Consider the following 124,396-nt stretch of genomic DNA (forward strand, 5'->3'; position numbering starts at 1 on the left):
GTCATTAAGTCACTAAAGAGACAATTCTTTGATCATATCATTTTAGAGAGGTCTAATAGAGGTCTCATAGTGAAGATGATGTAAGAGCGTACTATTTCCATGCTGACAGGGCCGTTGAGTCCAGGCTGAGGGTAAGGATGGCCTGCTGGGTAGAGGCCTTCATTCACCTGGAGATGAAACACTTGGGTCAAAGGTCAAACAAACGTGTCCTCATAAATTAATTTCAGTACTTAATCTTCTCATGTTATGTATTGTTTCATACTATGTTGAACCACACCTAAGAAAGAAGGTGACCAACAGAATGCAGTAGAATATTACAATATGCATTTGTTCTTACTTGTGTGGGTGGTCCTGATTGCCTTGGATCCCCATAGTGGGGCATGTAATTGAAGTAATGTTGACGCTGTGAATATTGAACAAATACTAAACAATCACAATTTTAACAAAGCCATAGTCAATTTAAAGAAATGACAGACTGTTGACAGACACTCAGTGGAAAATGAGATGTGAATAATGTGCTCTGGACTCTTAACACCCAACTAAGTTCTTTTAATTCTAGATTCTGGAAATAGATCATGATACGCTTGGAAAGTGAAGACGTCATAGAATATCAAAAGGTAATTAACTAATAGGCTAAGTGAACTGTGTTTACATTTTTTCCATTGTGACGCGCACCCTTGCGTATCCACTTTCTATGCGTATTCAAATTCCTATTCTTAAGAAATACAGTAGTAAAGTTTTCCTTGCCCATTTTTTCAAACTTACTGGAGCAGCAGATATTGAGCTGACCAAACAAAGGCACATAATGGTGATCTTCATTTTCAAAGTAGAACCTTGCACATGAAAGAGAGGTATAATGTTAAGTTAACACCCTCCAGTGTCAAAAAGTAGTCATCTCTATTACATTAGACACATTTTAACACTGAACACCAGTGTTGAATGACTGCAACAATAACCAGTGTTGGTCTGTGTTCATTTTTAACATATTGCTTACAGAAATTCTGTGAAAGTCTTAAAAGCCTAAAACTTATAAAAGTCTAACAATAACTCTGTGTAGTGTGGGACACTATAGAGACAATTTGATTGTTAAACTTAACTCTATTAAAGATATTAACACTTGCAATGTTGTTGTGAGAATCCTTAGGCACTCAAAGCATTCTGTAAATTCATAAGAATAAAGAATCCCATACCATTACGTTGTACAACATCCAGATAAAATGCATTTTAAATAGACAAGTTCTAGCCACATTACCTTTGGTGATACCAGTATAGATGAGGAATATGGAGGGTCATACAGTGCAGAGATCTATCTCTGCTTTTAAACCGTGTCAGTTGAGATTTCAGCCAACCAACATTGACCTGCTGTGACATCACTTAGTGAATGAGAATGTGGCTGTCTAGTCGTGAGCTTTGGTAAATGACAGTGGTCAAAAAAGTATAGCAATCATAATAGCAGAGCATGGCTGATTACACTGTCTGCAATAGTGCAGACTTCAGCACATTTATTGGAAAGCACATATCTTATCACAAACCTGTGTGAATTTATAGTAAACAAACCATATTCAACAACAATTAATTGAATATTTTCTTAAACAACAACACAATGCAACGTCAAGCGTACTGTAAATTGGTCAAGTATATTAGCAATCCAATTGATAACACCGTCGTGTTCGTGAGAGTCTCATCTTTGCATAGAGTGGTCATAATAGTTTTTAGGCCAAACCTTGTCTCATGGACTGACAAGCACCGCTCTAGCGCTGTCACCTTTCACCACAGATGCAGAAGTGTGACTATAGAATATATATATATATCTCTAGCTTAAACTGACAGAATTTTATATAACCATGTTTTGTATGGCAAGTTTGTTCTCTGATTTGCTCCCCACAAGAGTTATAGGGCTTGTCTGTAGACGATCCGCCAACTTTTATGACCACTATTATGACCCCTCTATAGAAAGATGAGACTCTTAGAACACAATGGGTTCTCCATTTTGCCCCCCACAAGCGTTTTGGGACTCGTCTGAAGTCGGTACCGCCGATCTACCAACTTCTGTCTGCAGCATCGGAACATTTTGGGCTACACACCCCTGTGGAAAGGTGAGACTCTCACAAATACGTACATGTCGGTTGTTTTGCTCTAAAACGCCCACAGGCCTCACAAGACTCACCCGGTACAAGTTGAAAACATTTGTGCAAGTATACTGTATTTTGAGACAGTTTAGTATCAAATATATGGGGATAAATACATGTTAAAAAAATCGATGAAAAATGTTCCGACACTTCAGAACAATCTTCCTTTCAATTTTTTGGGGGCGAGGACTAGCCATGAAGTCTGTAGCCATGAAGTGCTTTGAAATGCTGGTAGTGGCTCACTTCAACACCATTATCCCAGAAACCCTAGACACACTCCATTTGCATACCGCCCAAACAGTTCCGCAGATTATGCAATTTCTATTTCCCACCTGGACAAAAGGAACACCTATGTGAGAATGCTATTCTTGGCTACAGCTCAGTGTTCAACACCATAGTACCTTCAAAGCTCATCAATAAGCTAAGGATCCTGGGACTAAACACATCCCTCTGCAACTGGATCCTGGACTTCCTGACGGGCCAACCCCAGGTGGTGAGGGTAGGTAGCAACACATCTGCCACGCTGATCTTCAACACTGGAGACCCTCAGGGGTGCGTGCTCAGTCCCCTCCTGTACTCCCTGTTCACCCACGACTGCGTGGCCAGGCACGACTCCAGCACCATCATTATGTTTGCAGATGACACAACAGTGGAAGGCCTGATCACCGACAACGACGAGACAGCCTATAGGGAGGAGGTCAGAGACCTGGCTGGGTGATGCCAGAATAACAACCTCTCCCTCAACGTAACCAAGACTAAGGAGATGATTGTGGACTACAGGAAAATGAGGACAGAGCACGCCCCCATTCTCATCAACGGGGCTGTAGTGGAGCAGAATGGCAGAATGAGAGCTTTACGCTCCTTGGTGTCCACATCTCCAACAAACTAGAATGGTCCAAACACACCAAGACAGTCGTGAAGAGGGCACGACAAAGCCTATTCCCATTCAGGAAACTAAAAAGATTTGGCATGTGTCCTCAGACCCTCAAAAGGTTCTACAGTTCCAACATCGAGAGCATCCTGACTGGTTGCATCACTGCCTGGTATGGCAACTGCTCGGCCTCCGACCGCATGGCACTACAGAGGGTAGTACGTACGGCCCAGTACATCACTGGGGCTAAGCTGCCGGCCATCCAGGACCTCAATACCAGGCGGTGTCAAAGGAAGGCCTTAAAGATTGTCAAAGACCCCAGCCACCCCAGTCATAGACTGTTCTCTCTACTCTACCGCATGGCAAGCAGTACCGGAGTGCCAAGTCTAGGACAAAAAGGCTTCTCAACAGTTTTTACCCCCAAGCCATAAGACTATTGAACAGGTAATCAAATGGCTACCCAGACTATTTGCATTGTTTGCCCCACCAACCCCTCTTTTATGCTGCTGCTATTCTCTGTTGATTAAATATTCCGTCTTACGGATGGGACGTTAAACGGGTGTCCTGACTCTCTGAGGTCATTAAAGATCACATGGCACTTATTGTAAGAGTAGGGGTGTTAATCCCGGTGTCCTGGCTAAATTCCCAAGCTGGTCCTCAAACCATCACGGTCACCTAATAATCCCCAGTTTACAATTGGATCATTCACCCCGCTTTTCTCCCCTGTAACTATTCCCCAGGTCGTTGCTGCAAATGAGAACGTGTTCTCAGTCAATTTACCTGGTAAAATAACGGATAAATAAAAAATAAATGCATAGTCACTTTAACAATATATTCATGTACATACTACCTCAATTAGCCCGACCAACTGGTGCCCCCGCACATTGGCTATCTGCATTGTGTCCCGCAACCCACCACCCACCACCACCTGCCAACCCCTCTTTTACTCTACTGCTGCTCTCTGTTCATCATATATGCATAGTCACTTTAACCATATCTACATGTACATACTACCTCAATCAGCCCAACTAACCGGTGCCTGTATATAGCCTCGATACTGTTATAGCCTCGCCACTGTTATAGCCTCGCCACTGTATATAGCCTCGCTACTGTTATTTTCACTATCTTTTTACTGTTGTTTTTATTTCTTCACTTGCCTAGCTCACCAAAAACCTTTTTTTATTTTTTATTTTTAGAAATTGCACTGTTGGTTAGAGCCTGTAAGTAAGCATTTCACTGTAAAGTCAACACTTGTTGTATTCGGCGCACGAGACAAATAAACTCTGATTTGATTGGTTGCGCAAGTGGCTCCGATACTGTTTACTTTGTATATAGATGAGTCTACCTTTAAATTGAAGGATGTATGTTATTTCTTCGCAAAACTAACAACAGAGTCATAGTGTTCCAGCTGATAGTCTTAACCTCACTATATGATAACATTTGAAAACTGACTTTAGTTGGATTTTATTTGTTTGTTGGTATTGTTTAAAAAAAAGCAATGACTTGAAAGTGAACTCTCTCCACAGCTGCAGAATCACTCATTGAATATCTATTGCTAAATGTGTTTTGTAGGACAAGGACTAACTTTTTGTGGATTCATTTCATCGTTGGTAGTAAGATCGGCCTGCTTATTTTTACATTGTACTGGCAATCTTATTCAGTTGGCAATGCTATTTTCTTGCTTAGCATGCTTGCAACGCTATCCATCTATATAGCTACGTTGAATTGTTTGCTGTCTATGACTTTATGATGATAGATTATATAGGCAACATATTCTCATCATTTATGTGGCCCTTAATTATTGTCAATGGTTGTTTTGTATTGCAGTTTTAAAATCTGAATGTGTAGCTACTTAGCTAGGCTGGCTAGCTAGCCTGCACACTGGCAATCCCAAAGTAATTTGCTAGTAGTACATTGGACAAGGCCTGACAATATATAGATCATATTTTTGTATTGACTTGTTTGGTACCTGGGGAAGGCTAGAAGCACTCCACTAGATACCCTAAAGGGCTTGCTTTGCAAGGTAATATGTTAGAAACATTTATTAAATTATGGCTAAACTAGGAAAGTGAGAGAGAACTTGGTACTGGGATTTTGTTTACAATTATCAGTGTTATATAATTTTGAGGGTATTTAAATGTATATACTACCTCAATCAATCAATCAATCAATCAATCAATCAATATATATATATATATATATATATATATATATATTACATTACAAACTTAAAATACATATATATATATATATATATATATATATATATATATAGTGTATTTGAAGTTTGTATTGTAATTTTTGAGATCGTCTTGAGGGTTGTTTCTGTGTTACGTAAACTTCTATGCTTTAGTTTGTGTGTTGCTTTTGTTTTTGATTCCATTTCTTGGTGAATACTCATGAATTTCAGTTTTAACAACTGCCTGTGGGTGTAACGGAGTTAAGAACATAGCTCAAGCTCACTCCATAGCTAACTTGAAATGTCACGGATGGAGCCATCCAATTCATACCTTTTGGTTGGCTCAAACCGTTGGAATGTTGCCAAGGAGGGCGATCACGCGTGTGTATTAGAAAAGTTTGAGCCAAGTATGAGACCCGAATCGGGGGGATGTGGTACTCGCTTAGCAAGCAGAGTGATGTCCGTAACATGGGTGTACATGTAAACTTTTTGTATTTGTATTTTTTTTGTATTCTGGAGTTGCATTAAGTGATGGGACAAGGATAACCCGGTCAAACCTTCCATACCCCGGACAACGCTGGGCCAATTGTACACCGCCTCATAGGTTTCCCGGTTGTGGCCGGCTGCGACACAGCCTGGGATTGAACCAGGATCTATAGTAATGCAGCTAGCACTGCGATGCATTGTCTTTGACAAAATGCGCAAGGTTCTTGTATATCTCTCTTAATGAGTGATTTTGAAGGTAGTAACACCAATGACAAAAAACTTAGGGACACATTATATTTGGAAAAAAGTATATTTTAATAGCCTTCTTTGTTTTGATTGTTCTTTGATTGATCTATACATTATTGATCTATACATTATTACAATGTGTTAATTGTATTTTTGCTGTTTACACATTGTGGAAAATATATATCAGATAAGGCCAAAAATTGACAAATGTTTACAATGTGACTGCCTGTCAAACTCAAGTTTTAAGACACCTGTTTGCAAAACTATGAATACAAATTCACTGAAAAGTGTTTTGTTCCCAGACTATTAACTATACCATATTAGCAATATAACATCTGGTGGGAGTGAGCCAGATACTGTAGTTGCTGATGTTACAAGATTGTGTTAGCCTGCTAAGATAAAGGTGCAAATCCAATTCTTCAGGTATTAGCTAAGATTGCTTACTACATTACAATGGCAAACAATTACTCAATTGCCAGTGTTGAAATATTATTTGAAAACTTTCAAACATTTTGAGCATTTGTCTGAGCCTGCCTGGCGTTGCACTTTTGGGACAATGCCGTTGCGCCAGGCAAGTGCAATCAAGCACAGCTTGCTTTTGTATTTTCAATATACTACACTCAAGGCTGGTGCCATCACCAATATGCCAACATGGCAATGATCAGAACATTAATGCTGTATGGCTGACCCTGAGCTTAACCCCACCTGTTGTGTGAATAGTGCCAGGACTTTGGGTGCTGTGACAGTAAAGATATGAATTTCCATTTTATTTGAGGGAACCTTCATTTTGAAAACTCTTGTGAATGATTTTGAATACATGTGTTCTGAAGGTTGTTAGAAATGGTACTGCAACACTTACAAAGGTGTTATGTTTGGTTTCATAACGGTGTTAGGTATACCCCCTTCATATAAAATGTTTCTGAGATACACTACATGACCAAAACTATGTTGACACCTGCTCGTCGAGCATCTCATTCCAAAATCATGGGCGTTAAGATGGGGTTGGTCCCCCCTTTGCTGCTATAATAGCCTCCACTCTTCTGGGAAGGCTTTTGACTTGATGTTGGAACATTTCTGTGTGAACTTGCTTCATTTCAGCCACAAGACCGTTAGTGAGGTCAGGCACTGATGTTAGGCCACTAGGCCTGGCTTGCAGTCCATGTTCCAATTAATCCCAAAGGTGTTAGATGGTGAAGTCAGGGGGTTGAGGTCAGGGATCTGTGCAGGCCATTCAAGATCTTCCACACTGATCTTGACAAACAATGTCTGTATGGACCACGCTTTGAGTACGGGGTCATTGTCATTCTAAAACAGGAAAGGGCCTTCTCCAAACTGTTGCCACAAGGTCGAAAGCACAGAATCTAATGTCCTGTTCTGTAAGCTTGTGTGGCTGAGCCGTTGTTGCTCAGATGTTTCCACTTCACAATAACAGCACTCACAGTTGACCAGAGCAGCTCTAGCAGGACAGATATTTGAGAAACTGATTTGTTTGAAAGGTGGCATCCTTTCAACGATGCCATGTTGAAAGTCACTGAGCTCTTCAGTAAGGCCATTTTACTGCCAATGTTTGTTTATGGAGATTGCATGGCTGTGTGCTCGATTTTACACCTGTCAGCAGTGGTTGCGCATGAAAAAGCCAAATCCTCTCATTTGAAGGGGTGTCCACAGACTTTTGTATATATAGTGTATATATGGTTGTGTTCATGTTTTGCAGGCTGTTTTTTTTAAATGGATGTATTTGCAGTTTTGAGGGTGTCCTATAGTTTTTATAGTATCATATAGTTTTTTTTATAGTGTGCTGTTTTGAGAAGGTAACAACATTTGGAAAATTTACTACACAGAGTTGTGTGTCTTGTGTACTGTCTAGAAAAATGACATTGTTACAAAAATGCGTACGCGATTGAGAAGAACTTAAATCATTTGAATTCAGAATGTCATCAATGCCACAGACTAACAAGCAGAGACAAGAAAGAAAATTGAGGCATGGTATGGAGAAGGTTGGCAAAACATTCTGTTTTTTTTAATTAACATTCTTCTGCCAAGTACAAACAATTACACACAGCTTTCATGCATCAAGCCATCGGTTAAGCACCATGTTACGCTATGTTTATTGCTGGGTTAAGCATTGCATTTACTGAATCCATCTAGGACACTAAAAGCAGCTGTGGAGTTGAAGGACATCGTTGTTCACCAAAGGGTATTGTAGATCTCCAAGTATTGGTAATCTGAAAAGAGTCCAAAAATACGGGATTGAAAAACAGATATACAGGTAAGTGCAAAGTCAACAGTCTTCTTACAAAGCAGACTTCTCTGAGTCTCTAAGATTTAACCAAAGGAGGTATGATAATGTAGGTATTATCAATTTAGAATGTACTGTATATTTTACAGAATAATATTTAAAAAACTGACCACAATCAAACATAGGTACTGTAGCACCAAACAACATTATCAAGCCTGTTGCATTGCTCTGTGACAGAACGGTTAAGGAATTCAGGAATTCATGAGCTTAAATATGGCAATACATGTTTGTGTCATGTGGTAGAGCAAAGGTCTTACTCACATCTCTAATCGTCTTCCTCATCGGATGTATGAGTCTACAATGACAGTGGTTGCAAATTAACCAATCAGCACCCCTATTCGAACAGTTGTTTCATTTCACGTCACAATGGCTAAATGAATGGTTGAAGACACCGTTCCCAGATTTTTTGACAGTATCTTTAAAGTAACCCACTATAACATATTGGAAATCAGTACATTTTCATTTGAAAATGACATGGACTTACTAGCGAAAGTCCAGGATCAACAACCACCTCTGTATTACACTATATATAGAATTTAAAAAGTAGCTCCTATATGAACGTAGGAACGGTGTCCATGTTAGTACAGCCTAAGTCTCATCAGCACTCCCTTCAAATATGTTCAAAATGCCACCTGACGTATGTTGCGGACATAAAGGCATTAGGTCTTACATGGGCAGGTGCAGCAGGAGCAGGCGGAGGTGGGGCAACCTGGATGCTGAAGGGGTGGTACTAGAGGAGAGGAGAGAGTCATATATATATATATATATATTTGAAACTTTATTTAACTAGGCAAGTCAGTTAAGAACAAATTCTGATTTACAATGAGTATTGGGGAACAGTGGGTTAATTGCCTTGCTCAGTGGCAGAACAACACATTTTGACCTTGTCAGCTCGGGGATTCAAACCATTCAGTTATATGCCCACCACTCTAACCACTAGGCTACCTGCCACCCCAGATGCAATCAAGCAGACACACAATACATGTGGCATGCTGTGTACATGTACTGTATATTAATAGGGGTCATGATCACTCACGATCTCAACGCTCTCCTGGCCGAGTGGCTGGGGGATCTCCTGTTTGATGAAACCACCTGACTATGTTTTGACACACACACACACACACACGCACACACACACACACACACACACACACACACACACACACACACACACACACACACACACACACACACACACACACACACACACACACACACTTTCATCATGACTTTCTGAATTCTGATAAGTTAACACCTGTGATATTGACTGGATTGAACATTCACTCTATTAGTGTGAGATGCACTGGTGTAGCATCACTAACACGACAGCACAGTGTATTTCACTATGTTGCTATGGTTACTTACAGGTACTCCACCACCAACAGGAAGGATCTGTAACATTGGAACACTCTGGTTACTATAGTAAAAGTAGAAGGTTGACTTCAATCTAGAATGGGAAATGTATTGTGATTAATTTGAACTATTTATTTTGTCAAACACCTACAATCTCTAGATCAGGTCTGGCTTGTCCAGCTTGGAGAGCCTACAAATAATTGGAAAACAAACATTTGTATTATGGAAAATTCAGTTCTTCAGTGTTCTATTCCCTTTTCAGGCACTTTGTTCCTCATTTTATGATTTTGAAACTATTCATATTGTAACTATTATTCTTATTTTTTCATCAAATTACATCAGTTATGGCGCCCATATTGGGACAGCATCACATGTCCGTGGAAGAACACCCTCGAGTTATGTATGTCCTAATATGGACACCATAACTATGTATCAAATCAAATGCATCGTAAACAACAGGTGTAGACTAGCAGTGTTTCTTACCTGAGCGTTGGCAGCCTGGAAGTCAAATTCCATGACCAGCCTTTGCTGTGAAGTACAGATGAATGTTAGATGAATGTTAGGTTCAGCACTTATAAAGACACTGTAATCACAGTAAATAATGACTAAATATATGAATACTGTTTGTAAATGTTTCCAATCCATTTATTTGTAAATTAAAGAAAAAAATATATATAATTTTAGAATGTACTTTATTTAACTAGGCAAGTCAGTTAAAAACAAATTCTTATTGTCAATGACAGCAGGTTAACTGCCTTGTTCAGGTGCAGAACAACAGAGTTTTACATTGTCAGCTTGGGGATTTGATCTTAAAACCTTTCTTTTAGTAGTCCAATGCTCTAACCACTAGGGTACCTACCACCACGGGTATTTTGTACAGAATAACAGAGAGACATAAAATCGGAAAGACAACACAGTACGCTTATAAATAATTCAACGGAGAATTGAACTCACAGGGCGGCCGAGAGCAGTCCCCAGGATGCAGGCGATCAGAATGAAGGTTTTCATCTTGAAGGATTCTGTTGACGAAAAAGATTTGACATTTTGAAAAATCCTTCATCACTTTCTGAAGTAGTTTCCTCAAGTTTATTTTCCCTTTTGCGTTGACAAATACTGAAGCTAAAGGTTGAATCAGAGTTGATCTCTAATAAATTACCTTTAGTAGTGCAGCACCACAAGAGAATCAAAGGATTGCTGAAGAAGGATGTGATGTCTGAGGGAGAGATCTGCTCCTTTTTATTCTCCCCAAAAGCAAAAGGAGGTCCAACTTCTGATGATGACATGGTGATTAGCCAAGCCATTCTTTGATCATTCAAAAATATGCTTTGGCAGCTATTGTTTATCTATATGAACAATCTCCAAATATTCTTTTTTTGCTTTGATTGTAATTACAGATGCCCACCCCCATCCTGTATTTGATTGGCAGCCTTTAAGGATAAACATTAAGATATCATCCTATGATGTATATGAATATGACATAAGACGTTTTGCACACCTGGCTTCACCTCAGTGTTTATAGATTTCAATCTAGGCCTCCCAAGTGGCGCATTGGTCTAAGGCACTGCATTGTAGTTGTTAACTGTTCTGCTAGAGATCCTTGTTCAAGTCCAAGCTCTGTTGCAGCCAGTTGTGACTGGGAGACCAATGGGGTGCTACATAATTGGCACAGCATTGTCTGATTTAGTGGAGGGTTTGACTGGCAGTGATATCCTTGTCCCATTGTGCACTAGCAACTCCTGTGGCAGGCTGGGTGCATGCATGCTGACATGGTTGCCAGGTATACGATTGTTTCCTCTGACACATTGGTGTGGTTGGGTTCGGTGTGAAGCAAGCATTGTGTCAAGATGCAGTGCAGCTTGGTTGGGTAGTGTTTTGGAGGACGCATATGGCTCTTGACATTTGCCTCTTCCGAGTCTGTATGGGAGTTGCAGCAATGAGAGAAGACCAGTTGGATCCCATAAAACAAAAAAAGAGATTTAAATCTATTGGTAACTAGCTACCAATGCATTGCTTTGTTATTTAATCAAAACATTTTGGTCTGTGACCTGTTTTAAGTAATTCACATTTTCTTGTGACCACCCATATAGTAAAAACAGTATTCCCAGCAGCAGGCCAGTCTTAACCCTAAAAGCACCAAAAGGGGTCAATTCTATCCTTCTGAAATTGTAGGACTTTGTCAAGAAACTATTTACCAACATAAAAACATAATTTATGACTATCTGTGTTAATATGGTTAAATGAAAAATTGTCTCTCTTTTGTATTCAAGTGATGCGATGCTAAGCTGAAAATGTGGACTCAAATCGAATCATATTGTATTTAGCAGATGTTATTGCGGGTGTAGTGAAATGCTTGTGTTCCAAGCTCCAACAGTGCAGTAGTATCTAATAATTCACATCAATACACACAGATCTAAAAGTAGTAAACATTTTGATAAAGCACCAAATCTGGCATAGAGGAAGATTTGTTTTTGTCTACTTACATTATTACCAAACTTTTCAAATGAAGCCCTCAATAAAATATGGATTTAGTTAAATGTGTGATATTATTAAAATGAAGGTCTACTAAAGCTAGGCCTACTTAAACTAAGACTTTGACATGCACAGCATGATGAACCCATTTTTTTCAGATAAGCCCAATGTAAGATGATGCACGTACAGAGTATCAATCTGTGCATGTCCATTGCTACACATCACTCTGCAGCAACATAGCTGCGAGACAACCACTGTGGAGAAGTTTAGCCTCGTGCTTCACTGTTGTCAGCTTGCTACTGCTGTTTGCTTTGAGAATTGCAGAGAATACCTATGATATCAATCCTAACACCATTCAAACTACCCTCAAACAACATCGGCACTCACTTTTTGAAATGCAATAATTTTATTTTTTTCTGTGTTTTTAGCACCCTGTTCAGTGTGCTTTTTTGAATACATATTTACTTACATCCCCTATGCTTTAGTATCTGCATTGCTTTTACCTTTGATTCTGTTCCCTGGTGAATAGACATGTATTTTACCTCTTTACCTTTTTTGTCATGTTTACACTCATGACAAAAAACAACTGATGAATAGTTCGAGCCTCACTACCTGTCTATCATTTCAGTAACACTTCAATTGGATAGCCCATCTGTAGATGGTCTACAGACTATCAGTAACCTTTCAAAAAAAGATCTACTAACCCTAGCCATAGCCCTAACCCTAACCCTTATTCAAACCTAACCTTAACCGTAACCTGAGCAAGAATTTTCTTATCAAAAGGTACTGTAGTTTGCTAGTATGACCGTCTGTAGAGCATTTACAGATGGACAATCTGGACTATCCAAATAATGTGTGACCATAATTTCTAATCCAAGTCCTATCTAGAGGCTTCACATGAGCCCTCCTGTGTTTAGATACATCTTGGCTGCCTTAAAAAATGTCACCCTAATGGGCCCTGGTCAAAAGTAGTCCACTACAGCGTGCCATTTGTGTTGCAACCTAGGTTCAAGTGGAAAATGTGGGGGTTTCTCTATGTTTTCTGTCTGTCTTCGTCTCTGAGTGGGTAATTAAGGCACATAGGTGAGGTGAAGGGAGTTAGTGCTGATTATCTGAATGATATGTATTTATATATTTGGGAGATAATTAATATGTCAACGGCCTGCAACATGAAGGTTTGTGATGTAAAGCTCTCAGCTACCTTGGCAGCAGTTGTGTTTGGGTTTAATTAGATGTAGCCAATTAGATGTAGCCAATGCCACAGACAAACTGGTGGAGACAAGAAAGGAAATTGGGGCAACATATATAGACAAGTGTTGCATCAAGATTGAAGATGACACCAGAGGTTGTCAAAATGCTGGTGTGGGGTTTTATTAGCATTTCATGAATTACTTTTTATACACAGAAACTCACAACACAGTCAAGAATTAACTTGCCACCCTGTTCATTCTAAATGCATCGTAAAACACTGAAATATTATAGAACAAATACAACACATATAAATATAACTCCTACTCGCCAGTTCTACCTACGTTTTGCAACAACCCAGGATAGATGGCCTGTCTGCTGCGGAAACCCCCAGGAGAGAACCCCATGGTGGGTAGGAGGCCAGGTGAGGGCAGACTGAAGGAGGGAAGCTCTGGATTTTGGACCACAGTGCCGATGACCACAATGCCGATGCATACTTCCCCCTAGACCGGGCAAGTACTTCCCCAATGCGACCGATTCTACCTGCCATTTGTCAGACAAAGAGAGAGAGAGAGAGAGAGAGAGAGAGAGAGAGAGAGAGAGAGAGAGAGAGAGAGAGAGAGAGAAAGAAAGAAAGAGGAATGTGCAAAATTAATGCATTCTTTATACTGTATCAGATACATAATTTTCACTGAGTTCAATGAGTTTCAAAATAAATGTAGATTGATAAGGATCTTTCTTACATTACCTCAAGCTCTTCAGAGCTCAGACCTCCAAATGGAGCATTCTAGAACAGAATTGGCACACTGTATAATGAGACAATTACCGAAAGTACAATAAAATGATTTATTTAAAAATAATGACAATTGTCTTACTGAAGGTTTACTATTGGTTGTTGAAAAATGTAGAAGAATTGGGGACTCTGTGGGCAGTACACATAAAAAAAAACTGGTATTTCTGAACAAAACACAAAATGAAGCCATACTACACCTTTTCAGAAAAAAAGACACAAGCATGTTGCTATTTTACATAAAATAGGTTTATTTAGACATGATTGTCATTTATTTTTTATCTACCTGCTGTTGCTGCTGCTGCTGTTGGTCAGACTGTGGTACCTGTGCTGGTTGCACTGGTTGTGATGGTGGGGTGACTGCTGCCGCTGGGTTTACTGGGGAAGCCTTTGCCGGGAATTGTGGAAAATGTGGAACATGTGGGACTGCTGCTTGGAAAAACCATGGGTATTCATATTGGGAGAACTGTAAAGAGATGATATATTTACACAATACTTAAAACCTGTTTTGGAGACTGGTTTTTGTTCGGAATTTCAGATGACTAACGTGCCCAAAGTAAACTGTCTGTTACTCAGGCCCAGAAGCTAGGATACACATATACTTGGTAGCATTGGATAGGAAATACTCTGATGTTCCTGAAACTGTTACAATAATGTCTGTGAGTATAACAGAACTGATATGGCAGGCAAAAACCCAAGGAAAATCCATCCAGAAATTATTTTTTTGAGGTCACAGGTCATTTCAGTGCTAGCATATGGGAAATACAAATAGGTAGGACCCAGATTGCAGTTCCTATGGCTTCCACTAGATGTAAACAGTCTTTAGAAAGGGTTTCAGGCTTGTTTTCGAAAAATTAGCAAGTAGTTGGAAGAACGAACTACAAGATATCTCTCATTAGAAAAGTAGTCTTGTTGGCGCGTGAATGAGGTGCGCGCTCTTCGTTATTTAAATATGATAGTTTATTTAGATATTAGAGTACCCGAGGATTAATTGGAAACATCGTTTGATTTGTTTTGACAAACTTTGCTGGTAACTTTTTGGATTTGTTTGTATGCATGTTGAATGAGTGGATTATTGAGATCATTGGCGCCAACTAAAAATACTTTTTTGGATATAAAGAAGGACTTCATCGAACAAAACGACCATTCAATGTGCATCTGGGACCCTTGGGATTGCAAACAGAGGAAGATCTTCAAAGGTAAGTGATTTATTTAATCACTATTTGTGATTTTGTGACGCCTGTGCTGGTTAAAAAAGTATTTTAGTGTGGGGCTCTGTCCTCAGATAATCGCATGGTATGCTTACGCCTTAAAGCCATTTTGAATCTGACAATGCGGTTGGATTAAGAAGAAGTTAAGCTTTTAAATTATGTATGACACTTGTATTTTCATGAATGTTTATTATTACGATTTTTGTATTTTGAATTTCGCATTCTGCAATTTCACAAGATGTTGTCGTAGGTGTCCCGCTAGCGGTTCATGCGCCAAAAGAGGTAAACATTTTAGTGTTCATTTACCAGGTAAGTGCTTCGGTTTCCTTTAGCCTCTAGAGACAGATTAAACGAGATCTAAACTACACTCCATGTCCTTACATGAACTGTATGTTGTACAAAGGCAGGCACCAAAATCCCATATTCTGTTGATAGTGTGTCAAACATCTACAATAAATCATTATTATTACCACCACTCTGCAGTGTAGTCATGAAGAGTCACCACTCTTCTGGAGTCATGAATCAAATAATGGTTAGATTGCGTGAGAGGGCAGTTGTCTGGGCCTGGGCAGCAGACCCCTGCAGGGTCCAGGTCTGGGGCTGAGATCCAGCCTGGGGCCCCACTGCTCAGGGACACTGGGTTGGGGTTGCTTCACACTGGACTGGGTCTGAAGCTGAGGCCTCCGCTGATGGGCCTCTGCACTAGGTCTCCTCTTAGCTCTGCTTGTGGTAGAGCTGTGTCAGGATTTATATGGTGAAATATAGTCAAATGCTTTATAAGCTCTCACATCCATTACAGGTGTAGTATTTTAATTGTATCACCCTGTTGTCGCTGAGAATGTTCCTGCACTTGTGGTGGTTAATATCTGTATTACTAAATGAGGAGAGTATAACTTCACAAACCAGTCAGAGTTATACTTAAACTACATCTTTAATAATAAGAGCTTTGCATTAGCAGTGACTTTCAACGATTCACCATTTCTAATGAACCGTTGAGAGTGTCAACATAATGGAAAATTAATCCATGCTTTTGTCACTTCTAGGTTAGACTACTGCAGTGCTCTACTTTCCGGCTACCCGGATAAAGCACTAAATAAACTTCAGTTAGTGCTAAACACGGCTGCTAGAATCTTGACTAAAACCAAAACATTTGACCATATTACTCCAGTGCTAGCCTCTCTACACCGGCTTCCTGTTAAGGCAAGGGCTGATTTCAAGGTTTTACTTCTAACCTATAAAGCATTACATGGGCTGGCTCCTACCTATCTTTCCGATTTGGTCCTGCCGTACATACCTAGACGTACGCTACGATCACAAGATGCAGGCCTCCTAACTGTCCCTAGAATTTCTAAGCAAACAGCTGGAGGCAGGGCTTTCTCCTATAGAGCTACATTTTTATCGAATGGTCTGCCTACCCATGTGAGAGACGCAGACTCGGTCTCAACCTTTAAGTCTTTATTGAAGACTTCAGGCCTGTCAGCACTTGTTATTGTAGCATTTTGTTAGTTTGTTAAGTTTTCTTTGTTTAAATTAAAAGAAGAATGTATTCTTATCACGCTGCGCCTTGGTCTCCTCATTATGACAGACATGACAATACTGCCCCTGCAGCCATAAGAAGTTAATTAAAAATGTGTACCACATAAAGCTACTCACAACAAACAACTTTGATTACAGGGTACATGTATGATATCATCTAAATGTTATTATTCAGCTTGAAGACAGATTTGCCACAATAAATCCTGACCACAATCTGGGGAAGTGTGTTTGTGTGCGTCTGTGACCCAGAAGTTGAGACAAACAGGGTAGGGCCATGCTAGGATCTAGTCATGAAGAACAGATAAATGTCTTTGTGTCTGACTGGGTTTGAACCCATGTGATCTGCATGCTACGCTAGAGAGATTAACCTTAAGAAATGGTTTATGGGAAAAATGCATTAAAACTGCATAAGCTTAGAGAAAGTATAATTGTTTTCAATTAATGTTACATGGTAATCTATTTTATTCATTTTTTATGAATTCCTCCTTAATGATGAGATTTATATATAGATTTTGTTTTCATGTTATAATCTTGTGTATATTTAGTTTTCATGTATTTTCATGAAGACCACAATGGAAATATCTATATATTTTTAAAAAACTTTTTTTTGTGTCATCCTCAATGATTCTAATGGCATTATACTGTGTCCATATATGTGGTTGTATTGTGTTTTAAAATTGAAATATATATATATATATATATATATATATATATATATAAAAAATTACACAGCCAAATCTATCTGTCTGTAGCTCAGGATCTGAAGCAAGGATATGCATATTCCTGGTTCCATTTGAATTGAAACACGTTGAAATTTGTGGAAATGTGAAATTAATATAGGGGAATATAACACATTAGATCTGGTAAAAGATCATACAAAAGAAACAGGCCTTTTCTTTGTTTTTGTTCCATCGTCTTTGAATTGCAAGAGAAAGGCCATACAATAAGGTAGGTGTCATTTAGATTTTGTCCACAAGATGTGTCAATTTATACATTTTCAATTACATAAATATAGAAAACATACAATAATGCTATGGTAATAAAACATTTACCATTTACCTTTTTACCACGTTACCTTTCCCTCCCAATCCTTTTCCCCAATGCTACAGTACACATTTTTCCAGAGGAAACACTGGTCCAGTTTGTAACATTCTCTATGAAATGGGCTTTGAAATGATATCTCATTCAAATTATTTATGTAAAAAAAATTAAGTGGCAAAAATGATAAAAACGTTGATGACGGGAGTACATTAAACTAAAGAAGATATACATCTTCATCAAGTTTTTGACACTTTTATATTTACTTTTCGGACCCCAAAAAACCCATCTAGGTAAATGCAAAAATGTAATTTCAGCCTGTGGTGCCTGGCCTTAATAAGACATAAAGTCACTATATTGTCAGTTTCTGAACATGGTATTGATTACACTTGATCATACTTTGATTTAACATACGGACATCACTGAAAGTCATAAGCAAGAAAGAGGGTAGTCTGCACTCCTTACATAGTTTCAGGTGCATGGAGGAAAAACGTACACTATATACAGTAGTTGAAAAGCAACTCTAGGACACTGGTATTTCTAGAATTCTCTAAAAACAATTCATTAGATCTTATCACGTTTCTGTCAAGATGTTCATCAGGGTTAAGCAGAGTTATGAGTCTATTTAAGATCCTTTAGCCTAAATTGATTGTGGAGTATTTTAAACATCCAATGCAGGCATTGTTATCTCAATATCAAATAATTTATGGATAACAATTAAGGACTTTACTGTGATTTCTTTCAATAAAAATTGCTTCCTCGCAAAGAGCAATTTCTCCAGAAAGAATTTAGCTAGGACTGTCTTGGAGTGGTCTGATAGGGGAGGAGAACCTGAAAACTAGCTGTTATTGGCAGAGACGTATGGAACTCTCTTTCTTATTTTCTATTAAGTAATTTACCACCTGCTGATGTCACCAGGCAGGACAAACCTCTATCCCACCAAAACAGGCAGACATTTCAGGTGGTCTTTTCAAACAGCTCTTTCACTAAAAGGGCATCGTCATAATTTTCACAATTTCACAGTATTATTCCAAAATCATAGTGTGGAAATATAAAACCCAGTAAAATTGAGTTTTTGACTGCACTGCGCCTTTAAGATTGTTGTTGTTGATATTCTAGAATACCAGTGTGCTTGAGTTTACTGTAAGAAGAATGCTTAGCATTTAATGCTGACTAAGGTGTAGGCTATCTTGCTTCTGCCATCAGCCATTGCAGAACGAGACATCTGAGTCATGACAAGAAGGTATTACAGCATCAACAGTGAGTTTAGACCTAATCTCTGTTAATCCTATGATATTGGTGTGTGTCCATGCTGTAGGTCTAATCCAGGGGTGTTGCCAACACACAGGTGTGTAATCCTATGTGAGATCAGACAAAACACCAGACCCACCCAGTAGCCTTTAAGCTTATGATTACCTTGTCTCATATAGTCCACACCTTTATGGCTGTCACAAAATAAAATGTTGATGTCAAATTTAAATGATCGTAGGAAAATATTAAAATGATACAGTGTATAAAAAGATACCATTATATACATTGAGATGTACACATATTAAGAAAAGCAGATCTTCAACATGAATCCACACAAAGACAATAAGATGCACCAGAAAATCATATTCCAGTGAACAGTTAACAAAATATATAGAAATGCACAAATAATAAAGTATGATTAATACAGCTGAATGAAATTCAATAAACAAAAATGAACATTAAACAAAACATGAAACAAAAAGATACACCATTTCACCCAGAATCTTTTATGAATAAAGTATAATATGTTGTTATTGAATGTACCATTGTGATTTTAGAATAAAAACATAAAACATATAGTCCAAAAGAAGATCCGTTACGTTGGTATTGGTCCGGTTCTGAGATGGGTCCTGTTTATCCGTTATCTCCCCTTTTACTAGTTGTGGCAGGGGCAGTGGTGGTCTGGCCCGGACTTGGTCCAGGCCTTGGTGCTGGGATAGGAGCAGGGGCCGGCTGGGGCAGTAACCCAGGGAAGAAGGGCCAGAGAGGGAACTGAAGTCGGGGTGGCACTGGCCTCGGTTGATACCAGTGAAATGTTGGGATCTGGGCAAGATAGAACCTCTAACAAAAACACAAGACAGAGTTACTGTATCACCATTTAACAAAAAAAATACACATTTGATCACACAAAAAGACACAACAGACAGGATATACTAAAATAGCTATGTTTAAGAAATGTAAATAAACCCTTACCTCATCACTGTCAGAGTAGCTTCCATGATAGTGACGGCCAGAGTGCTGTAAAAAGGATTCAAACTCATCAAACATATCAATGTATCAATTTATTATTCAGGTTGAAACTCACATTTGTAATTCCTTAAATTGATCATACCACTGAAAGGGTTCTGAACAAAATGTTGGTGTACTTTGAAATTACAAAAATATACTGGGATATTATGATGAGTTAATTTTGCACTTACAGTTTCAGGCACAGTAACCAAAAGCATTATGGCAAGTACAGCAAATGTCATCATGAAAGCAGACTTCCAGACCTACAAATGAATAAATGAATAAATTATTTCTTAGTGTATCGTTAACATATAACCATACACTTTTGTATAATTTTATACAATGTATTCTTTATATTTTCCCATGATAATTTCAATTTGACATTAAAAAAAGAACCAACACTCGCAGTTAACTCCCCCCCCCCCCCCCTTGCTAACTCTGACTTTGCTCATAGCTACTTTACTGAGGAAAAATGTACACACTATGACTGTGATATGTGGTTGTCCTACACAGCTATCATAAGGTGAATGCACTAACTGTACGTAGCTCTGTATAAGCTCATCTGCTAAATTATTCAAATGTCAATCTAAATAAGCTTTCTATGAACAGTTATGGAATTTAATTCACCTTTACAATTGAATTGACTTTACCTTGACTCCTCGAAACAGGTACTTTAGGGAAATTCCATTAGCGATAGAACAGGCATGTCTTCATTATTAATGGTTGTGTTCCTGTAACTTCACTCTTGCCTCATTTCGGATGTAGTTTGTCTCATGGCAACCTCTACATAAATACGCAGATTAGCAATGAAAACAATCATGATCTACTTATTAGACTCATTAATCAACATTAGCCTTTTGTTGATCTTGACGAGACTGAGAGGGTTAATACTGTGTCTGGATGTCATACAAATGATTTCCCAATATCACTGTCTCAATATTATTACTCTGGCATTATATGCTTAATCCATTGTAATGGGCTCTGAATTAAGAAAGAACGAATAGATGACACACAGGGTCATACTCTGTCAAAAAGTTTACACACACGTATGTACACACACACACACACACACACACACACACACACACACACACACACACACACACACACACACACACACACACACACACACACACCAGGTGAGGTATTACCTTCAACCACATGGTGTCACTCATGGCTTGAAATCGAAATTCATTCAATACCTATTCATCACACAGTAGTGGCTTGATTTAGTGCTCAAGTAGAGTATCAGCTGCATAGTTAGACTACCACTTACCTGTGGTGGAACAGACATTGGACCCTTTGATTTTCTTATATTGTTCTTTAAATCTATCTTTTATTTGTCTCTACGTTTTCCTCGTCGACGTGCTGGTAACTTTGAGAGTAAAATCTCCTGAAGAAGAACAATCTTACTTTCAGTATAACCAAGCACCTCCTGCAAGAACAAGTGCAGAACGAGTGTTAACTTGATGAAGACACTGACTGTGAGTCTGTGTCTTCATTGAGAGATTACGGCAACACTCACGTGGGCCACTTGCAACACTTCAGTATCCATGTACAGACTGAAACAGAAATATGTTTTTAATCTTGCCTTGATGCAATCCTTGCCTTGTCCTTGTATGAATATGTCCTGTACTGTATCCAGGTACAGTAACTGTAACCCAGTGACTTATTTACTTGCTCATAATAAGCTACCCAGTAAAATAAGCAGTGGAGTAACATTATACTATATTATGTCAAAGCTTTTATTGATTTCAACCATTGAATGATTTTGATGTTTGACCATTGAATTTGGCCTTTGGATCTTTATCCTACTTTACTCATCACAATGTGACTGTGATTTCAAACATGTTTAAATGTTTAAAACAACTAAAATATTGTTCACAAGTATTGTTCACAGTCACCAAATATATTGAGAAACATCAACAGACAAAACAAGATGCTCATCCTCAGATTTAAATCATTTGTTACTCATTTTCTCTCAAGCCCCACCCCTTTCCCTCTCATGCACACTACCCCTCTTTTTATCTCCTCCATTTAGGTAGATGTCCAGTGATGCATATATATTCAGGGGTGAAAGTAAGGATGTACGGCCCAGTAATACGTACCGGCAAAATAAGTCATGAGGGTACTCCATACTGGTAAAACTTAAGCCTAGAAAAAGGAGCCCTTTGAAGTGATTGTTTGACAGCACAGGTGGCAGCTTAATTGGGGAGAACGGGCTCATGGTAATGACTGGGGTGGAATTTGTGTAACGGTAAATACATCAAACACATGGTTTCCTGGTGTTTGATGCCATTCCGTTTGCTCCGTTCCAGACATTATTTGAAGCCGTTCTCCCCTCAGCAGCCTCCTGTGTTTGACAGTCAGATGAAAACATAATGTTTGTTTGCGTTTATGCCACAATTAAAGTTAATACATTTAAAAAGAAAAATGGCTAATCTTTATGACTAGGTCCACAGAGATGGTATTGAATTAATATGAATTCTGAATATAATTCTATGATTAGGTCCCACAGCCGGCCCGCAAATTAAGCAGGATTAGCCAGCTGCCTAGAGCGGTAGTTTGATGAGAGCAGCATTTTCTGAGGTAAACTGACCAAGATGCACCTCCAACAATACATAACACCACATTATTTTGCTCCAAAACAATGATAACTTCTCTCACTCGGGGGCATGAGGGATATTTAGGTGAGCGACGATGCCGCCCCATGATAAGCAGTGTCAACTTTGCCAAAGGCTTGTCCATGCCCAGCACGCCTCTCCAGGGTGCTGTTGGAGAGACACAGTGCAGCTGCGCTCTACCAACACTCCATCAAATTAATTTCACATAAATGATGTAGCCTAAGGTAGAAAGAGTAGTAGCGCATGTGGTTTTCCCATAGACTGGAGACCAAATGTATTACAATGTCAGGAGACAGACATTTTTTTTATCATTAACTTATTAATGAGAGAGAGTGAAGGAGAAAGTCAACTAAAAAGGCAAGTGGGCAGACATCAGCTTTGGAGCTGCTGCAGCATAATCAAAGCAGAGGTTTTATTATTGTAACCTTTATGAAGGTTAGTCAATTAAGAACAGATTCTTGTTTGTAAAAGTAAAAAACACACTACATATGTTCAAACAACCAGCTCTGACTGAACAAATTCTGCATTATGTTTGTATTCAAAATCAAATTTCTCAGGCAAAAGAAAGTGTGCAGGGGGGGACATATGCCATTTCAAATCCTCTTTATTACATTACAGATAGACATACAGCTAGTACATTAAAGGGAAACTCAAGCAAAATGCTGAAGACAGCTATTACAGTACTTATTGTCAGTTAATGTTCTGGTCATTTCATCAACCATAGCTTGCTCTTGTTGAGTTGAAGTTTCTGATTCATGTCCTTTCTCAGCGACCAGCTGGAGCTGGAGCTGGGGCTGGAGCTGGGACTGGTGCTGCAGATACCGGTGCTACAGGGGCCAGTGCTGCAGGTACCGGTGCTACAGGGGCCGGTGCTGGAGGGACTGGTGCTGCAGGTACCGGTGCTGCAGGGACCGGAGCTGCAGGGACCGGTGCTACAGGGGCCATTGCTGCAGGGGCTGGGTCCCGACCAAGTCTTTGCAGAAGCAGAAGGTGCAGGTACAGAAGCATAACTGTACATTGTTTATAACTGTACATATATAACTGTATATAACAAGGGCCATGCAGATAGTGATACTATAGGTAATTGGTTTGAATGTCAAGTTATTTGAAGGAAAAATCGTTAAACCATTTAAAGTGAAGTTTCTGTCCGTGTTGATACTGTCTTTGGCAACTTTTTATGTGTAAACGTGGGCTGAGGTGCTCTAGTGGTTAAGGCTGCTAACTTTAGCGCACACATATACCGTGTCAGAGTGGGTTTGAATGTAGCCCATGCTCTTCTTGCACAAACTGCCTTTCCTGTCATTTTCTCAATGTCTCTATCCCCCAATAAAGAAACAAATATTCAAAGATGTGTGTCATGCATACTCCTCATCTCCTCACTTGAAGAGCGCTTCTCAATGACATGCTGATGGCCATGCTCATGCTCAGCCTTCAAAAGTAAACAATAAGAAAATAAAGTACATATGGATGAAATACACTAACTTTAAGTATATTCTACATCTAAAATAATAACATTTGCACCAGCATTTCATGTACATACTATATGCATGGCTTACCAAAGCAATAGAGAGAAGCATCACAAATCCAAGTAGAACAACAATCTTCATGCTGAAAGTCTTCATCTAAATAGAGTATAAACATAAACGTCATCACTTTATTAATCCATCTATTCCCTACAAATTACAGATTATATTACATGTATAATCTACTACATAGTTAATGAGCATTTAAGAATGATTTTAATCTGAACGTGTTAGAGTTATTAGAATGTCCATACCTTAACGTATCTCAGGGTTAAAATAATTCTCAGTGCCTCTGTATGCACTAGCACACTCATCAATACACAGACAATATGTAGTGTTTCTCAGCCAATCACAAAGCCCTAATGAAGCCTACATGTGTTACAATGAAGGATGTTATATGTTGTCTGGGTGTTCCTTGCAATGTTGGGCAAACAAATTAGCGTCTTGCCACTGCTATTTATCAAATGCGTACATTCTGGGTCGTCTGCTGTTAATCCTAGAACAATATCTATTATTCCACATGTATATTTATTGCAATAACAATCTCTGTGTGTAACCTTATTACCTTATTACCTCTGACCGGGTAGTGTCAGTGAGTCACAGACCAGCAAATAGGGGTCTCCCTCACAAAGGGGCCTTTGAGCCAAACTATACAGTGCATCAGGAAAGTATTCAGACCCCTTCATCATCAATCTACACACAGTACCCCATTATAACAAAGTAAAACCGTTTTTTAGACATTTTTGCAAACTTATTACGAATAAAAAACAGAAATAGCTTATTTACATAAGTATTCAGACCCTTTGCTATGAGACTCGAAATTGAGCTCAGGTGCATACTGTTTCCATTGATCATCCTTGAGATGTTTCTTCAACTTGATTGCAGTCCACCTGTGGTAAATCAAATTGATTGGATATGATTTGGAAAGACACACACCTGTCTATATAAGGTCCTACAGTTGACAGTGTATGCCAGAGTAAAAACCAAGCCTTGAGGTTGAAGGAATTGTCCGTGGAGTTCAGAGACAGGATTGTGTTGAGGCACAGATCGGGGGAAGGGTACCAACACATTGCTGCAGTACTGAAGGTCCTCAAGAATACAGTGGACTCTATCATTATTAAATGGAAGAAGTTTGGAGCCACCAAGACTCTTCCAAGAGCTGGCCGCCTGGCAAAACTGGGCAATCGTGGAGAAGGGCCTTGGTCAAAGAGGTGACCAGGAACCCGATGGTCACTCTGACACAGCTCCTGAATTCCTCTGTGGAGATGGGAGAACCTTCCAGAAGGACAACCATCTCTTCAGCACTCCACCAATCAGGCCGTTATGGTAGTGGCCAGACGGAAGCCACTCCTCAGTAAAAGGCACATGACAGCCCACTTGGAGTTTGCCAAAAAAGCACCTAAATGACTCTCAGACCATGAGAAACAACGTCCTCTGGTCCGATGAAACCAAGATTGAACTCTTTGCACCATCTCCAAGGTGAAGCATGGTAGTGGCATGCTTTTCAGCGGAAGGGACTGGGAGACTAGTCAGGATCAAGGGAAACATGAACGGAGTACAGTACAGAGAGATCCTTGATGAAAACCTGCTCCAGAGCGGTCAGGACATCAGACTGGGGGCGAAGGTTCATCTTCCAGCAGGATAACGATCCTAAGCACACAGCCAAGACAACTCAGGAGTGGCTCGGGACAAGGAATGTCTCTGAATATCTGTGAGTGGCCCAGCCAGAGCCCGAACTTGAACCCGATCAAACAAATCTGAAGAGACCTGAAAATAGCTGTGCAGTGACGCTCCCCATCCAACCTGACATAACTTGAGCGGATCTGCAGAGAAGAATGGGAGAAACCCCCCAAATACAAGTGTGCCAAGCTTGTAGCGTCATACCCAAGAAGACTCAAGGCTGTAATCACTGCCAAAGGTGCTTCAACAAGGTACTGAACAAATTGATATTTCACTTCTTCTTTTTTTTTATAAATTTGCAAAAAATTCTATAAACTGGTTTTTGCTTTGTCATATGGGGTGTTGTGTGTAGATTCTATTTTATTTTTTAAATCCATTTTAGATTAAGGCTGTAATTTAACAAAATGTGGAAAAATTCAGGGCTTCTGAATACTTTCCGAATGCTCTGTATATACATTCCAATGGCATAAAAAGTGTTTATTGCAACTGTCAGAAAGCATGCAACCAAGTTAGAGTTTAGTCTAGCATTGCAAGACATTTGAGTGGGTTTTTATATCAAATCACAATATTTTAGGAATTTACTGTAGAACGTCGGATATTGATTGAATTCAAATCAGAAACGATGCAAAAATCAACATGTTAAAGGCTTGTTAAAAGCGGGGAAATTGTATACTAGGCTAATATTAAATGTTGTTACTTTCTCAGTGCTAGAGAAAGATATCTACAGTACCTGACTTCATACTGAAGTTAAAGAGTTGAGGTTCACAAACGTTTTTTGTTGTAACCCATTTTCAAAGTGTCTTTCAAAATGGTCAAGTTTTTAGCCACCAAATAGACAACAACATATTTTGTTATCTGCAATGCAAGAGAATTTGGTGGTGGGTTTTGACCCCTTTTTGGAAACACCAAATACCCTGCATATTGATAATGACTTCAGGCGTTTTGGGGATTTCATACTTGTATTTGGACTTGTAGAGCCTTCCACCTTATGTCAGAGTAGTTTCACTCCTGTTTTGAAAGCATCACAAATAGAATTACCCCTTTCTGTAAATTAAACAGAACACAACAGACAAACATATACATAATGACGGATCTTAAAACTTAATTAATTTATTGATAATGTAATAATCAGCTTTGAACAGCAGCTAATATCAACATAATTTAAGTAAACAAGGTGGAGACATGGGAGTCAGAGTTTTCTCTCTGGTTCCTCTGGCGACGCCCATCTCATTTTCCTCCCGCTGCTGGGGCCGGTGTGGCGGAGGCAGCTGGAGCGGGAGCTGGAGCGGGAGCTGCAGCAGGAGTTGCCACAGGAGTGGCAGCGAGTCTGGCAAATAGGAAGGGCAGGAGGGCCATCAGGGCGGAGTTACTTTGGGGAGGCTGGGCATAAGGGAAGTATGATGGGTACTGTGGTGGCTGATAGTGGTAAAACCCTCCCAAACCACGCCCATTACCCCTGAACATCTGTGGAGAGAGAGAGAGAGAGAGAGAGAGATGGATGGATAGTCAGTGTTACAGGGAAGTTCTGGATTCAAATATACTAGTAATCATATTCAAATAGTAGCCCATACTATAGTACTCTAATAGATAGAATACCTAATAGATACCAATAGATGGTGCTAAATATTACTATACCTCATCACTAGCTGAGCGCTCCTCTCGATCATGTTCCTCAGACACCTGCACACACAAACAAAATCACAGGATGAAGGATATTACAGTATAAAGTGATCAACACTCAAAGTGTGAACTTAAGCTCATCATATTGGGGAAAAAAATCAGATTTTTACTCATTCCATTGCCATACAATCTGTGGAAGGAGCAATCTCTTGATGTATTGATGTGTAAATTGCAGGATTGATGTTGTATTTCAAGAATTCTTACAAGAATGGAAGAACAAAGTCCAATCAGGCACATCACTAGGACTAGTAGTTTCATGGTCACCATGGAATTCTTGAAATGAAAAAGATGTATAGTGAATTCAAAGCTAGGCACGCATGACTAAACTCCACAACAGTATTCTTTGAAGCTCTTACCTGTTCAAGTGATGTAAAAGGGTTAGAAAGTTGGTATTAAAGATGAGACACTGATGCTGTATTGCAACTGAACAGCTAGAATGTGCTTTTTATAGACCGTTTTAGTTCACAGTCAACCACTGAGCATTCAGTCAACCAATGAGCTTTAAAGGATAGTGCTGTCATCCAATGCGTGTCCTAAAGATGTCAAATGTGATGAAAATAGGCATTTGGTGGGTAATCCTAAAAATACATATATCCACAGTCCCCACAAACAACAATGTCTCAACAGTATTAAGAAACTTTGGCTGTTCAAAAGTTTTGAAACTGTAAATGATTAATTCACCTGGTTTTTGGGGATTGCGGAGGCTAAATTAACACATCATGCAACGTACGTTGTGTATTCACTAGGTTTAACAAATGTTACATTTATTGATAACATATTGTTTCAAATTGTAATGTACAACTTGATTTTATGCAATATAGCTAACGTACCACACTTCATTTACATTTCTCAGTTATGCAATGCAATGTACAACACTTAATTTTAATTTCCACAAACATTATTAGCATTCTTTAGAGGAATGGAGGGACATACAATTGAGCTTGAAATAATCATTTGTTGATTGAACAGAAATGCATAAAGGAATTACAAATCATGGTGTAAAGTGTAGATTTCCACAGAGTGCTGAATGGTGGCGTGGGTGAACATTCTGTGTGATGCAGGATATCAAGCGACATACTTTTTCTGATAGACAGAAAAGTACATTAATTAATATAAAGATCCATTTTATCTTATGTAGTGGGAGTTTAATATGCAATACATTCGAAAAGTAGTCAGACCCTTAACTTTTTCCACATTTTTTTTTACGTTACAGCCTTATTCTAAACATGTTTTTTTGTTTATCCCTCATCAGTCTACACATATTACCCCATAATGACAAAGCAAAAACCTTTTTTTCAACATTTTTCATTGGACATGATTTTGAAAGGCACACACCTGTCTATAAGGTCCCATAGGCCGGATTTGAACCCAATCAAACATCTCTGGAGAGACCTGAAAATAGCTACAGTGGGGCAAAAAAGTATTTAGTCAGCCACCAATTGTGCAGGTTGTCCCACTTAAAAAGATGAGAGAGGCCTGTCATTTTCATCATAGGTACACTTCAACTATGATCCAGAAAATCACATAGTAGGATTTTTAATGAATTGATTTGCAAATTATGGTGGAAAATAAGTATTTGGTCAATAACAAAAGTTTTATCTAAATACTTTGGTATATACCCTTTGTTGGCAATGGCAGAGGTCAAACGTTTTCTGCAAGTCTTCACAAGGTTTTCACACACTGTTGCTGTTATTTTGGTCCATTCCTCCATGCAGATCTCCTCTAGAGCAGTGATGTTTTGGGGCTCTTGCTGGGCAACATGGACTTTCAACTCCCTCCAAAGATTTTCTATGGGTTTGAGATCTGGAGACTGGCTAGGCCACTCCAGGACCTTGAAATGCTTCTTACGAAGCCACTCCTTCGTTGCCCGGGCGGTGTGTTTGGGATCATTGTCATGCTGAAAGACCCAGCCACGTTTCATATTCAATGCCCTTGCTGATGGAAGGAGGTTTTCACTCAAAATCTCACGATACATGGCCCCATTCATTCTTTCCTTTACACGGATCAGTCGTCCTGGTCCCTTTGCAGAAAAACAGCCCCAAAGCATGATGTTTCCACCCCCATGCTTCACAGTAGGTATGGTGTTCTTTGGATGCAACTCAGCATTCTTTGTCCTCCAAACACAACGAGTTGAGTTTTTACCAAAAAGTTATATTTTGGTTTCATCTGACCATATGACATTCTCCCAATCTTCTTCTGGATCATCCAAATGCTCTCTAGCAAACTTCAGACGGGCCTGGACATGTACTGGCTTAAGCAGGGGGACACGTCTGGCACTGCAGGATTTGAATCCCTGGCGGCTTAGTGTGTTACTGATGGTAGGCTTTGTTACTTTGGTCCCAGCTCTCTGCAGGTCATTCACTAGGTCCCCCCCCCCCCTGTGTGGTTCTGGGATTTTTGCTCACTGCTCTTGTGATCATTTTGACCCCACGGTGTGAGATCTTGCGTGGAGCCCCAGATCGAGGGAGATTATCAGTGGTCTTGTATGTCTTGTTTGTAGGTGACCAAATACTTATTTTCCACCATAATTTGCAAATAAATTCATTAAAAATCCTACAATGTGATTTTCTGGATTTTTCCCCCTCATTTTGTCTGTCATAGTTGAAGTGTACCTATGATGAAAATTACAGGCCTCTCTCATCTTTTTAAGTGGGAGAACTTGCACAATTCGTGGCTGACTAAATACTTTTTTTTGCCCCACTGTAAGTGCAGCAGAGAAAAGCAGAAAGACAGAGAGGAGTGACTGCATCAATAACCCTTGCTCTGACCCAACTGCATCCCTTCCTTATGCATATTATATTAGGAAGTTATCATTTAAGAGCATTTAAGATCAATCACAATCAGTAAAAAAGAATCATGCTAGCTAACTAGCAGATTTACATCAATCATCAACATCAATGTTCAACTGATAGCCCACCCTCTTTTCCCAATGTCAATCATGTCTTAAGGAGGCAATTACCCCTGATCATTACTCAGTCCCATTACATTATGCATAAGAGTCATTGGACAAAGGTGTCTTCTGTATGGGGGAGTTTTGTTGAGAGCCCCAACGCTCAATCTGAACGTTAACACGAGTCGCTTGCTGTATGATTTTGGAAGCATATGAGTGATATGCTTTTTTTTAAACACAAGGTTAGATTTATACACACCTAGATAGGGTTAGAGTTAGTGTCCTCATGTTACAGCGCTTGTTTACAGAAAACAGACGGAAGACAAAAGTCGATCGAGCACCTGTGCTAATATCAAGCATGCGCCAAACGACTTTGTGTAACTGTAACTCGGAAGTGTTTCAGAAGTGTGGTTTCATCAGATGGAGGCCCCGTAGCTTTATGGATCTGGGCAAAACTGCTACAGTAAGTGCATATTTTTTACTCTAAAGATTATTTCTCGCTGATAAGAGATTAGGGCCATATGATTTGAAAGCCGTATAAAAAAAAATGGTTATTGACGATTCTAAACGTCAAAACACTGCATCGGGATTGTTGTTCACGTGAACCAGTCATGGGTGAAGCTAATGGATGAAAACTGTAGGGAGAAGGCAGAATGTCTCCTAGAGTTTTTGGGAGCTAGGTGGCAATGTAACTAGCTTGCTTACAATTTGTAATGAGTGAGTGTGTAGCTGCAGAATAAATAGGCCTATGCACTAGCGCTATGTGAACGGGGGCATTATCATACTATCGGGGCATAGCCATGGTAGACAAAATAATGGCAGAAGTAATGGCTTGCCCAGAATTTTTATACATGACCCTAAGCATGATGGGATGTTATTTGCTTAAACTCTGGAACCACTCCTGTTTCGAAGCATTTGCTTTCAGTACACTTTGTATCCCTCATTTACTCAAGTGTTCTGTTACCTACATGTTTCATACACATTGATCTCTGTTCACTACAATGTTGAATAATTTCTCCTTACAGTCTGGGACGTACCTCGTTTGAGGTAGAGTTGGAGTCAGAGCTAGAGCGTGAAACTCACAAGTGACATCAGCCTAAATTTTTTTTTTACACATGTGAACATGCATACATAAATGACAGTACATTATATTATATATACAGTAAATGGTCAAAGAAAACGTATATTTTGGGGCATATCAGTTGTATGTTATTTTTTGTTAAACAGGAACAGCCAAGGACAAGCCCAGGAGGCAGCACAGAAAGATTGTAGTAGCATGCATTGACGCAAGCTTCAATGGAAAGTATGCGCAGAAATCAATGGCGGACATTATTTGAGTTGAAGCGAGAGAAAATAAACCCTGACTTTGGAATTATATTTTTATTTAAATAGGCAAGACAGTAAAGAACAAATTCTTATTTTCAATGACGGTCTACCAGGGAACAGTGGGTTAACTGCCTTGTTCAGAACGACAGATTTTTACCTTGTCAGCTCTGGGATTCAATCTACCAACTTTACTGGCCCAACGGCTCTAACCACTGAGCTAGCTGCCCATTCACATGTCATATGTTGCCTGACTACATTTTTTTTCATTATACTTTTAATTCTGTGTTAATTTTGGCATGTTTACCTGCCTACAATACCCACTGTAGTGTGCGTAGATCACAAGCCCATAGTAAGTCAATAGGGCTAACTGGCTAGCTACCACTGTTAAAAACATGTTTTTAGAAATGTTTGCAAATTTATTGAAAATGAAATACAGAAATATCTCCTTTACATAAGTATTCACACCCCTGAGTGAAAACATTGTGGAAGCACCTTTGGCAGCGATTACAGCGAGGAGTCTTTCTGGGTAAGTCTCTAAGAACTTTCCACACCTGGATTGTGCAACATTTGCCCATTATTTGCCCAATATTCAAGCTCTGGAAAATTGGTTGTTGATCATTGCTAAACAAACATTTTCATCTCTTGCCAAGGTCTTTCAAGTAGATTTAGGTCAAAACTTTAACTCAGCCACTCAACAACATTCAGTCTTATCTTGGTAAGCAACTCCAGTGTAGATTTGGCCTTGCGTTTTAGGTTATTGTCCTGCTGAAAGGTGAATTCATCTCCCAGTTTCTGGTGCAAAGCAGGCCGAACCAGGTTTTCGCAAGGATTTGCCTGTGCTTAGCTCCATTCTGTTTCTTTTTTTACCCTGAAAAACTCCCCAGTCCTTAAAGATTACAAAGCATACCAATCAGTGTACAAATGGTGTGTATTCATGGAAGCCAAGGAATGCCAGGCTTCCCCAAAATATTACCATGAAATGAAGAAAACAAACTAAATAATTGATCATACATTTCCGTCAATTCGGAGGAGGGGGAATGTAATCTCACCGGAAAAAGCATCTGAGTGAATGCAACAGCACCGCTCTGTCTATCTATCTGATGCTGTCTGGTCAGAAAGGGTATGATATTGTTGCCGCCCGTAGCGTTGAATGCAAGGGAAGCCAGTGAGCATTTGGCCTCCCTTGATAAAAAAAAAAATTAAAAAAAATTGCCAATCAGTGTTGACTGAAACTGAGTGAGTTTAGCTGTGAATAGTCCTGGCGCACCAAAAAAAAAGCTGTCAAAGGATTTGGCTTCAGATAAAAAAAACTGTTGCATCTCATTTTGTTGTTGTCTTCCTGTGGCTAGTTAGTTAGCTAAAGTTGTCGTTTTCCTAAATTAGCCATCGATGGAGATAGGGATTTGGACTTGTGGTTTTACTTAATTCTCCGGACTGGCCAATGATTATAACGAAGATTCTGATCCAACCATAAATTCATACATTGTGCCCCTGGCCTAAGAGGATAGAAGTTCAACATGTACAGTACAAGACAAAAGTTTGGACAAACCTACTCAAGGGTTTTTCTTAATTTTTGCTATTATCTACATAGAATAGATTGTAGAATAATAGTGAAGACATCAATACTATGAAATAACACATATGGAATCAAGTAGTAACCAAAAAAGTGTTAAACTAATCAAAATATATTTTATATTTGAGATTCTTCAAAGTAGCCACCCTTTGCCTTGACGACAGCTTTGCACACTCTTGGCATTCCCTCAACCAGCTTCATGAGGTAGTCACCTGGAATGCATTTCAATTAACAGGTGTGCCTTGCTAAAAATGTATTTGGGGAATTTATTTCCTGCATTTGAGCCAATCAGTTGTGTTGTGACATGGTAGTTTTGAACAAACACCCACTTCGCTCCCCACCTTTGAATGTTGCCAAATCATCATGGGACGTACGTGATTATAGAATTAAGTAGGCTTATGACTACAAGTTAAACTGAGTCACCAGCTTAAAAAGTGTAATATGTAACATAATCCCCACCTTGCCACAACAAATGTATTTTTTCTCTTTCTTGAATGTATATTTTGCCCCAAGCAAAACGTTTCATTACAGATCCATTTTAGAAGTTCCCACTTTTTAAAGGTATCTGTTTTAGTAGAGACGTAATATACATGATAAAATATAAAATTCCTCATCTTTAGTACACTCATCCAAGCTACTGTCAAACTGCCACAGAATAGCATTGCAATCACAGTGCTCTTTCTTTTGGCAAACTGGCATTGTGGGATTCAAGGTCAATTAATGCATTACATACAGTCAAAGCCCTGCTGAAGCCAGGGGAGTGGAGGGGTACCTACTAAGATATTCAAGTGTTGCATATTTCCTCACAATATTGTTTTTGAAATTAATTTTGGACTGATGCCCAACTGAGCATTCTAGTCAATGCATCGAAAATGAGTGCTGTGGTGGAATATTCTATTCAAGTGAGAGAGACAGTCATTTCTTCAAACAATCATATTTTTTCAATATCGATTAATTACTGCAATAATGAAACCGTCGACTCTGAGCCGAGAGCCTACACTTTACAGACCATGCGGTTCCTTATATACCTGATACCAAGATTGCGCAGTCTTAAAGTAGCTGGTTCAATCCCCCCCCCCCCCCCATCTGCCTCTGGTGTTGTCTCCCAGATGCCAGGATAATTAGGAAAACTGAGGCATTTGTTCTGTTCCTCCAGACTCTCTCTCTCTCTCGGTGACACCCATCACATCTGAACTATGGAATGCCAGCTGTAGGTTGTTTTATCACCAAGCCATCACTTAATCAGTTGCCAGCCCAAGTTCCATAAAGACTACTCTCAGTTAACTCAGAAGGGAGCGAGAGAGTCCTAAGAACCATACTATATTAAATAAAACAACCATTCGGTGAATAAATATAACAATCTTGTAATCCTGCTACCACAGCGTTGATGAAGATTTCAACAAAAATGCATTACAGTGGCTTGGAAATACAATGACATTCAATAGTAGGCAAATAACTAGCAGGAAATCCTTTTCTCTTCATTTTTATGTCACCAGTTTGACTTTAGATGCAGTTTAATGTTAGCAAGCTAGCTAAGATTTATGGGAGGCAACCATATTTTAGCTAGCTAATGTTTGTATTTGTATTTATTATGGATCCCCATCTTCCTGGGGTCCAGCAAAATTAAGACAGTTTAAACAATCTTAAAAACATTACAATACATTCACAGATTTCACAACACACTGTGTGCCCTCAGGCCCCTACTCCACCACTACCACATATCTACAGTACTAAATCCATGTGAATGTATAGTTGATTGCTAGCTACTTTTGTTGAACTTTGCGAGCTAATGACAACATTGCCATCTGTCTAAAGTAAATATGACAAGATGATAATACTGGCAAAGTTGTTTCCTACTAAATATTTGACTACTTTAGCAATGTCATCATATTTCCAGGCACTATAGTGTAATTTAGACTGAACAGTATTTAGCCTCCATCCAGAATGACTGTGCTTACCACCACTTTGGGGCACTTTTGTGGCCATGCCGATAGAGGGCAGCTTGAGAACTTGTATAACAATATCATGACGTGACGGAGTGATGGTGCAATCTATGAATATGGATTAAAAAATATATAACAAAACATTGTTTGATCAAAAAATGTAATTGGCCTCACTGCTATTAGCCCATACAAACGTATTGAATAACAGATTCCCTACATGGAAAAACAGATAGTCCCCCCCAAAAACGTTTGTTCTAAAGTGCCTGTCCTATATCTGAGTGATATAAGAAAGATCAGGAAACATTTGTATTTAATTGTATTTATGTATTTAAATCATTCTATTTGGCAATAAACGGTCTCCATGCAGTACATTTAATTCTTCCATACATTTTTGCAACTGGTACCGAGTGGCATCCATACAAGTCTTGTGAGGCCTGTGGGTGTCCTAGAGCAAACCAACATGAACATGTGCTCGTGAGCATCTCAACTTTCCACAGTGAGCATCTCAACTTTCCACAGAGGTGCCATATTAGCGTGTAGCCCAAACTGTTCGGATGCTACAATTTATAAGTCGTCAGTACCGACTTCAGAAGAGTCCCAAGACGCTTGTGGGGGTCATGGAGCAAAACGGAGAACACCGTCATGTCCATTGGGAGTCTTTCCATAGCGGGGTCATGCAGGCCAATCTGTTCGAACGCTACAGATGATTTTGTGAAAATACAGTTTTTTTTGGGGGGGGGGTGTATTATGGTTGGACAAACATCGCTCTAGGTCTGTCACCTTTAACCGAAGATGTGGAAGATGTGGAAGTGGAACCCGGAGGAAGCGGTGGATTGAGACGCTTCCAATGCAAAAAAAACAGATATCTCTAGCTTAAATTGACATATTTTATAGGGAATTTTGTATTGTGCTAATTAGATTTCCTCGAGATCTCGGACTTCGGCTCTAGGGGTTACACCCATTAGCAAAGCCTGAGGGATAATTGCACTCTTGCACACAGAGGCTGTGTTTTCTCAAACTGTATAGAGATTGCACAACACTTAATGTCTAATATAAGTGTCTTTAGGAAGAGGCTTAGAGCACAAAGATTCTGGCCAGGTAAGAGACTGGCGAGACTAATTTCGAATGTGATTTGTCTTATAGCAACCTCTAAATAAATATGTTGATTAGCAATGAACACATTTATTATCTACTTGTTAGACTCATTTACAGCTTTTTGTTAATCTAGCAGAGACTGAGAGGGTTAATACTGTGTCTAGATAGTCATACAAATTGTTCCCCAATATCACTGAATATTATTATTCCGGCATGATATGCTGATTCCATTATAATAGGCTCTGAATGAATAAATAATGAATCAATGAAACAATTCTCTGTCAAAAAGTCTTCACACTCACACACACACACACACACACACACTGGGAAAAACACACACACACACACACATCAGGTGAGGTATCACTTTTAACCACATGATGTCACTCATGGCATGATATTGAAATAGCTTCCATAATGATTCATCACTACAGTAGTGCCTTGATTATTTTCTTGTTTTCTTTGTTGATGTGATGGTAACTTCCAGAGTAAGTCTCCCGAAAGTACAACAATCTTACTCTCAGTATAGTCAAGCACCTCCTGCGACAATAAGTCCAAAACTAGTTTTGCCACTCATTCTGCACTTTCATTGTCCTTTTAAGAATATGTACTGTACTGTATCCAGGTACAGTAACTGTAACCCAGTGATTGATTTACTTGCTCATCATAAGCATCCTGGTGAAATCAGCAGTGGAGTGGGAATAGGTTGAATGATTAAATGTATGTAACACAGTGGCGGTCAGTGCCGTTTATGATGAGGGAGGACAAAAAAATGTTTTCAATAGCATGGCCTTATTTCTATTACAGCATGTTGGATGGCTGTCATTCATATTTCATTCACCCAGCTCAATGTAACATCGATAGGTTTAGGCCACTACATGATACTAAAATGTTCACTATACCCATCAATAGGTTGCTACAACCTAGCCTATGAATTCAAGAGAAAAATTTGAGATGACAGACAGTGACACATGGACAGACAGCGACACGTTCAATACAGCGACACATTGCATACTCTTGCCTGCATCTAGCTTATCTAGGGTGTAATCATTAGTCCAACAGTTGCAAACGAGAGTTTCTATTGGACGAATTCTGGTATTTGTATCCCTGTTTCGTTTGCTTCCATTTAAAAAATGTTTTTCAACAGAATCGGCGGAATGAATACACTGCTGATCACGCATAAACACAGTTCACTTTCATAGGAGCCACGTTGTATTCCTTCTTGCCTTTATGCACTCTCCTCCTCTCACGTTTTCCTTCGTTTATGGACTTCAATGAACAACACATCAGACTCTCCTCTTCTTCTGACGAGGAGTAAGAGATGTCAGACCAATGTGCAGCGTTGTAAGTGTCCATTTTAATATATAAAACTGAACACTACAAAAATACAAAATAACAACGTGAATGAACAAACGAAAATCGAAACAGTCCCGTATGGTACAGACACAGGAAACAATCACCCACAACTCAAAAGTGAAACCAGACTCCCTAAGTATAGTTCTCAATCAGGGACAACGATTGACAGCTGCCTCTGATTGAGAACCACACCAGGCCAAACACAGAAATCCCAAAACATAGAAAAAAGAACATAGACAACCCACCCAACTCACGCCCTGACCATACTAAAACAAAGACACAACAACAGAACTAAGGTCAGAACGTGACAATAATGTGAATACGTTTTAAAACATGTTTAAATGTTTAAAACATAACTCCAATATTGTTCACAAAACCAATATAGCCTCACTGAATATATTAAGACATATCAACGGACAAAACAAGATGCTAATCCTCAGATTTAAGTCATGTGTTAACCATTTTCTCTCAAGCCCCACCCCTTTCCCTCTCACGCACACTACCCCTCTTTTTTTCTCCTCCATGTAGCTAGATGTCCAGTGATGCATATATTTGTATGAATAGGTCATTTTATTAATGTAAGCTTCATTTAGAAAGGTAAATCAATTTAGACCAATCTTATTTGCAAAAGGTTACAACAATATTTCACACATCCAGCTCTGACTAACAAATGCACAAACAGTTTGACATGTTTGAATTCAAAATCATATTTCTCAGGCAAAGGAAAGTGTGCAGCAGGGGACATATGCCATTTCAAATCATCTTTATTGCATTGCAGACAGACATACAGCAAAGACATTAAAGGGAAACTCAAGCAAAATATGGAAAACAGCTATTACAGTACTTAGTGTCAGTTAATGTTCTGGTCATTTCTTCAACCATAGCTTGCTCTTGTTGAGTTGAAGTTTCTGATTCATATCCTTTCTCAGCGACCAGCTGGGGTTGGAGATGGGGCTGGGGCTGTTGCTGGAGATGGGGCTGGAGCTGAGGCTGTTGCTGGAGATGGGGCTGGAGCTGGGGCTGGTGCTGGAGCTGGGGCTGGGACCGGAGCTGGGGCCGGAGCTGGGGCTGGGGCCGGAGCTGGAGATGGGGCTGGAGCTGGGGCTGGTGCTGCAGGGGCTGGGACAAGACCAAGTCTTTGCAGAAGCAGAAGGTAGTTGTACTGCTGGAAAAAGTTTGGAAAGCCACGGCCACGGCCACGGACACGCTAGATGAAGGAGTGATGTAGTCACTGGAGTCTCAGTTGTGTTCACTGTACACAATAACTGTAGTTTATTTTAGCAGAAAATCATACTTTTTTACAGCTGTATATAGCAAGGTCCATACAGATTCTGATACTACTGTGAACGTAATTGGTTTCTATGTCAAGTTGTTTGAAGGAAAAATCATTAAACCATGTGTCCTGGGGTGGTCTAGTAGTTAAGGCAGCTGCATTTAGCGTACACATACAGTGACTTATTCACACCCCTTTACTTTTTCCACATGTTGTTTTGTTACAGCCTGAATTTAAAATGGATTACATTGAGACTTTGTGTTACTGGACTACACATAATACCCCATAATGTCAAAGTGAATTTATGTTTATAGAAACATTTGTTTTCATCACCTTTGTTATGGCAAGCCTAAATAAGTCTTTAGCAAATATGGGCTTAACAAGTCACGTCATGAGTTGCATGGACTCACTCACAATTTTTTTATGACTACCCCACACATACAATTATCTGTAAATGCCGTCAGTCAAGCTGTGAATTTCAAACTGGAGAGAAAGGAAACCGCGCAAGGATTTTAACATGAGGCCAATGGTGACTTTTAAACAGTTACAGAATTTTAATGGCTGTGATAGGAGAGAACTGAGGATGGATGAGTAACATTGTAGTTACTCCACAATAATAATTTAAATGACAAAGTGACAAGAAGGAAGCCTGTACAGAATAGAACATCTCTGAATAGAATGCGTTATGTTCAGGGGGCAAATCCAACACAACACATCACTATGTATCTATCTTCCTATTTTCAAGCATGGTGGTGGCTGCATCATGTTATGTGTATGTGTCAGGTATGCGTAAATGGCTGCAAGGGAGTCAGGCGCAGGAGAGCAGATATTGGGTAGCAAATGGAGCCTTTTATTTAGGTGAACCAAAAGCACAAAGGCAAAACGAACACAAAATACAATACGGGTTGACATAACCCAGCGCAACCAGTCTAACGTGCACATACATGAAACAGATCAACAATACCACACAAAGACATGGGGGAAACATGGGGGAAACAGAGGGTTAAAGGCCTCAGGACTTTAAATGGCAGCACAAACCGTGGACCTAGCTTCCGGCAGGGCAGGCGGAGGGTGAGGTTTCTGGTTGAGAGCCAGACCAGGTCCCCCAGTGCGAACACCGGGGCCTCACTGTGGTGATGGTCTGCGCCCACTTTCTGGCACAGCACGGCAAACTGAAGGTGGACATGGGCGGCATCCCAGTCGTCCACCACAGGAGCCTCGGACTCTGATGCCAAGGAGCCAGAACCGGGTGATACCCCAATACACACTAGAAGGGGGTGAGGTTAGTGGAGGAGTGAGTTCTGGGCCATCTCTGCCCAGGGCACGAACGCTGCCCACTCCCCCGGCCGGTCCTGGCAATAGGACCTCAGAAACCTACCCACATCCTGGTTTACTCTCTCCACCTGCCCGTTACTCTCGGGGTGAAAACCTGAGGTAAGGCTGACCGAGACCCCCAGACGTTCCATGAACGCCTTCCAGACCCTTGAAGTGAACTGGGGACCAGCCTCCAGTATTTATGCTGCAGTAGTTTATGTGACGGGGGGCTAGGGTCAGTTTGTTAAATCTGGAGTACTTCTCCTGACTTATCCGGTATGCTCTCTCTTAATTCTCTCTTTCTCTCTTTCTTTCTCTCTCTCGGAGGACCTGAGCCCTTGGACCATGCCTAAGGACTACCTGGCATGATGACTCCTTGCTGTCCCCAGTCCACCTGGCCGTGCTGCTGCTCCAGTTTCAACTGTTCTGCCTGCGGCTATGGAATCCTGACCTGTTCACCGGACGTGCTACCTGTCCCAGATCTATTATTTGACCATGCTGGTCATTTATGAACATTTGAACATCTTGGCCAAGTTCTGTTATAATCTCCACCCGGCACAGCCAGAAGAGGACTGGCCTTTCTAGGGAGTTTTTCCTAGCCAACATGCTTCAACACCTGCATTGCTTGCTGTTTGGGGTTTTAGGCTGGGTTTCTGTTCAGCACTTTGAGATATCAGCTGATGTACGAAGGGCTATATAAATAAATTTGATTTGATTTGACCTCGATCAGACACTATATCCTCTGGCACCCCGCAGTGCCGGAAGACGTGCGTAAACAAGGCCTCCGTAGTCTGTAGGGCCGTAGGGAGACCGGGCAGAGGGAGGAGACGGCCGGACTTAGAGAACCGATCCACAACGACCAGGATCATGGTATTTCCCTGTGATGGGGGAAGATTGGTCAGGAAATCTATCGACAGGTGTGACCATGGCCGCTGTGGAACGGGTAAGGGGTGTACCTTACCTCTGGGCAGGTGCCAAGGAGCCTTACACTGGGCACACACCGAGCAGGAGGAAACATAAACCCTCACATAATTAGCCAAGGTAGGCCACCAGTACTTCCCGCTCAAACAGCGCACTGTCCGACCACTGCCTGGATGACCAGAGGAGGGTGATGTGTGGACTGACCCTCTTCGAGAAGAAGGCACAGGGCCGGAGCTTCGGTGGCGTACCCGAGCGCTGAGAGAGCACAGCTCCTATATGTTAAGGGATTTTTTTATCAATAATGACTAATTATGTATACATTTCAATCAGGACTGACTAATCAGAATACTATTATGTTACTGTATAGATGTATGAATTTCCTTTTAACCCTAGTACTGAATATAATGTGTGTAAATATAATCAAGAAGTAGAACAATGACTGTCTGTTCCTTGGTAGAAATGAATGAACTTATAGCCAGACTGGCTAGAATGCTTATCTACACAGGCAGACCTTGGCTTGCGTCGTAAATTATCTTAGTAGGGAGAGACGATGTGGGAAGGCTTGCGAACTATACAGCCATTGTACTGCTGGTTGATGAGACGGGGTGTTACGAAAACTAATGACGTCATTTTCAGTTTATAACCTGTGGTAAAATGTATCATGAGCAGTACTCTCGAGAATAAACGCTGCTGGTTGATTTTTAAGACTGGTCTTTGTCCATTTTATACAAATAAGAGTCTTACAAATTCTTATGAATTGACAGAGTGTTTAATTTTAATTGGGTTTAAAACATAGAGGAATATAATTCCTGTAACACTATCCCAGCCTCAGATGCGTCCACCTCCACTATGAACGCCAAAGAGGGATCCGGATGGGCCAGCACGGGAGCTGAGGTAAACAGAGCCCTCAGGTGACTAAAGGCCCTGTCTGCCACAGCTGACCGCTGCAAGCGTACCGGCCCCCCTTCATGTGAGGTAATGGGAGCCGCTACCTGACCAAAACCCTGGATAAACCTCCGGTAGTAGTTGGCAAACCCTAAGAACAGGCTGATTACGCACCGCTGAAATGCGATCACTCTCCATCTCCACCCATGAGGTGAAAATACGATACCCTAGGAAGGAGACGGACTGTTGGAAGAACAAGCACTTCTCAGCCTTGACTTACAGGTTATGCTCAAACAGGCGACCAAGCGCCCTGCGCACCAGGGACACATGCTCGGCACGTGTAGCAGAGTATATCAAAATGTCATCAATATACACCACAACACTCTGCCCGTGCAGGTCCCTGAAAATCTCATCTACAAAGGCTTATAAGACTGATGGCACGTTCATCAACCCATACGGCATGACAAGGTACTCATAGTGCCCTGAGGTGGTACTGAAAGCCGTCTTCCACTCGTCTCCCGCTGCGTATGCGCTCCTGAGATCTAGTTTGGTGAAGAAGCGTGATCCCTGCATTTACTCAATCGCTGTGGCTATAAGCGGTAGCGGGTAGCTATACCTCATAGTGATCTGATTCAGACCCCAATAATCAATACGCAGGCGCAGACCTCCCTCCTTATTCTTCACAAAACAGAAACTCGAGGAGGCGGATGAAGTGGAGGATGACTGTTCCCCTGACACACGCATTCGGAGACATAGAGTTTCCATAGCCTCCATCTCCGCCTGTGAGAAGGGATACACGTGACTCCGGGGAAGTGCAGCGTCTACCAGGAGATTTATCGCACAAGCGCCCCGTCGATGAGGTGGTAATTGAGTCGCCTTCTTTTTAGAGAGGGCGAGAGCCAAATCGGCATATTCAGGGGGAATGCACACGGTGAAGACCTGGTCTGGACTCTCCACCCTAGTAGCACCAACGGAAACCCCTAAACACCTACCTGAGCACTCTCGCGGCCACCCCATGAGAGCTCTCTGTGGCCAAGAAACAGTGGGGTTGTGACAAGCTAACCAGGGTAGGCGCAGCAGCACGGGAAATGCAGGAGTCAATAAGGAAGAGACTAATTCTCTCCTTGTGTCCCCTGCATCACCATGCCCAAAGGAGCAGTGACCTCCCTAATCAACCCTGACCCTAATGGTCGACTATCTAAGGCGTGAATGCGGGAAGGCACAGCCACGGGAACTATGGGGAGCCCTAAACTATAGGCTATCGCTCTATCAATAAAATACCCAGCCGCGCCTGAATCGACGAGCGCCTTATGCTGGGAATGCAGGGAAAACTCAGGGAAAGTGACATACACAAACATATGTGCAACAGAGGGCTCTGGGTGAGAATGGTGCCGGCTCATCTGGGGTGACGCCAGAGCGCCCTGCCTGCTGCCTCAATCCCCAGAGGAACCAACCCGGCACTGACCAGCAGTGTGACCTCTGCAGCCACAGATGGTGCATGGAACCCCCCTGGAACCCCCTCCGGTCTCCCTGCGCACCGCATCTCCCTGATCCATGGGGTTCAGGGAGCGGGTGATGGAGGATGGAACCACCAGACCCCGATCAGAACGTCCGCGGGTAGCCAGCAGGTTGTCCAGCCGGATGGACAAGTCCACCAGCTGGTCGAACGTGAGGGTGGAGTTTCAGCAGGCCAACTCCCGACGGATGTCCTCGCGCAGGCTGCAGCGGTAATGGTCGATCAGGGCCCTGCCGCTACATCCGGCAGCCAGGGTCCGAAACTCCAGGGCCAACTCCTGGGCGCTCCTCGTCTCCTGCCTCAAATGGAAGAGGCGCTCACCAGTCCTCTACCCTCGGGCGGGTGGTCAAAGACTGCCCGGAAACAGTGAACTCCTCAAACTGGTCCAACACCGCATCTCCCTCTCCCCACGCGGCGTTGGCCCACTCCAGAGCTTTCCCGGTGAGGCATGAGACAAGGGCGGAACCCTCTCACGGCCCGATGGAGCCGGGTGGACGGTGGTCAGTTATAGGTCCAGTTGAAGAAGGAACCCCTGGCAGTTCGCAGCCTTTCCGTCGTCTTCCTGGGGCAGGGAGAGACGAATCCCACTGGGACCAGGAGGATAAGGGGTGCTCAGAGGAGACCCTGGTTGTGCTGGTGGAGGCGCTGGAAGAACTTTCAAAATATGCTTTAACCAAAGCTACACAAGCATTTGTGTAAGAGTATTGATAGCCTAGCATAGCATTAAGCCTGGCATTCAGCAGGCAACATTTTCACAAAAACAAGAAAGGCATTCAAATAAAATCATTTACCTTTGAAGAACTTCGGATGTTTTCAATGACGAGACTCTTAGTTAGATAGCAAATGTTAATTTTTTCCAAAAATATTATTTGTGTAAGACGAAATAGCTCCGTTTTGTTCATCACGTTTGGCTAAGAAAAAGACCGGAAAATGAAGTCACTTACAACGCCGAACTTTTTTCCAAATTATCTCCATAATATCGACAGAAACATGGCAAACGTTGTTTAGAATCAATCCTCAAGGTGTTTTTCACATATCTATTCGATAATCTATCAGTGGTGGCAGTTGGCGTCTCATCAGAAGCAAACAGAAAAATACTGCAGCTGGAGATTACGCTATAATTGCGACGGAGGACACCAAGCGACCACCTGGTAGATGTAGTCTCTTATGGTCAATCTTCCAATGATATGCCTACAAATACGTCACAATGCTGTCGACACCTTGGGGAAGCGACAGAAAGCCTAAGCTCATTTGTGGCCCATTCACAGCCATATAAGGAGTCATTGGCATGAGGCGGTTTAAAAAAATGCAGCACTTCCTGATTGGATTTTTATCTGTTTTTTTCTGTAACATCAGTTCTGTGGCACTCACAGACAATATCTTGCAGTTTTGGAAACGTCAGAGTGTTTTCTTTCCAAAGCTGTCAATTATATGCATAGTCGAGCATCTTTTCGTGACAAAATATCTTGTTTAAAACGGGAATGTTTTTCATCCAAAAATTAAAATAGCGCCCCCTATATCCAAGAAGTTAACATCATGGTTGCATGGACTGCAAAAATAGTGTTTAATATGATTTTTTTATGATTACCTCATCTCTGTACCCAACACATACAATTTTCTGTAAGGTCCCTCAGTTGAGCAGTCAATTTCAAACCGGAGAGGAAGGAGACCACTCAGCGATTTTTCCACGAGTCCAATGATGTAACGCCTGTCGTCGGAATGAGTGGACCAAAGCGTGAAAAGTGTTCATGATTTTATTGATTAAAAAAACACCCGAACAAAGTAACAAAACAAAAGCAAACAGTTCTGTCAGGTAACAGAGACTAAACAGAAAATAACTACCCACAAACACAGGTGGAAAAAAGGCTACCTAAGTATGATTCCCAATCAGAGACAATGATAGACTCTGATTGGAAACCACACTCGGCCAAAAACAAAGAAATAGAAAACATAGAATGCCCACCCCAAATCACACCCTGACCTAACCAAATAGAGAAATAAAACTGCTCTCTAAGGTCAGGGCGTGACAAATTGTGACTTAAAAACAGTTATGTATCAGCAACATTGTAGTTACTCCACAATACTAACCTAAATGACAGAGTGAAAAGAAGTAAACCTGTACAGAACAGAAATTCCCTGAATAGAAAGCGTTATGTTCGGGGCAAGACCAACACAACACATCATTGCATACCACTCTTCATATTTTCAAGCATGGTGGTGACTGCAACATGTTATGGGTATGCTTGTCATCGGCAATGAATAATACATTTTTTAGGATTAAAAGAAATGGAGCTGGAAATGGAAAAACACAGGCGAAGTCCTAGAGGAAAATCTGGTTCAGTCTGGGAGATAAATTCCCCTTTCAGCAGGACAATAATCTAAAACACAAAGCCACATATACATTGGAGTCACTTACAAAGACTACATTGAATGTTCCAGTGGCCTAGTTACAGTTTTGACATAAATCTGCTTGAAAATCCATGACAAGACAAGAAAATGGATGTCTAGCAATGATCAACTACCAACTTGACAGAGCTTGAATATTTTTAAAGAATAATGTGCTAATATTGTGCAAACCAGGTGTGCAAAGTGCTTACTGACTTACCGAGAAAGAGTCACAGCTGTCTATTTGAAAACTTATGTAATCAAGATATATTCGTTTTCTTTTTCATATTTTCTTTACAAATGTTAGAATTTTTCTTCCACTTTGACAATAAAGACTATTTTGTTTCGATCGTGACAAATCAATTTTATTCCCACCTTGTAACACAACAACATGTGGAAAAAGTCAAGGGGTGTGAATACTTTCGGCACTGTAATAAAGTGTCAGTTTTGGTTTGATTGCAGCCCACACCCGTCTTTAAAAATTCATACTTACTCACCTCTTCACTTGAAGAGCGCTTCTCAATGACATGCTGATGGCCATGCTCATGCTCAGCCTTCAAAAGCAAACAATATGACAATGAATTAATATGCATATGGATGTAATATACTAACTTTAAGATTTTTCTAAGTCTAACATGACATTTTCACCAGCATTTCATGTACATACTATATGCATAACTTACCAAAGCAATAGAGAGAAGCATCACAAATCATCTATATAGAGTACAGTATAAACATAAACTTCATCACTTTATCAATCCATCTGTTCCCAACAAATGACATATTATTTGATATGTATAAATCTACTACATGGTTAAACAGAACACAACAGAGAAAGACATACACAATGATGGATCTTAACTTATTTCATTTATTAATGATGGAATAATCAGCTCTGAACAGGAGCTAATGTCAACATATTTGATGTAAAAAAAAAAAAACCTCCTTTCTCTATCGACGCTCATCTCATTTTCCACCCGCTGCCGCTGCTGGGGCTGGGCCTGGAGCTGCAGCAGGAGTTGCGGCAGGAGCAGAGGCGAGGCTGGCCAATAGGAAGGGCAGGAGGGCCATCAAGGCAGAGTTACCTTGAGAAGGCTGCGCATAAGGGAAGTAGGATGGGTACCGAGGCTGCTGATAGGGGTAAAACCCTCCCAAACCACGCCCATAACCTCTGAACATCTGTGGAGAGAGAGAAAGAGAGATGGATAAATTGTTCTGAACTCAAACAAACTAGTAATCCTATTCAAATAGTTTCCCATACTATAGTATTCTAATATACAGAATACCGAATAGATACCAATAGATAGTACTAAATATTACTGTACCTCATTGCTAGCTGAGCACTCCTCTCGATCATGTTTCTCAGACACCTGCACACACAAACAAAATCACAGGATGAATTATATTATGGTATAAAGTAATCAACACTCAAAGTGTGAACTTTAGTCCATCATATTGTAATGATTCAGATATTATCATATTCCAATGCAATGCAATCTGTAGAAACAGCAATCTCTTGGTGTATTGATAAATTGCAGTGTTGATGTTGAATTTTACAGGAATGGAAGAATAAAGTCAAATCAGGCAGGCACATCACTAGGACTAGTAGTTTCATGGTCACCATGGAATTCTTGAAATGAAAAAGATGTACAGTGAATTCAAAGCTTGACACACATGACTAAACTCCACTACAGTATTCTTTGAAACTCTTACCTGTTCAAGTGAAGATGTAAAATGCTTGAAATGTTGCTACTAAACTGTTAACACTGTTGCCGTATTGTAACTTAACTGCAAAAATATGCTTTTTATTTCATTTCATTCCACATTCAATTAGCTTCCAGTGCACCAATGTGCCTTCAGTGCACCTATCAGCTTTAGTCCCATGAACAAATGTGTGTCCTGTGTCCTGGAGATGTGAAATGTGATGAAATTAGGCATTTGGTGGGTAATCCTACAAAATCTATATATCCCACAGAGCCCACAAAGAACAATGTCGCATCAGTATTAGGTTGAGAGGTTTTGAAACTGTCAATGATTCATCCATCTGTTTTTTGGGGTATTGCAGAGGCTAAATGAACACATTTAATTGTAATGTTTAACTTTAATTTCTTAATTTACACAATATAACTCAATTACCAGACTTTATTTAGATTTCTCCTATCATGCAATATAATGTACAACACTTTTATTTATTTATTAAATAACGCAATGTAATGTAACACACTTTGTATAGATTTCTCACAATTTTCATAATCTTAATGAGCATTCATCAGAGGACTGCATAGACATACAATTGAGCTTAAAATATGAATGTGTTTATTTAAACAGAAATACATAAAGGAATCACACTTCATAGTCAATGTCTGGGAGTTCCATGAAATACCTGATCGACAGAAAAGTGAATTAATGAATTTATACAACTTGAGTAAAAGTCTAAAAGTATTTGGTTTTAAATATACTTAAGTATCAAAAATATATGTAATTACTCAAATATACTTAAGTATCAAATATGTAAAAGTAAAAGTATAAATCATTTCAAAAACCTTATATTAAACAAACCAGACGGCACCATTTTCTTGTTTACTTTATTTACAGATAGCCAGGGGTACACTCCAACACTCAGACATCTTTATAAATTAAGCATTTGTGTTTTGTGAGTCCACCAGATCAGAGGCAGTAGGGATGACCAGGGATGTTATCTTGATAAGCGTATGAATTTGTTCCTGTCCTGCAAAGCATTCAAAAATTATTTTTGGAGGTCAAGGAATATGTATGGGGTAAAATGTGCATTTTTTTCTTTAGGAATTTTGTGAAGTGAAAGTTGTCCGAAATATATATAGTAAAGTAAAGTACAGAAAACTATTTAAACTTTAAAGTATGTTTTACTTTACACACCACTGGGGGAAACTAATATACATGTTGAGATATGAAATGAATAATGGCTGGGTTACTGTAACATGACTTCACCTGTTTAACGTCCACCTGGGGCAGGGGCTGGGGATGGTGTAGGAGCAGGGGATGGGGCTGGAGCAGGGGCTGGGGCAGGAGCAGGGGATGGGGCTGGAGCAGGAGCAGGGCCTGGGGAAGGGGTGGGGGCAGGGGCAGGAGCAGGAGCAGGGGCTGGGGCAGGGGCGGGTGAAGGGGCTGGGGAAGGTGCAGGAGCTGGGGCAGGGGCTGGGGCAGGGGCTGGTGCTGGGGCAGAGGCAGCAAACCATTTAAGTAGAAGTTGAAGTAGCTGATTTGAATTCAACTGTGGCAGGGAGGGCAGAAAGTAATCAGCCTAAATAGGAAAAGAAAACAGCAGTTTTTTTCTCATTCAATGTCATTTTGATATACACACCACACATGGAACCATATCTCAGAATATTCACATATGTTTCATATACATTGATCTTCACTACTGTATGTTAAATCATTTCTGATCATAATCTGTGGAGCTATGGAACTTACCTCCCTGGAGTTTGAGTTAGAGTTGGAGTCAGAGCTGGAACGTGCAACTCTCAAGTGATCCACATCAGCCTGAAAAAGAATCAATTTAAAATATTTAAATATGCATATATATTTATATATATACTCAAATATAAATCAAATGTGGTGTAAAGAAGAATATTAAATTATTTGGGGCATATATGTTGTATGTTATACATTTTTGTTAAACTCACAGGAAGAGCCAATGACAGGCCCAGGAGGCATCCCAAAAAGATTACAGTCTTCATCATCATCTTGGTGGTCTGTTCTAAAAACATAAAAAAGAAACTAAAACAGTTTAGATTACCTTTTTATGTTCTGAATGTTGAAGTAGAATGTGAACACTACAGCGTAAGTACATTAGCACTATTCAAAAGCCCTGCTTTACGACCAATTCCCTTACCTTTGAGTCACAGATAATTTCAGCAGTTGATCAGGTGTAATGATGTGAAGACAATGAGCTATTCCCAGTCGGTGGGTTCTCTTTAAATAGAGTTAAGAGCACTGATGTCACAACCCCTAATACTAAGTGGTAATATTGTGAAAATAATCATGATGTTTAATATTCTGAAATCTTTAATCTCTCTGTTGAAGGATAGGTGTGGGTAATACTAAGGGATTAGCATTATAACTGTACAGATGAGTCACACATGAAATGTATGATATACAGTACCAGTCAAAGGTTAAGACACACCTACTCATTCAAGTTTTTTTTCAAATGTATTTTCTACACTGTATAATAACAGCGAAGACATCAGAGCTATGAAATAACACACATAGAATCATCTAGTAACCAAAAAAGTGTTAATCAAATCAAAATATATTTTACATTTGAGATTCGTCAAAGAGAATGCCAAGTGTGTGTGAAGCTGTCATCAAGGCTAAAGGTGGTTACATTGAAGAATCTGAACACTTAAAATACTATATGATTCCATACGTGTTACTTCATAGTTTTGATGTCTTCACTATTATTCTACAATGTAGAAAATAGTAAAAATGTAAAAATAACCTTGAATGAGTAGGTGGGTCCAAACTTTTGACTGGTACTGTATACATAAAAAAACTGGTAACTCTTCACAATAATTTGTATTAATTAACTTTTTATAAAGAGTGTTTATTATTAGTTATTTACAACAGTATTATAAGCATACAATTTATAATTCTTTAAAATCTTTATTATAATATATAAAAGCTTTTTAAGCATTTCTGAATATTTATTAGAATTTGTAATAGCTTCGTCATAAATGTTACTATAAAGACAAAATATCAACTACATCCAGCTAATAGAATTCTTTGGGGATTGTGTGATATAAATGGATCTACAATTTTTTTTTAACACATGCAGTCCCACTGTTTTGCAAACAAACACCCATTTCGCTCCCCACCTTTGAACGTTGCCAAATCGTCATGGGAAGGACTTGATTGTAGAATTAAGTAGGCTTGTGATTACAAGATAAACTGAGTCACCAGCTTAAACAGTATAATATGCAACTCAATCCCCACCTTGCCACGACAAATGTCCAGATTCACTACAGACAGTCCTCCCCCAGAAATCTAAAAGAAGTGTGTTCTAAAGTGTCTGTCCTAAAGGAACCCCTTTTTATTTTTTTAATTTTACATGTGTTTAAACCATTATTTTTTAGCAATAAACAGTACTTCCATAATTTGTTTAACTGGTATCGGGTGACATTCAGACAAGTCATGTGAGGCCTGTGGGCACCCTAGAGCAAATCAACCAACATGTACAATACCAGTCAAAAGTTTGGACAAACATACTCAATCAAGGGTTATTCTTTATTTGTATTATTTTCTACTTTGTAGAAAAATAGTGAAGACATCAAAACTATGAAATAACACATATGGAATCATGAAGTAACCAAAAAAGTGTTAAACAAAACAAGCTTCTTCAAAGTTTTGACAGGAGAACGCATCCGAACGAGCGAAACATTTCCCCTCTTTACTGTTATTCTGTTCTCTCTGTAGGCCATCTATCTGATGCTGTCTGGTCTTAGTGCCAGCATCAGTTTGTGGTAGTGCGCTACTTACCAGACGGCTTGTTTGCTTGTTTGTTTGATTCGTTTTGGGATATCGACCGACAGCCTGTAAGGTCTGGAATGATATATCCATATTTTGTTTTGTTGTTTTGACACTCGGCTGGGAAGCTTTGATTGCTGGAGAACACTGAGTCCAGCAAATACAGTGGCAAGAAAAAGTTTGTGAACCCTTTAGAATTACCTGGATTTCTGCATAAAGTGGCCATAAAATTCAATCAGATCTTCATCTAAGTCACAACAATAGACACAGTCTGCTTAAACTAATATCACACCAACAATTAAACTTTTTCATGTCTTTATTGAACACACTGTGTAAACATTCCCAGTGCAGGGTGGGAAAAGAATGTGATCCCTTGGATTTAATAACTGGTTGACCCTCCATTGGTAGCAATAAACTCAAACAAACTTTTTCTGTAGTTGTGAACCAGAACTGCACAACAGTCAGGATCAATTTTGGACCATTCATCTTTACAAAACTGTTACAAGCAATATTCTTAGGATTTCTGTCCATCTGTCCACAGAATATTTTGCCAGATGCGCTGTGGAACATCCAGCTTCTCTTTTGCAAACTTCAGATGTCCCTCAATGTTTGTTTTGGACAACAGTGGCTTCTTCCATGGTGTCCTCCCATGAACACCATTCTTGTTTAGTGTTTTACATATCGTAGACTTTGGCATGTTCCAGAGATTTCTGTAAGTCTTTAGCTGACACTCTAGGATTCTTCTTAACCACATTGAGGATTCTGCTCTGTGCTCTTGCAGTCATCTTTGCAGGACGGCCACTCCTAGGGAGAGTAGCAACAGTTCTGAACTTTCTCCATTTATAGACAATTTGTCTTACCATGGACTGATGAACATCAAGGCATTTAGAGATATTTTGTAACCCTTTCCAGCTTTTTGCAAGTCAACAATTCTTAATCTTAGGTCTTCTGAGCCTCTTTTATTCGAGGCATGGTTCACATCAGGCAATGCTTCTTGTGAATAGCAAACTTTCTGAGTGTTTTTATAGGGCAGGGCAGTTCTAACCAACATCTCCAATCTCGTCTCATTGATTGGACTCCAGGTTAGCTGACTCCTGACTCCAATTTGTTTTTGGAAAAGTCATTAGCCTAGGGGTTCACATACTTTTTTCAACTTGCATTGTGAATGTTTAAATGATGTATTCAATATAGACAAGAAAAATACAACAATTTGTGTGTTATTAGTATAAGTACACTGTGTTTGTCTATTGTTGTGACTAAGATGAAGATCAGATCCAATTGTATGACCAATTTATGCAGGAATTGAGGTAATTCAAAAAGGTTCACATACTTTTTCTTGCCATTGTATCTATTTGAGGATCAACCATCCATCAATTCTCAAGTAAGAAGTATCCTCACTGTAGAATGCTGAATAGTATTGTTGCTTTATTTCAATGTTAATCAAATTACTTTAATCATTAACACTACAATTAAAATGGCTGCTGTATTTGTGGCTATTTCCAGCGATGCAAAAACTGATGTCAAGGAAAATGAGACCTGGAGCAAGGTTGTGGGTTGAAATTGAGACTGTTTTACCTTTTTATCATGGAAAAAGAAATCCTGACAGAGGAGGAGGCCATAACCAATCCGATTAAGGAGTAGGAGCTCTACCACAGTCTTATACCGGAAATTCATCCAAATCACTTGAGGTAAGTACAGAAAGTACTTGCGCTCTGGCATATATATATTCTCAGTGAGGAACAAAGCGCAAAGCTTCCGATCAGAGGAAAACATGTTGTAATCAAAGAGAATAATCTGTTCAGTTTGAAGACTAGCTGACCAGAACCAGAACTCCATTCAAGTTACAATTAAAGAAATACCTGAATAAGCAGATGATAGTGTTGTGGCTGAGTTTCTGGCTAAACCTGGATGTATGGTGGTGAGATGAGTGATGAGGCGCATGAGAAGATACAAGGGTCAACTTACAAACTGCAGCACCCTTCATTCCTATAACACGGTCTGTAAAGATGGGCCCTCACTGGATCAAAGTATTGTATGATGGACATGGTCCTGAGCGTAGTCAGGACTAGCTGACACAATCCCACACTAGAGGGGGTCAGGAGATGGTAGAGTACAGTCCTACTTCACTGGACAACATAAGGTGGATAGAGGAAACTTTTTCACACTATGTGCAGGACAACGATCCTGTCCCCCTGAGTAAGGAGGACGTATCACATATCTCAGATGAAATGACTGAACGTGAGACTGAGGTTGAAGAGGATAATTCCTTGCCTCCCAAGGACAAAGACGGAGTGAATGAAACATTGGAGTTGGTACCTGGTGAGTCGGAGTCTGCAAGAGTGACCTCTCATTCCAAGAAAAAGAAGAAGAATAAGAGGAAAAATACTCAAATGAAGCTGGGCAAGTGGTTACTGAGACTAGTAACAATCATAACCCAATAGAAAACCGTGAGGTTCATAAGAGAACCCGAAGGCGGTGCAACTCTGGGGAATACAAAAGAAGGCAGACAGACATCAATGCTGGCCTTCATTCAAACAATCCGGAATCAACATACATCCAAGCGTCCCAGGGTACCAAGCTCCCCATCAGAGTCTGGTGTTAGGTCACCTGCAGAAAAAAGGCTGATATGTAGGATGTAATTCTGGGAGAAGTGGAGAGTGGAGTCCCCCTTATTAGCCATCCAGACTGAAATCATTAATGAAGGATTGAAATAATGTATATTTGAGTAACCTATACTATCTGGTTCAGAGAAGGACATTCTCTGTATGTGAGCATAACTTCTGTAGCTAACATGACTTTTCAAGAGAATGAGCAATCTGCTAATAATTACATTTCAATGCCAACTCTTGATACGTGTCCCAAACAAAACCCGCTTTCGAGACAGAAACTCAGTTTCCTTAACCCAGGTATTAGAAAACATTATACCATGAAACTTTTTCAAACCGTCAATCAGGCTAAAATACTCTGGGACCCTCATGCAAGCCTAGAAGAATATTGGGAGGTCATCTGAATATTCATAGTATTATTTATAAGAGTGAACAGGTAGAACTTTTTTTCTGTTTCTCTGAGACATGCCTGAAGAAATCTTCTCCTGTTTTTCCCTTTATTGTCCCTGGATATTCCATATTCAGGAGGGACAGGGGAGAGGGCAGAGGGGGTGGATTGCGTATGTTCATGAAAAACTTTAAATGTAATTGTATCATATGGAAACACGCCAATGACATTGAATGTATGGGGCTGAATGTCTTACTCTCCCCTCATATGTCTTTCATTGTTATTGGATTATATCGACCACCAACATCGGATATCTCGCTTTATTAAATGCCATGCTTATTAAAGAATGTGATCAGAAGAAGGAGATTATCTGGGTGATTTCAATATAAACTGGGAAAACAAAACTTGCGGGAAAAATCTCAGAGATCACAGATTATTTCAACCTGACTCAAATAATACAAGATCCAACCAGAGTAACAGTCATCTCAGACTCAAATTGATCTGGTGTTTACTAACAGACTTGATCAAATAATCAAGTCCAGTAACTTACCTACTGGCATATGTGACCACAATGTTACATCGGTGGTTAGAAAGCTCACTAGAAAGAGATTTAAGAACCATATTAATGTTCAACAGTACGATAACAAGATGCAGAAAAGTGAGCAGAGTAACTATGATGCAGCTATAAGTCAATTTGACTGGTCTGATCTGTTAAGCAATGAAGACCCAGAGTCTGGATACAGCACATTTCTGTCAGCTATTAAAGTGGATACCTCTTTTACTAGGACATTTCAACGTAAGCCAAGACGGTAAACCTCTCTACCAATCCTCAACGAGGATGTCTGGAGGCAGACGAGAGAACGGGATTTTTCCTTGAAAAAAGCACTGAGGTCTAGTAAGAATGATGAGAGATGTATATTTGCATCATTGAGAAGTAAGTAAGGTGGTTAGGAATATAAAAAAGCAAAAGCAGAGATCTTTCTTAGAGTGATCAATGATGCAAATTTAAATGGCAATGTGATTTGGGAAAAGCTCAACAAACTAACAGGGAGAGGAGCTGAAAAGTACAAAAAAACATCCTGAATTCAAGGTTAATGGGATTCTAATTCAAGACTTCAATTTCATATTGTTTAACAATTTATTTGTTGACTCTGTCAGTGAACTGGCTCAGAGATGTTCAACCAAGGCCACAGTTCTCACTCCCATAGATAATAATAAACCAATATTCAGAATTCCTGAAATCTCAGTGTCAGCAGTGGAGAGTATTATTAGCTTCTTCAGGAGCTCTAGAACAAAATATGTATTTGGTCTAGACATTGTATTCCTGAAGCGACACAAGTTAATCTAGTTAATCTGTCCATCAAATATGGGTTCTTTCCCAATGCTGGGAAGTCTGCTGCAGTGATACCTGTCTTAAAATCTGGTGGCCCAACACTGGTGAAAAATTACCGACCTTTTAGCATTCTTGCAGTGCTATCAAAATTAGCTGAATGATGGGTGTCTGATCATCTGACTGATCACCTCATTCTCCACACATCAAATGCAATTTGGATTCAGAACTAACCGTTCTACTGAAACAGCCAATTGTTATTTTCTGGAGTGAATTAAATCTAAACTGAACATATAGTTGAAGTCCAAAGTTTACATACACCCAGGTTGGAGTAGTTAAAACTAATTTTCAACCACTCCACAAATTTCTTGTTTACAAACTATAGTTTTGGCAAGTCGGTTAGGACAGCTACTTTGTGCATGACATAAGTCATCTTTCCAACAATTGTTTACGAACAGATTATTTCACTTATAATTCACTGTATCACAATTCCAGTGTGTCAGATTACAGTTTACATACACTACGTTGACTGTGCCTTTAAACAGCTTGGTGTTACGGTTTTCTTCTAACTCCTCCTCTGACGAAGAGGTGTAGCAAGGATTGGACCAAAATGCGGCGTGGTAATTTTCATACATGTTTAATGAACGAATAAACACGAACAATACAAAAACAACAAATGTAACGTGAAAACCTATACAGCCTATTTTTTTATATTTTTTATAAAAAATAATTTATTACCTTCAATACCATTCATTCTTTTACAACTCATAATTTTCATACATACTCCAATAATGGTATTTTAATTTAACTAAACAAAAACCCCAAACAAAACCTCAGGGGGCATCTTCCCTCCCCATCACCCTACAAACTACCTTTCCCTATCTCCCGGTCCCTAATCTATCCCCTTACAAATCTAAATGACACCCAGCCCTAAACCCCCCTTCCACCTCTCCCGAGCAGCATGCTGCCCCCACTCCCTCTCCTCCCTCTTCATCCTCCCCCTCAAATCTCCTTCCACCCTCCTCACTATCCCTTCCACCCCCCAATCTCTCCATGTCTTCACCATGTTCTGCCTGGCTTCCCACAGCCCCCGTATAAAGAGACTCATGAGAAGCCAGAGCAGAAACCTGTCCCTATCCGTCCCTCTCGCTCTCCCTACACCTCTCTCTAACCTGGCCCACGTCAATACAAAATCCCCCCTTACCAAACCTAACAACACCCGTGCCCTAGCCCATACTACTCCGGCAAAGGCACAGTCCCAAAAGACATGGTGCACAGTCTCCTCCCTGCCACAAGAGGATCTTGGACAGGTGGGGGATTGCACCAAACTATAACTGTTGTCCAGACCCCGTGCCTGCACCCCCTCCCAGACCACTTCCGAGATGCCCACTACAGGTGCCGGACTCCCTGCCTTTCTGACCTCCTCGTACAGGTGCCTGTGATCTAAACCTACTCGGGCAACTTCAACCTCAGGGTGCGCACGCAGCCACTTGGCCGCATGACCAATGTGCCACGGCAGGACCGCCCGAGGACCCGTGTTAGACCACACCATTACGCTTCTCGCCTGATACGAGAAGAACACCCGCAGGAGGTAACCGGACAGGTGTATCACTGAATGAGCAAGCTCCGTTAACAAGAAAGAAACAAAAATTGCATCCAGCTTGAGGGGGAAATGTGGTACCCCCCTACCTCCCTCCCCGATGGGACAGAGCATGCGTGCCCTGGCGACCCACTCGCACCTGCCACTCCACATGAACTGAAACACAAGCCTCACTAGAGGCCTCCTCAGACAAGCCGGCAATGGGTAGATGTACGCCAAATACAAAAGAGACGGCAACACATCCACCTTTAGTACCAGGACTTTGCCCATAAAGGACAAATACCTAGCCTTCCACATTGCTAGCTTCCTCTGTACCACTGCGATACGCATGTTCCAGTTTAGCGTCGCTGAGCCGGAAGTCTCAAAATGGACCCGGAGAATCCTCAGGGCCCCCTCACAGAGAGATAACCCCCCGGGCACATCCGTTCTACCGCGCCATCTTCCGAATAACTTGACGGAAGACTTTGCATGGTTCTGAACCGCTCCCGACGCTCGGGTGATATCCTCAAAGATGGCAAGGGACCTTGTCAGGCACGAGTCCTTGCACAGCAGCAAGGAAGTGTCGTCGGCGTACTGCGTCATCTTAACACGCAGCCCACCACTTCCAGGGATCAACAAGCCTTCCACCCCTGTGTCTGCCCTAATGGCAGCCCCCAGAGGCTCCATGTACAGAACGAAGAGGAGAGCCGAGAGTGGGCACCCCTGCCTGACCCCAGACGAGAGGTCAAAAACGTTACCCAAGTGACTATTTACACTAACTCGGCACCCCGCTCTGACATATAATGTACGAATCCATCCTATGAACTTCTCCCCAAATCCTAATCGACCTAACACGCTGAATAACAATGATCTATTCACGCAATCGAAGGCTTTCGCCTGATCTAGCGCTGCTACCATTAAAGGCAATCCTCTATCTTCAACCCAAGCGATGGAGTCCCTGATTAACTGTAGGTTCCATCTAATAGAGCGGCCCTCTACCCCGCACGTCTGATCCTCATGGAGGGATGATATCACGTAGGGAAGGGCTGTGCGCAACCGGTCTGCTAAAACCTTTGCAAGTAGCTTGTAATCTACACACAGCATGGTCAACGGCCGCCAGTTGCCAAGGTCTGTTACTTCCCCCTTCTTATATAAAAGTGACATCACACCAACAGCCATTGATCCCCCCGGGACCCCCGTCTCAAGGATGGCCTTCAAGACATCGAGGACCACTGGTCCAAGTATACCCCAAAACTTGAGATAAAACTCAGCCGGCAGCCCATCCATCCCAGGCACCTTCCCTTTTCCCATCCTCCTAAGAGCGCTCTCAACCTCTTCTAGTGAGATCTGGGCCTCCATCACTTCTCTAATGTCCTCCGGCAACCGCCTGGACAAGTGTTCTAAAAACTCTACATCTATTTCCCTTTCCTTAAATAAACCTTGGAAATGATCCGTTGTCACCCTGACCATATCCTCTGGTTCTCTAACTATACTACCATTTTCTTCCCTAACGCCATGCATTACCTTCCTACTCTGTCTGGCCCTAACCGACTTAAAGAACATAGCAGAACAAGTCTCATTGTGTTCTAGAAAGCCACTATGCGCACGCTCCAGGAAAGCTCGAGCCTTCCGCTCCTGCAACTCCCTGAGCTGCGCCTTTAGGGTTGCGGATCTCTCCCAGTCAAACGACCCGCCGAGGTTGCCTGCCTCGTACTCGAGTTCAATTAACCTTTGGATATGATCCACCTCCCTCCTCTCCTCCCTTTTTTTCCTCTTGCAATACCCTATTATAAAAGCCCTAATCCTCACTTTAACTAATTCCCACCACTCTTAACACCCCCTCACACATGGACCGGAGGCCTTCAAGCCTCCAAAAGAAACCAAAAAACCCGTCAACAAAAGCCTGCTCCTCCAGCACATCCCGATCTAACTTCCAGTACCCCCTACCAAAGAGGCAGACTGGCGACCCCACCTGCAGGAGCACCCCGTCGTGATCCGAAAAGAATACAGGCAACAGCCGCCCAGACAACTTAACCAAAGACCTGGGTACAAAAATATAGTCGAGCCTCTGCACAACCCCCCTGGAGTTGCGCCATGTAGGACCGGCCATTTTCGGAGTAGTGTGCAGGCCACCATCAACCAGACCATGGCAAGCCATTAGCCCGGTGATGGCGCCTGCACTGCTATCCCCCCCTATTCCTAAATCTGTATTAAAATCCCCCCTATCACTAATTTCCTATTTGTGACACACATGGGCGCCAGACCGTCCACCATCTCCCTCCTGTCTGCCACGACCTGTGGCCCATACACCACCACTAATCTAAATTTACAATCCCTTATCGGACATCCACCCCTATAACCCTCCCCTGCATCACCACAAAAGAACCCTCCACTTTTACCTCCCTGTGCCCACACAAAATCCCTACCCCCGATGAGTGCACCCCCCAATACCCCAAACCGACTCCCCCTTGTCCCACTCCCTCTTAAATCTACTAACATCCCCTCCATCCCTCAGGTGAACCTCCTGTAAAAAACAAAAATCAAACCCCACACCCTCCAAATAACTAAAAACCGCCCTCCTCTTAACAAAATCCCCTAAACCCCTTACATTTAAACTAACAAAAGTCAAATTAGACCCCATGAAAGAATAAAATAAAAACATGTAATACACTCAAATACTAAACCCAGACAGAAAAAAAAACAGGAGACTCACCCGATGCTCCCCTGCTCCATATCTACCTGTGAAAACACCATCCCCCCCTCTTCCTCCATCTCACCAACCCAGGATGCAGGAATAGTGTTTGGCTCCGGGGTGCCCTGCACCCTGGGTCTACCCCCACACTCCTCCCCCTCCCCAGTGCTGCAGCTGGTTTGGAAAAACATAGGGGAGGCTGAGTCCCCAAACAAAAAACTCCCCACCTCCTCCTGTACCCAGTCCTGAGTCTTGTTAGGTGTGACCCCACCCAACAGAAGTTGAGGGCCTGGGGAAACCAGCAGCAACCCAGAGGTTTCTCCCACCCCCATCACTCTCTTGACCATCCCGTCCCTCTCATTGTCGGCCAATCGCACCCTCCTCTTAATTCTCTTCTTTGGTGATGGCGGCAGTGGAGAGATACCACCCTCACCCCCTCATCTCTTCCACCAGGGCACTTTCCCCCACTCCACTTGCTCTTCCACCGTCTCCTTCTCCACCACCCTCCCTCGCTTTCTTCTCTCTCATGCTCCTCCACTCGCTTGCCTTCTTCCGCCGCTTTTCCTGGTTCTCCTACTCCCGTGCCTTCCGTTTCCTTCTCTCTTCCATCCGCCGCTTCTTGCTCCTCCTCCTTCCTTGCGACCCTCCCCTCTGGACCTGTACTCTGGTCATGAGGCATTCTTCCTTCCCCTCCTCTTCTTCCCCCATCCCCCGCTCCTGCTCCCCCCCCAGCCACAGACGAGTATGTCCTCTGACGAGCTGGGCACCCCCGCCACAAGTGTGCTAACGAGCCACACCCGTGGCACGCCTTGTCACAGTCCTTCGCCTCATGCTCCCCAGATCCACAAAATCTGCATTTTCTTGCGCTGCACGAGGCGAAGATATGGCCATAGGCCATACAGCGCCTGCTAAATGGAGGCTGACGTGCATAAAACAACGTCCCCCTGTCTGCCCCCAGGGAGAACATAGCAGGAGGATGGAGGTAGCCACCATGTCCCCTTGGGTCCTCTCTGAGGAGGGCCTGGAAGCCTCTCCTCCCATTCCAAAACCCAAGGGAGTCTTTGAGGTGCCTTGCTGAGGAGATGTTATCCATGTATCTCCCCAGAAAGGCCCTCACCTCTTCGTCCTTAACGTATGGGTTGTAAATGTTGACAGTTACAACCCTAAAGTTGCTCATCGGCTTCTCACCTCCCACTGCTCTTGCCCTTCTCAGGATATCATCGTGTTTCTCCTCTGTATGTAGTGCCACGTCGAATGCTCCCTCCAACGAGTTGCCTTGGAAACAAAACACGTCCTTCACCGTCAGCTTTAGAATCCCCATCAAGATTGTCCTTCCAAAAGTTTCCCGTCCTAAAGGCTCCAACTCCTTTTCCTTCCAAGCAAACCGAATCGTGTTGGCCAGCCCAAACCCAGGGACCGACCGTGTTGATGTATTCTGCACCATCTCCGCAAGGAGAATGGCGCACCCGGCTCACGTTCTCTTCTCTTCCAAAACAAGGAAAAAAGAAAAACCAAAGTGACTGAGCCTATCTGGTGACAACAAACACAGAGACAGGAACAATCACCCACGAAACACTCAAAGAATATGGCTGCCTAAATATGGTTCCCAATCAGAGACAACGATAATCACCTGCCTCTGATTGAGAACCAATTCAGACAGCCATAGACTATGCTAGACAACCCTACTAAGCCACCATCCCAATACCTACTAAAACCCCAATACAAAAACACACCACAAAATAAACCCATGTCACACCCTGGCCTAACCAAAATAATAAAGAAAACACAGAATACTAAGACCAGGGCGTGACAGAACCCCCCCAAGGTGCGGACTCCCGGCCGCACACCTAAACCCATAGGGGAGGGTCCGGGTGGGCGTCTGTCCACGGTGGCGGCTCCGGCGCGGGACGTGGACCCCACTCCAACAAAGTCTTAGTCCCCTTGCATCGCGTCCTTAGATTGGCGACCCTCGCCGCCGACCTAGGCCTAATAACCCCCACCAAGGACCCCACTGAACTGAGGGGCAGCTCGGGACTGAGGTAGCTCGGGACTGAGGGGAAGCTCGGGACTGAGGGGAAGCTCGGGACTGAGGGGCAGCTCGGGACTGAGGGGCAGCTCGGGACTGAGGGGTAGCACAGTACTGAGAGGAAGCTCAGCACTGAGAGGAAGCTCAGCACTGAGAGGAAGCTCAGTACTGAGAGGAAGCTCAGTACTGAGAGGAAGCTCAGGCAGGTAGTTGGATCTGGCAGATCCTGGCTAGCTGGTGGTTCTGGCAGATCCTGGCTGACTGGTGGTTCCGGCAGATCCTGGCTGACTGGCGGATCCTGGCTGACTGGCGGATCCTGGCTGAATGGCGGATCTGGAAGATTCTGGCTGACTGGCGGATCCTGGCTGACTGGCGGATCTGGAAGATTCTGGCTGACTGGCGGATCCTGGCTGACTGTCAGATCTGGAAGATTCTGGCTGACTGGCGGATCCTGGCTGAATGGCGGATCTGGAAGATTCTGGCTGACTGGCGGCTCTGGCTGCTCCATGCAGACTGGCAGCTCTGGCTGCTCCATGCAGACTGGCAGCTCTGGCTGCTCCATGCAGACTGGCAGCTCTGGCTGCTCCATGTAGACAGGCAGCTCTGGCTGCTCCATGCAGACTGACAGCTCTGGCTGCTCCATGCAGACTGGCAGCTCTGGCTGCTCCATGCAGACTGGCAGCTCCATGCAGACTGGCAGCTCTGGCTGCTCCATGCAGACTGACAGCTCTGGCTGCTGCATGCAGACTGGCAGCTCTGGCTGCTCCATGCAGACTGGCAGCTCTGGCTGATCCATGCATACTGGCAGCTCTGAACAGGCAGGAGACTCCAGCAGCGCTGTAGAGGAGAAAGGCTCTGGCAGCGCTAAACAGGTGGGAGACTCCGGCAGCGCTGGAGAAGAGAAAGGCTCTGGTAGCGCTAAACAGGCGGTAGACTCCGGCAGCGCTGGAGAGGAGGAAGGCTCTGACAGCGCTAGACAGGCGGGAGACGCAGCGCTGGAGAAGAGAAAGGCTCTGGTGAACAGTGGTGCTGAAGGCCTGGTGCGTGGTGCTGGCACTGGTGGTACTGGGCCGAGAACACGCACAGGAAGCCTGGTGCGGGGAGCTGCCACCGGAGGACTGGTGTGTGGAGGTGGCACAGGATGGACCGGACCGTGAAGGCGTACTGGAGAGCTTGAGAGCAGGGCCTCCCGCTTGAGAGCTTGAGAGCAGGGCCACCCGCTTATTGTGGGAAGCTTGTGGAAGGCTACCAAAAATGTTTGACCCAAGTGAAACAATTTAAAGGCAACGCTAACAAATACTAATTGAGTGTATGTAAACTTCTGACCCACTGGGAATGTGAGGAAAGAAATTAAAGCTGAAATAAATCATTCTCTACTATTATTCTGACATTTCACATTCCTAAAATAAAGTGGTGATGAACTGACCTAAGACAGGGAAGTTTTACTAGGATTAAATGTCAGGAATTGAGAAAACCAGAGTTTAAATGTATTTGGCTAAGGTGTATGTAAACTTCCGACTTCAACTCTAGGTGGTGAAGTCGGCATAGTCTTTTTGGATCATGAAGTCATTAGTTGGATGTATAACTTTCTGATAAACAGAAGTGAAAGGGTTTGTTTGGGGGGACACTCAGCCGGACGCTCTTTACTATACCATTGGTGTCCCACAAGGGTCAATATTAGGCCTCCTTTACTATCTGTATCAATTATCTCTCGCTTGCCCACAAGTTAAAATGCAGATGATACAGTTCTGTATGTGCACTCATAAAATAGGCAATTGGTTGTAAACAAGTTAACTTCAGCTATGTTTCTAAATGGATTACTAATTCTTCCCTGCATTTAAATATCGACAAGACTCTTTGTATGTACTTCTCTAAGAAATCCATTGATTCTTCCCAATGAGCTGTTGTTGTTAATGGGGAGAATCAGAAAGTAGTGCTTAACTTCAGGTATCTTGGTGTCATTTTGGACTCCAACTTGACATTTAAGACACATGTGAAGAAGGTGGTTTGCACGGTTAAGTTTGGATTATCCAACTTTAGGCTTATAAGACCTTTCCTTCCTCTGGAGGCCACCAAACTATATATGCATGCATTGATCTTCTCACATCTGAGATATTATCTCACATGCTGGTCACACTCAATTGAAACCAATTGAATCACTCTACAAACAAACAATTAAGATTTTTGATAATAAACCAAACAGATACCACCATTGTCACATAATTTACAAACACAGTTAATTTAGTCTGGATAGCTTTAAGCAGTATGTAGATGCAAGCCTTGTCTTTAAGATCCTGCATGGTCTTGCACCTCCACCTCTATGCCGGCATATCATGCTCAAGGAAAGCACATATCAATACACAAACAATATATAGTGTTTTTCAGCCAATCACAAAGCCCTGATGAAGCCTAAATGTGTTGCAATGAAGGATGTTGTATGATGTCTGGGTGTTCCATGTAACGTTGGGCATTGCAAAACAGGCAAACAAATTAGCCTCTTGCCACTGCTATTAATCAAATGTGCTAACTGAAAATGTCAGTATAGGCCTACTGTATCATTGTTTCCCATCTGCTGTTAATTCCAGAACAATATTTATTCCACGTCTACATTTATGGAGAAAACATTCTCTGTGTGATTCTCTGTGTGAGTTTCCATTTTATCTCTGACTGGGTAGAGACAAACTGACCAGCAAATAAGTGTCTCCCTCACAATGTGGTGGGACCAATCCATATTAATGCCCATGATATTGGAATGAGATGTTCAATGAGCAGAGTTTTTTGGGCCATGGAGTGTATTTGGTTATTTGCAACCCAAGAATAACTGCTAGTGGGTCTTGACCCCTTTTTGGAAACAACAAATTCTCTGGAACTGATTATGAATTCAGAAGTTTTATTGATTTCATACTTGTTTACAATTGTTTTAGGACTTGTAAAGCCTTCCACCTGATATCAGAGAGGTTTCACACTTGTTTTGAAAGGATCTCAAATAGTTTGTCAAACAAACAGAACACAACAGACAAAGACATACACAATGACGGATCTTAACTCATTTAATTTATTAATGATGGAATATCAGCTCAGAACAGGAGCTAATGTCAACATATTTGATTTAAACAAGTTTTTTCTCCTTCCCCTATCAACGCCCGTCTCATTTTCCACCCGCTGCTGGGGCTGGAGCTGCAGCAGGAGTTGCGGCAGGAGCAGAGGCGAGGCTGGCCAATAGGAAGGGCAGGAGGGCCATCAAGTTATCTTGAGAAGGCTGCGCATTGGGGAAGTAGGATGGGTACCGAGGCTGCTGATAGGGGTAAAACCCTCCCGAACCACGGCCATAACCCCTGTACCTCTGTAGAGAGAGAGAGAGAGAGAGAGAGAGAGAGAGAGAGAGAGAGAGAGTATAGTATAGTACTCTAATAGACAGAATACCTAATAGATAGTACTAAATATTACTGCACCTCATTGCTAGCTGAGCGCTCCTCTCGATCATGTTCCTCAGACACCTGCACACACAAAGAAAATCCCAGGATGAATGATATTATGGTATAAAGTAATCAACACTCAAAGTGTGAACTTAAGTCCATCATATTGTAATAATTCAGATATTGTCATATTCCAATGCAATGCAATCTATGGAAACGGCAATCTCTTGTTGTATTGATGTGTAAATTTAAGGCTTGATGTTGTATTTCAAGAATTCTTACAGGAATGGAGGAACAAATTCCAATCAGGCACATCACTAGGAATAGTAGTTTCATGGTCACCACGGAGTTCTTGAAATGAAAAAGACATACAGTGAATTCAAAGCTAGACACGCCTGACTAAACTCCACTACAGTATTCTATGAAACTCTTACCTGTTCAAGTGAAGATGTAAAATGCTTTAAAAGTATTCAACTTGAGACTAATGCTGTATTGTAACTTAACAGCAAAAATATGCTTTTTATAGACCATTTCATTCCACTGTCAACCAATGAGCTTTCAGTCCCATGATCAATGGTGTGTCCTGGAGATGTGAAATGTGATGAAATTAGACATTTGGTGTGTCATTCTACAAATCTGTATATATCCATAGTGCCCTCAAAGAACAATGGCCCATCAGTATTAGGAAACTTTTGCTAAGTTGACAGGTTTTGAAACTGTTGATGATTTATACCCTTGTTTTTTGGGCATTGCGGAGGATAAATTAACACATTTAATTGTAATGTACATTTTTAATTTCTCAACTTATACAGCATATCTCAAGTACCAGACTTTATTTTGATTTCTCCTATCATGCAATATAATGTACAACACTTTTTAATTTCTCAAATCACACAATGTAATGTACCACACTGTATAGATTTCTCACAATTTCCATAAACTTAATGAGCATTCAACAGAGGACTGGATAGACATACAATTCAGCTTGAAATATAAATGTCTTTATTAAACAGAAATGCATAAAGGAATCACACTTCATAGTCAATGTCTGGGAGTTCCATGAAATACCTGATTGACAGAAAAGCAAATTAATGAATTTATAGGATATACATTGTACTTATGATGTTTGGGGAATCCAGTGTTGGGAAAAGTGCCCAATTGTCGTACTTGAGTAAAAGTAAAGATACTTTAATAGAAAATGGCTCAATTTTAAGTGAAAGTCACTAAAAAATACTGCTTGAGTAAAAGTCAAAAAGTATTTGGCTTTAAAAATACGTAAGTATTAAAATAATTGTAATTGCAAAAATATACTCAACTATCAAAAGGAAAAGTATAAATCATTTCAAATTCCTTATATTAAGCAGACCAGACGGCACCATTTTCTTGTTTTTTATTTTTACGGATAGCCTTGGGCACACTCCAACACTCAGACATCTTTATAAACTAAGCATTTGTGTTTTGTGAGTCCACCTTATTCTGAAAACATATGCAGTACCAATGTTTTACAGTGAAGACAAAATGTCAACTGCATCCAGCTAGTCGCTGAAATAATTTTTGAAATTGTGATAGAAATGGATTTTCCTTGTTCTGAAAACACATGCAGTACCATTGTTTTGCAAACAAACACCAACTTCACTCCCCACCTATGAACGTTGCCAAATCATCATGGGAAGTACTTGATTGTAGAATTAAGTAGGCTTATGATTACAAGTTAAACTGAGTCACCAGCTTAAACAGTATAATATGCAACTCAATCCCCACCTTGCCACGACAAATGTCCAACTTTTGTAACTTATTGAATGTATATGTTGCCCCAAGCAAAAATGTTTATTTCAGATCCTTTTTATAAGTTCAGACATTTTTTAAGACATCGGTTACTTTAGAGAAGTAAAACTAATATTCATTATACAATATATATTTCCCATCTTTAGTACACTCATCCGAGCTCCTGTCAAACTGCCATTGTAGGGCTCTTTCTGTTGACAAACTGGCATTGCGGAACTCAAGGTCAATTAACCCACTACAGTCTAAGCCCTGTCTAAGCTGGGAGAGGGGTGTGGGGAGGGAGGGCTCTTCTAAGCTATTCATGTGTGGCATGTTTCGTCACAATATTGTTCTGAACATTTGTTTTGGACTGATGCCCGATTGAGCATTCTACTAAATGTATCGACTATGAGCGCTGATGAATATTTCATCAAAAGTGCATTACATTGGTATGGAAATACAATGACATTCAAAAGGAGGCAAATATTTAGTAGGACATTTTTAATGTCACCAGTTTGACTTTAAATGCGGTATAATGTTAGCTAGCTAGCTAAGATTGAGGGGAGGCCACCGAATTTTAGCTAGCTACTTTAGCAATGTCATCAAATATTCAGGCACCTAATTGAAATGTAGACTTAACATAAGTTAGCCTCTGTCCAGAATGACTGGGTTTATCAGAACTTTAGGGCACAGCTATGGCGCTGCCGATAGAGGGCGGCTTGAGAACGTTCATAACAGTGGCATGACGTGACCGAGTGACGGAGGTGCTACCTATGAATTTGGGAATGTTTTAAGATCATTTTGCTATTTGATATTGATTTTTAAGGCCCCTTGAAGTATCAAGAAAAATAATAATAATAATTTAATTAAAAACATGATATGGTCTTATTGCTATAAGCCAATAAAAACTCAATGAATAACAGTTATACTACATGGAACAACAGAAAAGGAAGTTTGTTCTGAAGAGTCTATCCAATAACTGAGAGACATAAGGAGGATCAGAAAACATTTATTTTTAAGTGTGATCTGATCTTCACCTAGGTCGCAACAATAGACAAACACAGTCTGTTAAACTAATAACACACAAACAGTGATATGTTTTCATGTCTTCATTGAACACATCGTGTAAACATTCACAGTGCAGGGTGGAAAATGTATGTGAACCCTTGGATTTAATAACGGGTTGGCCCCCTTTTTCAGTAATAACCTCAACCAAACGTTTTCTGAAGTTGCGGATCAGACCTCCACAACGGTCAGGAGGAATTTTGGACTATTCCTCTGTACAAAACTGTTTCAGTTCAGCAATATTCATGGGATGTCTGGTGTGAACTGCTCTCTTGAGGTCATGCCACAGCATCTCAATCGGGTTGAGGTCAGGACTCTGACTGGGCCAGTCCAGAATGCGTATTTTCTTCTGTTGAAGTCATTCTGTTGTCCATTTACTTCTGTGTTTTGGGTCGTTGTCCTGTTGCATCACCCAACTTCTGTTGAGCTTCATTTGGCAGACAGATAGCCTGACATTCTCCTGCAAAATGTCTTGATAAAGTTGGGAATTCATTTTTCCGCCGGTAATAGCAAGATGTCCAGGCCCTGAGGCAGCAAAGCAGCCCCAAACCATGATGCTCCCTCCACCATACTTTACAGTTGGGATGAGGTTTTGATGTTGGTGTGCTGTGCAGTTTTGTCTCCACACATAGGGTTGTGTGTTCCTTCCAAACAACTCATCTGTCCACAGAATATTTTGCCAGTAGCACTGTGGTACATCCAGGTGAATTTTTGCAAACTCCAGACGTGCAGCAATGTTTTTTTGGACAACAGTGTCTTCTTTCGTGGTGTCCTCCCATGAACACCATTCTTGTTAATTGTTTTACGTACCGTAGACTCGTCAACAGAGATGTTAGCATGTTCCAGAGATTTCTGTAAGTCTTCAGCTGCTTCTTCTTAAAGTCATTGAGCATTCTGCTCTGTGCTCTTGCAGTCATCTTTGCAGGATGGCCACTCCTAGGGAGAGTAGCAACAGTTCTGAACTTTCTCCATTTATAGACAATTTGTCTTATCGTGGACTGATGAACATCAAGGCTTTTAGAGATGCTTTTGTAACCCTGTACAGCTTTTTGCAAGTCAACAATTCTTAATCTTAGGTCTTCTGAGCCTCTATTGTTCAAGGCATGGTTCACATCAGGCAATGCTTCTTGTGAATAGCAAACTCAAATTTTGTGAGTATTTTTTATAGGGCAGGGTAGCTCTATCCAATATCTCCAATCTCGTCTCATTGATTGCACTCCAGGTTAGCTAATAACTGACTCCAAATAGCTTTTGGAGAAGTCATTAGCCTAGGGGTTCACATATTGTTTCCAACCTACACAGTGAATGTTTAAATTATGTATTCAATAAAGACAAGAAAAATGCAATAATTTGTGTGTTATTAGTTTAAGCAAACTATGTTTGTCTGTTGTTTTGACTTAGATGAAGATCGGCTCAAATTTGATGACCAATTTTGCAGACATTTTTTCAGTGAATTTGGAAAGTATTCAGACCACTTGACCATTTCCAAATTTTGTTATCTTACAGCCTTATTCTAAAATGTATTAATTAAAACATTTTCCTCATCAAGCTACACACAACACCCCATAATGACCAAGTGAATAAAGGTGTTTAGATTTTTTACATTTAAAAACAAAATTACCTTATTTACATAAGTATTCAGACCCTTTCCATGAGACTCAAAATTGATCTTAGGTGCATCCTGTTTCCATTGATCATCCTTTAGATGTTTCAACGACTTGATTGGAGTCCACCTGTTCTAAATTCAATTGATTGGACATGATTTGGAAAGGCACACAGCTGTCTATATAAGGTCCCACAGTTGACAGGGAATGTCAGAGCAAGAACCAAGCCTTGAGATCAAGGGACTTGTCTTTAAAGCACAGGGTCCCCAAGAACACAGTGGACTCTATCATTCTTAAATGAAAGAAGTTTGGAACAACCAAGACTCTTCCAAGAGCTGTCCGCACGGCGAAACTGAGCAATCGGGCGAGAAGGGCCTTGGTCAGGGAGGTGATCAAGAACCTAATGTTTAGATTGACAGAGCTCCAGAGTTTTTTTGTGGAGATGGGAAAAACTTCCAGAAGGACAACCATCTCTGCAGCACTCCACCAATTAGGCCTTTATTTTAAAGTGGCCAGACGGAAGCCACTCCTCAGTAAAAGGCACATCACAGCATGCTTGGAGTTTGCCAAAAGGCACCTAAAGGACTCTCAGACCATGAGCAACAAGATTCTCTAGTCTGATGAAACCAGGTTGAACTCTTTGGCTTGAATGCTTAGCGACACATCTAGAGGAAACCTGGCACCATCCCTTCGGTGAAGCATGGTGGTGGCAGCATCATGCTGTGGCAGGGATTAGGAGACTAGTCAGGATCGAGGGAAAGATGAACGGAGCAAAGTACAGAGAGATCCTCGATGAAAACCTGCTCCAGAGCGCTCGGGACCTCAGACTTGGGCGAAGGTTCACCTTCCAACAACCCTAAGCACACAGCCAAGACAACGCAGGAGTGGCTTCGGGACAAGTCTCTGAATGTCCTTGAGTGGCCCAGCCAGAGCCTAGACTTGAACCTGATTTAACATCTCTGGAGAGACCTGTTTAATAGCAGTTTAGCAATGCTCCCCATCAAACATGACAGAGCTTGAGAGGATCTTCATTGAAGAATAGAAGAAACAAGCTTGTAGCATCATATTCAAGTCGAGGCTGTAATCGCTGTCAAAGGTGCTTGAACAAAGTACCGAGTAAAGGTTCTGAACACTTCTGTAAATGTGGTTTTTCAGTTTTTTATTTTAATACATTTGCAAAAAAAACTGTTTTTGCTTTGTCATTGTGGGGTATTGTGTGTAGATGAGGTAAAACAACTATGTAATCAATTTTAGAATAAGGCTGTAATGTAACAAAATATGGAATAAGTCAAGGGGTCTGAATACTTCCTGAATGCACCGTATATACAGTACTTCCATACATTTTTTTCAACTGGTGCCGGGGGACATTCAGACCAGTAATGTGAGGCCTGTGAGTGTCCTACTGCAAGTGTCTCACCGCAAAGGAGTCTGTTAGAGTATTATGGGGACCGAGTATTATGGGGATTTGTTTATTATGCTAATTCGATGTCCATGTGGGCGCGGACATCTACTCTACGGGGTACCCTCATTAGCAAAGCCTGAGTGATAATTGCCCTTTTGCACACATCACACAGAGGCTGTGTTTTCTCAAACTGTGTAGAGATTGCACAACACTTAATGGTCTAATAAAAGTGTCCATAGGATGAATCTTAGAGCTCAAAGATTCTGACCAGGTGAAAAGACTGGCAAGCCTAAATTCGCATGTGGTTTGTCTCATGTCAACCTCTAAATAAATATGTCAATTAGCAATGAAAACAATTATTATCTACTTATCAGATTTAACAATCAATATTAGCTCTTTGTTGATCTTGCAGATACTGAGGGGAATAATACTATGTCTGGATTGTCATACAAATTGTTCCCAAATATCACTGTCTCAATATTTTTGCTCAGGCATAACCCCCTAGAGTAGATTGATGCACCGGCGGCTCAATCTAAATTACATAACAAGAAAATCCTCATCATAATCTGTCAGTTTACAATAGAGATATCTGCATTGGATTTTTGCATTGGATGCGTCTCAATCCACCACATCCACCAGTGTCGCACTTCCACATCTGCAGTGAAAGGTGTCAGCGCTAGAGCGGTGTATGTCAGACCATGAGAGATCCCGGAAATCAGTCTTCTCACAAAAATGTCTGTAATGTCCGAACATTTGGTGTTCTCCGTTATTCTCCACGTCTCTCACAATTGTCAGTAGAGTCGTCTGAAGTTCTTTTTGGTATCATCCGTTTAGGAGACAATCTTATGGGACCCCACTGTGAAAACGGCAGATTTTGCTACACGGCCCAGACAAGTGGCACGGGACTTGTCTGAGGTAATCGTTACAGGTTTCAAAAAACTAATGGAAGCATGAAGGTAGTTTTATTCCTACCCCCAAAAAAGGGGTTAAATATGTGTCAAAAAAATAAGTATATATATACATATATTTATAAGCAGTACATTTCCTGAGTATATTTCCTCCTAGATTTAGGACAGACACTTCAATACTATTATATACTATTACAACACCCAATATTATTGTAAAAAAAATTGAAATTCCTTTTTGCATTTATGAATGTGTTATTCAATGCATTTCTATGGGATTTAGTAGTAAAGTCTCAAATCAGTCATTTACATATTTTTTGATGACTAAAGCGGTCCTCTAATTCAAAATCAAATAGCTAAATTATCAAAAGTATGAACATCTGAAAACAACTCCACATCTCAGCTTAGGACCCATCCTCCCCCAAGGTCTTTTATTATTTGACATTTTTTGTTATTAGGATCCCCATTAGCCAATGGCGACAGCTCGTCTTACTGGGGTCCGACACATAACGAAGAAGAAAATTACAAAGAAAAAGACATTACTAAGACAGAAATAAAGAAAGAACTAAAGAAATACTATGTTTAATCTATTACAATGGACTCTGAATGAAAAAATTATCAATAGATGAGACATGGTCATTCTCTGTCAAAATGTCTTCACACTCATACACGCACGCATGCACCCACACACACGCACACAGGCAAACACACACACACACACACTGGAAATGCACACACACTCCAGGAGAGGTATTACCTTTAACCACATGGTGTCACTAATGGATTGAATTTGAAGTAGCTTCCATAAAAATTCAGTACTAAAGTAGTGTCTTGATTCATTTATTTTTCATTAAATCTGTCTTTTTGTTTCTCTTTGTTTTCTTTGTCGATTTGATGGTAACTTTGAGAGTAAATCTGCCGTAAGTATAACAATCATACCTTCAGTATAGCCAAGCACCTTGCCTTGTCCTTTTATGATTTCATTTGTATTTTATTTATTTTTTATTTCACCTTTATTTATCCAAGTAGGCCAGTTGAGAATAAGTTTTCATTTACAACTGCGACGTGGCCAAGATAAAGCAAAGCAGTGCAACACAAACAACAACACAGAGTTACACATGGAATAAACAGACATACAGTCAATAACACAATAGAAAAGTCTATAAACAGAGGTTAAATAATTACAATATAGCAATAAACACTGGAGGGATAGATGTGCAGAAGATGAGCAAGTAGAGATTCGGTGGTGCAAAGGAGCAAATAAATATATAACAGTATAGGGATGAGGTAGTTGGATGGGCTATTTACAGATGGACTGTGTACAGGTGCAGTGATATGTGAGCTGCTCTGACAGCTGGTGCTTAAAGTCAGAGAGGGAGACGTGAGTCTCCAGCTTCAGTGATTTTTGCAATTTGTTCCATTCATTGGTAGCAGAGAACTGGAAGGAAAGGCGGCCAAAGGAGGAATTGGCTTTTGGGGTGACCAGTGAAATATACCTTGCTGGAGCGTGTGCTACAGGTGGGTGCTGCTATGGTGATAAGTGAGTACCTAGCAGAGACTTATAGATTTTTATTTTACCTTTATTTAACTAGGCAAGTCAGTTAAGAACAAATTCTTATTTTCAATGACGGCCTATGAACAGTGGGTTAACTGCCTGTTCAGGGGCAGAACGACAGATTTGTACCTTGTCAGCTCAGGGATTTTAACTTGCAACCTTCCGGTTACCAGCCCAACGCTCTAACCACTAGGCTACCCTGCTGCCCCAGATGACTTGGAGCCAGTCGGTTTGGCGATGAATATGAAGCGAGGGCCAGCCAACGAGAGCATACAGGTCGCAGTGGTGGGTAGAATATGTGCTGTACTGTATCCAGGTACAGTAACTGTAACCCACTGACTTATTTACTTGCTCATCGTAAGCAGCCTGGTAAAATAAGCAGTGGAGTGAGAATAGGTTGAATGATTAAATGTATGTAAAAATTATACTGTATTATGTCAAGGCTTTCAATGATTTCAACCATCGATAGATTTAAATGTTTGACCATTGAATTTGGCTACTTGACTTCCTTTAACCTACTTTACTCATAATATGAATACAATTTAAAACATGTTTAATTGTTTAAAACATAACTCAAATACTGTTCACAACCAATATAGCCTCACTAAATATATCAAGAAATATCAAATGACAAAACTAGATGCTAATCCTCAGATTTGACTAACTCTGACTAAACAAATGCACAAACTGTGAACATATGTTTGAATACAAAATGAAATTTCTCAGGCAAAAGAAAGTGTGCAGGAGGGGACATATGCCATTTCAAATCATCTTTATTGCATTGCAGATAGACATACAGCAAGTACATTAAAGGGAAACTCAGGCAAAATATGGAAGACAGCTATTACAGTACTTATTGTCAGTTAATGTTCTGGTCATTTCATCAACCATAGCTTGCTCTTGTTGAGTTGAAGTTTCTGATTCATGTACTTTCTCAGCGACCAGCTGGAGCTGGAGCTGGGGCTGGAGCTGGGGCTGGGGCTGGAGCTGGGGCTGGGGCTGGGGCTGGGGCTGGAGCTGGGGCTGGAGCTGGGGCTGGGGCTGGGGCTGGGGCTGGGGCTGGGGCTGGGGCTGGGGCTGGGGCTGGAGCTGGAGCTGGAGCTGGGGCTGGTGCTGCAGGGGCTGGGACAAGACCAAGTCTTTGCAGAAGCAGAAGGTAGTTGTACTGCTGGAGAAAGTTTGGAAAGCCACGGCCAGGGCCAGGGCCAGGGCCACGGACACGCTAGATGAAGGAGGGAAAAATAAGGATAATCAAAACTAATGTAGTCGCTGGAGTCTGAATTGTGTACACCATACACAATAACTGTACATAGTTTATTTTAGAAGTAAATCATTTTTATTGAAGAACTGTATAGAGCAAGGGCCATGTAGATGCTGATACTATATGTATTTTTGTCATTTATTTGTGTTTTATTTTTCATATTTTATTTACAAATGTTTTCATTTTTCTTCCACTTTGACAATACAGAGTATTTTCTGTAGATCGTTTTAATCCCACCTTGTAACTCAACCAAATGTAGAAAAGTTGAGTGGTTTGAATATCTTTTGAAAGCATTGTATAATATGGCAGCTTCAGTTTGAATGCGGCCCACACCCTTCTGGCACAAACTTTGCCTTTCCTGTCTTTCTCTCAATGTCTCTGTCCCCAAATAAGGCAAAATACTCCTTCAAAAAAGATGATTCATTCATACTACTCACCTCTTCACTTGAAGAGCGCTTCTCAATGACATGCTGATGGCCATGCTCATGCTCAGCCTTCGAAAGCAAACAATAAGACAATGAATTAATATATATATGTGTGTAATATACTAACGCTAAGATTATTCTAAGTCTAACATGACATTTGCACCAGTATTTCATGTACATACTATATGCATGGCTTACCAAAGCAATAGAGAGAAGCATCACAAATCCAAGTAGAACAACAATCTTCATGCTGAAAGTCTTCATCTAAATAGAGTATAAACATAAACATCATCACTTTATTAATCCATCTATTCCCTACAAGTTACAGATCATATTATATGTATAATCTACTACACAGTTAATGAGTGTATAAGAATGCCTTCACTCTGAACAAAGTGTTAGTATTATAAATATAACCATATCTTAACGTATCTCAGGGTCAAAAGCCTTCTCAGTGCCTCTGTATGTCCTTGCACACTCATCAATACACAAACAATATATAGTGTTTCTCAGCCAAACACAAAGCCCTGATGAAGCCTAAATGTGTTGCAATGAAGGATGTTGTATGATGTCTGGGTGTTCCATGTAACGTTGGGCATTGCAAAACAGGCAAACAAATTAGCCTCTTGCATTTACATCATTACATTTAAGTCATTTAGCAGACGCTCTTATCCAGAGCGACTTACAAATTGGTGCATTCACCTTATGACATCCAGTGGAACAGCCACTTTACAATCGTGCATCTAAATCTTTTAAGGGGGGTGAGAAGGATTACTTTATCCTATCCTAGGTATTCCTTAAAGAGGTGGGGTTTCAGGTGTCTCCGGAAGGTGGTGATTGACTCCGCTGTCCTGGCGTCGTGAGGGAGTTTGTTCCACCATTGGGGGGCCAGAGCAGCGAACAGTTTTGACTGGGCTGAGCGGGAACTGTACTTCCTCAGTGGTAGGGAGGCGAGCAGGCCAGAGGTGGATGAACGCAGTGCCCTTGTTTGGGTGTAGGGCCTGATCAGAGCCTGGAGGTAGTGAGGTGCCGTTCCCCTCACAGCTCCGTAGGCAAGCACCATGGTCTTGTAGCGGATACGAGCTTCAACTGGAAGCCAGTGGAGAGAGCGGAGGAGCGGGGTGACGTGAGAGAACTTGGGAAGGTTGAACACCAGACGGGCTGCGGCGTTCTGGATGAGTTGTAGGGGTTTAATGGCACAGGCAGGGAGCCCAGCCAACAGCGAGTTGCAGTAATCCAGACGGGAGATGACAAGTGCCTGGATTAGGACCTGCGCCGCTTCCTGTGTGAGGCAGGGTCGTACTCTGCGGATGTTGTAGAGCATGAACCTACAGGAACGGGCCACCGCCTTGATGTTAGTTGAGAACGACAGGGTGTTGTCCAGGATCACACCAAGGTTCTTAGCGCTCTGGGAGGAGGACACAATGGAGTTGTCAACCGTGATGGCGAGATCATGGAACGGGCAGTCCTTCCCCGGGAGGAAGAGCAGCTCCGTCTTGCCGAGGTTCAGCTTGAGGTGGTGATCCGTCATCCACACTGATATGTCTGCCAGACATGCAGAGATGCGATTCGCCACCTGGTCATCAGAAGGGGGAAAGGAGAAGATTAATTGTGTGTCGTCTGCATATGTGTGCAAACGACAAATTCTCTGGAACTGATTATGAATTCAGAAGTTTTGTTGATTTCATACTTGTTTACAATTGTTTTAGGACCTGTAGAGCCTTGCACAGCCTTCCACCTGATATCACAGAGGTTTCACACTTGTGTCAAACAAACAGAACACAACAGACAAAGACATACACAATGACGGATCTTAACTTATTTCATTTATTAATGATGGAATAATCAGCTCTGAACAGGAGCTAATGTCAACATATTTGATTTAAACAAGTTTTCTCCTTCCCCTATCGACGCCCGTCTCATTTTCCACCCGCTGCCGGGGCTGGAGCTGGAGCTGCAGCAGGAGTTGCGGCAGGAGCAGAGGCGAGGCTGGCCAATAGGAAGGGCAGGAGGGCCATCAAGGCAGAGTTACCTTGAGAAGGCTGCGCATAAGGGAAGTAGGATGGGTACTGAGGCTGCTGATAGGGGTAAAACCCTCCCAAACCACGCCCATAACCCCTGTACCTCTGTAGAGAGAGAGAGAGAGAGAGAGAGAGAGAGAGAGAGAGAGAGAGAGAGAGAGAGAGAGAGAGAGAGCTGGATAAATTGTTCTTAGCTGAAACAAACTAGTAATCATATTCAAATAGTAGACCGTACTTTAGTACTCTAATAGACAGAATACCTAATAGATAGTACTAAATATTACTGCACCTCATTGCTAGCTGAGCGCTCCTCTCGATCATGTTCCTCAGACACCTGCACACACAAACAAAATCCCAGGATGAATGATATTATGGTATAAAGTAATCAACACTCAAAGTGTGAACTTAAGTCCATCATATTGTAATAATTCAGATATTGTCATATTCCAATGCAATGCAATCTATGGAAATGGCAATCTCTTGTTGTATTGATGTGTAAATTAAAGGCTTGATGTTGTATTTCAAGAATTCTTACAGGAATGGAGGAACCAAGTCCAATCAGGCACGTCACTAGGAATAGTACTTTCATGGTCACCACGGAGTTCTTGAAATGAAAAAGACATACAGTGAATTCAAAGCTAGACACGCATGACTAAACTCCACTACAGTATTCTTTGAAACTCTTACCTGTTCAAGTGAATATGTACAATGCTTGAAATGTTTGTACTAAACTGTTAACACTGTTGCCGTATTGTAACTTAACAGCAAAAATATGCTTTTTATAGATCCTTTCATTCCACCAATGAGCTTTAGTCCCATGATCAAATTTGTGTCCTGTGTCCTGGAGATGTTAAATGTGATGAAATTAGGCATTTGGTGGGTAATCCTACAAATCTGTATATCCACAGTGCCCACAAAGAACAATGTCTCATCAGTGTTAGGAAACTTTAGCTAAATTGAAAGGTTTTGAAACTGTCGATGATTCGTCTACCTGTTTTGGGGCATGGCGGAGGCTAAATGAAAACATTTAATTGTAATGTTTAACTTTAATTTCTCAATTTATACAATATAGCTGAAGTACCAGACTTTATTTTGATTTCTCCTGTCATGCATTATAATGTACAACTTTTTTTTTTTATTAAATAACGCAATGTAATGTACCACACTTTGTATAGATTTCTTACAATTTTCATAAACTTAATGAGCATTCATCAGAGGACTGGATAGACATACAATTGAGCTTAAAATATGAATGTGTTTATTAAACAGAAATGCATAAAGGAATCACACTTCATAGACAATGTCTGGGAGTTCCATGAAATACCTGATAGACAGAAAAGTGAATTAATGAATTTAAGGGATATACATTGTACTTATGATGTTTGGGGAATCCAGTGTTGGGAAAAGTGCCCAATTGTCGTACTTGAGTGAAAGTAAAGATACCTTAATAGAAAATAAAGTTACCCACTTAAATACAACTTGAGTAAAAGTCTAAAAGTATTTGGTTTTAAATATACTTAAGTATCAAAAGTATATGTAATTGCTCAAATATACTCAACAGTAAAAGTATAAATCATTACAAAAACCTTATATTAAACAAACCAGACGCCACCATTTTCTTGTTTACTTTATTTACGGATAGCCAGGGGTACACTCCAACACTCAGACATCTTTTTAAACTAAGCATTTGTGTGAGTCCACCAGATCAGAGACAGTAGGGATGAGCAGGGATGTTCTCTTGATAAGCGTTTGAATTTGTCAATTTTCCTGTCCTGCTAAGCATTCAAAAGGTAATTTTTGGATGTCAAGGACAATGTATGGGGTAAAATGTACATTATTTTCTTCAGAAATTTTGTGAAGCAAAAGTAAAAGTTGTCAGAAATATATATATAGTAAAGTAAAGTACAGATACCCCCAAAAACTGTTTAAGTAGTACTTTTCACCTGTTTAACGTCCACCTGGGGCAGGGGCTGGTGCAGGGGCAGGGGCTGGGGCAGGGGCTGGGGTAGGGGCTGGGGCTGGGGCAGGGGCAGGGGCTGGGGCAGGTGCTGGGGCAGGGGCTGGGACAGGGGCTGGGATAGGGGCTGGGGCTGGTGCTGGGACAGAGGCAGCAAACAGTTTAAGTAGAAGTTGAAGTAGCTGATTTGAATTCAACTGTGGCAGGGAGGGCAGAAAGGAACCAGCCTAAATAGGAAAAGAAAACAGCTGTTATTTTCTCATTCAATGTCCTTTTGATATACACACCACACATGGAATCATATCTCAGAATATTCACATATGTTTCATATACATTGATCTTCACTACTATATGTTAAATCATTTCTGATCATAATCTGTGGAGCTATGGAACTTACCTCCCTGGAGTTTGAGTTAGAGTTGGAGTCAGAGCTGGAACGTGCAACTCTCAAGTGATCCACATCAGCCTGAAAAATTATTATTTTATTTTTTAAATATGCATATGTATTTATATATACAGTCTATACTAAAATATATATACATCAAATGTGATATAAAGAAGAATATTATATATTTTGGGGCAAATATATTGTATGCTGATATTTGCTAAACTCACAGGAAGAGCCAATGACAGGCCCAGGAGGCAGCCCAGAAAGATTACAGTCTTCATCATCATCTTGGTGGTCAGTTCTAAAAACATAAAAAGATACAAAAGCAATTAGATGACCTTTTTTTATTCTGAATGTTGAAGTAGAATGTGAACACTAGAGCGTAAGTACATTTATCACTATTCAAAAGTCCTGCTTCACAACCAATTCCCTTACCTTCGAGTCAGTCAATTTCAGCAGTTGATCAGGTGTGACGATGCAAAGACAATGAGTTATACCCAGTCGGTGGGTTCTCTTTAAATAGAGTTAAGAGCACTGATGTCACAACCCCTAATACTAAGTGGTAATATTGTGAAAGTAATCATGATGTTTAATATTCTGAAATCTTTAATCTCTCTGTTGAAGGATAGGTGTGGGTAATACTAAGGGATTAACATTATAACTGTACAGATGAGTCACACATGAAATGTTTTTTTTAAACATTTTTTATTTTCTACACTGTATAATAACAGCGAAGACATCAGAGCTATTAAATAACACACATAGAATCATCTAGTAACCAAAAAAGTGTTAATCAAATCAAAATATATTTTACATTTGAGATTCGTCAAGAGAATGCCAAGTGTGTGCGAAGCTGTCAAGGCAAAAGGTGGTTACATTGAAGAATCTGAACACTTTTTTAAAATGACTACATGATTCCTGCTCCTGTCTCCTGTTATTGCATATTTTTGATGTCTTCACTATTATTCCACAATGTAGAAAATAGTAAAAGTGTAAGAAATAACCTTGAATGAGTAGGTGGGTCCAAACTTTTGACTGGTGCTGTATGCATAAAAAACTGGTAACTCTTCACAATAATTTGTTTATTATTAGTTATTTACAACAGTATTATAAGCATACAATGTATAATCCTTTAAAATCTTTATTATAATATATAAAAGTTTGCGCATTTCTGAGAATTTATTAGAATTTGAAACAGCTTGATCATAAATGTTACTATAAAGACAAAATATCAACTACATCCAGCTAATAGGTGAATTTTCAGGGGATTGTATGATATAAATGGATATAAATTATTTTGTAAACACATGCATTACCAGTGATTTGCAAACAAACACCCATTTCGCTCCCCACCTTTGAACGTTGTCAAATCGTCATGGGAAGGACTTGATTGTAGAATTAAGTAGGCTTGTGATTACAAGATAAACTGAGTCACCAGCTAAGAAAGTATAATATGCAACTCAATCCCCACCTTGCCACGACAAATGTCCAGATTCACTACAGACAGTCCTCCCCCAGAAATCTAAAAGAAGTGTGTTCTAAAGTGTCTGTCCTAAAGGAACCCCTTTTTAATTTTACATGTGTTCAAACCATTATTTTTTAGCAATAAACAGTACTTCCATAATTTGTTTAACTGGTATCGGGTGACATTCAGACAAGTCATGTGAGGCCTATGAAATAACATACAGTGGGGAGAACAAGTATTTGGTACACTGCCGATTTTGCAGGTTTTCCTACTTACAAAGCATGTAGAGGTCTGTAGTTTTTATCATAGGTACACTTCAACTGTGAGAGACGGAATCTAAAACAAAAATCCAGAAAATCACATTGTATGATTTTTAAGTAATTAATTAGCATTTTATTGCATGACATAAGTATTTCATCACCTACCAACCAGTGTGAATTCTGGCTCTCACAGACCTGTTAGTTTTTCTTTAAGAAGCCCTCCTGTTCAACCAATCACCTGTATTAACTGCACCTGTTTGAACTCGTTACCTGTATAAAATACACCTGTCCACACACTCAATCAAACAAACTCCAACCTCTCCACAATGGCCAAGACCAGAGAGTTGTGTAAGGACATCAGGGTAAAATTGTAGACCTGCACAAGGCTGGGTCGCAAGGTCCCCCTGATCAAGCCAGCACATATCCAGGCCCGTCTGAAGTTTGCCAATGACCATCTGGATGATCCAGAGGAAGAATGGGAGAAGGTCATGTGGTCTGATGAGACAAAAATAGAGCTTTTTGGTCTAAACTCCACTCGCTGAGTTTGGAGGAAGAAGAAGGATGAGTACAACCCCAAGAATACCATTCCAACCGTGAAGCATGGAGGTGGAAACATCATTCTTTGGGGATGATTTTCTGCAAAGGGGACAGGACGACTGCACTGTACTGAGGGGAGGATGGATGGGGCCATGTATCGCGAGATCTTGGCCAACAACCTCCTTCCCTCAGTAAAAGCATCGAAGATGGGTCGTGGCTGGGTCTTCCAGCATGACAACGACCCGAAACACACAGCCAGGGCAACTAAGCAGTGGCTCCGTAAGAAGCATCTCAAGGTCCTGGAGTGGCCTATCCAGTCTCCAGACCTGAACCCAATAGAACATCGTTGGAGGGAGCTGAAAGTCTGTATTGCCCAGCGACAGCCCCGAAACCTGAAGGATCTGGAGAAGGTCTGTATGGAGGAGTGGGCCAAAATCCCTGCTGCAGTGTGTGCAAACCTGGTCAAGAACTACAGGAAATGTATGATCTCTGTAATTGCAAACAAAGGTTTCTGTACCAAATATTAAGTTCTGCTTTTCTGATGTATCAAATACTTATGTCATGCAATGAAATGCAAATTAGTTACTTAAAAATCATACAATGTGATTTTCTGGATTTTTGTTTTAGATTCCGTCTCTCACAGTTGAAGTGTATCTATGATAAAAACTACAGACCTCTTCATGCTTTGTAAGTAGGAAAACCTGCAAAATCGGCAGTGTACCAAATACTTGTTGTGTTGTGTTCTGTGCTCTAATAAGAGCCCCTGAATCAACAAAGCAGCCAGCTATTTGTCGTCCTTAACGTAGGAGACACTGCTAGCTAGCCAACAGCTAGCCAACGTCTACCGATTAGAACTCAACAACCCGGTCGCATTCCGCCTCGCTCCACAGGTAGTATCACATTTTCATTTAATTTCATTACAGTACAACGGTTTGATTTGTTTGATCGTAGCTAGCTACATAGCTAGCTACATAGCCGTCTCTGTATCAAAGATAATTGTGTAGTCTAGAGCGATTTTCTAGGTTACCTAGCCAGCTATTGTCGTTCTTTTAACGCAACGTAACGTAATCAACACTGCTAGCTAGCCAGCTAGCCCCCGAATCAACAACGCAGCCACTGCCAGCTAGCCTACAAAGTCAACAACGCAGCCACTGCCAGCTAGCCTACTTCAGCAGTACTGTATCATTTTTAATCATTTTAGTCAATAAGATTCTTGCTACGTAAGCTCAACTTTCTGAACATTCGAGACGTGTAGTCCACTTGTCATTCCAATCTCCTTTGCATTAGCGTAGCCTCTTCTGTAGCCTGTCAACTATGTGTCTGTCTATCCCTGTTCTCTCCTCTCTGCACAGACCATACAAACGCTCCACACCGCGTGGCCGCGGCCACCTAATCTGGTGGTCCCAGCGCGCACGACCCACGTGGAGTTCCAGGTCTCCGGTAGCCTCTGGAACTGCCGATCTGCGGCCAACAAGGCAGAGTTCATCTCAGCCTATGCCTCCCTCCAGTCCCTCGACTTCTTGGCACTGACGGAAACATGGATCACCACAGATAACACTGCTACTCCTACTGCTCTCTCTTCGTCCTCCCACGTGTTCTCGCACACCCCGAGAGCTTCTGGTCAGCGGGGTGGTGGCACCGGGATCCTCATCTCTCCCAAGTGGTCATTCTCTCTTTCTCCCCTACCCATCTGTCTATCGCCTCCTTTGAATTCCATGCTGTCACAGTTACCAGCCCTTTCAAGCTTAACATCCTTATCATTTATCGCCCTCCAGGTTCCCTCGGAGAGTTCATCAATGAGCTTGATGCCTTGATAAGCTCCTTTCCTGAGGACGGCTCACCTCTCACAGTTCTGGGCGACTTTAACCTCCCCACGTCTACCTTTGACTCTTTCCTCTCTGCCTCCTTCGTTCCACTCCTCTCCTCTTTTGACCTCTCCCTCTCACCTTCCCCCCCTACTCACAAGGCAGGCAATACGCTCGACCTCATCTTTACTAGATGCTGTTCTTCCACTAACCTCATTGCAACTCCCTCCAAGTCTCCGACCACTACCTTGTATCCTTTTCCCTCTCGCTCTCATCCAACACTTCCCACACTGCCCCTACTCGGATGGTATCGCGCCGTCCCAACCTTCGCTCTCTCTCCCCCGCTACTCTCTCCTCTTCCATCCTATCATCTCTTCCCTCTGCTCAAACCTTCTCCAACCTATCTCCTGATTCTGCCTCCTCAACCCTCCTCTCCTCCCTTTCTGCATCCTTTGACTCTCTATGTCCCCTATCCTCCAGGCCGGCTCGGTCCTCCCCTCCCGCTCCGTGGCTCGACGACTCATTGCGAGCTCACAGAACAGGGCTCCGGGCAGCCGAGCGGAAATGGAGGAAAACTCGCCTCCCTGCGGACCTGGCATCCTTTCACTCCCTCCTCTCTACATTTTCCTCTTCTGTCGCTGCTGCTAAAGCCACTTTCTACCACTCTAAATTCCAAGCATCTGCCTCTAACCCTAGGAAGCTCTTTGCCACCTTCTCCTCCCTCCTGAATCCCCCTCCCCCCCTCCTCCCTCTCTGCAAATGACTTCGTCAACCATTTTGAAAAGAAGGTCGACGACATCCGATCCTCGTTTGCTAAGTAAAACGACACCGCTGGTTCTGCTCACACTGCCCTACCCTGTGCTCTGACCTCTTTCTCCCCTCTCTCTCCAGATGAAATCTTGCGTCTTGTGACGGCCGGCCGCCCAACAACCTGCCCGCTTGACCCTATCCCCTCCTCTCTTCTCCAGACCATTTCCGGAGACCTTCTCCCTTACCTCACCTCGCTCATCAACTCATCCCTGAACGCTGGCTACGTCCCTTCCGTCTTCAAGAGAGCGAGAGTTGCACCCCTTCTGAAAAAACCTACACTCGATCCCTCCGATGTCAACAACTACAGACCAGTATCCCTTCTTTCTTTTCTCTCCAAAACCCTTGAACGTGCCGTCCTTGGCCAGCTCTCCCGCTATCTCTCTCAGAATGACCTTCTTGATCCAAATCAGTCAGGTTTCAAGACTAGTCATTCAACTGAGACTGCTCTTCTCTGTATCACGGAGGCGCTCCGCACTGCTAAAGCTAACTCTCTCTCCTCTGCTCTCATCCTTCTAGACCTATCGGCTGCCTTCGATACTGTGAACCATCAGATCCCCCTCTCGCGGCCCACGCTTGGATTGCGTCCTACCTGACAGGTCGCTCCTACCAGGTGGCGTGGCGAGAATCCGTCTCCTCACCACGTGCTCTCACCACTGGTGTCCCCCAGGGCTCTGTTCTAGGCCCTCTCCTATTCTCGCTATACACCAAGTCACTTGGCTCTGTCATAACCTCACATGGTCTCTCCTATCATTGCTATGCAGACGACACACAATTAATCTTCTCCTTTCCCCCTTCTGATGACCAGGTGGCGAATCGCATCTCTGCATGTCTGGCAGACATATCAGTGTGGATGACGGATCACCACCTCAAGCTGAACCTCTGCAAGACGGAGCTGCTCTTCCTCCCGGGGAAGGACTGCCCGTTCCATGATCTCGCCATCACGGTTGACAACTCCACTGTGTCCTCCTCCCAGAGTTCTAAGAACCTTGGCGTGATCCTGGACAACACCCTGTCGTTCTCAACTAACATCAAGGCGGTGGCCCGTTCCTGTAGGTTCATGCTCTACAACATCCGCAGAGTACGACCCTGCCTCACACAGGAAGCGGCGCAGGTCCTAATCCAGGCACTTGTCATCTCCCGTCTGGATTACTGCAACTCGCTGTTGGCTGGGCTCCCTGCCTGTGCCATTAAACCCCTACAACTCATCCAGAACGCCGCAGCCCGTCTGGTGTTCAACCTTCCCAAGTTCTCTCACGTCACCCCGCTCCTCCGCTCTCTCCACTGGCTTCCAGTTGAAGCTCGCATCCGCTACAAGACCATGGTGCTTGCCTACGGAGCTGTGAGGGGAACGGCACCTCAGTACCTCCAGGCTCTGATCAGGCCCTACACCCAAACAAGGGCACTGCGTTCATCCACCTCTGGCCTGCTCGCCTCCCTACCACTGAGGAAGTACAGTTCCCGCTCAGCCCAGTCAAAACTGTTCGCTGCTCTGGCCCCCCAATGGTGGAACAAACTCCCTCACGACGCCAGGACAGCGGAGTCAATCACCACCTTCCGGAGACACCTGAAACCCCACCTCTTTAAGGAATACCTAGGATAGGATAAAGTAATCCTTCTCACCCCCCCTCCCCCCTTAAAAGATTTAGATGCACTATTGTAAAGTGGCTGCTCCACTGGATGTCATAAGGTGAAGGCACCAATTTGTAAGTCGCTCTGGATAAGAGCGTCTGCTAAATGACTTAAATGTAAAATGTAATGTTGTTCTCCCCACTGTATGTTATTTCATAGGCCTCACATGACTTGTCTGAATGTCACCCGATACCAGTTAAACAAATTATGGAAGTACTGTTTATTGCTAAAAAATAATGGTTTGAACACATGTAAAATTAAAAAGGGGTTCCTTTAGGACAGACACTTTAGAACACACTTCTTTTAGATTTCTGGGGGAGGACTGTCTGTAGTGAATCTGGACATTTGTCGTGTTAAGGTGGGGATTGAGTTGCATATTATACTTTCTTAGCTGGTGACTCAGTTTATCTTGTAATCACAAGCCTACTTAATTCTACAATCAAGTCCTTCCCATGACGATTTGGCAACTCCATTTATATCACACAGTCCCCTGAAAATTAACCTATTAGCTGGATGTAGTTGATATTTTGTCTTTATAGTAACATTTATGATCAAGCTGTTTCAAATTCTAATAAATTCTCAGAAATGCGTAAAAACTTTTATATATTATAATAAAGATTTTAAAGGATTATACATTGTATGCTTATACTGTTGTAAATAACTAATAATAAACCAATTATTGTGAAGAGTTAACAGTTTTTTATGCATACAGCACCAGTCGAAAGTTTGGACCTACTCATTCAAGGTTATTTTTTACACTTTTACTATTTTCTACATTGTAGAATAATAGTGAAGACATCAAAAATATGAAATAACACACATGGAATCATGTAGTCATTTTTAAAAAGTGTTCAGAATCTTCAATGTAACCACCTTTTGCCTTGACAGCTTCGCACACACTTGGCATTCTCTTGACGAATCTCAAATGTAAAATATATTTTGATTTGATTAACACTTTTTTGGTTACTAGATGATTCTATGTGTGATATTTCATAGTTCTGATGTCTTCACTATTAGTATACAGTGTAGAAAATAAAAAATGTTTAAAAAAAACTTGAATGAGTAGGTGTGGTACTGTGACTGGTACTGTATATCATACATTTCATGTGTGACTCATCTGTACAGTTATAATGCTAATCCCTTAGTATTACCCACACCTATCCTTCAACAGAGAGATTAAAGATTTCAGAATATTAAACATCATGATTATTTTCACAATATTACCACTTAGTATTAGGGGTTGTGACATCAGTGCTCTTAACTCTATTTAAAGAGAACCCACCGACTGGGTATAACTCATTGTCTTTGCATCGTCACACCGGATCAACTGCTGAAATTGACTGACTCGAAGGTAAGGAAATTGGTTGTGAAGCAGGGCTTTTGAATAGTGATAAATGTACTTACGCTCTAGGGGACTTCAACATTCAGAATAAAAAAGGTAATCTAATTGCTTTTGTATCTTTTTATGTTTTTAGAACTGACCACCAAGATGATGATGAAGACTGTAATCTTTCTGGGCTGCCTCCTGGGCCTGTCATTGGCTCTTCCTGTGAGTTTAGCAAATATCAACATACAATATATTTGCCCCAAAATATATAATATTCTTCTTTATATCATATTTGATGTATATATATTTTAGTATATACTGTATATATAAATACATATGCATATTTAAATAATAAAATTATACTTTTTCAGGCTGATGTGGATCACTTGAGAGTTGCACGTTCCAGCTCTGACTCCAACTCTAACTCAAACTCCAGGGAGGTGCGTTCCATAGCTCCACAGATTATGAGCAGAAATTATTTAACATATAGTAGTGAAGATCAATGTATATGAAACATATGTGAATATTCTGAGATATGATTCCATGTGTGGTGTGTATATCAAAAGGACATTGAATGAGAAAAAAACTGCTGTTTTCTTTTCCTATTTAGGCTGGTTCCTTTCTCCCCTCCCTGCCACAGTTGAATTCAAATCAGCTACTTCAACTTCTACTTAAACTGTTTGCTGCCTCTGTCCCAGCACCAGCCCCTGCCCCTGCCCCAGCCCCAGCCCCTGCCCCAGCCCCAGCCCCTGCCCCTGCCCCTGCCCCAGCCCCTGCACCAGCCCCTGCCCCTGCACCAGCCCCTGCCCCTGCACCAGCCCCTGCCCCAGGTGGACGTTAAACAGGTGAAGAGTACTACTTAAACAGTTTTTGGGGGTATCTGTACTTTACTTTACTATATATATATTTCTGACAACTTTTACTTTTGCTTCACAAAATTCCTGAAGAAAATAATGTACATTTTACCCCATACATTGTCCTTGACATCCAAAAATTACCTTTTGAATGCTTAGCAGGACAGGAAAATGGACAAATTAATACGCTTATCAAGAGAACATCCCTGCTCATCCCTACTGTCTCTGATCTGGTGGACTCACAAAACACAAATGCTTAGTTTATAAAGATGTCTGAGTGTTGGAGTTGTACCCCTGGCTATCTGTAAATAAAGTAAACAAGAAAATGGTGGCGTCTGGTTTGTTTAATATAAGGTTTTTGTAATGATTTATACTTTTACTGTTGAGTATATTTGAGCAATTACATATACTTTTGATACTTAAGTATATTTAAAACTAAATACTTTTAGACTTTTACTCAAGTTGTATTTAAGTGGGTAAATTTATTTTCTATTAAGGTATCTTTACTTTTACTCAAGTATGACAATTGGGCACTTTTCCCAACACTGGATTCCCCAAACATCATAAGTACAATGTATATCCTATAAATTCATTAATTTGCTTTTCTGTCGATCAGGTATTTCATGGAACTCCCAGACATTGACTATGAAGTGTGATTCCTTTATGCATTTTTGTTTAATAAACACATTTATATTTCAAGCTGAATTGTATGTCTATCCAGTCCTCTGTTGAATGCTCATTAAGTTTATGGAAATTGTGAGAAATCTATACAGTGTGGTACATTACATGGTGTGATTTGAGAAATAAAAAAAAGTGTTGTACATTATATTGCATGATAGGAGAAATCAAAATAAAGTCTGGTACTTGAGATATGCTGTATAAGTTGAGAAATTAAAAATGTACATTACAATTAAATGTGTTAATTTATCCTCCGCAATGCCCAAAAAACAAGGGTATAAATCATCAACAGTTTCAAAACCTGTCAACTTAGCAAAAGTTTCCTAATACTGATGGGCCATTGTTCTTTGAGGGCACTATGGATATATACAGATTTGTAGAATGACACACCAAATGTCTAATTTCATCACATTTCACATCTCCAGGACACACCATTGATCATGGGACTGAAAGCTCATTGGTTGACAGTGGAATGAAATGGTCTTGAGCTCAGAACAATTTATCCAGCTCTCTCTCTCTCTCTCTCTCTCTCTCTCTCTCTCTCTCTCTCTCTCTCTCTCTCTCTCTCTCTCTCTCTCTCTCTCTCTCTCTCTCTCTCTCTCTCTCTCTCTCTCTCTCTCTCTACAGAGGTACAGGGGTTATGGTGGTTTGGGAGGGTTTTACCCCTATCGGTACCCATCCTACTTCCCTTATGCGCAGCCTTCTCAAGGTAACTCTGCCTTGATGACCCTCCTGCCCTTCCTATTGGCCAGCCTCGCCTCTGCTCCTGCCGCAAGTCCTGCTGCAGCTCCAGGCCCAGCCCCGGCAGTGGGTGGAAAATGAGAAGGGCGTCGATAGGGGAAGGAGAAAAAACTTGTTTAAATCAAACATGTTGACATTAGCTCCTGTTCAGAGCTGATTATTCCATCATTAATAAATGAAATAAGTTAAGATCCGTCATTGTGTATGTCTTTATCTGTTGTGTTCTGTTTGTTTGACAATCTATTTGAGATCCTTTCAAAACAAGTGTGAAACCTCTCTGATATCAGGTGGAAGGCTGTGCAAGGCTCTACAAGTCCTAAAACAATTGTAAACAAGTATGAAATCAACAAAACTTCTGAATTCATAATCAGTTCCAGAGAATATGTTGTTTCCAAAAAGGGGTCAAGACCCACTAGCAGTTCTTCTTGGGTTGCAGATAACCAAATAGACTCCATGGCCCAAAGAACACCTGCTCATCGTACATTTAATTCTAATATCAAGGGCGTTAATATGGATTGGTCCCCCATTGCCATGAAAATAGCCTCCAGCTTTCCTCTAGATGTTGGAACATTGCTGCGGGGACTGGCTTCCATTCAGTCACAAGATCATTATTGAGTTTGGGCACTGACTTTGGGCGATTAGGCCTGGCTCGCAGTTGGAGTGAAAAACAGCAAAGACCATTATTCCTCAACCACCAAACTTTAAAGTTGGCATTATGCATTGGGGCAGGTAGCGTTCTTCTGGCATCTGCCAAATCCATATTAATCTGTCGGACTGCCAGATGATGAAGCGTGATTCATCACTTTAGAGAACGTGTTTCCTCTGGGGCGGCAGGGTAGCCTAGTGGTTAGAGCATGGACTAGTAACCGAAAGGTTGCAAGTTCAAATCCTGAGCTGACAAGGTACAAATCTGTCATCCTGCCCCTGAACAGGCAGTTAACCCACTGTTCCTAGGCCATCATTGAAAATAAGAATTTGTTCTTAACCGACTTGCCTAGTAAAATAAAGGTCAAATTTGGCCTCGGAAACCCATTTAATTTACCTCCTGACTAACAGTTATTGTGCTGACATTGCTTCCAGAGGCAGTTTGGAATGAGTTTGTGAGTGTTGCAACTAAGGAGAGACGGTTTTTACACGCTACGCACTTCAGCATTCGGCCGTCCCATTCTGTGAGCTTCCCTGGCCTACCACTTCGGTGCTGAGACGGTGTTGCTCCTAGATGTTTCCACATCACAAAAACAGCACTTACAGTTGCCGGTGGCAGCTCTAGCAGGAAATACATTTGACTAACTGACTCGTTGAAAAGGTAGCACCTACGTTGGTGCCATGTTGAAAGTTATGAGCTCTTCAGTACAGGCCAATCTACTGCCAATATTTGTCTGTAAATTGCATGGCTGTGTGCTCAACTGTCTGCAACTAGTGTGGCTTAAATTGCCAAATTCACTTATTTGAAGTGGTGTCCACATAGTGCATGTTTTTTTATTGGTGGCTAAAAACTTGACCATTTTGAAAGACACTTTAAAAATGGATTGCAACATTAAACATTTGTGAACCTCAACTCTTTAACTTCAGTAAGAACTCTATATATATTTCCATAGCTCTGAGTCAGTATCAAGACTTAATAGTATACATTTATCCTGCTTAATTGTTCTGACAATTTATCAAACTAGTTTGCATACTTTCAGACAGTTGCATTAAACATTTGGACCACTTTGTGAGGGAGACACTTATTTGCTGGTCAGTCTGTCTCTACCCAGTCAGAGGTCAAATGGAAACTCACACAGAGAATCACACAGAGAATGTTATCTCCATAAATGTAGATGTGGAAAAAATATTGTTCTGGAATTAACAGCAGATGGGAAACAATGATACAGTAGGCCTATACTGACATTTTCAGTTAGCACATTTGATTAATAGCAGTGGCAAGAGGCTAATTTGTTTGCCTGTTTTGCAATGCCCAACGTTACATGGAACACCCAGACATCATACAACATCCTTCATTGCAACACATTTAGGCTTCATCAGGGCTTTGTGATTGACTGAGAAACACTATATATTGTTTGTGTATTGATGAGTGTGCAAGGACATACAGAGGCACTGAGAAGGCTTTTGACCCTGAGATACGTTAAGGTATGGTTATACTTATAATTCTAACACTTTGTTCAGAGTGAAGTCATTCTTATACACTCATTAACTGTGTAGTAGATTATACATATAATATGATCTGTAACTTGTAGGGAATAGATGGATTAATAATGTGATGATGTTTATGTTTATACTCTATTTAGATGAAGACTTTCAGCATGAAGATTGTTGTTCTACTTGGATTTGTGATGCTTCTCTCTATTGCTTTGGTAAGCCATGCATATAGTATGTACATGAAATACTGGTGCAAATGTCATGTTAGACTTAGAATAATCTTAAAGTTAGTATATTACACACATATATATATTAATTCATTGTCTTATTGTTTGCTTTCGAAGGCTGAGCATGAGCATGGCCATCAGCATGTCATTGAGAAGCGCTCTTCAAGTGAAGAGGTGAGTAGTATGAATGAATCATCTTTTTTGAAGGAGTATTTTGCCTTATTTGGGGACAGAGACATTGAGAGAAAGACAGGAAAGGCAAAGTTTGTACCAGAAGGGTGTGGGCCGCATTCAAACTGAAGCTGCCATATTATACAATGCCTTGAAAAGATATTCAAACCCCTCAACTTTTCTACATTTTGTTGAGTTACAAGGTGGGATTAAAACGATCTACAGAAAATACTCTGTATTGTCAAAGTGGAAGAAAAATGAAAACATTTGTAAATAAAATATGAAAAATAAAACACAAATAAATGACAAAAATACATATAGTATCAGCATCTACATGGCCCTTGCTCTATACAGTTCTTCAATAAAAATGATTTACTTCTAAAATAAACTATGTACAGTTATTGTGTATGGTGTACACAATTCAGACTCCAGCGACTACATTAGTTTTGATTATCCTTATTTTTCCCTCCTTCATCTAGCGTGTCCGTGGCCCTGGCCCTGGCCCTGGCCCTGGCTTTCCAAACTTTCTCCAGCAGTACAACTACCTTCTGCTTCTGCAAAGACTTGGTCTTGTCCCAGCCCCTGCAGCACCAGCCCCAGCTCCAGCCCCAGCTCCAGCTCCAGCTCCAGCCCCAGCTCCAGCCCCAGCCCCAGCCCCAGCCCCAGCCCCAGCCCCAGCCCCAGCCCAGCCCCAGCCCCAGCCCCAGCCCCAGCTCCAGCCCCAGCTCCAGCCCCAGCTCCAGCTCCAGCTGGTCGCTGAGAAAGTACATGAATCAGAAACTTCAACTCAACAAGAGCAAGATATGGTTGATGAAATGACCAGAACATTAACTGACAATAAGTACTGTAATAGCTGTCTTCCATATTTTGCCTGAGTTTCCCTTTAATGTACTTGCTGTATGTCTATCTGCAATGCAATAAAGATGATTTGAAATGGCATATGTCCCCTCCTGCACACTTTCTTTTGCCTGAGAAATTTAATTTTGTATTCAAACATATGTTCACAGTTTGTGCATTTGTTAGTCAGAGTTAGTCAAATCTGAGGATTAGCATCTAGTTTTGTCATTTGATATTTCTTGATATATTTAGTGAGGCTATATTGGTTGTGAACAGTATTTGAGTTATGTTTTAAACAATTAAACATGTTTTAAATTGTATTCATATTATGAGTAAAGTAGGTTAAAGGAAGTCAAGTAGCCAAATTCAATGGTCAAACATTTAAATCTTTCGATGGTTGAAATCATTGAAAGCCTTGACATAATACAGTATAATTTTTACATACATTTAATCATTCAACCTATTCTCACTCCACTGCTTATTTTACCAGGCTGCTTACGATGAGCAAGTAAATAAGTCAGTGGGTTACAGTTACTGTACCTGGATACAGTACAGTATCCAGGTACAGTAACTGATACAGTACAGCACATATTCTACCCACCACTGCGACCTGTATGGTCTCGTTGGCTGGCCCTCGCTTCATATTCATCGCCAAACCGACTGGCTCCAAGTCATCTGGGGCGGCAGGGTAGCCTAGTGGTTAGAGCGTTGGGCTAGTAACCGGAAGGTTGCAAGTTCAAATCCCTGAGCTGACAAGGTACAAATCTGTCGTTCTGCCCCTGAAAAGGCAGTTAACCCACTGTTCCTAGGCTGTCATTGAAAATAAGAATTTGTTCTTAACTGACTTGCCTAGTTAAATAAAGGTAAAAATAAAAATAAAAATCTATAAGTCTCTGCTAGGTACTCACTTATCACCATAGCAGCACCCACCCGTAGCACGCGCTCCAGCAAGGTATATTTCACTGGTCACCCCCAAAGCCAATTCCTCCTTTGGCCGCCTTTCCTTCCAGTTCTCTGCTACCAATGAATGGAACAAATTGCAAAAATCACTGAAGCTGGAGACTCACATCTCCCTCTCTGACTTTAAATACCAGCTGTCAGAGCAGCTCACATATCACTGCACCTGTACACAGTCCATCTGTAAATAGCCCATCCAACTACCTCATCCCTATACTGTTATATATTTATTTGCTCTTTTGCACCACCGAATCTCTACTTGCTCATCTTCTGCACATCTATCCCTCCAGTGTTTATTGCTATATTGTGATTATTTAACCTCTGTTTATAGACTTTTCTATTGTGTTATTGACTGTATGTCTGTTTATTCCATGTGTAACTCTGTGTTGTTGTTTGTGTTGCACTGCTTTGCTTTATCTTGGCCACGTCGCAGTTGTAAATGAAAACTTATTCTCAACTGGCCTACTTGGATAAATAAAGGTGAAATAAAAAATAAATAAAATACAAATGAAATCATAAAAGGACAAGGCAAGGTGCTTGGCTATACTGAAGGTATGATTGTTATACTTACGGGAGATTTACTCTCAAAGTTACCATCAAATCGACAAAGAAAACAAAGAGAAACAAAAAGACAGATTTAATGAAAAATAAATCAATCAAGACACTACTTTAGTACTGAATTGTTATGGAAGCTACTTCAAATTCAATCCATTAGTGACACCATGTGGTTAAAGGTAATACCTCTCCTGGAGTGTGTGTGCATTTCCAGTGTGTGTGTGTGTGTGTGTTTGCCTGTGTGCGTGTGTGTGGGTGCATGCGTGCGTGTGTGAGTGTGAAGACATTTTGACAGAGAATGACCATGTCTCATCTATTGATTTTTTTTTTCATTCAGAGTCCATTGTAATAGATTAAACATAGTATTTCTTTAGTTCTTTCTTTATTTCTGTCTTAGTAATGTCTTTTTCTTTGTAATTTTCTTCTTCGTTATGTGTCGGACCCCAGTAAGACGAGCTGTCGCCATTGGCTAATGGGGATCCTAATAACAAAAAATGTCAAATAATAAAAGACCTTGGGGGAGGATGGGTGCTAAGCTGAGATGTGGAGTTGTTTTCAGATGTTCATACTTTTGATAATTTAGCTATTTGATTATGAATTAGAGGACCGCTTTAGTCATCAAAAAATATGTAAATGACGGATTTGAGACTTTACTACTAAATCCCATAGAAATGCATTGAATAACACATTCATAAATGCAAAAAGGAATTTCAATTTTTTTTATAATAATATTGAGTATTGTAATAGTATATAATAGTATTGAAGTGTCTGTCCAAAATCTGCCCTTTTCACAGTGGGGTCCCATAAGATTGTCGCATAAACGGATGATACCAAAAAGAACTTCAGACGACTCTACTGACAATTGTGAGAGACGTGGAGAATAACGGAGAACACCAAAGACATTTTTGTGAGAAGACTGATTTCCGGGATCTCTCATGGTCTGACATACACCGCTCTAGCGCTGACACCTTTCACTGCAGATGTGGAAGTGCGACACTGGTGGATGTGGTGGATTGAGACGCATCCAATGCAAAAATCCAATGCAGTTATCTCTATTGTAAACTGACAGATTATGATGAGGATTTTCTTGTTATGTAACTTAGATTGATGCGCCGGTGCATCAATCTACTCTAGGGGGTTATGCCCGAGCAAAAATATTGAGACAGTGATATTTGGGAACAATTTGTATGACACTCCAGACATAGTATTATTCCCCTCAGTCTCTGCAAGATCAACAAAGAGCTAATATTGATTGTTAAATCTGATAAGTAGATAATAATTGTTTTCATTGCTAATTGACATATTTATTTAGAGGTTGACATGAGACAAACCACATGTGAATTTAGGCTTGCCAGTCTCTTCACCTGGTCAGAATCTTTGAGCTCTAAGATTCATCCTATGGACACTTTTATTAGACCATTAAGTGTTGTGCAATCTCTACACAGTTTGAGAAAACACAGCCTCTGTGTGATGTGTGCAAAAGGGCAATTATCACTCAGGCTTTGCTAATGAGGGTACCCCGTAGAGTAGATGTCCGCGCCCACATGGACATCGAATTAGCATAATAAACAAATCCCCATAATACTCGGTCCCCATAATACTCTAACAGACTCCTTTGCGGTGAGACACTTGCAGTAGGACACTCACAGGCCTCACATTACTGGTCTGAATGTCCCCCGGCACCAGTTGAAAAAATGTATGGAAGTACTGTATATACGGTGCATTCAGGAAGTATTCAGACCCCTTGACTTATTCCATATTTTGTTACATTACAGCCTTATTCTAAAATTGATTACATAGTTGTTTTACCTCATCTACACACAATACCCCACAATGACAAAGCAAAAACAGTTTTTTTTGCAAATGTATTAAAATAAAAAACTGAAAAACCACATTTACAGAAGTGTTCAGAACCTTTACTCGGTACTTTGTTCAAGCACCTTTGACAGCGATTACAGCCTCGACTTGAATATGATGCTACAAGCTTGTTTCTTCTATTCTTCAATGAAGATCCTCTCAAGCTCTGTCATGTTTGATGGGGAGCGTTGCTAAACTGCTATTAAACAGGTCTCTCCAGAGATGTTAAATCAGTCTGGGCTCTGGCTGGGCCACTCAAGGACATTCAGAGACTTGTCCCGAAGCCACTCCTGCGTTGTCTTGGCTGTGTGCTTAGGGTTGTTGGAAGGTGAACCTTCGCCCAAGTCTGAGGTCCCGAGCGCTCTGGAGCAGGTTTTCATCGAGGATCTCTCTGTACTTTGCTCCGTTCATCTTTCCCTCGATCCTGACTAGTCTCCTAATCTCTGCCACAGCATGATGCTGCCACCACCATGCTTCACCGAAGGGATGGTGCCAGGTTTCCTCTAGATGTGTCGCTAAGCATTCAAGCCAAAGAGTTCAACCTGGTTTCATCAGACTAGAGAATCTTGTTGCTCATGGTCTGAGAGTCCTTTAGGTGCCTTTTGGCAAACTCCAAGCATGCTGTGATGTGCCTTTTACTGAGGAGTGGCTTCCGTCTGGCCACTTTAAAATAAAGGCCTAATTGGTGGAGTGCTGCAGAGATGGTTGTCCTTCTGGAAGTTTTTCCCATCTCCACAAAAAAACTCTGGAGCTCTGTCAATCTAACCATTAGGTTCTTGGTCACCTCCCTGACCAAGGCCCTTCTCGCCCGATTGCTCAGTTTCGCCGTGCGGACAGCTCTTGGAAGAGTCTTGGTTGTTCCAAACTTCTTTCATTTAAGAATGATAGAGTCCACTGTGTTCTTGGGGACCCTGTGCTTTAAAGACAAGTCCCTTGATCTCAAGGCTTGGTTCTTGCTCTGACATTCCCTGTCAACTGTGGGACCTTATATAGACAGCTGTGTGCCTTTCCAAATCATGTCCAATCAATTGAATTTAGAACAGGTGGACTCCAATCAAGTTGTAGAAACATCTAAAGGATGATCAATGGAAACAGGATGCACCTAAGATCAATTTTGAGTCTCATGGAAAGGGTCTGAATACTTATGTAAATAAGGTAATTTTGTTTTTAAATAAATGTTTTCTAAAAACCTTTATTCACTTGGTCATTATGGGGTGTTGTGTGTAGCGTGATGAGGAAATTGTTTTAATTAATACATTTTAGAATAAGACTGTAACATACAAAATTTGGAAATGGTCAAGTGGTCTGAATACTTTCCAAATGCACTGAAAAAATGTCTGCAAAATTGGTCATCAAATTTGATCTGATCTTCATCTAAGTCAAAACAACAGACAAACATAGTTTGCTTAAACTAATAACACACAAATTATTGAATTTTTCTTGTCTTTATTGAATACATAATTTAAACATTCACTGTGTAGGTTGGAAACAATATGTGAACCCCATAGGCTAATGACTTCTCCAAAAACTATTTGGAGTCAGGTATCAGCTAACCTGGAGTCCAATCAATGAGATGAGATTGGAGATGTTGGATAGAGCTACCCTGCCCTATAAGAAATACTCACAAAATTTGAGTTTGCTATTCACAAGAAGCATTGCCTGATGTGAACCATGCCTTGAACAATAGAGGCCCAGAAGACCTAAGATTAAGAATTGTTGACTTGCAAAAAGCTGTACAGGGTTACAAAAGTATCTCTAAAAGCATTGATGTTCATCAGTCCACGATAAGACAAATTGTCTATAAATGGAGAAAGTTCAGAACTGTTGCTACTCTCCCTAGGAGTGGCCATCCTGCAAAGATGACTGCAAGGGCACAGAGCAGAATGCTCAATGACGTTAAGAAGAATCCTAGAGTGTCAGCTGAAGACTTACAGAAATCTCTGGAACATGCTAACATCTCTGTTGACGAGTCTACGGTATATAAAACAATTAATAAGAATGGTGTTCATGGGAGGACACCACGGAAGAAGCCACTGTTGTCCAAAGTTTGCAAAAATCCACCTGGATGTTCCACAGCGCTACTGGCAAAATATTCTGTGGACAGATGAGTTGTTTGGAAGGAACACACAACCCTATGTGTGGAGAAAAAACTGCACAGCACACCAACATCTAAACCTCATCCCAACTGTAAAGTATGGTGGAGGGAGCATCATGGTTTGTGGCTGCTTTGCTGCCTCAGGGCCTGGACAGCTTGCTATTACCGGCGGAAAAATGAATTCCCAACTTTATCAAGACATTTTGCAGGAGAATGTCAGGCTATCTGTCTGCCAAATGAAGCTCAACAGAAGTTGGGTTGTGGAACAGGACAGCGACCCAAAACACAGAAGTAAATGGACAACAGAATGACTTCAACAGAAGAAAATACGCATTCTGGACTGGCCCAGTCAGAGTCTTGACCTCAACCCGATTGAGATGCTGTGGCATGACCTCAAGAGAGCAGTTCACACCAGACATCCCATGAATATTGCTGAACTGAAACAGTTTTGTACATAGGAATAGTCCAAAATTCCTCCTGACCGTTGTGGAGGTCTGATCCGCAACTACAGAAAACGTTTGGTTGAGGTTATTACTGAAAAAGGGGGCCAACCAGTTATTAAATCCAAGGGTTCACATACATTTTCCACCCTGCACTGTGAATGTTTACACGATGTGTTCAATGAAGACATGAAAACATATCATTGTTTGTGTGTTATTAGTTTAACAGACTGTGTTTGTCTATTGTTGCGACCTAGATGAAGATCAGATCACATTTAAAAATAAATGTTTTCTGATCCTTCTTATGTCTCTCAGTTATTGGATAGACTCTTCAGAACAAACTTCCTTTTGATTTTTATAGGGGGACTATCTGTTGTTACATGTAGTATAACTGTTATTCATTGAGTTTTTATTGGCTTATTGCTATAAGACAATGTGCATTTTTTAATTAAATTATTATTATTATTTTTTTGATACTTCAAGGGGCCTTAAAAATCAATATCAAATAGCAAAATGATCTTAAAACATTCCCAAATTCATAGGTAGCACCTCCGTCACTCGGTCACGTCATGCCACTGTTATGAACGTTCTCAAGCCGCCCTCTATCGGCAGCGCCATAGTGGTGCCCTAAAGTTCTGATAAACCCAGTCATTCTGGACAGAGGCCAACTAATGTTAAGTCTACATTTCAATTAGGTGCCTGAATATTTGATGACATTGCTAAAGTAGCTAGCTAAAATCCGGTGGCCTCCCCTCAATCTTAGCTAGCTAACTAACATTATACTGCATTTAAAGTCAAACTGGTGACATTAAAATAATGGGGGAAATATGTCCTACTAAATATTTGCCTCCTTTTGAATGTCATTGTATTTCCATACCAATGTAATGCACTTTTGATGAAATATTCATCAGCGCTCATAGTCGATACATTTAGTAGAATGCTCAGTCGGGCATCAGTCCAAAACAAATGTTCAAAAGACAATATTGTGACGAAACATGCCACACATGAATAGCTTAGAAGAGCCCTCCCTCCCCACACCCCTCTCCCAGCTTAGACAGGGCTTAGACTGTAGTGGGATAATTGACCTTGAGTTCCGCAATGCCAGTTTGTCAACAGAAAGAGCCCTACAATGGCAGTTTGACAGGAGCTCGGATGAGTGTACTAAAGATGGGAAATATATATTGTATAATGAATATTAGTTTACTTCTCTAAAGTAACCGATGTCTTAAAAAATGTCTGAACTTATAAAAAGGATCTGAAATAAACATTTTTGCTTGGGGCAACATATACATTCAATAAGTTACAAAAGTTGGACATTTGTCGTGGCAAGGTGGGGATTGAGTTGCATATTATACTGTTTAAGCTGGTGACTCAGTTTAACTTGTAATCATAAGCCTACTTAATTCTACAATCAAGTACTTCCCATGATGATTTGGCAACGTTCATAGGTGGGGAGTGAAGTGGGTGTTTGTTTGCAAAACAATGGTACTGCATGTGTTTTCAGAACAAGGAAAATCCATTTCTATCACACATTCAAAAATTATTTCAGCGACTAGCTGGATGCAGTTGACATTTTGTCTTTACTGTAAAACATTGGTACTGCATATGTTTTCAGAATAAGGTGAACTCACAAAACACAAATGCTTAGTTTATAAAGATGTCTGAGTGTTGGAGTGTGCCCAAGGCTATCCGTAAAAAATAAAAAACAAGAAAATGGTGCCGTCTGGTCTGCTTAATATAAGGAATTTGAAATGATTTATACTTTTCCTTTTGATAGTTGAGTATATTTTTGCAATTACAATTATTTTAATACTTACGTATTTTTAAAGCCAAATACTTTTCGACTTTTACTCAAGCAGTATTTTACTGAGTGACTTTCACTTAAAATTGAGCCATTTTCTATTAAAGTATCTTTACTTTTACTCAAGTACGACAATTGGGCACTTTTCCCAACACTGGATTCCCCAAACATCATAAGTACAATGTATATCCTATAAATTCATTAATTTGCTTCTCTGTCAATCAGGTATTTCATGGAACTCCCAGACATTGACTATGAAGTGTGAAGTGTGATTCCTTTATGCATTTCTGTTTAATAAACACATTTATATTTCAAGCTGAATTGTATGTCTATCCAAGTCCTCTGTTGAATGCTCATTAAGTTTATGGAAATTGTGAGAAATCTATACAAAGTGTGGTACATTACATGGTGTGATTTGAGAAATTTAAAAAAGTGTTGTACATTATATTGCATGATAGGAGAAATCAAAATAAAGTCTGGTACTTAAGTTGAGAAATTAAAAATGTACATTACAATTAAATGAGTTAATTTATCCTCCGCAATGCCCAAAAAACAAGGGTATAAATCATCAACAGTTTCAAAACCTGTCAACTTAGCAAAAGTTTCCTAATACTGATGGGCCATTGTTCTTTGTTGGCACTATGGATATATACAGATTTGCAGAATGACACACCAAATGTCTAATTTCATCACATTTCACATCTTCAGGACACACCATTGATCATGGGACTGAAAGCTCATTGGTTGACAGTGGAATGAAATGGTCTATAAAAAGCATATTTTTGCTGTTAAGTTACAATACAGCATTAGTCTCAAGTTGAATACTTTTAAAGCATTTTACATCTTCACTTGAACAGGTAAGAGCTTCAAAGAATACTGTTGTGGAGTTTAGTAATGCGTGTCTAGCTTTGAATTCACTGTATGTCTTTTTCATTTCAAGAACTCCGTGGTGACCATGAAACTACTATTCCTACTGATGTGCCTGATTGGAATTTGTTCCTCCATTCCTGTAAGAATTCTTGAAATACAACATCAAGCCTTTAATTTACACATCAATACAACAAGAGATTGCCATTTCCATAGATTGCATTGCATTGGAATATGACAATATCTGAATTATTACAATATGATGGACTTAAGTTCACACTTTGAGTGTTGATTACTTTATACCATAATATCATTCATCCTGGGATTTTGTTTGTGTGTGCAGGTGTCTGAGGAACATGATCGAGAGGAGCGCTCAGCCAGCAATGAGGTGCAGTAATATTTAGTACTATCTATTAGGTATTCTGTCTATTAGAGTACTAAAGTACGGTCTACTATTTGAATATGATTACTAGTTTGTTTCAGCTAAGAACAATTTATCCAGCTCTCTCTCTCTCTCTCTCTCTCTCTCTCTACAGAGGTACAGGGGTTATGGGCGTGGTTTGGGAGGGTTTTACCCCTATCAGCAGCCTCGGTACCCATCCTACCTCCCTTATGCGCAGCCTTCTCAAGGTAACTCTGCCTTGATGGCCCTCCTGCCCTTCCTATTGGCCAGCCTTGCCTCTGCTCCTGCCGCAACTCCTGCTGCAGCTCCAGCTCCAGCCCCGGCAGCGGGTGGAAAATGAGACGGGCGTCGATAGGGGAAGGAGAAAACTTGTTTAAATCAAATATGTTGACATTAGCTCCTGTTCAGAGCTGATTATTCCATCATTAATAAATGAAATAAGTTAAGATCCGTCATTGTGTATGTCTTTGTCTGTTGTGTTCTGTTTGTTTGACACAAGTGTGAAACCTCTGTGATATCAGGTGGAAGGCTGTGCAAGGCTCTACAGGTCCTAAAACAATTGTAAACAAGTATGAAATCAACAAAACTTCTGAATTCATAATCAGTTCCAGAGAATTTGTTGTTTCCAAAAAGGGGTCAAGACCCACTAGCAGTTCTTCTTGGGTTGCAGATAACCAAATACACTCCATGGCCCAAAAAACACCTGCTCATCGAACATCTCCCTCCAATATCATGGGCATTAATATGGATTGGTCCCCCCTTTGCCACTATAATAGCCCCCAGCTTTCCTCTAGATGTTGGAACATTGCTGCGGGGACTGGCTTCCATTCAGTCACAAGATCATTATTGAGGTTGGGCACTGACTTTGTGCGATTAGGCCTGGCTCGCAGTTGGCGTGAAAAACAGCAAAGACCATTTTTCCTCAACCACCAAACTTTAAAGTTGGCATTATGCATTGGGGCAGGTAGTGTTCTTCTGGCATCTGCCAAATCCATATTAATCCGCCGGACTGCCAGATGATGAAGCGTGATTCATCACTGTAGAGAACGTGTTTCCTCTTCTCCAGAGTCCAATAGCCGTGATCTTTACACCACTCAAGCCCATGCTTGGCATTGCTCAAGGCGATCTTAGAATTGTGTGCGGCTGTTTGGCCATGAAAACCCATTTAATTTACCTCCTGACTAACAGTTATTGTGCTGACATTGCTTCCAGAGGCAGTTTGGAATTAGTTTGTGAGTTTTGCAACCGAGGAGAGACGGTTTTTACACGCTACGCACTTCAGCATTCGGCCGTCCCATTCTGTGAGCTTCCCTGGCCTACCACTTCGGGGCTGAGACGGTGTTGCTCCTAGATGTTTCCACATCACAAAAACAGCACTTACAGTTGCCGGTGGCAGCTCTAGCAGGAAATACATTTGACTAACTGACTCGTTGAAAAGGTAGCACCTTACGTTGGTGCCATGTTGAAAGTCATGAGCTCTTCAGTACAGGCCAATCTACTGCCAATATTTGTCTGTAAATTGCATGGCTGTGTGCTCAACTGTCTGCAACTAGTGTGGCTTAAATTGCCAAATTCACTTATTTGAAGTGGTGTCCACATAGTGCATGTTTTTATTGGTGGCTAAAAACTTGACCATTTTGAAAGACACTTTGAAAATGGATTGCAACATTAAACATTTGTGAACCTCAACTCTTTAACTTCAGTATGAACTCAGGCACTCTATATATATTTCCATAGCTCTGAGTCAGTATCAAGACTTAATAGTATACAATTATCCTGCTTAATTGTTCTGACAATTTATCAAACTAGTTTGCATACTTTCAGACAGTTGCATTAAACATTTGGACCACATTGTGAGGGAGACACTTATTTGCTGGTCAGTCTGTCTCTACCCAGTCAGAGGTCAAATGGAAACTCACACAGAGAATCACACAGAGAATGTTCTCTCCATAAATGTAGATGTGGAATAAATATTGTTCTGGAATTAACAGCAGATGGGAAACAATGATACAGTAGGCCTATACTGACATTTTCAGTTAGCACATTTTATTTTTTTTATTTATTTTATTTATTTCACCTTTATTTAACCAGGTAGGCTAGTTGAGAACAAGTTCTCATTTGCAACTGAGACCTGGCCAAGATAAAGCATAGCAGTGTGAACAGACAACACAGAGTTACACATGGAGTAAACAATTAACAAGTCAATAACACAGTAGAAAAAAAATGGGCAGTCTATATACAATGTGTGCAAAAGGCATGAGGAGGTAGGCGAATAATACAATTTTGCAGATTAACACTGGAGTGATAAATGATCAGATGGTCATGTACAGGTAGAGATATTGGTGTGCAAAAGAGCAGAAAAGTAAATAAATAAAAAACAGTATAAAAACAGTATGGGAATGAGGTAGGTGAAAATGGGTGGGCTATTTACCAATAGACTATGTACAGCTGCAGCGATCGGTTAGCTGCTCGGATAGCTGATGTTTGAAGTTGGTGAGGGAGATGTGAGTCTCCAGCTTCAGCGATTTTTGCAGTTCGTTCCAGTCACAGGCAGCAGAGTACTGGAACGAAAGGCGGCCAAATGAGGTGTTGGCTTTAGGGATGATCAGTGAGATACACCTGCTGGAGCGCGTGCTACGGATGGGTGTTGCCATCGTGACCAGTGAACTGAGATAAGGCGGAGCTTTACCTAGCATGGACTTGTAGATGACCTGGAGCCAGTGGGTCTGGCGACGAATATGTAGCGAGGGCCAGCCGACTAGAGCATACAAGTCGCAGTGGTGGGTGGTATAAGGTGCTTTGGTGACAAAACGGATGGCACTGTGATAGACTGCATCCAGTTTGCTGAGTAAAGTGTTGGAAGCCATTTTGTAGATGACGTCGCCGAAGTCGAGGATCGGTAGGATAGTCAGTTTTACTAGGGTAAGCTTGGCGGCGTGAGTGAAGGAGGCTTTGTTGCGGAATAGAAAGCCGACTCTTGATTTGATTTTCGATTGGAGATGTTTGATGTGAGTCTGGAAGGAGAGTTTGCAGTCTAGCCAGACACCTAGGTACTTATAGATGATTAATAGCAGTGGCAACTGGCGGCCCCCAGGGCTCTGTTCTAGGCCCTCTCCTATTCTCGCTATACACCAAGTCACTTGGCTCTGTCATAACCTCACATGGTCTCTCCTATCATTGCTATGCAGACGACACACAATTAATCTTCTCCTTTCCCCCTTCTGATGACCAGGTGGCGAATCGCATCTCTGCATGTCTGGCAGACATATCAGTGTGGATGACGGATCACCACCTCAAGCTGAACCTCGGCAAGACGGAGCTGCTCTTCCTCCCGGGGAAGGACTGCCCGTTCCATGATCTCGCCATCACGGTTGACAACTCCATTGTGTCCTCCTCCCAGAGCGCTAAGAACCTTGGTGTGATCCTGGACAACACCCTGTCGTTCTCAACTAACATCAAGGCGGTGGCCCGTTCCTGTAGGTTCATGCTCTACAACATCCGCAGAGTACGACCCTGCCTCACACAGGAAGCGGCGCAGGTCCTAATCCAGGCACTTGTCATCTCCCGTCTGGATTACTGCAACTCGCTGTTGGCTGGGCTCCCTGCCTGTGCCATTAAACCCCTACAACTCATCCAGAACGCCGCAGCCCGTCTGGTGTTCAACCTTCCCAAGTTCTCTCACGTCACCCCGCTCCTCCGCTCTCTCCACTGGCTTCCAGTTGAAGCTCGCATCCGCTACAAGACCATGGTGCTTGCCTACGGAGCTGTGAGGGGAACGGCACCTCACTACCTCCAGGCTCTGATCAGGCCCTACACCCAAACAAGGGCACTGCGTTCATCCACCTCTGGCCTGCTCGCCTCCCTACCACTGAGGAAGTACAGTTCCCGCTCAGCCCAGTCAAAACTGTTCGCTGCTCTGGCCCCCCAATGGTGGAACAAACTCCCTCACGACGCCAGGACAGCGGAGTCAATCACCACCTTCCGGAGACACCTGAAACCCCACCTCTTTAAGGAATACCTAGGATAGGATAAAGTAATCCTTCTCACCCCCCCCTTAAAAGATTTAGATGCACTATTGTAAAGTGGCTGCTCCACTGGATGTCATAAGGTGAAGGCACCAATTTGTAAGTCGCTCTGGATAAGAGCGTCTGCTAAATGACTTAAATGTAATGATGTAAATGCAAGAGGCTAATTTGTTTGCCTGTTTTGCAATGCCCAACGTTACATAGAACACCCAGACATCATACAACATCCTTCATTGCAACACATTTAGGCTTCATCAGGGCTTTGTGTTTGGCTGAGAAACACTATATATTGTTTGTGTATTGATGAGTGTGCAAGGACATACAGAGGCACTGAGAAGGCTTTTGACCCTGAGATACGTTAAGGTATGGTTATACTTATAATTCTAACACTTTGTTCAGAGTGAAGGCATTCTTATACACTCATTAACTGTGTAGTAGATTATACATATAATATGATCTGTAACTTGTAGGGAATAGATGGATTAATAAAGTGATGATGTTTATGTTTATACTCTATTTAGATGAAGACTTTCAGCATGAAGATTGTTGTTCTACTTGGATTTGTGATGCTTCTCTCTATTGCTTTGGTAAGCCATGCATATAGTATGTACATGAAATACTGGTGCAAATGTCATGTTAGACTTAGAATAATCTTAAAGTTAGTATATTACACACATATATATTAATTCATTGTCTTATTGTTTGCTTTTGAAGGCTGAGCATGAGCATGGCCATCAGCATGTCATTGAGAAGCGCTCTTCAAGTGAAGAGGTGAGTAGTATGAATGAATCATCTTTTTTGAATGAGTATTTTGCCTTATTTGGGGACAGAGACATTGAGAGAAATACAGGAAAGGCAAAGTTTGTGCCAGAAGGGTGTGGGCCGCATTCAAACTGAAGCTGCCATATTATACAATGCCTTGAAAAGATATTCAAACCCCTCAACTTTTCTACATTTTGTTGAGTTACAAGGTGGGATTAAAAAGATCTACAGAAAATACTCTGTATTGTCAAAGTGGAAGAAAAATGAAAACATTTGTAAATAAAATATGAAAAATAAAACACAAATAAATGACAAAAATACATATAGTATCAGCATCTACATGGCCCTTGCTCTATACAGTTCTTCAATAAAAATGATTTACTTCTAAAATAAACTATGTACAGTTATTGTGTATGGTGTACACAATTCAGACTCCAGCGACTACATTCGTTTTGATTATCCTTATCTTTCCCTCCTTCATCTAGCGTGTCCGTGGCCCTGGCCCTGGCCCTGGCCGTGGCTTTCCAAACTTTCTCCAGCAGTACAACTACCTTCTGCTTCTGCAAAGACTTGGTCTTGTCCCAGCCCCTGCAGCACCAGCCCCAGCTCCAGCCCCAGCTCCAGCCCCAGCTCCAGCCCCAGCCCCAGCTCCAGCCCCAGCTCCAGCCCCAGCTCCAGCCCCAGCCCCAGCTCCAGCCCCAGCTCCAGCTCCAGCTCCAGCTGGTCGCTGAGAAAGTACATGAATCAGAAACTTCAACTCAACAAGAGCAAGATATGGTTGATGAAATGACCAGAACATTAACTGACAATAAGTACTGTAATAGCTGTCTTCCATATTTTGCCTGAGTTTCCCTTTAATGTACTTGCTGTATGTCTATCTGCAATGCAATAAAGATGATTTGAAATGGCATATGTCCCCTCCTGCACACTTTCTTTTGCCTGAGAAATTTAATTTTGTATTCAAACATATGTTCACAGTTTGTGCATTTGTTAGTCAGAGTTAGTCAAATCTGAGGATTAGCATCTAGTTTTGTCATTTGATATTTCTTGATATATTTAGTGAGGCTATATTGGTTGTGAACAGTATTTGAGTTATGTTTTAAACAATTAAACATGTTTTAAATTGTATTCATATTATGAGTAAAGTAGGTTAAAGGAAGTCAAGTAGCCAAATTCAATGGTCAAACATTTAAATCTTTCGATGGTTGAAATCATTGAAAGCCTTGACATAATACAGTATAATTTTTACATACATTTAATCATTCAACCTATTCTCACTCCACTGCTTATTTTACCAGGCTGCTTTACGATGAGCAAGTAAATAAGTCAGTGGGTTACAGTTACTGTACCTGGATACAGTACAGTATCCAGGTACAGTAACTGATACAGTACAGCACATATTCTACCCACCACTGCGACCTGTATGCTCTCGTTGGCTGGCCCTCGCTTCATATTCATCGCCAAACCGACTGGCTCCAAGTCATCTGGGGCGGCAGGGTAGCCTAGTGGTTAGAGCGTTGGGCTAGTAACCGGAAGGTTGCAAGTTCAAATCCCTGAGCTGACAAGGTACAAATCTGTCGTTCTGCCCCTGAACAGGCAGTTAACCCACTGTTCCTAGGCTGTCATTGAAAATAAGAATTTGTTCTTAACTGACTTGCCTAGTTAAATAAAGGTAAAATAAAAATAAAAATCTATAAGTCTCTGCTAGGTACTCACTTATCACCATAGCAGCACCCACCCGTAGCACGCGCTCCAGCAAGGTATATTTCACTGGTCACCCCCAAAGCCAATTCCTCCTTTGGCCGCCTTTCCTTCCAGTTCTCTGCTACCAATGAATGGAACAAATTGCAAAAATCACTGAAGCTGGAGACTCACATCTCCCTCTCTGACTTTAAATACCAGCTGTCAGAGCAGCTGACATGTCAGCTGCTCTGACAGCTGGTATTTAAAGTCAGAGAGGGAGATGTGAGTCTCCAGCTTCAGTGATTACAGTCCATCTGTAAATAGCCCATCCAACTACCTCATCCCTATACTGTTATATATTTATTTGCTCTTTTGCACCACCGAATCTCTACTTGCTCATCTTCTGCACATCTATCCCTCCAGTGTTTATTGCTATATTGTGATTATTTAACCTCTGTTTATAGACTTTTCTATTGTGTTATTGACTGTATGTCTGTTTATTCCATGTGTAACTCTGTGTTGTTGTTTGTGTTGCACTGCTTTGCTTTATCTTGGCCACGTCGCAGTTGTAAATGAAAACTTATTCTCAACTGGCCTACTTGGATAAATAAAGGTGAAATAAAAAATAAATAAAATACAAATGAAATCATAAAAGGACAAGGCAAGGTGCTTGGCTATACTGAAGGTATGATTGTTATACTTACGGGAGATTTACTCTCAAAGTTACCATCAAATCGACAAAGAAAACAAAGAGAAACAAAAAGACAGATTTAATGAAAAATAAATCAATCAAGACACTACTTTAGTACTGAATTGTTATGGAAGCTACTTCAAATTCAATCCATTAGTGACACCATGTGGTTAAAGGTAATACCTCTCCTGGAGTGTGTGTGCATTTCCAGTGTGTGTGTGTGTGTGTTTGCCTGTGTGCGTGTGTGTGGGTGCATGCGTGCGTGTGTGAATGTGAAGACATTTTGACAGAGAATGACCATGTCTCATCTATTGATATTTTTTTTCATTCAGAGTCCATTGTAATAGATTAAACATAGTATTTCTTTAGTTCTTTCTTTATTTCTGTCTTAGTAATGTCTTTTTCTTTGTAATTTTCTTCTTCGTTATGTGTCGGACCCCAGTAAGACGAGCTGTCGCCATTGGCTAATGGGGATCCTAATAACAAAAAATGTCAAATAATAAAAGACCTTGGGGGAGGATGGGTGCTAAGCTGAGATGTGGAGTTGTTTTCAGATGTTCATACTTTTGATAATTTAGCTATTTGATTATGAATTAGAGGACCGCTTTAGTCATCAAAAAATATGTAAATGACGGATTTGAGACTTTACTACTAAATCCCATAGAAATGCATTGAATAACACATTTTTTTTACAATAATATTGAGTATTGTAATAGTATATAATAGTATTGAAGTGTCTGTCCAAAATCTGCCCTTTTCACAGTGGGGTCCCATAAGATTGTCGCCTAAACGGATGATACCAAAAAGAACTTCAGACGACTCTACTGACAATTGTGAGAGACGTGGAGAATAACGGAGAACACCAAATGTTCGGACATTACATACATTTTTGTGAGAAGACTGATTTCCGGGATCTCTCATGGTCTGACATACACCGCTCTAGCTCTGACACCTTTCACTGCAGATGTGGAAGTGCGACACTGGTGGATGTGGTGGATTGAGACGCATCCAATGCAAAAATCCAATGCAGTTATCTCTATTGTAAACTGACAGATTATGATGAAGATTTTCTGGTTATGTAACTTAGATTGATCCGCCGGTGCATCAATCAACTCTAGGGGGTTATGCCTGAGCAAAAATATTGAGACAGTGATATTTGGGAACAATTTGTATGACAATCCAGACATAGTATTATTCCCCTCAGTCTCTGCAAGATCAACAAAGAGCTAATATTGATTGTTAAATCTGACAAGTAGATAATAATTGTTTTCATTGCTAATTGACATATTAGCACCTTATAGCACCTTATATAGACAGCTGTGTGCCTTTCCAAATCACGTCCAATCAATTGAATTTAGAACAGGTGGACTCCAATCAAGTCGTTGAAACATCTAAAGGATGATCAATGGAAACAGGATGCACCTAAGATCAATTTCGAGTCTCATGGAAAGGGTCTGAATACTTATGTAAATAAGGTAATTTTGTTTTCTAAAAACCTTTATTCACTTGGTCATTATGGGGTGTTGTGTGTGGCGTGATGAGGAAAATGTTTTAATTAATACATTTTAGAATAAGACTGTAACATAGCAAAATTTGGAAATGGTCAAGTGGTCTGAATACTTTCCAAATGCACTGAAAAAATGTCTGCAAAATTGGTCATCAAATTTGATCTGATCTTCATCTAAGTCAAAACAACAGACAAACATAGTTTGCTTAAACTAATAACACACAAATTATTGAATTTTTCTTGTCTTTATTGAATACATAATTTAAACATTCACTGTGTAGGTTGGAAACAATATGTGAACCCCATAGGCTAATGACTTCTCCAAAAGCTATTTGGAGTCAGGTATCAGCTAACCTGGAGTCCAATCAATGAGATGAGATTGGAGATGTTGGATAGAGCTACCCTGCCCTATAAGAAATACTCACAAAATTTGAGTTTGCTATTCACAAGAAGCATTGCCTGATGTGAACCATGCCTCGAATAAAAGAGGCTCAGAAGACCTAATATTAAGAATTGTTGACTTGCAAAAAGCTGTACAGGGTTACAAAAGTATCTCTAAAAGCATTGATGTTTATCAGTCCACGATAAGACAAATTGTCTATAAATGGAGAAAGTTCAGAACTGTTGCTACTCTCCCTAGGAGTGGCCATCCTGCAAAGATGACTGCAAGAGCACAGAGCAGAATGCTCAATGACGCTAAGAAGAATCCTAGAGTGTCAGCTGAAGACTTACAGAAATCTCTGGAACATGCTAACATCTCTGTTGACGAGTCTACGGTACATAAAACAATTAATAAGAATGGTGTTCATGGGAGGACACGCCCAATTTTTCAGTTTTTGATTTGTTAAAAAAGTTTGAAATATCCAATAAATGTCGTTCCACTTCATGATTGTGTCCCACTTGTTGTTGATTCTTCACAAAAAAATACAGTTTTATATCTTTATGTTTGAAGCCTGAAATGTGGCAAAAGGTCGCAAAGTTCAAGGGGGCCGAATACTTTCGCAAGGCACTGTAAATACTTCACAGAGTTCAAGTAACAGACACATCTCAACATCAACTTCAGAGGAGACTGTGTGAATCTTCATGGTCGAATTACTGCAAAGAAAGCCCTACTAAAGGACACCAATAAGAGGAAGAGACTTGCTTGGGCCAAGAAGCACGAGCAATGGACATTAGACCGGTGGAAATCTGTCCTTTGGTCTGATGAGTCCAAATTCGAGATTTTTAGTTCCAACCGACGTGTCTTTGTGAGATGCAGAGTAGGTGAACGGATGATCCCTGCATGAGTGGTTCCCACCGTAAAGCGTGGAGGAGGTGTGATGGTGTGGGGGTGCTTTGCTGGTGACACGGTCTGTGATTTATTTAGAATTCAAGAAACACTTAACCAGCATGGCTACCACAGCATTCTGCAGTGATACACCGTCCCATCTGGTTTGCTCTTAGTGAGACTCATTTGTTTTTCAACAGGATAATGACCCAACACACCGCCAGGCTGTGTAAGGGCTATTTGACGAAGAAGGAGAGTGATGGAGTGCTGCATCAGATGACCTGGCCTCCACAATCACCCGACCTCAACCCAATTGAGATGGTTTGGGATGAGTTGGACCGCAGAGTGAAGGAAAAGCAGCCAACAAGTGCTATGCATATGTGGGAACTCTATCAAGACTTTTGGGAAAGCCTTCCAGGTAAAGCTGGTTAAGAGGATTTCTTGCTGTCATCAAGGCAAAGGGTGGCTACTTTATACATTATACATTGACGAATCTGATTTGATTTGTTTAACACTTTTTTGGTTACTACATGATTCCATATGTGCTATTTCATATTAAACTAAAGTTGAGTTGTTTGGAAGGAACACACAACACTATGTGTGGAGAAGATAAGGCACAGCACACCAAAATCAAAACCTCATCCCAACTGTAAAATATGGTGGAGGGAGCATCAATGGTTTGGGGCTGCTTTGCTGCCTCAGGGCCTGGATAGCTTGCTATCATCGACGGAACAATCAATTCCCAAGTTTATCAAGACATTTTACAGGAGTATGACAGGACAACGACCCAAATCAACAACAGAATGGCTTCAACAGAAGATAATACGCCTTCTGGAGTGGCCCAGTCAGAGTCCTGACCTCAGCCCGATTTAAAATGACAGAGAGTGGTTCACACAAGACATCCTTAGAATATTGCTGAACTGAAACAGTTTTGTAAAGATGAATGGTCCAAAATTCCTCCTGACCGTTGTGCGGGTCTGATTCACAACTACAGAAAACGTTTGGTTGAGGTTATTGCTGCCAAAGGAGGGTCAACCAGTTATTAAATCCAAGGGTTCACATACTTTTTCCACCCTGCACTGTGAATGTTTACACAGTGTGTTCAATAAAGACCTATAATTGTTTGCGTGTTATTGGTTTAAGCAGACTGTCTATTGTTGTGACTTTATTTTATGACCACTTTATGCAGAAATCCCAATAATTCTAAAGGATTCACATACTTTTTCTTGCCACTGGATTGCCACTGGATTCAGTGTTCTCCAGCAATCAAAGCTTCCCAGCCGGGCCGAATACCCAAACAAAATGAGATGTCAAAACACAACAAAACAAAATATGGATATATCATTCCGGACCTTACAGGCCATCGGTCGATAAATCCAACAAACAATCAAACAAGCCATCTGGTAAATAGCGCACTACCACAAACTGATGCTGGCACTAAGACCAGCCTGCAGAACTGTAGAACAGTACAGAGGGGCACAGTTTCGTTCATTCGGATGCGTTCTCCTGTCAAAACTTTGAATAAGAATCTTTTATTTAACACTTTTTTGGTTACTACATGATTCCATAAGTTTATTTCATGGATGATATGTCTTCACTATTATTCTACAAAGCAGAAAATAGTTTTTTTTTTTTTTTAAAAGAAAAACCTCTTGAAAAGTGTGACACCAATCAGGCCCTCGAGGAGTTGCCCACCCCTGGTGTAGCCCAAACGGTTTGGATGCTACCGTCAGAAGTTGGCAAATTGGCTGTACCGACTTCAGACGAGTCCCGAGACGTTTGTTGGGGTTATACAGCAAAACAGAGAACACCATCATGTTCGTTAGAGTCTCGTCTTTCCATGTCGAGGTCATGTAGGACAATCCGTTAGGAAGCTACAGACGATTTTGTGAGAAGACCATTTTTCGGGATGTCTCATGGTCTGACAAACACTGCTCTAAAACTGACACCTTTCCCTGCAGATGCAGAAGTGCAACATCGGGGGATGTGGTGGATTGAGATGATTCCAATGCAAAAAAAACAGATATCACTTGCTTAAACTGACAGATTTTTATGGGGAATTTTGTAGCAACCTAAAAATAAATGTGTAGATTAGCAATGAAAACAATTTTCTACTCATCAGACTCATTTATCAATATCAGCTTTTTGTTAATCTTGCAGAGACTGAGAGGGTTAGTACAGTGTCTGGATTGTCATACAAATTGTTCCCGAATATCACTGAATATTATTTCTTCGACATGATATGCTTATCCCATTATAATAGGCTCTGAATGAATAAATAATGAATCAATGAGACAGGGTCATTCTCTGTCAAAAAGTAATCACATTCACATGCACGCACACAGACACAGACACAGACACAGACACACACACACACACACACACACACACACACACACACACACACACACACACACACACACACACACACACACACACACACACACACACACACACACACACACACACACACACACACCTCAGGTGAGGTATTTCCTTTAACCACATGGTGTCACTCATGGCATGAAATTGATATTACTTCCATAACGAGTCTTTTTTTTTCTTTGTTGATGTGATGGTAACTTCCAGAGTAAGTCTCCAAAAAGTACAACAATCTTACTCTCAGTATAGTCAAGCACCTCCTGCGAGAATAAGTCCAGGCCTAGCATTGCCACTCATTCTGCACTTGCCTTGTCCTTTTATGAATATGTCCTGTACTGTATCCAGGTACAGTAACTGTAACCCAGTGACTTATTTACTTGCTCATCGTCATCGTAAGCAGCCTGGTAAAATAAGCAGTGGAGTGAGAATAGGTTGAATGATTAAATGTATGTAAAATTATACTATATTATGTCAAGGCTTTCAATGATTTTAACCATCGAAATATTTAAATGTTTGACGATTGAATTTGGCTACTTGACTTCCTTTGACCTACTTTACTCATAATGTGAATACAATTTAAAACATGTTTAAATGTTTAAAACATAACTTAAATATTGTTCACAACCAAAATAGCCTCACTAAATATATTAAGAGATATCAACAGACAAAACAAGATGCTAATCCTCAGATTTAAGTAATGTGTTAATCATTTTCTCTCAAGCCCCACCCCTTTCCCTCTCATGCACACTACCCCTCTTTTTATCTCCTCCATGTAGCTAGATGTCCAGTGATGCATATATTTGTATGAATAGTTCATTTTATTAATGTAACCTTTATTTATAAAGTCAATTAGGAACATTATTATTTGCAAAAGGTTACAACATATTTTCACACATCCAACTCTGACTAACAAATGCATAATGTCAAAGTGGAATTATGTTTATAGAAAAAATGAAAAGCTGAAATGTCTTGAGTCAATAAGTATTCAATCTCTTTGTTATATCATGACTAAAAAAGTACAGGAGTAAAAATATGCTTAAGAAATCAGGTGTTGCATGGATTCACTCTGTTTGCAATAATAGCATCAAACATCATTTTTTTATGACTACCTCAACTATGTACCCCACACATATGGTTCGGCTTGAAAATCTATGACAAGATTTGGAAATGGATGTCTAGCAATGATCAACCACCAACTTGACAGGGCTTGAATATCTTTTAAGAATAATGTGCAAATATTGAACAATCCAGGTATGCAAAGCTCTTAATGACCTACCCAGAAAGACTCACAGCTGATTCTGTTGACTCAGGGATTGGAATACTTGTTTTTCACATTTTCTTTACAAATAATAATAATAATTTACAAATTATATTTACGTTGTACACAATAACTGTACATAGTTTATTTTAGTTGTTCATCCTTTTTGTTATGTAACTGTATATAGCAAGGGCCATGCATATTGTCGTAAGAACGGGACCAAGGCGCAGCGAAGGTTGAGTTCCACATCTTTAATTTAAAGAGAACCTTAAACAAAACAAAACAAAACATATCACTCAACAAACAACTAACTAACTAAACATGACTACGTGGTGCACAAGCACAAAACAATATCTCACAAACACAGGTGGGAAAAATAGCTACTTAAATATGATCCCCAATTAGAGACAACGATTACCAGCTGCCTCTATTTGAGAATCATACAAAACACCAACATAGAAAATTTAAACTAGAACACAACATAGAAATTATAAACTAGAATACCCCCTAGTCACGGGCGTGACACATATACTGATAATATATGTAATTGGTTTCTATGTAAAGTTGTTTGAAGGAAAAATCATTTAATCATGTGTCCTGGGGTGGACTAGTAGTTAAGGCTGCTGCATTTAGCACATTTAGTGCCTTCAGAAAGTAAGTACTCCGCTTGAATTCTTCTACATTTTGTTTTGTTACAGCCTGAATTTAAAATTGATTAAATTGAGATTTTGTGTCACTGGCCTACACACAATACCCGTAATACCCATAATGTCACATAAGTGGAAATATGTTTATAGAAACACTTGTTATGGCAAGCCTAAATAAGTTCAGGAGTAAAAATGTGCAAGTCAGGAGTTGCATGTACTCACTCTGTTTACAAAAATAGTGTATAACATAATTTTTTTATGATTACCTCATCTCTGTACCCCACATGTACAATTAAGGTAAGGTCCCTCAGTCGAACAGGGATTTTACCATGAGGTCAATGCTGACATTAAAACAGTTACATAGTTTATTAATGGCTGTGTTAGGAGAAAACTGAGGATGGATCAGCAACACTGTAGTTACTCCACAATACTAATCTAAATGATAGAGTGAAAAGAAGGAAGGTTGTACAGAATTTGAAAAAATTCAAAACATGCATCCTGTTTGAAAAAAAGCACTAAAGAAAAAGTGTAAAAAATGTGGCAAAGAAATTAACTTTATTCCCTGAATAGAAAGCGTTATGTTAGGGGCAAATCCAGCACAACACATCACTGTCTACCACTCTTCATATTTTCAATCATGGTGTTGGCTGCATCATGTTATGGGTATGTGTCACGTTCTGACCCTAGTTATTGTGTTTGTTGTTTGTTTTAGTTGGTCAGGACGTGAGTTGGGTGGGCATTCTATGTTTTGTGTGTCTATGTTGTTTTTCTGTGTTCGGCCTTGTATGGTTCTCAATCAGAGGCAGGTGTCGTTAGTTGTCTCTGATTGAGAATCATACTTAGGTAGCCTGGGTTTCACTGTTGTTTTGTGGGTGATTGTTTCCGTGTCTGTGTTTTACACCACACGGTACTGTTTCGTTATTCACGGTACGTTTATTGTTTTGTATGGAGTGTTCAGTTTATGTGTTTAATAAACAACCATGGACACTTACCACGCTGCGCATTGGTGCTCCGATCCTTCTCGCTATGCAACCCTTACAGTATGCTTGTCAATGGCAAGGATTAGGGAGTTTTTTAGGATAAAAAGAAATGGAATAGAGCTAAGCACAGGCAGAATCCTAGAGGAAAACTTGGTTCATTCAATGGGAGACAAATTTACCTTTCAGCAGGACAATAATCTAAAACACAAATCCAAATATACACTGGAGTTGCTTACCAGGACTACATTGAATGTTCCAGAGTGGCTTAGTCACAGTTTTGACATAAATCAGCTTGAAAATCTATGGCAAGACTTGAAAGTGGCTGTCTAGCAGAGATCATGTGCACATTTTGTACCATCCAGGTTTTCAAAGATCTTAGACTTAATTAACCAGAAAGACTCACAGCTGCAATAACTGCCAAAGATAATTCTAACATCTATTGATTCAGGGGTTTGAATACTTATGTAATCAAGACATATTAGAGTTTTATTGTTCATATTTTCTTTACAAATGTTTGAATGTTTTTTCCACTTTGACATTAGAGAGTATTTTGTGTAGATCGTTGACAGAAAATACATTTTTTTTGTCCATTTGAATCCCACCTTGTAACACAACATGTGGAAAAAGTCAAGTGGTGTGAATACTGTATAACGTGTAGGCTTCGATTTGAATGCGGCCCACACCCTTTTGGCACAAACTTTGCCTTTCCTGTCTTTCGCTCAATGTCTCTGTCCCCAATAATGCAAAAATACTAATTTAAAAATATATACTCACCTCCTCACTTGAAGAAACTTCTCAATGATATGCTGATGGCCATTGTCATGCTCCACCTTCAAAAGCAAACAATAAGACAAAATAATATACAGTACATATGGATGTAATATACTAAGATTTGCACCATCATTTCATGTACATACTATATGCATGGCTTACCAAAGCAATAGAGAGAAGCATCACAAATCCAAGTAGAACAACAATCTTCATGCTGAAAGTCTTCATCTAAATAGAGTATAAACATAAACATCATCACTTTATTAATCCATCTATTCCCTACAAGTTACAGATGCTATTATATGTATAATCTACTACATAGTTAATGAGTGTATAAGAATGACTTCACTCTGAAAGTGTTAGTATTATAAATATAACCATATCTTAACGTATCTCAGGGTAAAAAGCCTTCTCATTTACATTTACATTTACATTTAAGTCATTTAGCAGACGCTCTTATCCAGAGCGACTTACAAATTGGTGCGTTCACCTTAAGACATCCAGTGGAACAGCCACTTTACAATAGTGCATCTAAATCTTTTAAGGGGGAGGGGGGTGAGAAGGATTACTTTATCCTATCCTAGGTATTCCTGAAAGAGGTGGGGTTTCAGGTGTCTCCGGAAGGTGGTGATTGACTCCGCTGTCCTGGCGTCGTGAGGGAGTTTGTTCCACCATTGGGGGGCCAGAGCAGCGAACAGTTTTGACTGGGCTGCGCGGGAACTGTACTTCCTCAGTGGTAGGGAGGCGAGCAGGCCAGAGGTGGATGAACGCAGTGCCCTTGTTTGGGTGTAGGGCCTGATCAGAGCCTGGAGGTACTGAGGTGCTTCCCCTCACAGCTCCGTAGACAAGCACCATGGTCTTGTAGCGGATGTGTTCAACTGGAAGCCAGTGGAGAGAGCGGAGGAGCGGGGTGACGTGAAGAACTTGGGAAGGTTGAACACCAGACGGGCTGCGGCGTTCTGGATGAGTTGTAGGGTTTAACGGCACAGGCAGGGGAGCCCAGCCAACAGCAGGTTGCAGTAATCCAGACGGGAGATGACAAGTGCCTGGATTAGGACCTGCGCTGCTTCCTGTGTGAGGCAGGGTCCTCTGGATGTTGTAGAGCATGAACCTAAGGATCACGCCAAGGTTCTTAGCGCTCTGGGAGGAGGACACAATGGAGTTGTCAACCGTGATGGCGAGATCATGGAATGGGCAGTCCTTCCCGGGAGGAAGAGCAGCTCCGTCTTGCCGAGGTTCAGCTTGAGGTGGTGATCCGTCATCCACACTGATATGTCTGCCAGACATGCAGAGATGCGATTCGCCACCTGGTCATCAGAAGGGGAAAGGAGAAGATTAATTGTGTGTCGTCTGCATAGCAATGATAGGAGAGACCATGTGAGGTTATGACAGAGCCAAGTGACTTGGTGTATAGCGAGAATAGGAGAGGGCCTAGAACAGAGCCCTGGGGACGCCAGTGGTGAGAGCGCGTGGTGAGGAGACAGATTCTCGCCACGCCACCTGGTAGGAGCGACCTGTCAGGTAGGACGCAATCCAAAGCGTGGGCAATGGTTCACAGTATCGAAGGCAGCCGATAGGTCTAGAAGGATGAGAGCAGAGGAGAGAGAGTTAGCTTTAGCAGTGCGGAGGGCCTCCGTGATACAGAGAAGAGCAGTCTCAGTTGAATGACTAGTCTTGAAACCTGACTGATTTGGATCAAGAAGGTCATTCTGAGAGAGATAGCGGGAGAGCTGGCCAAGGACGACACGTTCAAGAGTTTTGGAGAGAAAAGAAAGAAGGGATACTGGTCTGTAGTTGTTGACATCGGAGGGATCGAGTGTAGGTTTTTTCAGAAGGGGTGCAACTCTCGCTCTCTTGAAGACAGAAGGGACGTAGCCAGCGGTCAGGTATGAGTTGATGAGCGAGGTGAGGTAAGGAGAAGGTCTCCGGAAATGGTCTGGAGAAGAGAGGAGGGAATAGGGTCAAGCGGGCAGGTTGTTGGGCGGCCGGCCGTCACAAGACGCGAGATTTCATCTGGAGAGAGAGGGGAGAAAGAGGTCAGAGCACAGGGTAGGGCAGTGTGAGCAGAACCAGCGGTGTCGTTTGACTTAGCAAACGAGGATCGGATGTCGTCGACCTTCTTTTCAAAATGGTTGACGAAGTCATCTGCAGAGAGGGAGGAGGGGGAGGAGGATTCAGGAGGGAGGAGAAGGTGGCAAAGAGCTTCCTAGGGTTAGAGGCAGATGCTTGGAATTTAGAGTGGTAGAAAGTGGCTTTAGCAGCAGAGACAGAAGAGGAAAATGTAGAGAGGAGGGAGTGAAAGGATGCCAGGTCCGCAGGGAGGCGAGTTTTCCTCCATTTCCGCTCGGCTGCCCGGAGCCCTGTTCTGTGAGCTCGCAATGAGTCGTCGAGCCACGGAGCAGGAGGGGAGGACCGAGCCGGCCTGGAGGATAGGGGACATAGAGAATCAAGGGATGCAGAAAGGGAGGAGAGGAGGGTGCCTCTGTATGTCCTTGCACACTCATCAATACACAAACAATATGTAGTGTTTCTCAGCCAATCACAAAGCCCTGATGAAGCCTAAATGTGTTGCAATGAAGGATGTTGTATGATGTCTGGGTGTTCCATGTAACGTTGGGCATTGCAAAACAGGCAAACAAATTAGCCTCTTGCCACTGCTATTAATCAAATGTGCAAACTGAAAATGTCAGTAGGCCTACTGTATCATTGTTTCCCATCTGCTGTTAATTCCCAAACAATGTCTATTTCACATCTACATTTATGGCAATAACATTCTCTGTGTGTAACCGCGTGAGTTTGGCGTATTACCTCTGACCTTTTATTGTCAGTGGATCACAGACCAGCTAATAAGGGTCTCCCTCACAAAGTGGTCCCAATGTTCAACTGTCAGAAGCATTAGATTTTTCTGCTAACATTTGCAAGACAGTCGGGTGAGTTTTTATATCAATATTTGAGGAATTTACTTTGGAGCGTCAGGTATTGATCGAATTTCTATCAAGGACGACAGAAAAATAAAATGATTAAAACAATTAATCAGGGCAATTGTATACTATGCTACTATTGTGTTGATGCTTACTCAGTGCTAAGGATAGATAACTAGAGTAATCAAAAGGGGACCAGAAGCTTAGCCGGTCCGTAAAACCCTCAAATTCAGACAAATAAAAGGTGTAATGGGTACTCATTCAAAATAATATCACACAAAGCTTACTAGATATCTAGAGTATCTGACTTTATACTGAAGTTATGGATTAGAGGTTCGCAAACGATTATGTTATAACCCATTTGCAATGTGTCTTTCAAAATTGTCTTGTTATCAGTCACCAAACAACATATTTCATTATGTGCTACCCAAGAGGAACTGGTAGTGGGTCTTGACTCTTTTTTGGAAACACCAAATACCCTGGAATTGACTATGAATTCCGAAGTTTTGTGGATTTCATATTTGTTCACAATTGTGTTAGGACTTGTAGAGACATCCACCTTATGTCAAAGAGGTTTCACTCTTGTTTTGAAAGTATCGCAAATACTTTGTCAAACAAACAGAACACAACAGACAAAGACATACACAATGATGGATCTTAACATATTTCATTTATTGAAAATGGAATAATCAGCTCTGAACAGCAGCTAATGTCAACATATGTGATGTAAACAAGGTGGAGACATGAGAGTCCTTCTGGCTCTTCTGTCGACGCCCATCTCATTTTCCACCTGCTGCTGGGGCTGGGGCGGGAGCTGCAGCAGGAGTTGCGGCTGGAGCGGCAGCGAGTCTGGCCAATAGGAAGGGCAGGAGGGCCAACAGGGCAGAGTTACTTTGGGGAGGCTGGGCGTAAGGGAAGTATGGCGGATACTGAGGCTGCTGAGGCTGCTGAGGCTGCTGATAGGGATAGAATCCCCCAACACCACGCCCATAACCCCTGAACATCTGTGGAGAGAGAGAGAGAGAGAAAGAGAGAGAGAGAGAGAGAGAGAGAGAGAGAGAGAGGATATAAATTGTTCTGAACTCAAACAAACTAGTAATCATATTCAAATAGCAGCCCATACTAAAGTACTCTAATATATAGAATACCTAATAAATACCAATAGATAGTACTAAATATTACTGTACCTCATCACTAGCTGAGCGCTCCTCTCGATCATGTTCCTCAGACACCTGCACACACAAACAAAATCCCAGGATGAAGGATATTATGGTATAAAGTAATCAACACTCAAAGTGTGAACTTAAGTCCATCATATTGTAATAATTCAGATATTGTCATATTCCAATGCAATGCAATCTATGGAAACAGCAATCTCTTGGTGTATTGATGTGTAAATTGAAGGCTTGATGTTGTATTTCAAGAATTCTTACAGGAATGGAGGAACAAAGTCCAATCAGGCACATCACTAGGAATAGTAGTTTCATGGTCGCCATGGAATTCTTGAAATGAAGAATACGAATTGTGAATTCAAAGCTAGATAAAATTCTGCAAGCCTAAATTCCACTACAGTATTCTTTGAACCTCTTACCTGTTCAAGTGAAGATGTAAAATGGTTGAAAAGTCAGAACTAAAGTTGTGACACTGCTGCTGTATTGTAACTTAACAGCTAGTTTGTGCTTTTTATAGACCATTTCAGTCCAGTGCACCAATGAGCTTTCAGTCCCATGATCAAAGGTGTGTCCTGGAGATGTAAATGTGATGAAATTAGGCATTTGGTGGGTAATCCTACAAATCTATATATCCACAGTCCCCACAAAGAACAATGTCTCATCAGTGTTAGGAAACCTTAGCAAAGATGAGACGTTTTGAAACTGTGGATGATTCATTCACATGGTTTGGGGGATTGTGGAGGCTAAATGAACACATTTAAATAATGTTAGATAATGTATATTGATAAAATATTGTTTCAAATGGTATTACACCACTTTCATTTCTCAAATAATGCAATATAGCTAAAGTTCCACCATTTATTTAGACCATTTACTTATCATACAATCTGATGTACCACACTTTTTTTTCACAATTTCCACAAACTTCATGAGCATTCATCAGAGAACTGGAGAGACATACAATGTAGCTTGAAATATATATATTTTTTAATTGAACATAAATACATAAAGGAATCATACTTCATAATGTAAAGTGTGGGGTTCCACAGAGTGCTGAATGTTCATTCTGCGTGATGTAGGATATGAAGGGACAGCGGTTACTGTCTGGGAGTTCCATTAAATACCTGCTAGATTGAAAAGTGAATTAATTCATATATAGGATATTACATTTAATTTGTCACGTTGGGGGACTCTAATATGTTGAGAAATTAAATTAATAATGGCTGGCTTACTGTAAAATCACCTCACCTGGTCCAGCAGAGGCAGGGGTTGAGGCAGGTGCAGGGGCTGAGGCAGGTGCTGGGGCTGGTGCAGGGGTTGAGGCAGGTGCTGGGGCTGGTTCAGGGGTTGGGGCAGGTGCTGGGGCTGGTTCAGGGGTTGGGGCAGGTGCTGGGGCTGGTTCAGGGGTTGAGGCAGGTGCTGGGCGTGGTTCAGGGGCTGAGGCAGGTGCTGGGGCTGGTTCAGGGGTTGAGGCAGGTGCTGGGGCTGGTTCAGGGGTTGGGGCAGGTGCTGGGGCTGGTTCAGGGGTTGGGGCAGGTGCTGAGGCTGGTTCAGGGGTTGAGGCAGGTGCTGGGGCTGGTTCAGGGGTTGAGGCAAGTGCTGGGGCTGGTTCAGGGGTTGGGACTGGTGCCGGGGTTGGGGCTGGTTCAGGGGTTGGGGCTGGTTCAGGGGTTGGGGCTGGCTCAGGTGCTGTGGCTGGTTCAGGGGTTGAGGCAGGTGCTGGGGCTGGTTCAGAGGTTTGGGCTGGTGCCGGGGTTGGGGCAGGTTCAAGGGTTTGGGCTGGTTCAGGGGTTGGGGCTGGCTCAGGGGTTGGGGCTGGCGCAGGGGCTGGTGCCGGGGTTGGGGCTGGTGCAGGAGCTGGTGCCGGGGTTGGGGCTGCCAGGGGCTGGTGCAAGGGCTGAGTCTGGTGCAGGGGTTAGGGCTGGTGCAGGGGTTGAGTCTGATGCAGGGG

The 124,396-nt window shown here is 41.2% G+C and overlaps 6 protein-coding genes and 4 long non-coding RNA genes across 11 annotated transcripts; 4 read left to right on the forward strand and 6 right to left on the reverse strand.

Annotated features, from left to right (window-relative positions):
• Nucleotides 1-7,898: 7,898 nt before the first annotated feature.
• Nucleotides 7,899-10,861, reverse strand: scpp7 (secretory calcium-binding phosphoprotein 7). Its single transcript, XM_065024135.1, has 9 exons — nucleotides 10,720-10,861; nucleotides 10,518-10,582; nucleotides 10,047-10,091; nucleotides 9,715-9,753; nucleotides 9,576-9,602; nucleotides 9,247-9,306; nucleotides 8,881-8,940; nucleotides 8,472-8,505; nucleotides 7,899-8,136 (listed from the first exon to the last, which is right to left on the reverse strand). Exons 1-8 carry the CDS (start codon nucleotides 10,844-10,846, stop codon nucleotides 8,476-8,478), a joined length of 453 nt encoding a protein of 150 aa, XP_064880207.1. The 5' UTR covers nucleotides 10,847-10,861; the 3' UTR covers nucleotides 7,899-8,136; nucleotides 8,472-8,475.
• Nucleotides 10,862-17,665: 6,804 nt separating this feature from the next.
• On the reverse strand, nucleotides 17,666-21,487 carry LOC115137681 (uncharacterized). Its single transcript, XR_003864835.2, has 5 exons — nucleotides 21,331-21,487; nucleotides 20,705-20,837; nucleotides 20,246-20,317; nucleotides 20,019-20,063; nucleotides 17,666-19,886 (listed from the first exon to the last, which is right to left on the reverse strand). It is a non-coding gene; the product is annotated as an uncharacterized LOC115137681 (long non-coding RNA).
• A 5,479-nt stretch (nucleotides 21,488-26,966) lies between these two features.
• On the reverse strand, nucleotides 26,967-66,091 carry LOC115137683 (cyclin-dependent kinase inhibitor 1C-like). Of its 2 annotated transcripts, none has more exons than XM_029674010.2 (4): nucleotides 66,012-66,091; nucleotides 65,860-65,928; nucleotides 27,517-27,561; nucleotides 26,967-27,345 (listed from the first exon to the last, which is right to left on the reverse strand). In XM_029674010.2, exons 2-4 carry the CDS (start codon nucleotides 65,911-65,913, stop codon nucleotides 27,109-27,111), a joined length of 336 nt encoding a protein of 111 aa, XP_029529870.1. In that variant the 5' UTR covers nucleotides 65,914-65,928; nucleotides 66,012-66,091; the 3' UTR covers nucleotides 26,967-27,108. The 2 variants fall into 2 exon arrangements, 1 of the variants encoding a protein (XP_029529870.1); XR_003864836.2 differs by lacking the exons at nucleotides 26,967-27,345; nucleotides 27,517-27,561 and adding exons at nucleotides 65,198-65,504; nucleotides 65,614-65,658.
• On the reverse strand, nucleotides 48,607-50,010 carry LOC115137682 (cyclin-dependent kinase inhibitor 1C-like). The gene is made up of 5 exons (XM_029674008.2): nucleotides 49,910-50,010; nucleotides 49,701-49,774; nucleotides 49,489-49,557; nucleotides 49,006-49,318; nucleotides 48,607-48,766 (listed from the first exon to the last, which is right to left on the reverse strand). The coding sequence occupies exons 2-4, from the start codon at nucleotides 49,758-49,760 to the stop codon at nucleotides 49,010-49,012; spliced, it is 438 nt and encodes a 145-aa protein (XP_029529868.1). The 5' UTR covers nucleotides 49,761-49,774; nucleotides 49,910-50,010; the 3' UTR covers nucleotides 48,607-48,766; nucleotides 49,006-49,009.
• An 8,542-nt stretch (nucleotides 66,092-74,633) lies between the features above and the next one.
• LOC115137684 (hydroxysteroid dehydrogenase-like protein 2) lies at nucleotides 74,634-76,098 on the reverse strand. The gene is made up of 3 exons (XM_029674012.2): nucleotides 75,757-76,098; nucleotides 75,571-75,627; nucleotides 74,634-75,094 (listed from the first exon to the last, which is right to left on the reverse strand). The coding sequence occupies exons 2-3, from the start codon at nucleotides 75,618-75,620 to the stop codon at nucleotides 74,692-74,694; spliced, it is 453 nt and encodes a 150-aa protein (XP_029529872.2). The 5' UTR covers nucleotides 75,621-75,627; nucleotides 75,757-76,098; the 3' UTR covers nucleotides 74,634-74,691.
• Nucleotides 76,099-78,814: 2,716 nt separating this feature from the next.
• On the reverse strand, nucleotides 78,815-80,453 carry LOC115137685 (uncharacterized). The gene is made up of 4 exons (XR_010465012.1): nucleotides 80,360-80,453; nucleotides 80,152-80,225; nucleotides 79,934-80,002; nucleotides 78,815-79,763 (listed from the first exon to the last, which is right to left on the reverse strand). It is a non-coding gene; the product is annotated as an uncharacterized LOC115137685 (long non-coding RNA).
• Nucleotides 80,454-87,696: 7,243 nt separating this feature from the next.
• On the forward strand, nucleotides 87,697-89,310 carry LOC135573930 (uncharacterized). The gene is made up of 4 exons (XR_010465013.1): nucleotides 87,697-87,781; nucleotides 87,906-87,979; nucleotides 88,129-88,197; nucleotides 88,368-89,310. It is a non-coding gene; the product is annotated as an uncharacterized LOC135573930 (long non-coding RNA).
• A 2,775-nt stretch (nucleotides 89,311-92,085) lies between these two features.
• Nucleotides 92,086-93,506, forward strand: LOC135573931 (uncharacterized). Its single transcript, XM_065024136.1, has 4 exons — nucleotides 92,086-92,160; nucleotides 92,319-92,384; nucleotides 92,514-92,570; nucleotides 93,047-93,506. The coding sequence occupies exons 3-4, from the start codon at nucleotides 92,521-92,523 to the stop codon at nucleotides 93,384-93,386; spliced, it is 390 nt and encodes a 129-aa protein (XP_064880208.1). The 5' UTR covers nucleotides 92,086-92,160; nucleotides 92,319-92,384; nucleotides 92,514-92,520; the 3' UTR covers nucleotides 93,387-93,506.
• An 8,380-nt stretch (nucleotides 93,507-101,886) lies between these two features.
• Nucleotides 101,887-102,828, forward strand: LOC115137687 (uncharacterized). Its single transcript, XR_003864837.2, has 4 exons — nucleotides 101,887-101,966; nucleotides 102,050-102,118; nucleotides 102,320-102,364; nucleotides 102,513-102,828. It is a non-coding gene; the product is annotated as an uncharacterized LOC115137687 (long non-coding RNA).
• A 3,834-nt stretch (nucleotides 102,829-106,662) lies between these two features.
• LOC115118107 (hydroxysteroid dehydrogenase-like protein 2) lies at nucleotides 106,663-108,076 on the forward strand. Its single transcript, XM_029646652.2, has 4 exons — nucleotides 106,663-106,767; nucleotides 106,926-106,991; nucleotides 107,119-107,175; nucleotides 107,652-108,076. The coding sequence occupies exons 3-4, from the start codon at nucleotides 107,126-107,128 to the stop codon at nucleotides 108,010-108,012; spliced, it is 411 nt and encodes a 136-aa protein (XP_029502512.2). The 5' UTR covers nucleotides 106,663-106,767; nucleotides 106,926-106,991; nucleotides 107,119-107,125; the 3' UTR covers nucleotides 108,013-108,076.
• The last annotated feature ends 16,320 nt before the right edge of the window (nucleotides 108,077-124,396 follow it).

Source organism: Oncorhynchus nerka, linkage group LG11, assembly GCF_034236695.1.
Source record: "Oncorhynchus nerka isolate Pitt River linkage group LG11, Oner_Uvic_2.0, whole genome shotgun sequence".
Classification (NCBI taxonomy): domain Eukaryota; kingdom Metazoa; phylum Chordata; class Actinopteri; order Salmoniformes; family Salmonidae; genus Oncorhynchus; species Oncorhynchus nerka.

Bases quoted from the DNA above. Each gene is read 5' to 3' on its own strand.
- LOC115137684 (XM_029674012.2), bottom strand. From the start codon at position 75,620: ATGAGCATGGCCATCAGCATGTCATTGAGAAGCGCTCTTCAAGTGAAG. The intron at 75,095-75,570 runs GTGAGTAGTATG...TCCTTCATCTAG, and splicing joins AGCGCTCTTCAAGTGAAGAG to CGTGTCCGTGGCCCTGGCCC.
- LOC115137682 (XM_029674008.2), bottom strand. From the start codon at position 49,760: ATGATGATGAAGACTGTAATCTTTTTGGGATGCCTCCTGGGCCTGTCA. The intron at 49,558-49,700 runs GTGAGTTTAACA...ATTCTTTTTCAG, and splicing joins GCCTGTCATTGGCTCTTCCT to GCTGATGTGGATCACTTGAG. The intron at 49,319-49,488 runs GTAAGTTCCATA...TTTCCTATTTAG, and splicing joins CTAACTCAAACTCCAGGGAG to GCTGATTACTTTCTGCCCTC.
- LOC135573931 (XM_065024136.1), top strand. From the start codon at position 92,521: ATGAGCATGGCCATCAGCATGTCATTGAGAAGCGCTCTTCAAGTGAAG. The intron at 92,571-93,046 runs GTGAGTAGTATG...TCCTTCATCTAG, and splicing joins AGCGCTCTTCAAGTGAAGAG to CGTGTCCGTGGCCCTGGCCC.
- LOC115137683 (XM_029674010.2), bottom strand. From the start codon at position 65,913: ATGAAACTACTATTCCTAGTGATGTGCCTGATTGGAATTTGTTCCTCC. The intron at 27,562-65,859 runs GTAAGAATTCTT...TTGTGTGTGCAG, and splicing joins GAATTTGTTCCTCCATTCCT to GTGTCTGAGGAACATGATCG. The intron at 27,346-27,516 runs GTATAGTAATAT...CTCTCTCCACAG, and splicing joins AGCGCTCAGCTAGTGATGAG to ATGTTCAGGGGTAATGGGCG.
- scpp7 (XM_065024135.1), bottom strand. From the start codon at position 10,846: ATGTCATCATCAGAAGTTGGACCTCCTTTTGCTTTTGGGGAGAATAAA. The intron at 10,092-10,517 runs GTGAGTTCAATT...TGTACTTCACAG, and splicing joins GGACTGCTCTCGGCCGCCCT to CAAAGGCTGGTCATGGAATT. The intron at 9,603-9,714 runs GTAGGTGTTTGA...CCAATGTTACAG, and splicing joins CCAGACCTGATCTAGAGATT to ATCCTTCCTGTTGGTGGTGG.
- LOC115118107 (XM_029646652.2), top strand. From the start codon at position 107,126: ATGAGCATGGCCATCAGCATGTCATTGAGAAGCGCTCTTCAAGTGAAG. The intron at 107,176-107,651 runs GTGAGTAGTATG...TCCTTCATCTAG, and splicing joins AGCGCTCTTCAAGTGAAGAG to CGTGTCCGTGGCCCTGGCCC.